We start from the raw sequence: 124,054 nt of genomic DNA on the forward strand, positions 1-124,054 counted from the left end.
TATGAATTGAAGGCAAACTGACATGGCGTTATCGTAATCTTTCTCGTTTGATAAGAATTTATTTTTCAGAATTCTGACGCAAGATTACTCTACGTATTTCTCATTTCTTCTCTCTCCTCTCTTCTTCCTCTTTCTCTTATGTCCTTCTCCTCTCATTTCTTTTTCCTTCTTTCTTATTTTTCCTCCCCCTTTTTCATGTTCTTCCTCCACATTCGCTTTCCTCTTTGCTGTGGCTGCAACGGGACGCTAAAAACGGAAGGGAAAACTCATGTGGCTCCCCATTTCCTGTATGGGTTACGTATCCCTTTCCGGTATGTTCCGCGTATCCGCTTCCGGTATGAGCGATGCAAGACAACGATGATTGGTGACTGCTGCCTCAGTTTTGTTTATGTTTTGATTTTGTAATTGTATTGCATCATTGCAGCACGCTTGCTCTCATTATCGTTTATCCTTTTAGTTGTGTTTCTCATTTCTGCAGTTGTGTTTTTGTGCAAAGCAAGCTCAATTTTCTACGTCTTGTGTCTAATTGTTTTGCCCTTTCCGCTCAATCGTAAGCATAATCATTTTCTTTTCATTTTTTCGTATAGTTACACTTGTCGTTCAAGTATCGAATGCAAGCTTAATTAGATTGACTCTTTTAGCCTTACTATACTACAACTTTGTACTGGCATTCTTTGACTTTTCAGTCTAGATATATCATGGATACTTTAATTTATCCCAATCAAATAGATAACTCTTTTTGTCATTGTTAATTTTTGTGTTTGGAAGAGAGTGTGGAGTTGAGGTCGTCTCAACTCCATACTCCTGGTAACAAACTTACCTGGTAAGATGTGGGTTTCCTTTTGAAACCTCTCAGTGCATCATTTGGGTAACCTGCTAGACTAAAAGCAGGTACTTACTTACATTCTCTTATCATGGGGAGAAGTAACTAATTAGAAAATGGACTACCCCAAGATGTATACTGGGATCACTGTAGAAGAAACCATTGGAGCCAGATAGACCATATTTTTTCATTCAGTAATGACCGATGTAAAAGCTCTATAAATATCTGAAATTTTTGTCAACTTTTATGAAACATTTCTGGCCACTCCTACATTTTTTGTCAATGTTTCAGATGCCCTCTCATATCAAGGAAATGCTGCTTAAATATCTGGTTGAGTGGATCGATCGTGTAAAGAAGACACTTAAGTTTCGGACAAACCATTATCCCCAAAGACTAGCGCTGGCAACAGAGACGGTACTTAATCTAATCAGATATTATCACTCATGGTTGCTAAAATGTGCTAGATTCTGTGAAAAAGGCCCTAATCTTCCAAATATTCAAAATTGAGTCACCTATCGATACCCCCTGCATAGAGGAAGAAAATCTGGATATTTTGACGCAAGTTATTGGCCCTGTAAGCAGAATAATTGTGAAAGATATGATGTCTTGAAGTTCAAGACCAAAATTCATAAATTTTAGGTTATATTTTTAGGTTAAGGTCTTAACCTCCAGTTTTTTCATGATATCAGATCCTTATCAACAAAAAGAGCTTCAGCAAATGTCAAGAACATATGAATATTAAGTGAAATGCTATTTTGCTAACTGATTGAAATCAAAATAAAGGAATGTTCTTTTCCCAGTTTATCAGAGGTTTAATAATCAAGAGACGCCTCCGTGTTTACAAGAGAGAGAAGTATCTGTCCTATCAGAAGTTTCACCGCAAAAAGGTTGAATTGAAACTTTTTGATCGAATCTCTCACTTTTGGGATAAGTAAGTGTCACATACATAATTTCTGCTTGTTTCAATCATAGCCTTCCTACACTCAGCCACGCATCAATTATTTTCTAAGACAATTTATCTGTACTTCTCTTGTGTGAAAGATTCATAAATCTCTGTTTACATAAAGGAACGAACAAGAACAAGACTTGGCTACGGCCTGTCTTTTAGTCATACAAACCGAAGGATATTTTTGCGAATGACTCCTTTTACCCTATTCGTGTGCTAATGCTATTTATGTTAATTTTTAACTCAATTATTCTTTTTAAAATTTTTCTAGCTACCTTTTCTGTGGTTTGTGCAAATTATGGCTCTCCAAATTTTTGAACCAATTTGCTGCTTGGAAGAAGTTTCAAAAGTTCCGAATACGAATTACAACTGATGGGACCCTTGAAAATCGTACTTGCACAAGCACTCTTGGGATCTTTGGTGGAATGATACTTGCTTATTGCGTTTTTACTTTTCTGGTATTTGAGATGAATTTTTCTTATTCGAAAACCCTGATTCTATGTTGCATCTTGGGCTCATTTTTATCAGTCGGGCTAGCCGTATCTGCTAATGTAAGGTAAGTTTTCAACTTTTTTTAGTAATTGTTCTTATACTTTACTTACATCAGAAAGTTCTTTGAAAGTTCTTTAAGTGAATTGCCATGTCATTTCCTGAAAATATTCAGCTTTCCGCATGTACCTCCAGGCGGGTTCATTTATGTCCCTGTTCTTGTTGCTATTTTTTTAAATACGATTTTTGGTATAATTTGACCGGAGGGCATGAATATCCCATCTATTATTTTTTCCAACAACTTATTTCCGTAGTTTACTTATGTAAGTACATACCTTTACTATTTTTACTATCTTGAGTATTTTTCAATCTTATACATCAAAACTCTTTCCACTTTATCTTGACATAATCTCGTTTAGGAGTTGATTTCCAATATTCCTGATTTGTGAATTGTTATCAATGTAAGATTTTGAAGAGAAAAATGGGAGCATATGACATATTTATCTAGTTCAGATCTTAATGATTTGCCCAATGTGAAGATGAAGACGCCAGATTGCAAGAAATATCTATTAAGCTTTTTTGAACTTTCTTGCACCCTATGTTACGAGATCATAACAAATGTTTGTTTTAATTTTTAGATGCGTAGTATTGATGGCTCTACCTGAGTTGTTTACTCAAAGAGGACGGCAAGCTCTGCTGGCATATGCTCTACTTTTGACGATGACAGGGCCATCTAAAAATGTATTACACAATACAAAAGTTTTAACCGAGTCCTTAGCCTGCACTGTGGTAAGTGGAGCAAATAGTTTGTTTCTAATATTAATCACAAACAATCGTAATTCATAAAAGTTTATTATTGAAATCAAGGCTGATTCAATATTCATCATTAATTTGGTGTTAATCATCCTACTAGAAATACATTAGAAAGCTAGAAGAATTCGTAAAGAAAGAAAGAAAGAAAAAAAGAAAAAAAAACCCATATGAAATGTGTATTTATATGTTTCATTTTCTCTTACTGTTTAATCATTTTTTTTTCAAAGTTGTACCCTGAAATGATGTCACCTGAAAAATAGAATATTTACTATTAATTATTACAATTCTAAAGTACCTATTTGTTGTACTATTCTTTTACAATGGCGGAATTTGGCTTTTTGTGGCCCCAAGGGACGTAGAATTATCCAGCCTCCTCAATGATTATAGTGAGAGAAAGTATGTGCAAAGGAAAGTTTGGGGTGCCTTCTTGTGGCAAAATTTTAACAAATAATATCTCTTTGTTAAAATATTTGATCTATTTTTTGTTAAATCTGACCAGTGGAGCTAACCATTTTTTACCTCTCCAAAATGTGTCATCTCTAAAATATGCTGTCCGAAAGTAACTGCTTTGGTTGTCTGTCCTGTAAATCCAGGCATAATGATTGTTAGAGCTATTATTTTCCTATTAAATCTTATATTTACAAAGTGTTTTATTTCCAAAACTTAGGAGCAACTGAAAGTTGCAACTCAAGGATTGCGAGAGCTCATAAAAGCACCATTTTATGCAATAAAGGCAGCTCTTGTGGCAATAGTAAAAGCATTCAAGGTAATAGTTAAGAAGGTCAAGGAAATGTTACTGGCAATTAAAAGAATTATGGTCAGTCTAGGTAAGTATTCCCTATAATTTACGCTTGTAATCGTTGTAAAACAGTCCCTTTATTTGGACCCTCAAATTATTAGATTTATTGTAACCGATGAAAAAATTATTTTATAAAACTACTGTAGATATCAGTGTTTCATTAAGTTATCACTTCTTGGAAATGCATAATAATGTGAACCCTGCCTTTTTATGCAAGGTTTTGTCGAATTTATCTGCGAGTGTCCTTTAATGAAATTACTCATTTTTTTCTCGATTTTTTTTTCAAACTACACAACAAGGGCTGTGCAGATTATCTACTTATTGAGACCTAATTTATCCAAAAAAAATGGATCAAAGAGTTTTTCAAAATATTTCTCTCTAATACTGGAATCCCTTACATATATTATTCTATGCTTGGATCTTAACAATATCTATTTCATAAATAATCATTTTCTAATACCTAATAGATACTCAACTAATCAATCAATAAACAATAAATTAAAGATAAATTAATCTAATTGCTGTTTTGATTTTTAATTTTCCAATTAGCCGTTTCTCTGCAAGTGAATTTTATTTTTTATGTTTTGCAGTTAGGGTGATCGAATCTGCTGTAGAATGGTTACTAGGAGGTGTAAGTACCTGCAATGACAAATTTGGCTCTCCTTTTCAACGTTGCATCAATTCGATAGAAGAAGCAGTGGCAGGGTGTAAGGTATATACTTACTATTTATTATTGCATGTTGTCAGTCATAGTATTTAAAATCACTGTCAATTTACAATGAAATGTGTCTGATCCTATTTTTGGAACTTCCTCCCTCCTCTCTCATAAAAATAAAACACATATAATACAAAATCTGATGGTAAGTTTTTTTTTTTTTTTTTTTTTTTTTTTTTTTTTTTTTAACATACCTATTTGTTGAATCCCTATTTCAGGTACCTAGGTATATATTCTTTTTTGTACTACCAAAGATTCTATTTTGTTTTCAGCATCACTCATTTTGAGCTACTGCCTGTTTCATTTCATAAAATTTAAGTTATCTGTGTTGCTTTTATTTGAATATTATTACATACTTGTAACTCAACAGCAATTTGTTTCTATCAATGTGAATTTTTTTTTTCAGTCATCGGTACCCAAATGGGCAGATTTGTGCTCTACAGCCTATGCAGCTGATTTAGTGTGCTACCCAGTAAAATTTGTGGATTACTTCTGTGAATTTGTATCATTCATATCTGATGACGTTCTCGCTGGAATCCGGAGAAGTAAGTTTTCAAATTGATTTATTTTCTTTCCTGTGTGAATCGCTTTTCTGATTAAAGCTGAAAAATCTAATCTTGCAATACATATGATTTCCTCAGTAAAACAAATGCTGCAAGCTTTAGACTTAGACTAGCCGTTCTGTACGTGCTTTGCCCATTCTACCTGATTAATCAGGGAGCTCTGTCATGTGAACAATCATCATTTGCCTCACATTCCTTTTGCCCAAGCATTATTTTGAAAAAATTTGGGAAAGTTTTTTCGTGCAACGTTCATTTTTTATTTTAAGAATGGAAGTAGGGGCTAACGGTTCCATACAAAAATGGAAAGGCAACAAAAACAGATTTTAAAAATTGGAAAGCCTCCTTGCCTTAGCCTTAAAATAACCTGAAGTAAAAATTGCGCATTTTCTAAAATTGGGGCAATTCGTCCATAAGTAGCAAAAAAAGTCGTCACTGTAATTTTGGTGAAAATAGGGCTTTTAAAATGTGAAGACTAATTTAAAAACGGGGAAGGATAAGAATGTGTTGCATCTCTGAATAGAAATACGCACCCAAAATTAGTAAAGTTGCTCTTAATAATGAATTGTGTCGTACTGTTCTTTCTTAATCATTTAAGGAATCATTTACTTTCCCCACCATAGAGATTAAAGAGTTCGAACGGAAGCTAAAAACTATGTTCTATGTCAAAATAACATTCAGCCACTCCTTTTCCTTTCAAACCAATCAAACTAAAACAGTACGTGATGTTGCAAGTGACATTATTGCAGAAGTCAAGAAGAGAACGCATTGGTTTACTCATCTATTTACTTGGATGAGTTTCACTTTCATGATCCTCCTGTTGTATGTGATATACCAGTAAGTCTCTTTCCTTCAATTCCAATCCTTACTCTTTGTCTCCAACCTCTCATTATTTTCAATCATTTTTCTCTTACCTTGCAATTTTTAAAACCCATCCACCTAATCAAATCAAGTAAAACTTACACGGCATGTTTGATTTAACAGAGTCTCTTTTTCCAAAGCCTTGATTTTTATAGAAACTCAGCATTTTAAAACGAATCCCTATCAGTGAGCTATCAATAAGCTTTTTCATGACTTTCAATTACTGTCGCTGGCGACTCCACCAAACTTGCCAGAGCTCTTGCATTGTCTGTGTTCTCTACACTTTTGTCCTTGTATTGACCTGTCTTGCAGGTTGCAAGTAGCTCCCTAGAGAGTGATTTCAGCAATTTTTTTAGGGTCTCTGCAGGATCACGCTTGAGCCATGTTGATGGTCTCACAGGCGCTTTCTCCTTTGATTCAGAGAGAAATACTGAAAGCATAAAACTTACCAATATGCACTAAATAATTTTCCCTACGCTCTCGAGGAATTGAGAACTTATGCCTCTCTAGATACAATTGAGAGGACAAGGCGCATAAGTGCAGTTTTTGAAATAAATTGAGATACTAATGATTTCAAGTAAAACTAGTCTCAATGCATATTCCGTGATAAATCCGCTCCCAAATTCCAGTTTTTAAGCATCCAAAAATCAGTTCAAACATTTTTTCTGCCATTAGGATTGGTGTAATTTCGAAACTTCAAACATGTATTTCTCAAAATAGCAAAAACTGCACTTCTGCGCCTTTTACTCCGAGTCTCTCAATTTTGAAGCTGCAGCGGCACAGCAAAGTTGTATGATTTCTGACACCAAGTTTAGTTAGTGTGAGTACATGCCTGCAGCAGCTTAATTGTTGAAACTTTAGCTGGCTATGTCGAGAAAATAAGACAAGACATACCCCCATCTGCGCCGTGTAATATATCAATTTTCGATTCTTGTCAGGGTGACATAAATTTCAACAATCAACAGCCAGGAGAGGCTATATTTTGTTGTATATACGAGCTATTATTTGAGAGAAACTCAAATATCTACTCTCGACTCGAATTTCCCCGGAAAAAAATGGCCAGTTTTCCTAAGAAATATTTTACCACTCTTTTAAAAGTTAACTTAGAGGAGAATTTAACAATCTTTTATTTGAATATTTATAATTAAGTATCATTTTAAAATCTCTATATTTGTTATGTTTCAGAGTGATATACTATCGCATCAGGTATCTCTCCAGCCTCTCATTTGATAATAAGTATCTCACAGATAATTTCTATGAAATCGATTTTAAAAGGACACGACAAGATCTTGACACGGTTATACCTTTAACTCGTTATGAGCGTTCTCAGTACATCGAGGTTAGTAGCTACCCTTAACCTGCCTCATTGTTGCATTTTTTCTATTAATATATTTTCCCTCCTGATAGTAGTAGCTTCCTTTGGTGGTTTAATGTGGTTTTAGTTAAGGAAGTTATACTGAGACAGAATAGTCACAACTCTGAAATTATCCTTTTTCATCCACAGTCCCTCCTCTTCTTTTAATTGTGCCAAATGACGTTTGAATTTTAGTGACTTTCTTTATCAAAAGGTAGCTTGCACTTAGTTATTTGGTTCCAATTTCAGTGGAAGAATTCCTTTAATAAAATGGAAAATTTAGAAAATAAAGGAATTATAGAATCAGCCATCGACTTTTTTGAAATTTTTCAGCTCATTGACAATTATTATTATTTTTCTTTTTGGTCTCATTTAAAAAATATTTTCAACTAGCCCCAAATTTGCCATTATTCTTGCCTATATTGTGCATACAACTTGTATTGAGAACAATTTGTATTTTCTCAGAAGAATTTCAATCAGTACATGCAAAATTTTTCAAATAACTTCTCATAATTATGAATTTATTTGTTTCCAGTTGACGAGTATAAGACTCTTGAAGAAAGAAAGAGAATCCCTTCTCAATTCCTTTTGGTTTTTATTCTTGACTGGGTACAGGCTTGGAGTTCATATGCTACTGGATTTTGCATTATATTGGATTCTCTCGTTAATCCATAGATATGGCCGCTTGCAAGTCAATGTGGATAGTAATACATTTTTTATCTACATAGTTTTGTTAGTTACTTAAACCATGCACGAATAAAAGGTGTAGGTACAAGCTTGCATACCTAAGGATGATTTGAATGGCATAATGCAAACAGGAACCATCAGCTTGTACATAATAAGAGAGGAAATCAGCTTGCTAATATTATGAAGTAATGCCTTTTCTTGGCTTCAAAGTGACCTATTTTAGGAAACGACTCATAAGTACCTGTAAAAACTTTATTGGTATGTGGTGATCATTTTGTTCATTTTCCACTCGTCAAGTCAGATTTTTTATTTTGCAAGGAACCACAAGCTGGTTCCTGATGGATTACTGCATATATACTGAGGAATTTTCACAGGCATTTTTGGATTGTTCCCTTAATATGGACCACTTTAAAGTGAAGAAAACTCTCCTTTTCCAGCACACTTACTTATGTTCCTTTTTGCACGATGAAATCCATTTTTCATTAATTAATATATTGTAAACACTGCTCAGAGCTGATCTTTTGTGATTTTTTGCGCCATAGGCAGTAATAAATCCCCAGTGATTTTGTTAAAGAACCATTCAATTGGAATTGTATCTCACTTTTTTCCCTTTTTTTTTATTTCTATAAAGCAGTTTGTATAACTTCTCAAAAAAGGAGTTCAATTTGTTGTTCAAATGTTGTGTAATCAGTCCTACAGGTTGAGCTTTTCCAGTGTTTAAAATTAAGTATTTCATAACCAGAAAAATCATCAGTGAACAAATGTACAGGTTTTCCCAGTGTCTATAAAAATGAGTGTATTTCAGACCTACACACAATATGACTCAAGATCTTACCTTTTACTCATGTCCTCAGCAGGCTTTGAATTATTGTCATTTCATTTCTTCTCTAATTTTGTTTTTAGTTCCAAAATCCATCAATATGCTTGCAAAGGGAAACGGAATGTTAGCTGATATGTATCGAAGTGTGGCAAAAGCACTCAAACCTTTGGGTTTGGAAATGCATATGGATACTTTACCTTGTCTTCCAATTCCCTCACCTCCAGATTGGTACCGATATAAACAAATATGTAAGTTTCTATCAAAGGATAGTACACTCTAAAGTTGTAGTGCTTACTTTAAATATGTTCCTAAATGATAAGTGATTGCAGAGTGCCTCTTCGCTCCTCCAGTTTAGGGAGACAAGAAATCTGAAGGAAAAAGCTCAGGTTGATTCTAGTGCTGAGAAGGAGGTAGGATCTGCATAGTTGCCAGGAACCTTATTATATCTATCGCTGTAAACTTTTTCTGTAGCATTCGCACACTGCAGTTTTAGTGTGGGTCGTTCTTTGTCCATACAGTGATTGATTGCCGTTTAGAATGTATTTTTCTTTCTTGCTACATCCAAGTGACCTTTGGCTCCCCCGATCATCTCTACATTTGTTGACCTCTTTGTGTTGTTACCTCAATCTACAAATAATGCCAGAAACCACTCAAGGAAATGGTTTTTTGACAGTCTTCTTGCAAAATTGAACTTTCTGCAGTTTTAGGCAATTTAAAAATAATAAAAAAAAAGTCTTAAAAACACCCATGATGTTCAAAATTGAACTAGAAAAGAAGAAGAAGAAGAAGAAAAAAAAACAGCTATCGGCAGGGATTAAGTGAAAACGAGGGAAATTATTTAGAACCAAATGGTCATGTAGATGTGATAGATAATTCTAATTGCCATCAATAGAGATATCAGCAGCCTGCTCTACTGATCACCTGCAGCCAGTTTGTCGAAATTTATGTCGCCACAACAAGAAACGAAAATCAATCAATTACACAGCTCCGAGAGGGTTATGTCTTGTCTTATCTCGCTGACAAAGTCAGTTGAAGTCTCAACAATGTGGCTGCTGTTGAGCCTCATTATTTCACTCTGAAAGAGTTCCTTTAAGAGCTCGGTTTTCACTTCCATGATTTTATCATGTCGACATGATTTCACAGGCAGGGCGAATTAAAGCCATTCAGAAGTAAAATTCAAAGAACATGAGCATAGAATTGTTGCTGTATTAAATCCCTTTTAATGGAAAAACTTTATATTTTTAAAATACATTTATGAATCTAATTTTGGTCATCGATTCCCTTCCCAGGGGCCCTCATGGGTCTGATATCACTTCTTACACTACTTCAACCATATGCAAAACGTATACGGAATATGGTCATGTCACATTATCATCCTGATGTTGCCAAGGAAAGATCAGTCTGGCTCTACAACCATATTCTAAGATCTCGCGGTAATTTTCTCTCTTTCGCTCGAAGGCGGTTGCGGCGTATGTTCGGTCTTCGAGAAAAGATGCCTCAAGATGAAATCTCTCTAGCGCAGAGGTGTTTTGCCATGTAAGATCCATCAGGATAAATTCGTTTTATTATTCAACCACAAGACTATGAATTTTATTCGATGTAATTTATCAAGTTAAATTGTCATAAACCAGAAATTCTCTGGGGGAGGAAAAAGAGTGGCAACCCTGCAAATGTTCTGATGTACATTTTAATACTTGAACAACAGAATACCTCTTTTTTAGAATCAATGCTTCGTTAAAGTCTGGGGTTTTCTCTTATCTTTGTAGTTTTGTCAATATTTCTTTTTATCATTCTTTTTTATGTAAATCATTTTTCCGCTCAGGTTTCCCTTTCTTGACTGGTTCTTGGAACAAGATCGAGGGAAAGTCTGCTTGCTTGACGGTGAGTCCGGGACAGCTGATGATGAATTGGTTCATTGCTCTAAGGCGGACTGTATTGGTCTATATCACGGCAAATGCTATCAGGAGTTAAATAATGACTGCACCATTTGTCGTAAGCCAATTGAATATGGGGATTTATCTGACATAAGTGAAGAAAAGTAAGTTTTCTTTTAATTTTTTTGTATACATTAATGTTTTTCACATTCTTTTTTCACATTTTATTGATAAATATATGTTTATGTATATGTTTCACACAACATATATTCACACAAAGCAACTTGTATTCAACATATTGTAAAAGTGTTCTGTTGCCGAAAAAAGGACATTAGTTTTGATGCTAAGAACGCTAAACTTCATCAATCATGGGAATCGCAAAAACATTGCAAGACAATTTCCGAAATCCTACAGGCAAAAGACCACTTTTGGGAGGGGGGAATGTAGAAATAAACCTCCACTGCTACAATTCGATTAACAACGGGTTATGAATTTTGCTGTCGTTTCAAGGCTAAGTACCACAGTTCACATTGTGTCAGAAAATTATTTTCAAAATAGGTATCATGGGAGGCTGAAAGTTGTGGTCCAAAAATTGTGAATCACATTTCAATCAAAACGGGCTTTTCTCTTTCATAATTAGCTAAAGGAAGTCTCATTTGTTTTCCTGTTGATAAAATAAATGAATTTCCATCAAATGACAGCTTATAAAAAATTTCTATCTTTTGTCTCATTGATTTTAAATACACACGTTCATCATCCCCCAGTGGGCCTTTTGCACTAATAAATGGATTTTGATGGAGTGAACGGCTGTAAAAACTATTCTTCAAATATATTCTGATGTATATCAGTATCATGCATTTGCAAATTTGACGATCACCACCAACCATGCCCAAAAGTTTGGAGAAAGTGTGTTCTGCTGAAAATAGTGATTCAATCTGAGAAATAGGGCACCTCACAAAATTTTCAGCCTTACCGCTACCAATCCTACTTTACATATCACATTTTCCGTTACTGAGTCTTAATCCACTCTAAACCTGTTTCAGAGACTCTTCTGATGATGGCGAAGAGAATGATAATCGTAATGCAGCTCGTTACAGTCATGTCAATGTTCATTCTGTTGAAAATCATCGTGATCCCGATGAAGGTTTGTATTTAAAATACTTTTCTACAAAATACAATGATTGAAAATCTTCGCAAAAACACAACAGCAGGTAAAGCATTTCTGAGGTGAATTGCTTATAATCCATCAATTCATTTTGTCGAATAATTATAGTTTAGAGGCCCAAAGTGTCAAAAAAACCGAGTTAGAAGCATGAAGCAAAAATTTATATATGGAATTATATGTAGAATTTATTTGTTTTATTTGTCGGCCTTCTATGGTGTAGTGGTTGTAGCGCTAGCTCTATGATTGGGAGGTCCCGGGTTCGATTCTCGGCCAGGCAACCCGAGTTCGACAGTCTCAAACAATGGTTGCCTGGGACTGGTTGCAGGGACAGAGGGGGGACAGGACTAAAGCACAAGGGTTAGCCCTTGTGGGCTACTTGAAGTAGAAAAAAGAAAAAAAAAGAAATTCAAGCTCTAAATATTGTCGTTACCTGTTTGAATTTGTGTGCTTTCTGTAATGTCTGCAGTGTAACATGAAAGATAATTCCAATTGCATTTTTCGTTTTATTTCAGAGGGTACTTCGCCAAATGAGGCAAGCTCCACAGGCAGCTCCCAATATTCCTACTCTTATCAAGACAAAGAATTCATTGAACACAGAAACGCGCCGCTCATTGTGCGTCGTGCTTTTGAGGACCTTGAAGCCCAGAAATTAGTTAAATATGTCTCAAAGAGTGATGACTTAGCCGTTGATCAGGTACAAATTTATTTATCATTGCAATGAGGCTCATTTTTTTAAAATTCATTTTTGGAATGCATGTAAAGATGAGGACACTTACAATTTTCCGTTTTCTATCAAATCAAATTTCAGCTGAAGAAACGATTAATCTCAGTTACTAAAAATCCAACTCCATTCAAATGTGAAAATATTGCGCTAATAGGTTTCATGATGTTATGTTAAGAATCGATCACCATGTATCCTTCCACCTGCATTTTTTTATTGACTCTTATGTTGCAATTGTAGCAACAGGTTATGTGTCCTGACTATGCCCCTGGCTTTACTGCTGTCGCAAGTAAATAATTTCAGAACAGTTGCTAAGATCAGTTGTAACACAGAGAGTCTGAACGTAATTCTTACCTGTTTTTTGCTCAAATTCAATTTTTTCTCTTCTATCTATGCAAAGCCTGCAGGCTAAAAGGTGCCTTTTTCAGGAAACATGCAGAAGGCTGTGGAAATGATCTGATGATAACATACGCAAAATTTTTATCTCTGATAAACTATTAACATCGACTTTGTATACGGAAGAGAACTTTATTACCTACAGCAACAAAGCTTACCACGATGTAGCAGTTGGCCTGCATATTTATGAAAAGTAATGGGTTTTTTTCACCTCCATTAATTTGCTTCACTTTTTTTTATTCTTTACTCTCTAAAAATTTTGAGTACACATTACATGCAGGGGCCCTCTACGTAGGAAATAATGGTAAGTTCATGTAATGATGTTAATTCCCCTCCTTTTTTTGGCGACATCCATTTGTTCAAACAGAAGAAGCTTAAAATTGCAACAATTTAGGTCTCAATTTTCTCTCTATCTCTTTCTAGGATTGGACTCGTGCTTCTTCAGATGCGTCCTCAGGAGAAAAGTCAAATACCAGCTCAGATATGGCTGACGAAGACTCTGCAATCACCATCGAGCCAGAAACATCCTCTAAAAGACATTCCAGTCTTCTAAAAGTCAACTTACAAAATTCAAAATTGAGTAAAACCGATAAATCTGCTATGATTAAAAATTACTTCAATAAATTAGAAGACTATAATTCCGCAAAGATGTCTGTAGTGGAATCAAGCGTACAACGTGAAAACAATCAATCAAATGGAATCATTAGGAGTCAAATTGCAGAAAAAATTCAAGATCATGACTCAATTAGCTATAGTAGTGTAGCAGAACTTAGTTCTAAATCAGATTCTCAACAAGAAATAGTGAATGATGATTATCTTTCCTCATCAAATTCCAGGGAAGAATTGAAAGTTATACAAGGGGAAAGAGGCTTTGATGTCAACAGCAGCGGTAGCTCATCAGAATCTATTGTATCTTCCTCAGAATTCAATAGGAAATTACTGCAGAAAAGAAATAAGAAGAAAAAATCATTTTTATCAAGATGGCTAAGATAGAGAATAATATTAAGTATCGTGTACTCTTGTTGTATCTTTTAATTTTTGTTAAGTACAAATAGTTGTAATCAACATTTAAAATATACTATGAAAAGGTAAAAAGGCTAAAGGCTAAAGGCTAAGGTAAAAGGCTATTTGTTAAGGTAATGTTTTCCTCTTATTGATTTCTCATCAATAAATGTTACTTTGCCCATCTCCAAAAACATAGTTGTTTAGTTTTTCTAAAAATGTATGCTAAAAATTTCCAAAAGTTTTATGCAAAAGTTTTGTAGGATCCAAAGTTATATAATTTTTTTTTTTTTTTTTTTTTTTTTTTTTTTTTTTTTTTAGGTATTAAATGTCACCAACTTTCAAAACTTCCTTCACAACATTTTTTAAAACAATAGAACACCATCGATTTAGGAGATTAGATCTGCCCCTCAACCAATTGTTTCTTAACTCATTGGTGGTCAGTTTTGTCAAAAATCAACTCTCTAGTTCTAGAGAGCTTTGAAAATTTAAGCTGGTATGGCTTTTTATTTCCTTTTAATGATAGTGAAATTGCAAGAAAGGGTATCTTGTTTGCAGTGTCTCAAAATCCCCCATTTTATTTTGCCCCAGGGAAGACGAATCCACGCTATTCCTTGAAATTCTCACAGAATATTCAAATCCATTGAATGTTTAATGGCTTAATAACAATTAACAAACCACAATACCAATCACGAAATGCAATGAATATGAAACCGAATTTGTTTAACTCTGAAAGAGAATTTTTTTTCCTGTCACTAGGTATCTCCTAGTTTCAAATTTCCTTGGAGGGAAACAAGCCACATGTCACAGTAAATAATAAATAGTGAACAGGAGCCACCCAGCGGCTCCCCTAGGGTGGACCATTTTTGAAATTTTTTCGAAATTCCTAGATGGCTAGTGCAAAAAAGTTGCGTTTTGGCATCAAAATAACGCCCAAATTTTTCAGAATTTTTGGATGATGTCCTGAGCCCGCCCCGTTGCCATCTTTGTTGCCAAATTTTTGATTTTTTCGAGAAATTGTCAGGACTCTGGTTAAGGCCCGGCAAACGCGTAGAATTAATCAAAATGCAATTTAAAATACTTATAATATCATTTTAAGCAATACAGGTCAGGATATGACACCCCCAACGTGCAGGGAATGCCTTAGGGGACGCAATCTTGGACCGCTGAAATTCCTTAAAAATTCGCCTGAATACCTACTTATTTAATCACCTTAAATTTCGTTTTTTTTAACTTTGCCTGAGATTTGGGGGACTTGAAAACGCAATTTTGAATTGATTTTGAACTTATTAAGATGTGTCGAGGCAAAGTTAGGGGAAATTGGTTCATTTCGCGGGAAAATCGTATGACCATTGAACTGACGTATTTTGGGGTCCAAATACCCCCCCCCCCCCCCCGAAATTAGTTTGAGGTGATTTCTGTGATTTTTACTTAAAAGTGCTTACAATTTGCTAAATTTTCCGGTTTGCTAAATTATAAAAAATAAATCCTCCCCTCACACTTTATCCAGACTTGGGACTGGCACAAATACTAAAATCACTTCAGTTGTCTGTGAAGCATTTTAGGGTGTTCCTGATGCTTTTTCCATTAATTGATCGATTTCCAAATCCGTCCCAATTTAATCTCCTCTGGGATCTCCGTAAAAATCTCCATAAGTAAGCAAAAAACATGTTTTCATTAGGCCTCATCCACAATTCCACACAAGCGACGATTCGCGGAACTTCAGCGCATCGTTTTTTGCCTCTTTTTTTGTGTGCAGACGTAATAAGTTATAATTCAGCTATAACTTATTTCGCCAAAGTTTCGGGTGCTTTGCGCGTGTGAACAAGGCCTAGCAAAAGTGCAGTTATATGCGAAAATTTAACTTAAGAAACATGGAGAAATCACATTGAACGGGCGTTCACTTCGGTGGGAAATCAGAAGTCTGCACCTGCGGGCTGATTGTTGAAATTGATAGACAAAACTACGGACAAAGAAGACAAAGGGGCGATATGGAGGGACCCTGGTGGAAGCGGGTGGCTCAAATGGACAAAGGAGAAAGGTAATTAAAAGACTAAAGGAAAGTAAAAGACTAACTAACGGTAACACACGAGAGACCCCATGCCCTATAGTTAGTTCACCATTTATCCCCTTCGTCTATGAGGACCATACATTTCAACCAATCGGGTCGCTCCATACGCCCTATGTCTTCGTTGTCTATCGCTTTGTCTGGCAATTTCAACAATCATTCCGCTGATCCGTGAGAGGTGAGCCCAAAACAGTCTGGTTACTGTAGCTATCGTGCGGCAACCAAACAGACAATTGCCAAATTCTCTCAAATTTTCCCTTTTCTTTTCAAAATATCGTTAGAAAAATGACAGCGACAAAATACTTATGGTTTAAAAAATGACTGTCAAATTCCGGCAAGGACAAATATTTGACATCGACTTTTGTCAGTTTCTGATTTTAGTTTTTGTGGTGGTTTAGAGGCTTTGCGTCTCTGTTTTCTGATTGAAATTTAAAATAAAAGGCAGAAAAATCTTTTTACACAAATAATAGCGGAAAAAAAAGAAGGGAGGAAAAAAATTAAAAATACTATGCGCAAGTTGCATACGCGGGAGCCCACACAACTCCGCGACCTCAGGTGATTTGCGAGATCTGCAAGTCTGCAACGACAAATCGACGATTGTAGGTGTGTTTGCCTACCCAGCTATTTGTAGGCGCTAGTGAGGCATTCAGATATCCAACGGCGCGGTGCGGCGTCCGCTTGGCTTGCAATTGGCGGTTTTTTGAATTTTGGAATCATTTTGTTGACGATTCAAGTTATTTTAGTATTTATTGACCGTTATAATGCCAGATAACGGAGATTGTTTGCAAGGTCATCCCTCACTATCCGAATTCATCTGTAGGAATATGTAATATGTTTTGATGACAAAGCTTTGATGACAAAGTGTCGGATCAGTTAGCTTTTTAAGTCATCATCCACCCTTACATGTACAAACTTTTGATGACAAAGCTATGATTGCCTTGGAGTAAAGTCCTCTCCTAAATTTTGAAAAATACTATGAGAAAAAGTCGCGCGCCAGGTCCAAAAGGCAGCAACAACATTTGCAGAAGTCAATGACGCATCGCACAATACACCAGATTTGCTGAACACGCTCATCCAAACCTTCCTGTTGATTATACCACTCTCTCATTCCATCCCACTGTGCTCCAATTTTTTTCGAGAAAGTTTTCAGAAATTGAACAAAGCGGCTAAGTCTTGAATCTCGGGGTGGTTTTGCAAGTGGTTTGTTCAGAAAAGCGGGGAAAGTGTCGGGCTGGTCATCGTTTGTCGGTTCGGTCGGAATCTCTTCAAGCTCGAAGTCGAGTTGGTCACCGGACTCCAAGTCAACCTCGTTAGAATTCATTTTTTTAAGGCACAGCGGGAGCGTTCACTTCACAGGTCCTTTCTCTTCCAGACGACAAACACAACTGACCGGTTTGATGACACGTGGTTCAATTTATACCTTTTTTCAAGACCCGATCTGCGAGCGACCGCCGCACCGCGCCGATCAGCGGAGTCTTGTTCTGAGCTGACGTCACCGCTAGCCAATCAGAATGCATAATTTTTCGCATACAAAACAGGTTCTCTTCCTCTCTTTTTTGCCTGTCTGCTCTGTACTCTCTGTGCGCTCGTCGCATTCAAACCGCAATTACGCTTGTCTCGTTGTCTGAGCATCCCACTGACCTTGAACCGTTTCAAATAATTTGATTTATGGAATTTGAACGTCGTTGCACCGATACCGTTCAAATACCAACTTCCACCGACTGTGACAGGACACCTCCGGGATGGGTCTGGTATCGGAGACTGGAGAGTACGATCTGATGCAGGAAATACCCTAGCTGGAAAATATTTTCGGAAAATTCCCCTCCTCCGATCCGCCCCGGACCGATGCGAATCTTTTATACTATCGAAGATCGGAAAACTGTACTGACCGAATTTTGATACGACTTTTCGTTTTCGAGAAAATTCGGCTTTTACCTAAGTCGCATGCGTATCTTATGGGTATATACGAGTTTTTATGCTTGCTTAAATAAATGGGGTTGGTAGTTTACTCTTGACTTTTATTATTGACAGGTTGTATGTTTGATGTTAAAAACACGTATATGACGCAATTAAATTTTCCTTACAACGTTGTCAGATTGTGCAAAATAAATTTCGATTTTCGGACTTGTAAAAATTTAGCATCAATAGACCATCACCTCCGCCCGCAATGGTCAAAATCTTCGGAACATCCCCCTCCTCCGATCCGCCCCGGACCGATGCGATTCTTTTACACTATCGAAGATCGGAAAACTGTACAGACCGAATTTTGATACGACTTTTCGTTTTCGAGAAAATTCGACTTCTACCTAAGTCGCATGCGTATCTTATGTGTATATACGAGTTTTTATGCTTGCTTAGATAAATGGGGTTGGTAGTTTACTCTTGACTTTTACTATTGACAGGTTGTATGTTTGATGTTAAAAACACGTATATGACGCAAATAATTTTTCCTTACGATGTTGTCAGATTGTGCAAAATAAATTTCGATTTTCGGACTGTTAAAATTGTCGGCATCAATAGACCATCACCTCCGGTATGGGTCAGGTATGACTGGAGTGTAAGGTCTGATTCGGGAAATTAAAAGATATAACCAAGTTGCCGGACGGTGCACATAATTAAATGATTTATTTATCGATGAAATTTTGCAACATCGAATTTTACAGTGTTGCCAGATGGTGCAAGAAATTAAATATTTTCCTTACATTGTTGTCAAATTAGGCAAAAAATTCGGATTTTTGGACTTGTAAAATTTTCGGCATCGATAGACCATATTATCCTCTGGGATGGGTCTGGTATCGGAGACTGGAGAAGAGGGTCTAATTCAGGAAATACCCTCGCTGGAAAATATTTTCGGAAAATTCCCCTCCTCCAATCCGCCCCGGACCGACGTGATTCTTTTACACTATCGAAGATCGGAAAACTGTACTGACCGAATTTTGATACGACTTTTCGTTTTCGAGAAAATTTGACTTTTACCTAAGTCGCATGCGTATCTTATGTGTATACATGAGGTTTTTATGCTTGCTTAAATAAATAGGGTAGGTAGTTTACTCTTGACTTTTACTATTGACAGGTTGTATGTTTGATGTTAAAAACACGTACTTATGTGACGGAAATAATTTTTCCTTACAATGTTGTCAGATTGTGCAAAATAAATTTCGATTTTCGGACTTTTAAAATTGTCGGCATCAATAGACCCTCACCTCCTCTTCCTTCACGAGATAAAGTCGAGTATTTAACCGGCATTAAAATAATAAGTGCACTCAATTGACAATTAGACACATTATTTTAACTAAACAATCATGACCAATGGAGTATTCAACAAAATATCGCACAATCCGTTTACCTACACTTCTTCTTCCTCATACTCAGTGGGTCCTAGGAGTAAAAGGACCATACTTGGTATTGGGAAAAATGCTTCGTAAGTGGGATTTTTCCTTGGGACAAATCTCGTGAAAAGGCCCGTGGAGACAAGACCGAACGCAGAAGAAAAAGGGGGTAAAAAAATACTAATGCGTGATCAATTTTCAAGGACAATTCTGTAATTTCTCTAACAATTTTAAATTGATTAAAACGCGTAATATCCAAAATCTAAGCTCACATTTGGATTCCCCGTGAAAAACTGATGCGATTTCATGTATTATGTTAGAATAGCGTGAAGGAAAGAGGTTTAATGACGTAAAAAAACACTAATGTGTGATCAATTTTCAAGGACAATTCTGTAATTTCTCCTACGATTTTAAATAGATTAAAACGCGTAATATCCAAAATCTAAGCTCAGATTCGGATTCCTCGTGAAAAATTGATGAGATTTCATGTATCATATGTTAAAATGGCGTGAAGGAAAAAGGTTTAACGACGCGTGTAGATTCTGTCATACTTTCCCTTTGAACTACGCCGCCGCGGCGCTTAGCGTTCGGTTTCGTCCCGAGGAATTCCTCACGATAAATTCTTATTCTTCCTCCTCCGCTGACCCACTGAGCACTACCCATGTTGCCACGTTGCATTCATATGCTCGAATCAGTATGCCTACGTTACGTGTCTATCCTTCACGCTATGCTCGGGTATGATCCATGAAATCGCATCGATTTTCAACGAGGAATCCGAATTTGAGCTTCGATTTTGGGTATCACGCGTTTTAAGTCACATGCTCCAAATTCGAAAATCCGAAATGACGGGCGTGGCTTAAAATGCTATCTCGGGTCCTGTTCGATGGATTTTTCTGAAATTCGGTGCCAGGGTATGATACATGAAATCGCATCGATTTTTTACAAGGAATCCGAATCTGAGCTTCGATTTTGGGTATCACGCGTTTTAAATCAAAATCTGTCAAAATTCAAAAAATTCATAATTCGAAAATCCGAAATGACTGAAGTGGCTTAAAATGCTATCTCGGCTCCTGTTCGATGGAATTTTCTGAAATTAGGTGTCCGGGGGTATTTTTCGACGGGAAACTCGAATTTTTAGTCAATTTTTTAAAATTCTCAACTCCAAGATGTTGGATGTGGCCTAAAATAAGCCGCCCTGGTTCTGGCCTCGGTTTCTGTTTTTTAGAGCTTTGTGAACCGCGGGATCAGGGGTACTAACAATGAGATGAGATTTGCGCTCAATATTTCAACGCCCGTCAGATTGAATTTGCGCGCGCTTCTTTCAACCGTCCCGCGAAGTTTCGACTATCGATCAAGTGGCTCGATCTAGGCTCGATCTATCGCTGGAAAATGGAGCAAAATTTTCTAACCTCAACCTCAACTGCGCGATCTTCAAATTTCCCTTTCTGCGATTCAGCGATCTAATAATTTGGTGATTTCTTTTGTGACTCTTTAAGATTCAAAGCATCTTGCACTATGTGATCAATTCCTTACTTTCTTCCCTAACATTTCAAGTGAATTTCCCTAGAATTGTAAGTGCGTTTTAGCATTCAGTGACAGATTCGACCTCTTTGGAAAAGTGCGATTTTGGTGGAAGTCCAACCATTTTCACAATGGTTTTGATCAAAGAATACAGAACATGCATGCCCCTAACTGTGGAAGAGGTAAAATTTGTCTTTTAACTTACACCCTCATTCTCTCTTGATACCACCTTGATGATCAATTGTTTTTGTTACCGTTAGCAGTGACATCTCCTGCAAGTTTGCAGGGTTCATGTTCTCGGCAGTCCGTCTGCATTATTTAACATTCCTAGCGTCACCTCAGGATCTCCACTTCATTACTTGAATTGATTTTATTACACTCTGCCGTTTTGTCTCCTATCATTACCAAATTGTGTGAAGTACCCAAGGCATCAGAGCTTGACACTGGATGCAACCCTGTCGTTCTATTGGTGAAGTCATCAATTGTCATTTAATTGATTACCTCAGAGCTTGCTGCATTATTGTTTAAGTATTGGTTTATTTAAGGACATATTCTAATCATATAACTAATTGACTTATTGAATGGATTAATTAATACCCGAGTGTTAGGTGCATAAGGGAGCGCCCATGAAAGAAAGAAATTCGGAAGAGGCACGGCCATAAGTTTCTTTCTTACATGGAGCGCCCCTGAAGTAAGTAATGTCACTGTCAAATATCACTTACTGACTGTGTGAGTCCATGAAAACTCCACATATAAGAGTCTTACAGTTGCAAGCTAAGATTTCTTCTCAGATTATGTCAAGTATTAGCTGTACTTACTTAAAGTTTAAGGCATTAGCAATTAGCTGAACATGTAAAACCAACAAGTAGCCCCTGTTTTGACACTTAAAACTCCTGGCTAACATCAGTCGAGCAATTCAAAATCACTCTCATGTCCTTAGAGTGAAGGAAAAATTGCATCTACAGCCTGTCTTGCATCAATTCAAATGCCTCAATATGTTAACCATGGTACTTCATAGTTCAAAATATCGAAGTTCTTGTCAGGTCAGCTGATACTGAAGTATTTACTTTTGAGTATCTCGTGTAGTGGACCGTCTGAGGTATATATGCATAGCTTGGTCACTTGGTCAATCCTCAATGGCTATACGATGGTGGTAGTAGTATTGCTGGTAGAAGTTAAGTCAACAAGTGACAACTTAAGTCTCACTTGATATCCAACAGACTGTGATTACTTTTGGTACCGGGTCTCCCTGAATTAATCGCTCAAGTTCTCTTAGAAATCTTTATTTTAAAAATTTGGTGTTTTTTTTTTTTTTTTTTTTTTTTTAGTATCAAATAGGTCAGCTGTATATGATTGCTAGGCATAGCAATGAACAAACTGAATCCGGTGAAGGTGTAGAAACTGTTGTCAATGTTGCCTGTGAAGATTCAACTCATGGCAAAGGTCAATATACCGAAAAACGTATCCACTTATCTAGGTAAGTCTTAAAGATTAAGGATCTTCATATGAATGGCACAGGTTGAATAATACATCTATAACTTCAAAAACACTGCTCTAGCTGGATCCCTTAGTGTCATTTTGGTTGACAACTTTTGTCTCTCATCGGCACTGCTTTTTTCTTGGATTCAGTTTGTAACAAAGTAGGGAGAAAAAATCTCTATTTGACTCTCAATTTTTTGCGTTAACTTTCTTAAGTGAAACTCTTATTGTTTGAGTGTTTGTTCGTTGCAAATAGTTTTGTGGTTCAATGTGTTTTGAACGTTGCTCCAAAACCTAGATGTTCACTCATTAGGTAACAATAAGCATAATTTAACAGCTAGCCTTTCATGAGAGGATGTATACCTTTTGCTAATCTATAATCTACCATTTTCCTAAATTTAGACTTTCCTTAGTTTACTAAGACACCAGGAAAGTATATTGTCATCAATCAGTCGCTTGACTATTCTCACTCATATCACGCATCTTGGCCTAAACAATATTTCTGATTGAATCTTGTTTTCAAGTTAGGCAAATTCAGTGGCCGCCTGTGGTGTAGTGTTCGCAGCGCTCATTCAGGAGGTCCCGGGTTTGATTCCTGGCTAGGCGACCCGAGTCTGATGGTCTCAAACAACGTTTGCCTTGGGCTGGTACTTGGTAGGGACGGAGGTGGCGGGGCTCTAAGTGTAAGCGCAGGATTATCACCTGTGTGGTGTTTGAAGTAGTAAAAAAAAAGAAAAAGTAACAACATCATTCGAAGGTTCCAAAAATAAGAACCATTTTGTATAGATTGCTCTGCTGTGCCTTTAAGGAGGGCACTATTTAACCAGATTAAGCCACTAATCTCTATCAATGATCCACTCCATTGAGGAAAAGCCTAGGATTAAAAATATCATGGGACATTTATATTTAATTAAGATCATGACTTATACATCTCCTCCTTTTGTTTTTCCAGTCAGTTACCGTACTGGGTCCAGTCACTAATACCGAAAGTATTTTACGTCACAGAAAAGGCCTGGAACTATTACCCTTTTACTATAACAGGTAAACATGAAATTTCTATATTTATCTTTCCATGTTCTGTTGCTTAATCATTCTGAATCATGTGTTAAATATCTGAGAAAAGGAATTTCTGGTTGCTGCGTTTTTATTGTGTTGCATACTGAAACTCAATCATCCAGTCTGACGAAGAAAAAAAAAAATAATTAACCCGAAAAATTTTAGGCATATGATGATAAAAAAGACAATCAGCTTATGGTAAAAGAAAAAGTTTCTCAAAGTAAAGGTAAAAACCGATTAAGTGACTTCTGCATGATTTCCTCCTGCCTGATAGGATAAAGTGGTGATACTAAGTCAAGTATCCCATTTTGTATACTTCGTATCTAAAAGTTAGAATTTGAAAATGAAAATTTTCTCATCTGAGAGTTGTCAAACAACAGAGTTTTTTACATTCTTGTCCTTTCTTTCTGTTCGCCCTAAAAGCTGAAATTTAATGGTTCAATAGAGAGTTCAGATCTATGAGAGTGCACAATGTTGCCTTTTAATGCACAAGACAAACATTCCTTTTCCCCAACATCATTTAGTTTATTTTCATTGAAATTTAGCAGCAATGTTGCTCTTGTGAACCAAAGATCCTCTTCAGAAATTCCATGCGTTTATTACTGCATCATCTAAGCCTCACCATTTGTTTTCCTTTTTTTTTTTTTTTTTTTTTTTTTTTTTTTTTATTTAAGTATACCGTAATTTCTAATTAAAATGTTATTTTTCTTTTGTTTCATGGTTTTCCGGAATTTTCTCGCTCGCAGAATACACAGTAAGAATCTTTATCTATTTACTACAACATACTTACATACTACAACTTTATCTATTTCATAGTAAGAATTATAACTAATGTACAGATCCTTTCACACACAGGTCAAGTGTGCCGCATGACTCAGTGTGAAGCACTTGGTCAATGAAGTATATTTTTGGATCTGTGTCGTGCAACACAAATCAGCAATCTCTGAATAGTAGATGGAGTGCAAGATGACAGCAAAATAGAGAACATTTTCACCTACAAGTTGCCGTTCACAAAATCCATATGAAAGTGCTTGGTTGCAAGTTGTCATCTATAATTTATAATATTTTTAATGTTGGGTCCTAAACTGCTACCAAACAGGGAACTGCCTCGTAAATTAGTAAAATCTTTTTAAGCCAGGATACCCTTACCAGCAACTTCAGCTTTAAACCCACTGTGATATATCATTCCCTCAAATCTTCAATATTTGACGTACAATGCCAGGGTTAGTATTTATTTCTTCAGGAAAGAGCAGTTCTTCCAAGGGTTGTGGTTTTTCTGTAATCTTTCAAGACACATAATTAGTGCTGACTATTGATATAGGTCAACTAGTTGGTTCGCTATCAAATTCAGCAAACTTAATCCTTATGTTTAACTGATTCTATAGAACAGTGTTTCAATGTTTATTATTTTAATTTTTGTTCTGTATTTTTGACAGTGTTCCTTCTTGCCGAAATTTACCATATCTATAAGGACAAAATTCGAAGATAATAACGGCTCTAACGATAATGTAAGTGCAATGTTTCAGTAGCTCTCTCCTTTTTTTTTTGGATTTAAACCTAGATAAAATTTCAAAGGCAAAAGATCTAGAGCCTAGGAAGATCTAGGGATAAAGGCAGGAAATGAGGAGATGCGATCTGCCGGAGGAGCTCTGGCAGGATCGCTATCAGTGGCGGTTGGGTGTCACAGAGCGCACAGAAGCGCTATAAGAGCGACTTGTTAGTTAGTTAATAAAAGATCTAGAGTCCTCAAATACAATTTTCAGGTTCTTCACCAGCAAGAAAAATGTTTGCCTTTAAGTAAAAAATCACTGAAATCAACTCTTAACTAAAATGTTAACGTTTTTGTCCCTACTAGTCATGAGAAATTTGAAATCCCTGATTCCCTGCTCACAAGAAAAACAATAGCCTATTAGAATTAAACTGCTCATTACAACAGTTCTGACAAGCTTCTTAATAAAGCAATTTTCCTTCCCCACCATGTGTCGTTCAAAATATTAACAACAGGCAAGAACTCAAGCAAAGCACCAAGATCAAGGTTGCCATATTTTAATACCGCAAATATTGTTACCATAACATTCAGTACAGTTCTCACATAGACTTTATTTTTTTCATGAGCAGTAGGATTGAATTTCTGCATCGTAAAATGTTAACTGTCTCAGTTAGGAGTTGATTTAAATGATTTTCGTCACGCCAATCATGTTCTACCTGAAATATTGATTAGAAACCAAGTATCAAAATGCTTTTCAGCTTTTTCCTTTGTAAAAAGCAATAATAAGGGTTTATTTAACCTTTTTTTCCTTATTTATTTTCAGTGTTTGAATCTGTCAGAAACAGAATTGGCGCTTAGAGAAGTTGATGTCATAGATATTGCCTATGATGAAATCAATCCTAAACATTATAAAGAAGAGGAGGTGAGTGGAACATTTAACTAAGCCAGTTCTCCTTTCAATGTTTTCAGAAAAAAACAATCCAAGGCAATGAATTTTTTCCCCAATTGATCGGGAAATATTTGCATTGCAGAAATACCTACATCGAGAAATTTATCAAAGATAAAATCCATAAGTATTGATTTTGCTTTATCTGTTTGTACCAGCCACTTTATGGCGTGTCAATTTGTTTTCTTCATCTTAAAAAGCTTTCTCAGTAATTTTCAACCACCCTAAATCATTAAAAGAGCAGTTTTCTTTCATCCTTTTGACAAGATTCATACAATTATCAAATCTGTAAACTATTTAGCTTATAAAAAGAAAAAAAAAAAAATTCAATGAATCTGAAATGCTTCTCTCCTACTCCCCAACTTGTAACCCCGCTGTAGCAGCGGCCTTGATTCTCAGATTATAGCCTATTAACCAACAGTAATCGTCAGCAATATTGTTGATCTCATTCATGCCATCTTTATAATGTCATCAATTCATAATGCATAGAATAATATTGTGTCTCATTGGTACCATTCATTTGATATCATTTGATTAGTTAAAACATACCTAATCATAATTAAAACGTACCGTAAATGGGTAAAGATTTTCATCACAGTTGACAACAACTGAATATTGTTTTAAAGATTTCAGTAATCTGTTAGAAGTTTCATTTATGACAATAAATGAGTTCAAATGGCTTCCCTTTATTTAAATTTCAGGATCTGCGTTTTTTTCAATCCAAGAAAACTGGTCGAGGACCTCTTGCGGAAGGCTGGAGAGACACAATCACACCTATAATGTGTTCGTATAAAGTTGTAGAAGCATCTTTTGAAGTTTGGGGACTCCAGACAAAAGTAGAAGACATAATTCAAAAGGTTTGTTTTCATTTCTTCCTCTGACATAATATTGCGGCACCATATTTCAATTTCACGGATGTATGTGCTTCATGTACTCCTGATCAGGGATTTAGAGCTGAGGTTTGAGGGAGCATCATAAACGGAGTCGCATCGGCGCGCAAGGCGGAGGCCCGGCGCGGACTTTCATGCTGCGTCGAACAATGCGCCGGGGGAGCGCATTTGCCGTTGAGGCGGCTTAATCTGGTGAAGCCGACACCGGGCTGATTTTCTGATGCTGCATCAGTTTTGATGCTGAGTCCAGCATCAAAATTGAGGCGGCTTCAATTAGCAAACACGTCGGACGCCAGCGCCCCGGGCCCGGCTGCTGGTCGGCTAATTGCACCGGGCTGTGTTTTCAACCCTTCCTCGGCGTCCACTTCTTAGAACTTCTTGGCGAGGCGTGGGCCGCCGCCAAGACAAAGGGGTGTTCCGCGATTTCATCGCCAAGTCCGAGGGTCGCGGTCTTCTGGGACAGCCCCGTCGATAATTAAGCTGGGTGGCGGGTCCGAAAATTGAGGCCGTATTGGGCCGCAAGCCGAGGGTCCGGCCTCAGAAGTTGAAGCCCATGTTGGTCCCTGAGCCAGCATCAAACCTCAGCATCAGCGCTTAATGCTGGCTCGGTCGGCACTCCAGTATCGGGCTTCAATGCCCGAAGCCGGCGCCGGCAGGTTACGCGCATAAGGCGCGGCGCAGCATGCCCGCACGGCCGCTACCTGGGCATACGGCATTAATGCTGAAGTTATGAGTCGATGCTGTACAGCATAACCTCATGAGGCGCCTCAAATGCCTGCTCCTGATAAGAAACTATTTTTCGACTTGAGCTACTATCTCTCTTCTCTAGACTTCTTTTTTTGTATGTACCACAATCAAGCATGTACAAAGTTTCACCGTGTAAATCCTTTTTCAAAGAGGAAAGATCAGTCATTGTGCAGATGAATGAAGCAGACCATCAAGACCAATCCCTGCATGACGTCACATGCCTGGCGTATGGCTCTTGTAGCGGCAAATGGCTCCATATCTTAACAGCACCATTCTGTGCTTGTGTAACTGTGACCTTTAATCTAGTCCAGTTTATTTTTGTGGATGGACGTCCATTCAAGATTTTCCAAGGCCTGCACTATGGTCTGGGGGCGCCGAATTGTGGCCAAAAATCCGATTTTTGAAAGTACGAAAATCTGGCAATCGAGCATATAATCCTTATCTACATCCTTTAGTAGGTGTGAAATGACCCATCAAACCTTCTGTAATTGTTTTTACGATCAGATACATGGTGGCGAACTTCACATCCTCGAGGTAAGTAAACAAACGTGAGAATTTAATGTGCACGTTATCGTGTCTTGCCTTGTGTCGTTTGGTGATAAGTTGGCGTAAATCCCCGATCAAATATGGAAAAGAAAGGTGAAAGTAAGTACTTTTGGATGGTTTAATCGTTTTTATTATTAAGATTAATTTTATGATCACCATGAGACTTCAAAGTTTTGTCCTAATTTAGGCAAAAAATTTCCTTCACCTTAAGTTTTAGTTACCAGTAACACGAGGTAACACGTTCTCATTTGTGCAAAAATGTTGCTCATATGTTCCTCTAACAGGATATCACAGGTTTTTTTGCGTATTTTTGCGTCTGGGGCCTTTTTTGGTCATTTTAGTGAAGGACTTATACGATTTTCTGCGCAATCTGATTTCATTGCAGAAGGAGATAAGAGAGATGAGACAAGGTCAACGTTTGATATAGGGTGATTCATATGTATTTTTGGCTGCTGAATCCGAAAATGATATCAGTTTTTTTCCAGCACTTGCCAGATTTCCGGAAAATAAATTTTTTTTGCAAAAAACCTCATTTTTAAGCAAAATAATATTTTCTCCGGAAAAACGACAAATGGTGGATAAAACTTAGGTTTTTTTTTTTATTCTTTAGCCTGTATACATAATACAAATTTATTAACTCGGCCCGCTGTGGTGCGTAGTGGTTGGAGTGCTGGCTTTAAGATCAACAGGTTCCGAGTTCAATTTCTGGCTAGGCAACCCGAGAATGGTAATCCGCAAGGTTTTAGGGTCTGATCTGGGTCTGGGTCTGAAGGCCCCAGAGGCAAAAAGATGCAAAAAAACCTATGATATGCTGTTAGAGGAACATTATGAGCTACATTCTTGCACTGATAAGAACGTGTTAGCTCGTGTTAGTGATAACTAAAACTTAAGGTGAAGGCAATTTTTTGCCTAAATTAGGACAAAACTTTGGAGTCTCATGGTGGTCATAAAATTAATCTTACTAATAAAAACGATTAAACCATCAAAAAGTACTTACTTTCACCTTTCTTGTCCATATTTGATCGGGGATTTACGCCAACTTATCACAAAACGACACAAGGCAATACACGATAACGTGCACTTTAAATTCTCACGTTTGTTTACTTACCTCGGAGGATGTGAAGTTCGCCACCATATATCTGATCGTAAAAACAATTACATAAGATTTGATAGGTCATTTCACACCTACTAAAGGATGTAGATAAGGATTATATGCTCGATTGCCAGATTTTAGTACTTTCAAAAATCGGATTTTTGGCCACGATTCATTAGGCCTAGAATCTTTATAATAATTCTAACCATGAAAATCAGCGCAGAATGGTTGACAGCCTCCAATGAGTATAAGAATGTCAAAGCTATTTAGGTCTAAGTAGTATTGAGTATATCTAGAAAACTTTGCTAGCAGGGTTTGATGATCAAAGAGTAAATTATTTTTAAAAAATCGCTAGAAATGAAAATTTTTAGGGACAATTTTTGGTTCGGGGAGGGGGCGCTCTAAAGGGCTAATGCCATATGTCTTGCTAACACGAATATCACCATATTGAATGTGCAATTTTTTTAACTTACGCTCCAGTCAGGATCAATAGACCGAAAAACATAATACTGACTTGATTCAATTTCAATCATTTCTTCTCCTCTTATTTTTCTGGATTAAATACGTATTTTTGGGGCTTCTGCCCTGATAACCTCTTGATCATTGAAAAATAGATTTCATATTATAGTGAGACAACCTTCAAAACATTAAACTGACATTCAATTTGGTATTCTAATCATATTTTGGCTTTTCTTCTAATTTTTTGGTTTCAAGGGCCTGCCGCCATCTTGGATTTAAGAATTTTGTAAAACTAAGGTCAAATTTGAATTCAGCGACCCAAAAAACATAAGTACACCAAATTTCATGATATTCTGATCATTTCCTGATTTATGGCCACAATTCGGCGCCCCCAGACCATAGTGGCCTGTTTGGAATCCTTATGGTAGGTGTAAGGATTAAACTAGAATTCAAAAGTGCATAAGATAAGTCAAAAAATCTTTTCCATCATGGAAGATCAATGACATGAAAAAAAAAATCATCTTTATTCCTCTCTACTTTTTTCACCCTCTTGGAAGTTACAGTTATATATATAAAGTCGCTATACAACGCACTCTGGCGTTCTCCAACACCCAAACGCCACATATGCCTGTCTTCCCAGAGGTTATCGGGCAACTGACACTGCAACATCTCTTCGTCAATGCCCTGCCGCTAATCCTTTACGGGACATTACAGTTTATTTTCTAATAACTCAGTTCTGAAAAAGTACATAATGCTCCTTTGGGTACAGATACGTCCATTTGCCTAATGTAGGGAGCAAGTTCTGAAATGATCATTTTCTCTCTTTCTTTTTTGCAGTCAATAAGAAACATTCTACTGTTAGGCCACAGGCAAGCGTTTGCCTGGATTGATGAGTGGTACGGTATGTCTCTAACAGACGTAAGGTTATATGAAAGCGAAATGCAGAGGCAAACCAACTCAAAAATCGTGATTGATGATGAACTCCTGACTCCGTCCTCACCACCGAAATTCCCGATGTCACCCTCGAGAGGTTGGTTCTCATGGTCCTAATACTCATTTGGTATGTATTCAGATACATAGCTCTACCAGAACTTCTCCCTTCTTGGAAATCACTTGCCGCAGCATTTTGTTCCTATCCGTTATTATTTCCATAGAATATTGCAAGTTGGCAATTTTGCAATATGGCAAGTTGCAAATTGCTTTATCTTGATCGAATTTAAAATCATTTTGACTTGTCGTAAGTATTGTTAAGCACATTTAGTGAATGAATTTATGTATTCCCATTGATTTGATTTTTAGCTGTACTGTTTTCAGCTTTCGTCTATTTAATTGGCGTACAAAATTTAATCAATGTATGAAAATTTGCATGAGAAAAAACTGAAATAAAAGTTCATAATCTTTGACTTGATATAGATAATTTTCCTGAGAAGATATTTTAGGTTGGGAAATGACAACAAGAATAACAGTGTATTGATAAAAATTAAGAATGTTATTTTGATTAAGGTGATGGGCTATAGTGCTGTAAATCACGAAGATAATGGGTTAGCAAGTCATCATTTTTTAATTATTACTGCCTTACAACTCAAGATTGGCCTCACGGTCTCCATGCTCTTAGGATCGCAAGATGAGGAATTTTCTACACCCCTGAATAATATCATGCAAAAGAGGTCCGTCTGTGTTGAAAGATATGAGATATCTGCTGAAGGCTAAGCCCTGTATTTGGAACACTCAGTTGTTACTCCGAGTAATGCTTTAGTAAAGTGAATTCAATGAAATCTGGCGCCTGTGAACTACAAACTTTAGATAAAATCCAGCACTATCATAGATTCTTAGATTCTTTTTCTGAACTCCTGTTGCAGGCAGACTTTATTATGAAGTATAAAATATCAATGTGAAAAGCATATTTACATTACAAACCATTATTTTAAACATTCTTCAAAAATTCTTCTTGCAGCACAAAAATTATATGACTTTGAGTAGTAATTAGAACATGTTACTAAATGCTTACATTAAAGTAGGTATTATTGTAAATAAATATGAGAGCTGTTTTTTCTGTTACGGAGCTATATCTAAGGATGGAAATGATGTGTACGTTAAAATAATCGTTACCATCCACTAAATATGCTGTTATTCAGCTGTGCTATTGAGTAAATGAAGACTGCTCGTTGCAAGCACTGATACTAATAATTTTAGAAGAGGCATCTTTAGTTTAAATTAGACCCATTAAGCTATTGCTATATGTATAGCTAGTGCAAGCAAGTAATAATTTTTTTGTATCATTTCTAATTCTAGAAAACAAGAGTTTTTATCTTTTTCCTCCTCGGTACTTACTTACCAGCTAATCTCATATTCTTTCATTTGATAAAATATCCGAACTATGGTGCAGCAGAATTCTACGCTTTGTGTGCTACATCGTTCAAAAATGTTTATTTAACTTATAGTTTACATAGATTCTCCTGAGAAAGACGCTAAATAAAGAGGAATCAATGTGTTAGATGCTCCGTACGATGATGCAATTTTAGTCTCCAAAAAGTCTCAATTTTGCTGTTTTTTCACCATGTCAGCATTTTTAAGAACATTTGAATGTTGTCTTCAGCCTCACCACTTTTCAAGTACAGTTTCGAACTCAGAGCTAGCAATGAATTTCGTTTATCAAAGCTTTGATATCCATCAAAGTGTTTGCCCTAATTTCCTTTTTTATGCATGTAGATTTTGATTGATACTCTTTGGAGACCAACTTTTAACATACGCATGTCATCTTTTTTTGTCTTTCATCTGAAAAGTTCCATGAGGCATTTTTCTCTATTGAAAGTTAAAAGCCAAAAGACGCTGATTAGATCGTGAATTAATTTTTAGTTGATGTAAGTAAATTGAGACATGACCTAGATAATCTTTAAGTACCTTTTGTGCATCACTTCAAAAGGGCCTGAAAATGTCATTAAGAGTGAGGGTCTGAGTGAAGTCTAACAGTGCTCTCTGTATAAGAATGACTGAAAAGATGTGAATGGAGCACTCTTTTTCATTTATGATATTGTCTCTGATGTGCAATATCTGGCTCATTGTTAGTTAAGGTTTTTTGGATGATACATTGTATGAAAAATTCCAATTCCAAACTAAATTTTTGGGTGTCAATATGTCCAAGAAACATGAATTGTACCTAGCTGTTACAACTATTGAAACAGTTATCAGCAGCAATCCTTACTTTGATGTTCGTTTCAAATAACTTTTTAATGCGTCAGGATTTTCAGGTTGTCTCCTTCAGGCAAAGCTCCCCTAATGGACAGCTCGAATTCAAGCGATGTAGATGATCTGAGGGGCTCAGAGGACAAGGTGCACAAGTACAGTTTTTACTATCATGAGAAATATGTAATTAAAGTTTCAAAATTACATGGAAGTTCTAACAAACTTTTTGATGTTCACAAATTGAATTCTTCATTGAATATAGTTCAACCTTAGTTCCTTTTAAAATCATCAGTATCTCAATTTTTTTGAGAAACTGCGCCTTGTTCCCCAAGCCCCTTATTTGTGTTTTTTTTTGCGTGTCCTATCATCAGTTTTTTCCCTCTGAGAAAATGTATTAACCCTGATGACCCTAATTATTTCAGTCTGAGATAGCATTTTTTCGCCATCGTGCATTATATTCAGTATAAACCTGATCCTCTCATGATAGAGGGGAAAAAGGTCATTCAAGCACAGTAACATCCTCCGTCTAAATTACTCATACATTAAAATCTTCTGTTCTTAGTAGACTTTTTTTTTAAATGCTTAATTAGGAAACAAAATTTTTCTGTAATTGTATATTTAAATATCCTATCCGTTTTTCATACAGTTTATTTTGTCAAGGTAATGAAGAAAGAGATACTAAAATTTTTATTTCTTACCCTAACTTATTTGACCATAGAAAAAATGAAAATCTAGGGCATCATTTGTACTGCCAATTCATACCGAGTTAGATATTTTTAATTTCTTTTTATTGTTTCTGTACAAACTGTCTGATCTACCCAAATTATTTTAAAGTTTTTACTGGCTCAATCTTCTTTGAACGAATGAGTCTCATAAGCTATCACTGTTTTATTTAAGACAGTACAATTGTTCAATAATTACCAACCAGCTTTTTACGAAGTGTAGAAATACATTTTTCAAGCGTCTAAATGGCACAGTATTCTCCTGATTGATGAGAGATAAAAACCTCTGTACTTAAATATTGTAGTTGAACGGCTTACAAAAAGACGTTTAATCTTGTTTCCATTCAAAAATGAATAATTGCACTTACCCTCCTGAAGGATCTTCCTATTAATTTTTGAGAGAATATCCCTCTTTTTTCTGCCTACTTTGATTCTTCTAGAAAACCAAGTTAGTTTTGTTATGGTAGGTAGTTACCTCAGAAAAACTTTTTTTTTTCATTTTGAACTGAACCAAAACTTCATCATAAGTTTGATTTATGATCTAATTAGAATAGAAGGCTATTGTTATGATTATTTCAATTCCTCCAACAAAAGATAAAACTCCTTCGTACATCCTTTTTACGCACGCAATCAATTCATGCTCTGTCTCTTGGGCAGCTCCTGTTTACTGCTCACTTACAAATGTTTTGTCTTGTTGTCTTGTCATCTGTTTGTTTCACGAAAGATTTATTTTGTTTTTGCGACTTCTATTCAAAATAAATATTCCAAGAAAGAGAAAAGTTTCTACTTTTTTTTATTTATTTTCTTAGTCTCCTTTTCCATTCATTATGCACATCTGTCCTAAGTTCTATGTTGGCGCATGCAGTGAAACCATGCAGTGTAATAAAATTCTTCCTGCATCGCAACCCACAACTAAATTTGAATCTTCAAAGGCGATTTTTGAGGAAATTGATTTTTTTCCATTCTATATGCAATCTGATGCAATGCTGGTCATAACAGGTTTAACACAAACGAATACCACATGATAGCATACTAAGAATAACATGACTAAATATGAGTTCTGATGAGACTTTGATTTTAAAGTGGTAAATTCAAAGATTACCCCAAAGTTAAATAGCTTTAGGGAAAAAATGAGGAACATTAGTGGTACAAAGAACATTTTTTTTTGCCTTCAAATTATTTAAACTAGTCCACTTACTTAGGACTGAGGGGGATTTTTGGTTTGATGTTAGTCAATATGATTTTTAGTATAGATATTTGAGACAGAGATATGGCTTCAGTCAGGAAAACTTATCATATTCTAGGAATTTAATTTCGTTTTGATGGTTTACTGCTAGTATGAAAAATATGCTTTATAATTCAATGCCCCTAGATTCACATGCAGTGCGATGATAGCAAGGGCTGCAGAGGATTCTGAAATGAACAAAAATTATAATTTTCAGTATGATAATACTTTTTTCTTTCTCTACTAATGAGCATCTAGAAATATTCAAATGAATCAAATCAAAAGGAACAACGTATGCAGGATTTGCGTGCTGTTTATTCCATTCTCGCCCAATTTATGAAATGTCCTATTCAGTGGGTACCATTTTCGAAATGAGGCAACTTCGCGCCGTCGTAGACGTCGCCGTAGAAAGCTGAAGCTAACCTCACTTTTTACACGTGTGCCGCGCAAGCTGCATCTTGCGCCTTGAAGCAAGCGGCGGTGTTGTTGTTTGTTTGATAACAAGTTACAAGGCGTAACCATCTTGGCTCCAGTTCCTTGGTCGTTCCCGTCATAGTAATTTTCCAATTAATTAATCATTTTAAATCACTGTGCGTTAAATACGTGCGGTTATTTTCAATCTATCTGCCTTTAGCTCGTTTGGTATTCGTATCACACCGAGGCAGTTCCGCTCTTATCATCAGGCTCTTCTACAAGTAACTGTGACTGATAACTACACTTCACCACTTCACCCCCTCGAAAAGTTGGACAGAAGTTGGTACTGAAGAAATATTCAGGAGTAACTCAAAGTGCATTTCGACCTCTCACGCCTTAAATACGTTTTTCATTTGCTTCTCTTGGTGTAATCTGAGGCATTCTGGAAGCTAGGATGGCCGGAAAAGTAAGTACCTCTTAACTTTTACTCTCACTTTTGAGATCACATATCAACTTCTCTGGAATCTTGTTTTATGTATGCAAGGCGGAGTACTTACTTTAGTGATCTCGGCAAAGTTTGTGCAATGAAATTGATGCCTAGATGCACTGTGCGTACTGACCATTGTTATGTAATCTGTCTTACCGCAGTTTTAACTAGGCTTAAGTTTTTCATCACCTAAAGAATAGTGTTGGTAAGGTCAGAAAGGGGAAAATGCGCCGCTTCCTAGATGTTACTCCATGGGAGCTTTCCGGAGATTTGTCGCAGCTTCAAATAGTGTAAAAGAGACTTGGGTGATTTTTCACCCCAGGGGTGGACTCTTGCAACATGAACACAATTAAAAATTAATTAATCAGTTTTAAATTTAGGCAGGAGATCGGGTAAAATTAAGTAAATGATTAGTAAAGTTGATCAAACGCAAACAAAAACAATCAATCAACTGAACATCAAAACAACAGAATTTATTTTCGCTTCCTCTCTATCTCTTAGTTAAGTACCCTTTGAAACGGGTATGAATATTGAGTAAGTCAATATTCGCTGTGACTTTATTGGTGCGACTTTTCGCAACAGCTGATTGCCCGTAAACGTCCCCTGAAGACAAGGCCTTAGAAATGCTGTTCCAAACTCCTTCAGGAAATATTTGACATCTAATGATCATACTTATTTCTCCCTCACTTATACTGGCAAGTCAGAACTTAGGAGAGCAAAGACTGGTTTGATTCAGAAAGTTTTGTCCTTTTTACGGCTCTCATCTCTGATCTGTTTATATTTATTGCGTTCCGCTAAATTACTCATCATCCCTTTGCTTTCAGACGATAACTTGTCGGGCTGCTGTGGCATGGGCTGAAAAAGAACCTTTGAAGATTGAAATGGTGAATGTAGCTCCCCCAAAAGCTGGAGAGGTTCGTGTCAAGATCTGCTCAACAGCTTTGTGCCATACTGACACTTACACCCTAGATGGTCATGACCCTGAAGGGCTTTTCCCTTGCATCCTTGGGCATGAGGGAGCAGGAATTGTCGAAAGTGTTGGAGAAGGCGTTGATTCATTTGCAGAAGGTATATATTCAGTCTTTATTTCCTGACTGACGGAAAGCAGAGGGATCCCTTTGTTTTTATCAGAAAAAGTGAGAGGCTCTCATCATCAGTCAAAATGTGTGTCAGTTGTAAATTATAATGGGCCTGTTGCTAACTATTGCTAGAGCAAAAATAAGGGTTGTTTCTTATAGGTAGGTTAAGTATGTCTCAAAAATCACAATGAGCGCATTAGCAAACTCTGAAATGCTCTCCTAACTTCACAATTTGCTTAAGAAATATGCGTTTTTTTAAGCTTCCGGCTTCAAAAAGGATACTACAGCACAGGTGAACATTTCGTTAGAGGAGTCGTTCCATTCAATCCCTGCTCAACATGGCCGACGCTTTCACACGCAAGTTGAGGAGAGCACGAGGTCAATCAAGGCGGATGGATATCTATCAACGGGAGAAAATTGTGAATGTAAACTCGCCGATTGTCATCAGGTGGTTAGAATCATCGTCCCCTCACATGTGTTTTGACGGACTGGCGTCGGCTATGTTGAATATTGCGCAGTATCCTTGTGAGCAGGGAATGGATGGAATGGCCCCTCCAAAGAAATGTTCACCTCTGCCGTGGTATCATTTTTGAAGCGAGAAGCTTGAAAAAACGCATATTTCTTATGCAATTGTGAAGTGATGAGTGAATTTCAGACTTTGCCGATGCGCTCATCGTGATTTTTGAGACACTTTCCTTCAGTAACAACTTTTATTTTTGCTCCAGCAAAAGTTTGCAACGGGCCCATTGGCCATATATGTCAGGGTAATTTGCAACAAATATGTGCTTCTGCATAGCTAGAAATGAATCGCTACCCACAGCATGATTACATTGGCAATACTTACTGTGGCATCCTCAGTGCAACTGATTTTTCTTGGTGATGTGTTGCTTTGTGGCTGCTGTAGTAACTAACTATCTCTTCATCTTTGCTTTCCAGGACTGTAAACTGTTTAAGCTGGACATAGGTTTTCACGGCCAAAATTATTTTTCTGATAGATAAGTGGCAAGATTTTCCATATGAGAGGTATGCGAGCACACATAGGCCTGAAGATGACACAGAAAAGAATGGTGCCTGTGAAAGCTTTAACATGGAAATTTAGGTCGTAAAAAATATTGATAAATATTTATTCTTAAAGCCTAAGTGCAATAATATCTTAAGTAATCATTTCAATCCATAGAATTTATGAAGGTCTATGAATACGTTAAGTTTCCATCCATGTTTTTTAATGTAATATTTTATCTGTTCCTAGGGGATCATGTAGTGCCATTGTACATCCCTCAGTGCAGGGAATGTAAATTTTGTCGTTCGGAAAAAACTAACCTTTGCAGCAAAATTCGTGTAACTCAGGTAACTTAGTATTCCAATGTATCTCCTTATGACCTTGGTGAACTTTTTAATATTTATAATAAAAAAACAAGAAAAACTGAAACTCTTAAAATGAACTGATAATTCAAGAATGTAAGTTCACGCTTTACTTTTTTATTCATCGTGTATTTGAATATATGTGGCGACAATGGAAGGCAGAAAACTAAATGTCTCGTGTGACAGCAATCATTTTTAGCTTTGCATGCTGTTGTGAGACCAGCATAACTCTTCTTTTTCAAACCGAACTTTTGCCGAAGTGCATATATTGTTTGAAACGGGAGGCTCAGAAACGTGGGCATTGCGATTTTTAAGCCATTTTTCAGACAACTTTTTTTTGTCCCAGTGAAAGTTTTTACAAAACTCATCATCAGATTTTTAGAGCCATGCTCAGATACCTCATGGTATCGTTTGATCCGTATAGATACCTGTATGGCCACGACATATGCGAAAACATGATCAGAGAAAATTGGCTTCTCTTGTAACAAAACGAGCTTACTTGTGTATGTGTAGCATGGGTGCATGGGTCAACTTAATGTTTCCCTAAATTTATTTTGGCTCTTTTCCATCATAAACCAAAAGACATTTTTTGCTAGATTCTTAGTTTTCAAAAGTCAAAACAAGAGCCATCCTGTCTTGCTATTTTCAGACAGTGAAATAGTCCTCTTTGTATTTTTCCTTTCAGTAATTTAATTATTCTTTAATTTCCAGGGTAAAGGTGTAATGCCAGATGGCACAAGCAGATTTTCTTGCAATGGCAAAACCTTATATCATTTTATGGGTTGTTCTACCTTCAGTGAGTACACGGTTGTAGCGGAAATTTCCCTTGCTAAGGTAATTTTTACTTTATTTATTTAGACAACTTACATTCTTCAAGTTCTTTGAACTGCATTGCTAAGCAGTAGTTATATATTGATTAGAGGGGTAGAGAAGGGAGAGGGGGAGGTTTAAGTTTGTCCTAAGGGTCGATATTATGATGTAAGTGCGTTCAAAAACTCAGAAAAACAGTGCTACATGTTTTATTGTTAATTTTCAAAACTCCTCAGGATAAAGTAAACGCAACCTGAAACAAATATTTGAAGTTTTCAGAGATAGTCAAAAACAAAAGGTGAAAAATGTGCAACAAGAATAATGAGATGTACCCATGAATTTAGAAGTCATTACTTACATAGATAGCTACTTACAGCTATCGGTTAGGTTAACAGCTTGCAACCAGATCTAATCAATTTGATTGGGGGGGGGGGGGGGTTTCCCTCTCTTTGGTAGTTAGGTTTTATCTCAAGTTTCATTTTCTTTTTGTTGTTTATTCTTTCAGATTGAACCAAAAGCTCCTTTGAGTAAAGTATGCCTCCTAGGCTGTGGTATTCCCACAGGTTATGGTGCAGCTTTAAATACGGCTAAGGTGGAACCAGGAAGCAACTGTGCTATATGGGGATTAGGAGCTGTGGGTCTTGCTGTCGCAATGGGATGCCAGGCAGCTGGAGCTAAGAATATCATAGGAATCGATGTGAATCCAGACAAGTTTGAAGTTGGTAAGTATATTGGTGCTCCTTTAAATTGCTAAAACCTGTGGTAGAAATCATTTTAATTTTTCACTGTTAATCAGTTTCACAATTTAATCATCATATCTCATTAACTGCTGAGTCGCCACAACACACAGGAGGATACAATGTCTGAGGTGTTGGTTCTCCAGTTATCCTATCATGCTCAAAAAAAAAAAAAAATTATTTTGATCTGAGATAGCGGGTGTCCCTTTTGGATCTGTTAGCATGGAAAGACCCACTGAGGAAACGTTTAGTGTATCTTTCTCCGGGTAGCTGAGAGTATGATGAAATCTCATGTACTAGAATTCAGTTTTTTTAAGGTAATGTTATCAGAAGAAAATCAGAAATTATTTTTTGAATCACAATCATAATACATGTTTCCATTTTCTTGCATTGTGTTTGCAGCTAAACAGTTTGGTTGCACTGAATGCATCAACCCCAAAGATTTTTCCAAATCGATTCAGGAAGTTCTCATAGAGAAAACAGATGGAGGACTTGATTATACCTTTGAGTGCATTGGAAATGTTTCTACAATGGTAAGTGTCAACCTTTAAATGGTCATAAACATTTCGAATTGATTTTTCAGTCAACAAAAAAAGTTATTTTCAGAGGTGCATGTTTTAAAAGAAGAAATCAAATTTAAGAAGTAGGTGAGGACACATCTGAAAAAACACTGCTTCGACGAGTAAGAATAAACTGAAAGAAAGTCTAGGAATAATTTTAGCAAATTTTGTAAACCATCATAGTTTTGAACTTATGGTTTTCGAAAAACTAATAGTCAAGTCAAACCTCAGTAAGTCAGTAATCCCGCCCATAAAACCTAGGATAATGATGCGTCCCCACTCAGTGAGGTTTGACGGTAGCTGTAAGCAGTTAAGTAGCAGATAAAAAAGTTGTTTCTGGAGAAAGTCTGATGAAGGACAAATCACATTTCGAACAGCCTCTCATGTCATGACGTATCATCCTTGTTTACCCATCCTATTTGGCATTGATGTCTAAAAATACATTAAAGCAGTGAAATTATTTTACAGCGAGCTGCTCTGGAATCTTGTCACAAAGGATGGGGTGTCTCAGTTATCATTGGCGTTGCAGGTGCAGGTCAAGAAATTTCCACTCGTCCATTCCAGCTAGTTACAGGTCGCACATGGAAAGGAACGGCTTTTGGAGGTGCTTTTCTTCCTTTGCTTTTATGTTCTTATTTGCACAACTTTGCCTCACTTCCTGGAATTTAGTGTTTCTGGAAGTAAGAAGTCTTCAGAACTCTGCAACATGACATTAGCTTTAGCTATATTAGCATTTTTCAATTCTAAACTCGATTGGAGAAGTATAATTGAGGGACTTTGAGGAAAAGGCGCATAAGTGTCGTTTTTGCTGTTTCAAGAAAATTACATGGAGCCATATGACGAGAAGAAAGTTCAAACTGACTTTTTGATGCTTAACAATTGGAATTTGGGAATGAATTTTTCACAGAATATGTATGCATTAAGACTAGTTTTACTTGAAAACATTAATAAGTCAATTTTTTCAAAAACTGCTTTTACGCACGATGACGCACATTGTCCTCCAAGCTTTGGAGCTCAATTATGGAAAGAAAATCTTACCAAGTCAAAAGAGTTAGGAATCAAAAACAAAAACGCTGCAACATTTCAATTTAAGTTTTACATTATGTAGTCTTCATTAAAAAGAAAATAATTGAAATCACAGGCAGAGCCATCATGACCTCTCCTTGTCAGGCAAGTTGAAAGCTTAGAGTCACATCTAGTGAGTAGAGTTACATTGAGACCAAATTGGTACGCAGTCTGCTTTCATATTACGCCTATGTCATATGGAGTCCAGCAGAAAATGCCTCATTGTAGAGAAGTTAGCATAATTTGTTCAAAATTCATCTGTACATTTTCATATGGTTACATGACCCTTTCATTCAATTCTCAGGATGGAAGAGCAAGGACAGTGTACCTCGTCTTGTGGAGCAATACCTGGCCAAGAAATTGAAATTAGATGAATTTATCAGTCATGAGCTGCCATTTGAGAAAATTAACGAAGCTATTGATTTATTACATTCCGGAAAAAGGTTAGTAATTCAGGAATCTAATTTACATAATGACAAAAGAGATGAGTCGTAAAAGATTAATTTCAAATTACTTGCCTTTTTTTAGCTCACTATCTGATACCATGAAATCTGTTCGGTACATGACATCGGAGGTTGTCCTCTATAGAGTGTAAGAAAAGGAAGCATCTAAGCTGCCTAAAAGCCAATGCCCTCGTCTTATCTGTATTTTTCAGCCTAATGGACCACTAGACAAGGTACGAATTTCAGCATTCTGATACATGTGTCTTCACCAAAATTTCACGTAAAACACGGTGCGCACAGCGAAAATTACCGAAATCAACTCCTTCCTAAGATATTTAATGATTCTTGGTGCGTGAATTCAAACCACCCGCTCATGAAAACTCAATGCTCTACGTGATTCACATCGCGCGCTAAACATTATCATGAACGTCTCTACAATAAAAAAATCTGGCAGCCTCAATCTTGACACTTTGGCTCAGCTATAGAAAATTACTTATCGTTTGAAAAACACATGGTGGGAAATGAACATTGCTTAATTGAGAAGCTTGCTGAAACCGTTGTAGTGGGCGATTTGACTCACGTAGAGCTTTGAGTTTCTTGTGAGCGGGCAGCCCAAATTCCTTGTAACCAATGTGAAATAAAAATGTTAATATCTCCGTTAGAAATTGGTTTCAGTAATTTTCGTTGCGTGAATTGTGTTCTACGTGAAATTCTGGTTAAGAAACATGTATCAGAATGCTAAAATTCGTACCTTGTCTAGTGGTCCATTGTGCAGGAAACGCATGTTATTGCACTGAATGTCTGTTTATCGCATAACACTTCGCTGAAATTTGGAAATTTAGCCACCCCAGAATTTAGAAAATGAAATTTCCTTACACATTTTGACATACTCTTCGACAATCAAAGTTATATCAGATGGTTAAATTTGAAATAGTTTTCAGGCTTAATTCATTGTTGAAACGTCAAACCCATTCTAGAAATCAAGTATAGGTGTCTGAAAACTATTTCGGTGACACTCTCGTCTTTCCCCCCCAACTTCTTAAAATTCTCTGTCATTTCCCGATATTCCAATGTGGCAACCCTGGAAAGAGGTGTGTGAAAAAACGGCCAAAAATGCCTCAAGGCATTTTCGAATTTTGATCACTGGGGGTGATACAGTAGCTTCCGAGACGCCCAAAACCGGTCGCCGTTTTGCTTAGAAGCGCCGGGTTGCGACGTTGCCATTTTTTAAAGTGGAAACCTTTAAAAATTCATGTCTCCGCCGCATCTCAACCGATTTCAGTGAACTTTTTTTTAAAATGTTCCTCTTAAATAGAGCTTTCTAGTGATGTATAGTTTTCTGGGGTTTACTTGGCTTTAAGTGGCACTTACGCGGTTTTAGCAGTTTTTGATAGACACAAAAATTTAGTTTTTATTTTACCACGATCGTGGAATCGACGGAATCTAAACAAAAACCAGTCTAAATGAAAGTTCAGATTCTCACCTTTCTAACGAGCACAAGATCATCCCGGGGAAACGTTTAGTTTCCGAGATATGACCGCTCAAAGTTGGTCACATGCGCTTTTGCGCAATGTGAATGCGTCTTATCACTGAGTCATTCGCGAACTAGGGGTCCCTAATGTTCAATTTACGTTGAAATAATTACACAGAACAGTAAGGTGTGCAACACGAGCCGTATTTTCACCTTCGGCTGGCGATGTGCGACGTTGCCATTTTTTGAAGTGAAAACTCTTAAAAATGCATAACTCCGCTGCATTTCAACCGATTTCAATGAACTTTTTTTTAAAATTTTCCTCTTAAATAGAGCTATCTAATGGCATTTAGGTTTCTGGATTTTATTTACCTTGGGGAGGCACTTAGGTCGTTTATATGGTTGTTTGCAGAGATTTTTCATACAAAAAATAGTGTTGCTATTTTTTTTCTTTCTTTTTTTCTTCTTTTTCCCGCGGGTTGTGGGAGGGTTTGAAATGGCAAAATTTAAAAGAAAGAACTTTAAAAAAAGGGATTCTTTAATCACTGTTCTTACGTGTACAAATATTGAAAGCGACGCTCTCATTGTACAAGAGAAGGTGGTGTTGCTAATTTACAAAGATTTTTGCATTATACTTTAAGCGATGGTGATCTTCCGATCTAGTTTGAATATTAAAAAGAATCGGGGGAAATACAGACCCCCTTCCGAAAAAAAGGAAAAAAAGAAAGAAAAAAAATAGCAACACTATTTTTTGTATGAAAAATCTCTGCAAACAACCATATAAACGACCTAAGTGCCTCCCCAAGGTAAATAAAATCCAGAAACCTAAATGCCATTAGATAGCTCTATTTAAGAGGAAAATTTTAAAAAAAAGTTCATTGAAATCGGTTGAAATGCAGCGGAGTTATGCATTTTTAAGAGTTTTCACTTCAAAAAATGGCAACGTCGCACATCGCCAGCCGAAGGTGAAAATACGGCTCGTGTTGCACACCTTACTGTTCTGTGTAATTATTTCAACGTAAATTGAACATTAGGGACCCCTAGTTCGCGAATGACTCAGTGATAAGACGCATTCACATTGCGCAAAAGCGCATGTGACCAACTTTGAGCGGTCATATCTCGGAAACTAAACGTTTCCCCGGGATGATCTTGTGCTCGTTAGAAAGGTGAGAATCTGAACTTTCATTTAGACTGGTTTTTGTTTAGATTCCGTCGATTCCACGATCGTGGTAAAATAAAAACTAAATTTTTGTGTCTATCAAAAACTGCTAAAACCGCGTAAGTGCCACTTAAAGCCAAGTAAACCCCAGAAAACTATACATCACTAGAAAGCTCTATTTAAGAGGAACATTTTAAAAAAAAGTTCACTGAAATCGGTTGAGATGCGGCGGAGACATGAATTTTTAAAGGTTTCCACTTTAAAAAATGGCAACGTCGCAACCCGGCGCTTCTAAGCAAAACGGCGACCGGTTTTGGGCGTCTCGGAAGCTACTGTATCACCCCCAGTGATCAAAATTCGAAAATGCCTTGAGGCATTTTTGGCCGTTTTTTCACACACCTCTTTCATAGTCTTGTGCTTAATGGCATTAATTTACATTAACGACTGCTGAACTTTTAAGATCACCTACTGGTTACTTCTGTATAACGTATTCACAACTTGCTGTTCTTACTCTGTTTGGTTTTTTTTTGTTACAGCATTCGTGCGGTGGTCAATTATTGAGCTCCTTTGGCTCATCCTGAATTCCAGTACAAAATATCTGTCTTATGCATGAGGCTTGTATTTTAATTTTTAAGTTTTAGTCAAATCATTGTACCTTATTTTGATTTTGTACTTTTATTGATTCAATATATTTTTCTTTTACCTCTCAATCACTTTTGCTTTTTCCTCATGAAATAAGACTGTATGATTCGACAGTTGTGCTTACTGAAAATAGGATGGTACATCACTTAAATGAGACCGATTACGCTCATCTATAGAAAAATGACTCGCATTAGTTTCATGTGAAAGAAACAAATTTTTCAGTGCATTTACATAAGAGTCGCTTTTACTCATATGTAAATGCATGTAATATGTTTTCAGTGCATTTGATGTGAGAATTTAAGCTCCCTTGGATCACTATGAATCCTTTTGGCACTGAGAAAGTGAGTAAATCAGTTAAGGACAAGTAAGAACTTGCAAGTTAAATAAGGTAATATGGTAAAGCTTTTGAGGGAGAAAAAATTTAGCATTTGGTGTTTAAAAAAAAAGAAAATTTATTATAAAATATTAAAACAAGGAAATTTTACTTATGAACAGCATGACTAACAACTTGCCAAACCCTAATTACATTGTCTGAATAACCAGCGTATAAAGTTTGACCATCAGTAGACCATGCTAACGATAAGCACTGTGGAGGTTCAGCCTTGGTTGGTGTTGATGAAACAGGCTCGGGTTTCATTTCGTCAATTGATACCTTAGATTCAAGATCCTGCAACATAAAAAAGAAATGATTGTAAAAATGAAGTTAAATGCTGATAGACACAATCTACAAAATGAAATTGAGGTGCCACAGTGTAACAATTTCATTTCTTTCAAAAGAAAAAAAAAGTTCAAGAGTTTCAAGTGCCTATGAACTGAAAATTAAAAACGATTTTATCACCAGAAAAGATTTTTGCTGTTTTCATGAGGAGCTCCTAAACTAAACAGGGCACTTTCCTATCAAGAAAATGGTACCTGCTTTTTGTTTGGTGCAGATAAAACATTGCTACAGAAAAAAAGTACTCGCATTCAGATCTTTCTCAAAATTGAGTTCGTATTAGTTAAATTCCGAGAGGCGGCAAAAATATCCAAATTTTTCTGATAGTGGACAATTCAATATGAAACGACTCTGTGTAGAAAACCAAAGGGTCTTCCGCTGGCTAGATTTTATTATAAATTGTTTTGATGTTCTTGACCACTTCTCTAGAAGGGTTAGGTTTATAAACAGGGTTGCCAGCCAAATTATTTTTTTCCATTCCCTGACTTTCCAATATTTTTCCCTAACTTTTAAGTATGGATCTGACGCAGTCTGTTAAAGTGAAATTGATCCAGTTGATCCCGCAACGCGAGCCCGAGACCGCCCGCGCTTAATTCCACGAAAAATCAGAAAAATCCCTGACCAACACCGAAATTCCCTGACTTTTCCCGGTTGATTTTTTTCCCTGACTTTTCCCGGTCGCTGGCAACCCTGTATAAATCACCCTTCTCAGTACAAATTCCAGGAAAAGTGAAGCTGTTGAGAGAATTTTTTCACACTGTACAGAAAGATAAGACAAATACCTAGCAGCCTAGCATTTCCTGCATCAGCTGCTTTAGGACAAAAGGCTTCCCCTATTTGACACGATGGCACAGCCACATCTCTAAACGAAATCACGAATAGAAATGTGAAAAAATTCTGTTATCAGCCCTGCTTCCATCAAAACTAGCGATTCAAAAATATGAATTTAAACACGCATTGTGCACAGGAGATTGTAAAGAACATTCACTATACATATTGAATAATGACAAAATTTAGTAGCTGTCAAATCCTTTCCTTTTTACTACAAGTCCCGTCCTCTCAGGGTTATCCTTCAATTTTTTTTCTATTAACCAAGCTTTCCGTGATGAGCAGTTATTTCTATCCAGTTACTTAATTCTTAAAATATACATTGGAGCAGGGAGCATTTCACGGAAGTCAAACAAACAATAAAATTAACTAAGTATTAACTAGCTGCAAGTCAACCAATTTCTCCGGATCAGCATGCTACTGTCCTTCTAAATATGAAGTGCTCAATATCAAATGTTAACTTGTTCATGGAACACACTCCACACACTTTAATGACACTTTCATATTTGGAAAAACCATAGTTAAAGACTGTTCTGAGTATTTCGGTATTTTTAATCCTATTCAATCCATTTCTGTAATCGCAAACAATCTTCAGTGATGTAAAGGGTAGATTGGGGGACAGCTTCTGGCAATTCAGCTAAACTTAAAATTAAAACAGAGAATTCTTTAGTTGTCCTGCACACGACATAATTTTTCAAGTTAAAATAGATCAATCATAGAGCATTACTTACCCAAACTTTGATGGATGGACCGAAAGCAGCACAGAGCCAGTAACGGTTCGGTGAGAAGCAGAGGGCAGAAATGATTTCACTGTGGTCAGATGTGTGCAAGTGTTTGCCGTCATTCAGATCCCACAACATAGCTTTTGTGTCCTACAACAAAATTAAACATCGTGTTAGTTAATGACAATGGATGCGGAACTGATTTCATTACTGGAGAACATTCAATAAGGTGGAACATTACTGCAAAAAAAAAAGCAAACCTTTCTTACTTAGTAAGGTAAAATCCTCGCTGCAGAGAGAAAAACATAAAAGAGGGAACACTAAAAAGTTGGGAGATGATGCAAAAAATTTAAAAAAGTGCGCATAGCAAATTAGTTTAACGCAATTTGTAACCAAGCTTTGTTAGACAAATGAGCTCCTGTTTTCACCTGAGGGCTCAAAAAATGTTTGCCAAGTATCATTCAGACCTGTGGCGATAGGGTATTTCATCGAGAAGAAGGAAAAAGTGTTCCACTAATTTAACACACATTTCTATTTTCTACATTTTTGTTACCCTGTTACATAATCATACTAAAATCCAAGGTACACTCTACTACAGGTATGGACAAATGGAATTTTAGAAAGTCGTCAAAACGCGTAGATTTGACAGCATCGAGAGTACGACTGCGAAGACCTGCGTGGCAAATGGACGGTACGACTTCATACGTCACTCGATCGCCGATTTTTTCAGCGCTACCACTTCGGCACCCCGTTTGTCCATACCTGTAGTAGAGTGTACCTTGACTAAAATCAAATGAAAGAGTTGGTCATGATCGGCAAGTTTCAGTCGATTCATCCTAATTCTAGAAAATTTTTCATTGAAGACACGGAGACTGGTCAAAATAAGTGAAAAACGGCATACGCCGTAACCTGAAAATTCGTTCAGTACCTGTTTTTATGGGTGTAGGGTTTGCGGAATCTAAGTGAATAATTGTAGCCCTAAAATTCAAATTTCCCTCTAAGCGACCTCTAAGCTTCACTATTTGCAGTCTTAAAGTGCTCATAACTGAATGACTACTTGATGAATCTTAAGGAAACTTACTTTTTTATCCCTAATTTAGCTGCGTCCAGGGACACTTAGATTGATGATATTGGTGACGCTGTTTGAGCTGCATACATGTCTAATCCAATTTAATTCTAGGATTGAAATGAGTGACTGTCACCTTCTTTTAAACCATTTTTTTTTTTTTAGTAGGAGGTTATTTGACTCGACCAGAGTTAGCTACTGCCTCTAATGATGTCATTTACATACTAAAAATCACAACTTACTTTTCCTCCAGATGCACACAATGAACCGTCAGGAGAAACGGTGACTGTGTTCAAGTATCCATGATGTCCGTGGTGGTTAATCTTCAGCTTGCAGTTTGTCAAGTTCCAAACCTTAACCATTTTGTCCCAACCAGCAGACACAATGATGGGATTTGCTTGATTTGGAGAGAAACGGACACAAGAGACCCAGTCACTGTGACCTTCATCCTGCGACAGATAACCAGAGAATGGTATGAAATAAATGGGGGCGTAATGATACACTATGAGCCCGAGTGTGAATATATATTAGATCAAGTACAGGGTAAAGAAAGTTTGACATGAGTTCTGAAAAAAAAAAGAGTTGAGAGCTGCTTTTGTAAGCAAATGAATTTCCAGAAATATTTCACAGGCAATTAGATATTCTCTTTCTCCAACAGAGCATTTCATCTAGGCTTCTATAACTTCTTCATTTACCAATCCCTTGATTCCAAAATTTCTACAGTTCTTGGCTTTCCCTGATCAATAATTATAGTACATCCACTTGGATATTTTTCTTTTAATTAGTTAAAACTGTGGACGACATATCTCCTTGTAGGGCCCAAATACAGTAAATAAGCACTCCAAAATTGGTCCTCCTCTTTAAAATGGAACTGGCTGAAGTTGCTGAGCCAACTTTCTGCCCAATATATTTTCTGACTTTTCAGACCGCAAAAGCACTTGATTTCTTGGATTCGGATTTCTTTCATCCTAAGTTGAAACAAAAGTAAACCTCTAATTAAACCTGAATCAGCACCACTCAGCAAGTTAGTTTGTACATTCAAATGGAACAAAAAATAAGTTCAGTTATTAACAAGATTTAACCCTTAACTCAACTCTAACCTCCACTTGGATTCAAGAATTAAATCATGGCGAGGAAAACAATTTTGTAGGAAATACTTTAATACTCATCTAGGTTCTATGGCCAACATAGACCAGGGGACGGAGGCATTCTGTAGAAGGGAAGAAGGAAAGATGAAGCAAAAAAAAAAAAAAAAAAAAAGAAAATGATTTTTCAAACCTGGATAGTATATTTGCACTCAGCAAGTGTGTTCCACAGCTTGATGGTTTTGTCTCGGCTTCCAGATACAATCTGTCGGTTATCAGCAGAGAAAGCTACACTCAACACATCCTGAAAGAAGACACAAACTTGGTAAAGCAAAAGATCATCAAGATGCAAAAAAAAAAAAAAAAAAAATTTCATGAGTGAATAATCCCGAGTGAAATAAAGATGGATGAAGTAATATTCTTTAAGTGCAAGTTGGAAGGAGGGGCTTTTTCTATTGCCTCAGTTCTTACATTTACTTAGATCCCAAAAGTGTGAATTCAAAAATAAAAATTTTCTAATTAGTTTTTGAAGTCCATATTTCTGTTTGATTTAGGATGAATGGTTCAAGTCCGGGCAAGAATTAAGAAGGAACAGCAACACTGAGAAATACTAAACTAGTTCAGAATGCACTGAGCCAATACTAGTATTAAGGAACTAATCAATAAATTAGTGAACTATAAATTTTTTGAGTAGGGGGTGGGAGGCAGGGGTCAGTAGGGTTTCTAATCAAGTTAGGGGGCTTGAACAGACACCCCAACAAGATTAACTCTCAATGCTGTCAGAAATTTCATTAACTCATTTGGCAAAAACTTTGACAATATGGCCAATGACCAGAAGAGGTGCTCTGATGTGGTGGCTCTAAGAAGAGCCGTTGGAAAGGGCAAGCCGGCCGGCTGCGAGATGTCCGCTTGGATGAGTGATGTGGTCCGTGTGGTTGACGGGAGCGGAGTGACCAGAGACGGTGAGGTCACGGCATATGTAGCCGTGGTTGAGATTGCGTCGGCCAATCAGGAGCGAGCATGGGCTGCGTCGCCAGAGGTGTGCGGTGATTGGCCGCCACAGTACTTCCCTGCGGTTGAGACGGAGTCTCTGTGGGTGGTTGGAAAAATGAGTGATGAAATTGGGTGTTGGAGTGGTGACAAGATTGGAAAATGTGTGTAAAGTGGATGGAGAGTTGAGGATTGAGTGAGTAATGATGGAAAGTTTGAGGGTTTGATTGAGTGATGATGGAGAGTTGAGACTTGATTGAGGGAGTTGAGGGTTGATTGAGTGGTGGGAAGTAGGAGGCGTGTGTCAGCGTGCCGGGGAGCGCCATTCGACCCGGGTGACACACGGTTGAAGAAACATGACCATCGTCTTTCCGGGCAAGGAGGTTGATGCTCGGGACAACAAATTGGGAACGTGCTGTGTTCTGCGGCAACTTGCTGGAGCGTGTTGATTTGCGCGGCGGAGAGAGATGGATACGATGCGGTGATGATGCTGGAAGCTTTCAATGCTCATGCTACGATGATCTAATGTGACTGTTCCAGTGAGAGATTTGAGTTTGAGTGCTTGAGTACAGTTGACTTGAGAGAACGTTGAGCGTGTTCTTGAGGTGAGGATGCATGAATGAAGTGAACCAGAAGGCTGAACGTGTTCACACACGTCGGGAGTCACCAATATGGCCAATGACCAGAAGAGGTGCTCTGATGTGGTGGCTCTAAGAAGAGCCGTTGGAAAGGGCAAGCCGGCCGGCTGCGAGATGTCCGCTTGGATGAGTGATGTGGTCCGTGTGGTTGACGGGAGCGGAGTGACCAGAGACGGTGAGGTCACGGCATATGTAGCCGTGGTTGAGATTGCGTCGGCCAATCAGGAGCGAGCATGGGCTGCGTCGCCAGAGGTGTGCGGTGATTGGCCGCCACAACAATTTCTATAGTGGTCCAGCCCTCCCTTCCTTTCCACTTTTGCCCACGGTGCTGTTACTAATACAATCAGATGCAAGCAAGACCAAACCACACAGGTCTGCCATTGATATTTTAAGACCCTACTGCACACTGACATCAGAAAGTTGGAGTGTGATACATTTCTTAAATGATCATTTAGGACAGGGGCAATTCTGCTTCTGACAGGATACAGTCTGACAGGGGAGTGGTCTCAAAAGGAGGCTCAGTGATTGATCTACATAAATGGATCTTGAGTGCAAGGAGAAATTGATAGATGAGCAGCATTGGTCATTGAGAATACAGAAAGTGGGAATAAACACACATATTAAATTTGTTTGAGAATGAAAAATGAAAAAAAAAGAGAAAAAAGGAGAATACATGGAAAAACACTTTGACTTCTCGAATGCCCTGTGAAAAAATTCCTAGATCCCAGCAGAAGAGAACGTTGCATCTCCACCTCACAGAGGGCTCCAAAATCGTGTGATCACAAAATAAAACTAGGTCGAATGTAGCTCCTACAGCAAACACAAATAATGTACCTTAGTGTGTCCTTCGAACCTCCTCGTTGACTGTCCAACATTCAAATCCCACAGACGCAGGGTCTTATCCCATGAGCCAGAGAGTGCATAGTTTCCGTCAGAAGATAGTACAACATCACTGATGAAGTGGGAGTGTCCATGTAAACGTTTCTTGGGGATACCAAAGTTACTTTCATCCCTCGTCAATTCCCAGACAATCAAAGTCTTATCTGGAAAAAAATTTCATAAATGGATGAAAAAAACAATAGCAAAACAGAAAATTCTTAAATTTTTTAGGCTAAAAGAGCAAAGGTTACAACAAGCTTTCAGGTTTCACTCTTCTTAGGAGACTGACTGAATTTGAGGAGGGCTTGCAGCTTTCTGCATTGTCATCTCTGATATGAATTATATTTCATAACAACATTCAATCAGAGCTCACTCAGGAAAAAACTGTGGTACAGATTAATACAAAGCAACAATTCTAAGATTGAAGATCAATGGGCCATACAAGAATATCTGGCAAAATTTAGCGCTCGCTCAATGTATGCTGAGGCACATGTCTCCCTCTTCCTAGCCCTGAAGCAGTATCTCCCAATTCCCAAAAAGTTAATACATTTGCTGAATTTAGATGGCACCACTGATAATCGTTGATGTAAACAAGATTTGATTTACATATCGACTCGTGATAAACAAGCTTTGGTTTTGAGGGCTGAAATTGCTGTAAATGTGCTGACACATAGGTGTCAAATACTGTTGACAGATTGAGAATTTGGAATCAGTTGTAGCTATGTTTCAGTTGAAAGACCTCAGAAAGAGGGTAGTTACTGCTTGAAGGATTGTGATTAGTGTTACTGGTTGGGAAAAAACTAATTGCACCTGTTGATGCTGATTGGGGACTGGTCAAAGTATGATAACTCCCTGGGTGCCTTGGTTTTGCTTGGACTGGCTGACTCTTCCATGATGATAGAATGAGTTTGGAAGGTAATTTCGTAGATTAAGATATAAGACAAATGAAGTAGGTGATGTATGCTAGTCTTTACGCCTTAAGTGGCAGTTGCGCTTCTGAAGGTTTGGGTCTATGCAAATAGGAGGGAAGACGAGACATAGACTTCTGCAATTCTTCAGAGGGCCTGAGTCTATCTGTACTATTTCCAAACCTAAAAGGAGGACAGATACTTAGGAAGAGCTTAAAAACCAGGATATTGGACAGACTGAACAGGCTGATCACAATAAGGTTAGGTTGTCAACCACACCTGAGACGCAGTCTGCTCGGAGAGAAATGAAAGAACGAGACGTGTGTTAAAGTAATTTCAGGTGAGGAATAGAAACGAATAGGGCGATTTACTTGAGAGAAGTTCTGAATCTATTGGGGATGGACTTTGGAAAGTTCAAAGGCATGGTTCAATCGCTTACCTCTGGAGCATGAAAGAATCTTGTCTGGATGTTTGGGATCAGTGACAATTTGGGTGACCCAGCCATTGTGTCCTCTGAGAGTACCTCGAAGCTGTAAAGAATCCTTCGTGTTCATGCTGAAAACACAACTACCTGCTCTATTTTAGCTGAAATCCGGCTCACGGAGGCACGTTTTCCACTCTTTGCCACCACGTTGATCAAGAAAGGTGGATAGGCGCATAACAATGGGCGCCGCTGTGGCGGGGAAAGGGGGGCTCGCACCGGTGGCAACAAACAGGTTATTGGTGCAGAGGTAGGACGCTTTTCCCGTGCTACTTTCAAAATTACGGCGGGAAAAAGAAGACCGTCCATATTAAAGTTGCACTCAAAATTTGACGAGTCGCGACTTAGTTAATTGTTTTTCTATATTAATGTCCTATCGACACTATAAATGTGCTGTCCTATTAATGTGCTCTACTTGGACTGAACGTGAACCCCTGTATTATCATGACAATCTTTTTATTTTTATTCATTGATAAAACTTTATTTGAAAGTTTTACTTCTTTGAGCCACTTTTAAAAGAAGAGGATTCGCCTTAACTAACCGAATACTCCCTAAGAAATTTCTCAAGACCAGGTACCTACGATTGGCTCTTGAAACTCAAACCCCAACTTCTAGGTTGCAGATTTAACCGAGTCTCGTTGCTAAGAATCATGAGATAGATGACTGAGATAGTTCCTAGTTAATTTTATCATAAATTTTCCATGTCTCAAATCTCTTTTAACATTCAGGAGCCCTTGATCTCCTTTAAAGTTCTGAGGTAAAATTTATATCGAGTCCACCTCATTGAATTGTTGCCAAATTGGCATTTAATGTAAGCATATTAGTTCCGTCAAGGGTCTGATCGAATCTTGAGACCTCATGTTTGCCTAGAGTTTTGACCTATCTCATGAGTTACGATGAACATAATTTAGACTGCAATCAGACCCCCACATTTATATCTGAGAAAATATGAGATACTTCAGACATGAAATGACATTTTTTATCTTATGAATCAATTATTTCAGAGATTGTGACTTTGCAAAAATACTAATTTTGAATAGGTTTAATTTTAGAATTATGACTGTATCACAAATTTTGAAAGGGAATAAATACTTCCCTTTACAATTGAATCCCACCTTGTACAATCTACTGGTGTCAATTTCTCAAACTTTTTACTAGTTTGTTTATTACAGTTAATTGGTCAAGCATTGAGTTTTCTTTAGTTAAGTTAATAATACCTTGCGAAGAGTTGATGCAATCATGAGGGTGGTGGACTTGTTTTAGAGTAATCCTAAAATAAGTCCTCACATCACTTTCATATTCGTAGCTAACTTGGAAAAGTATTATCGACTGAAAAAATTCACGACTGAAAAATGAACAGTGGCCGTTTTGGCATGCACAATAAAATTAAAGTAATTGCTGTGCATGATTAATGCTGCAAGGATAGGAGTATACCAAAATAATCATAATGAGACTAATTAAAACAATTTTTTAAAAACGTGATGATACTCATTCATTGTCAAGGTAGCAACATAAAAATATTGATGTTGAATTTATATAATTGATCATTGAAACATTCATGATTACCTACTCCTTGCAACATAGCCATTGTCAAGCTTAAACCGTAAGAATAAGGAATACATCAAATTTTAAAATAATAAAAAGTATATTTATTGTGTTTTTAAATATGTACATTTCACTATTCTACTGAACATGTTAATGATACGGAAATGATATACGTGGATATTGTTTTATGGGGTATTACTTTTGGAGGAAAAAAATCTAAACGTTACAACTTATCACTTGCACTTTTTTGACGAATTAAAAAATGGACCGTAAAAATTTAGTTATATTACAGTGCCTAGGCTCATCAAAGGAACAGTTTAGTTCTCAACACATCAAAAACATTTTCTCCTTTTGCAAGTTTGCAAATACGGTCCATCAATTCAAAAAAATTGTTCACACCTAGCACTTACACCTGAGCAGTCAAGTACCAGGTCTTGGACATGAAAGCTATCTGAGCGGACATCTAAGTCAACCATGCCGAATGTTGGCACATTCTCAATTCTTGTGAAAGTTTGCAGCTTTGTGACTGAGCACAAAAAGTACAAATGGAGAGCCTCTATTTGCTTTGAAGACAAAAATATACGTCACATGAAGGGACAGAAAAATGTTGACAAAAAGTGGACCTCCAGGTTACCTGGTCTCTCACCCTTCCCAAAACATATCATAAAGTTATCCAGGGTGCTAAATTACAAACATATCCAATTTTCACAGTTTAGAATCATATACAACACACATGAGCCTAGAAAGCTGAGGGAGCAATTGAATGGAAACTTAAAAAAATTGCTATTCTTATTTTTTTATGTTTACAAATCATTAGTGCGTATGAAATAAGATTGAGAACAAAAGCTGACTTATTAAGATTTTCAAAGTACATGCAAAGTCTCAGGAGGAAAAAAAAAAGGTTTGTTTCAGTTGACTTGAGTTCAATAAATAATTAGTGAACTTAGTAAGCACCATAAAATTTAGATTTATATTGCGCAATGGGTCTTAAATTTAACTGCTTCAGTATGAAGAGAGAGAAAGGCAGAGTGAGGCATAAGCAGAGAAATACCTAATTAACATACTCGTTCAATATACCAATTCCAACTCATAGTAGAAGAATTTTAATTATTTATTGAACAAACAAGCATTCTTCCTCTATGTTCCATTGCTTTTCAAGATTAAGTAGGTAGATTGAGCATTAGAGGAAATTTCAAGCAAGCACTGGCAAAATAGCCAGCGATAAATTAAATCATCCACTCAACATTTTGAAAACTCTCTATAAAAATAGTTCATTTTTCTGAATTTAAAAATAATGTCACAGACTTTTGCCTTTCTTCGTGCGTTTGGTATTTATCACCTGTGCGTTGTTACAAATTCAAAAACATGGTTCAACACACGGAAATCAACAAAACGAGAAATGAAATCAATATGTATACAGAAGATGATGGAAGTGTAATGATCGTACAGTAACAGGTTTTAGCATAAACCTGAACCTGAACCAAAAATGGATATCAACGAACATCACATTGTGAAACTCACTACCAACCTAACATTGGAAACATTATAACAGCAATCCATCAGAAATTAGTAGTGTGCCTACAAATAATATTTTTAGCTTGATACTGAGCTCATTGACGTTAGACTTGGAAGTTGTGAAATACTGATGGTGAAACGAGAGGGACATATATCCTTACTTACAATGTTGTACATTTCCTATCGAATAAGTTTCATTTTCACAAGAGATCATTGGTTCATTAAAGCATTTTTGACGATGTTCTTGTCATTCAAAGAATAGGTATCTTTAGAGAATTTCACACAAACAGTATGGTTGGTTTTCCATAGTTAATACATAGCAGGGATAAAAATGTTGAAACGCCACAAACAAAGCATGCCTCTTCCCGGTTTTCCACAGATAAAAAGATAGATTGTAAGTAGGTATTGGTAAGTATCAAACCCGAGCACATTTTCCTTGAGGTACATGATTTTTACCTCATTTCTAAGAGCTTATAGTCAGTTGAAAAAGCGGACCAAAAGTAAAAGCTGGCACAAACTAATTGATCTTCTCATTTTGAAAAACATCAAAATGTTTGACACTTATCTTTTGTTTTAGAACCAATAGAATACTTCATCATCAAATGTTTAATAGGGCTTTATTTAAAACTCTTGAATGTATCAATTTATTTTTTCAGAAAAGGGAAGATTTGGGTTTGGTTTTAAACTGAAAATAAATATTGAAACTTTAATGGAAACAAGGGGAACTCAAAATTTTCCAACTTTTTTCAGGTGAAGGTTATGATGAGAACAAAGTATAGGAAAGTCCTGGTTTGGTCAGTCTCTATCCATGAGAATTCAAGACAAATGTTTAGTTCTTCATTATCTGATACTGACCAATGATCCTTCTCAATTTTTCATCAACGCTATATATTCCTCGAACTACATTTGAGTGATAGAAAGATAATAATGTTAAATTTTATTGAACTCAATTCAAAATCTTCTGTACTTTTTGAATCCAGTCAAACAAGTTACACCTTTTAGAATGCATGAAAATCAAGACATTTGTTTCCTCTGTTCAAAAAAAGAAAAGAAAAGAAAAGAAAATTATTCTCCTCACATCTAATAAGAAGAAAGTTAGCAATCACACTTTTCAAAACAATTTTAAAGCACTTGAAATTTATACAAAATTAAAGGCAGATTTTTTCTTCATTTTTCATTTTCTTTCAATAATACGAAGCATAAGTCATGAATATAATCAAGAAGCAGCTCAAAATCTCTAAAAATTAAGGCATGAAATATGTGAAAAAAGGCTACCTTTATTTCACACTTCATTTTAGAGAACTTTTTAACAATGCATAGTGATAAGATCACAAGAACTTAACTCTAATGGGGGACAGTCTTAATATCTTATCAATTTTTTTTTTAAAAAAAAAAGAAATAAATAATAAAAAAAAATTGAGAAAGAAAAGAAAGAAAAAGAAATTCAGCACCCATCATTGATCTTGATTTTTGACAATTGCAGGGACTACCAACTACATGCGAAGACTATAAGAGCAGGCCTATCCACATCTGTATGACTCAAAAGAGTGCAATGCGAAGAAAGAAGTATTAAGATAAGAAGGCTGAAGTGGTACTAATTATTTTACAGCTCACTTCAAAATATGATGAAATTAAGATAGCTAAAAAAATTAAAATTAAACTTCATGAGAGGAATAATTTAAAATACAAGAGCAATCAAAATTCGAGCTAATGATTGGCAGTTTGGAATTAGGCATGAAGAAAAAAATAAAATCATGAAGACACAGGAGACTTCGCAGTTTGGAACTGAAATGATAGATAAGGAATATACTAATATACAGTGATAATTGGGGGAAATTCTCAAGGGAACTAGGGAAATTTCATTCTCAGTTCAAGTAGAGGGATTGGTGAATACAAAAGAGAAAGGACAAAGTAATTGCGAGAATACTTAAAGTTACTAGATTGCAGCCAATAAGAATATGCAATGTGCTGTTCCATCTTTTTTGGCACACAGATAATTGAGTTATCGACTCAATGGTAGAAAAAATGCAGTTTCATCCACAGCAATTTCAATTTCATCATTTCTTAGAACTTAATAGAGAAATATCGAATTAAACTGCCAAAAATTTAAAAAATTTCCATTGCATTGAAAAACATTTTTTCATTTTTAAAAGTACCAATGTTTCCCATTATAAACCACTGCAGCATTTAACAGTACATAAATCTCTTTTAGAAACTTCTTTTGGAATCCTCTGAAAACTGTTAATCCTTGATGTTATAGCAATCCAATTTTATTTTTCAACTGAATGCTGTTTTTTTTCCTTCTTGTCCGAGGACTTGCCATAGTTTGCAATTCCACTAACCTTCTGTCGAGTCTGAAAATATGTTGCATAAAATTTATCCTCGGTAGATACTACAGAAACATTGCCTGAGGAAACGCTTTGTCATGGGTGAATATTGACAACCTTGGCAACACAGAAAAAGCAATACTGGAGAATCAAAATGATCCATGTTTTAATTTGGAATTGAAGGTTGATACAATGGGAGCAGATATTTTTTTACCACCTCTAACTCTTATTTCTGCGTTACGTTTAGATTTCTGCAACTCTCTCTATTTCACTTTGTTCCACCTTAATGATATTCCATTACAGGAGCTATTTGTAACTTAGGAATAGAGGAAAGGAAGGCCTAGCTAACATCTGAGGCATCAATCATGATATCAAAATGTATCTTTGTTGTACCTCTACATACTTTCTTTATTCCCTCTACAATTTTATAGACGCTATTAGTGGTGACGTTGCCATAGAAATTCTCTATTATATCGAATTGGATCCAAACAATAACAATGACAGAACCTCTTTCAATGCTGAATATAAAAAATAAAAAAAAGTATATAGAATAAATCGATACATATCATTTATCTGTGACGTGGCACTAATAGCATCTATAATGCTTACACTTCTTCATGGGGAACATTTAAATAAATACTCATATTAAACTTTAAAGACCATAGCCTTGCACGAAAAAATTGCACTTGACTTTGCAGGTCAAAATTTGGCATGCGACTAAGCTATACAGATTCCTTGAAAATGACGTCAAGTTAAGCAGTGGGAAAAAAAGTGTATGGACATGATTGCCAAAATGTTCAAAAATGAGGCTTCGACCCAATGGTGCGGAAGATGGCAAGTTCCTAGACGATCCCTTAAATGCTCACATGAAAAGTTGTCAAAGAGAAATGAGAAAGTCCTGAAGGTAATGATGAGTTAGATGTACATAATCAGATATAAAACGTCAGGTTCCACCCTCACCCTCATGTTGACATTACTGGCTCTGCCTAGACTGTCATTTGAGGCTGCAATTAGATATACCGTGCACACCAACATTGTTCACAGGATTCATTTCCGAATAAATGGGGTGCAAATTATTTACAAGAACTTTATTTATACCTACTTGAGGACTCTCAAATCTTCTCTTCAAGCATAACTTGTGCGTTAGTGCCTCAAGTAAGCAAAACTTATCCTTGATCTTACTTTAAATTTATTCGGGTGGTTGATAAAAGGGTTCCACATATGTGACAACTCAACATTATTTCACCATCAGTTTCAAGGAAGTTCATTAAGTAGGGAAATTTACAAGCAAAACGGTTTGAAAACATTCACTGCTGATTGTAGAAGGCTTCCGATCACTGTATCAAACTAGTTGATAATATGAGCGCTTGTTTAGTCCATTTTTGGATTAAAATATTAACCATCTGATCATTTAAAATTTTTGTCTGTGGTTTTTGAACATAGTAATTTAATGTTAGGTATTCTAAAACTAAATTACTGCAATCACTGGTATCCGTTTAAAATGTACAAAAATACTGAAAATATGGTATCATTCACAATACATCACAAATACAGAGGGGCAGAAAGATAGATTATAGGCATTTCCGGATCTTTCGTTCTTCTCTGAGCGCTAGTGCTATATTTCACAGCCCGTTTGGTACCAAAAATAAATAACTAACAACTTAAAAAACGAAAAGATAAGAAATTGCAAACAAGCATTGCTGTTCCATAAGCTAAAGTTGAATTCTGCAAAACAATCCTTTGATTCAAAGTCAGTCTATGATTCTATGTCATTTTACTCTGTGTTGAAAAATGTGATTCAAATGCGCAGAAATCTTGAAAGAGCGAAGTTTGGGAAAGAACATTTTGGAGCGAGTACATTACATGCTAGGGATAAAAAAAACGATAGGTGGACCTTAAAATTACACATTCTATTTGATTTGAGATATCCCAGCTTTCAAAACAAGTAACACTTTCTTCTCCCTTTTCCAAAACTTTTCCCCTTACCTCGGCCTCGTTGCTCTTTCTGCAAACAAATAAAAACAAATGTTTGAGGACACAATTTTGAAATGGAAAAATGTACCTAAAAGAGAAAAAGCATTCCAGCTAGAGATTTTCAATTCCAAAAGTTAAATTAGTTAGAAAAAAACAATTTTCATAAAATAAAGGGTGTTTTTGTTTTCACATGAAACAATTTCTTCGATTCTTTGTGAAAAATTGAGGGCATTTTGATTCCATGTAATGAGTCAGCTGGGTCATCTTATATTTTGCCATTCAGATGTTTTATGTGATTTAAGCTAAGTGTGATTTTTCTAACTTTTTTTGATGACAGCTATGAGGAAAAAAGTTCCTGTGAAAGTGTAAAAAATTAGGGTGGCCGAAAGCAGGGTTTAAAATGTGCACTCATTGCTGTGGAATTTACAAGCACACACATCACAATCAATATGGAGGCAGAATCCATGGTGGCATTGATATGTGTTGTTGATCAGGAGGAGTTCAAAGGTAAGGCCGTGCGATTTTGACAATTTCAGCAGCCAGTATATGTACTTATCAGAGTTTTTCAATGGCGCATACACCAAATTCCTTTTTCAGAATGATTTAACTTTATGACAACTCCACAGAGCTAATCTAATCTCCAACAAGATGTCAACAACGATTCAAACGACAGGGGTTCAACCAGCAATCAAACCATGCTGAATATTTGGCACTAGAGTTCAAATTTGTAACAGATATTGACAACCGTTAATTTGAAAACATTACTTTAAAAAACTCAGGCTTCCACTGAATTTTATTTTAAAAGGATACGTTTTGGTCTCCAGGTCTGTAAGTAAACATAGCTGCTGTTATTTCTCAATTTATGACTCTTAAATTCTGATTTTGATGGCAGTAACAAATGGAACGGTTTACACCTCTCTAGTCAACTGAATAGAGATAAAAACTTTTCACATTCTGAAGATCTCATAACACTCCTTTTGTGTATTTATCTGTGTGTGTTGCGGGCAAGTGTTAAATTAGGCATTTTGTCAAATGTCTAAGCAAATAGTCAATTAATTTTCCCTCACCATAAAATTCTGATTTTTTTGCTAATTTTAGATAAAAAAGTTATTTCCTCTTCTAGAGAAGAAATTTCTGTAAACATGGTAAATAAATTAGATCTAGTCTTTAAACGAGTTATTATCTTGAGATTTTCAACATATCATAGAATACAGATATTTTAAAGCGTAAACGGTCAAATTATAAGAGAGGCATTTGGAGAGCAAAATACAACTGAAGTTTGTAGATTTAAGAATTCTTACATTCAAAAACATTGAAAACTCAGAGCTCTTTGTCAAAAACATACAAGACTTTGGAAACCATCAAAATTTCACTATCAGCCCAAATATTTGATAAAATGTCTGACTTGATTATTGGTAGGGCTGTGCGAGCCTGGTTTTTCGGATTCGAGCCGAGTTCGAGTATTTTTTCACTAAGTCGAGCCGAGTGTCGAGCTTTGAAAATGACCCTCAAGCCGAGTCGAGCTCGAGTCGAGTTCGAGTAATTTCGAGTTTTAAAACGTGATTTAATCTATTTTCTACAACAAATAATTCCAAACAAGACTCATAATATGATATTAATAATTATTGACGATGGCACACTTAGGAAAGGATTTACACTAAAATTACAAAATGTTTGGCAGTTACGCGTTAAAATAACTTCCCGCGGTTTAATTTGAAAAGGGGACCAAACTTGGCAAGAAGCGGCGTGGCGCGGCGTAGGTACATCAAAGGAACTTCGGGCGGCACAAGTGAAGGCTTTCAGAGCCCATTTATGCACGCAATTCGTGTCGCCGTGTCGCCGGCGGCAGTTTGTCGCCGCGACGTTTTTGGAATCGCGCGATCCATATTTTTTGTAGCCGCAGCACACCATTTTCTGCCGCCGCGACAGACACCGTTTTTTCTGGAGCGCAAAAGGTCCAAAAACACGTGCTCACTTTCAGTTTTCCAAGCGGCGGTCGCCGCCGCAGGTTGAAATTTGTCGCGCGCATAAATGCGCTCATATGACTACCGTGCAGTTACAAACCGCGGGCGGCAGGAAATCGCCGGGCGGTAGCGTGTGTCGCTGCGGATGGTAAAATTTGCCGACGAGACTCTGATGTTATTCAATCGTAAAATGATGCACCAACTAACAATAGTTTAAGTATGATTGAAATATTTGGAATTGGACGCTTTCGCGTTTCCGGCTAAAAAAAACTCGAAATACTCGAAAAAACTCGTGTTGTTGACACTCGAGCCGAGTTCGAGTTACTCCGCTCGAACCTAACCTAACTTTCGAGCCGAGTCGAGTACTCGATACTCGGCTCGACTCGACTCGAAATTCGAGTACTCGCACAGCCCTAATTATTGGCCTGCAAATTATCAAAAGATAAAATGCAGAACTTAATTTACTTGTTGCACCTTTAAATTGTCTTTAGTATTGCTGAAACATGAAATTGCACCTAACTTTTGAGAGAAGATAAAGCATTGACCATTTACTTACATCTTTCCTAATTTCTCTGACCAGTGTGTAAAACGCTTCATCCACACCTTGCCTTGTCTTTGCAGACGTCTCGATGAAGGGGACACCATACTGTTCCGCTACTTTTAAAGCGACTGGAGAATCTACTGCTCGTGTTGGTAAGTCACATTTATTTCCTACCACTGAAATTCAAACGGAGAACTATTAGTCATGCACACAAAAAAATTGGGTTGATGATTAAATTCACTTGATTTTTTCATACTGCATGATTGGAGAGTACCTACTATAAGAGTTAAGGCAAAGTCATGGGCCTGCAGCAAACTTTTGCTAGAGCAAAAACAAGACTTGATTCTTACAGAAATGTCTCACAAATCACAATGAGCGCATCGGCAAAGTCTGAAATGCACTCCTAACTTTACAATCTGCATAAGAAATTGGCATTTTTTTAATCTGGAGCGTCGGCCATGATGACTATTGAGTAGTGTCCTACCGAGCAGGAGTTAGATGGAACGGCTCCTTTAACAAAATGTTCACCTGCGCCATAGTAACGTTTTTGAAGTGGCAAGCTCAAAAAAACGCAAATTTCTTGCGCAGATACTACAGTTAGGAGTGCATTTCAGACTTTGCCGATGCGCTCATTGTGATTTTTGAGACATTTTCTATGAGAAACAACTCTTATTTTTGCTCTAGCAAAAGCTTGCAACAGGCCCATTTTCAAAATTCATTTTGACTTGATGTTATCTCAGCAAAAATTACATATCTGACATGTTTAAAAGCCATGGCTGACGCTGACTCATGATCGAATCAAGCTGAATTTTTAGCACAAGGTTGCAACTTTTTAACAGATGATAACATCTGTTAATTTGAAAATATTACTTTTAAAAACTTTGGCTTCCACTTAATTTTATTTTAAATGGACACATTTTGGTCCCTTGAAGACAACCCTAGCCACTGAAAGGAGTACTTTTAAAATTAAAGTACGTTGAAGTCTGAATTTTTTAAAGTAAAAATTTGTGCACGCCAAACTGGTTGCGAATTCCTTGTTGAGATAATAAACCCACGACAGCTGATCTTTACTCATGACAGAGGAGCTATCATCCTGCAAAGAGGAGAGTAAAAAATAAGTAGTTATTCAGATCTTTCTTCGATCCTCATTTTTAATTATTCTATCTAAGTGCCTTAATGACAAAATTTACAGTGAGCTTTACCTTTCAAACTTACATTTGTTCATGACATTTGCCAAAAAAATCTTTGAAAACAAGACCTGTTCCATGGCGGTTCAGCTGTCAATGATAATTCTGATTTTCACTTTTCTTTTGCAAGTTCAATCGGGATTTTATAAGTTGCTCAATTTATTCCTAAAAATTCTTTTGATCTGAACTGAAAATTGAAAATTAAACCCAATACTTCTCTGGTATTCCTTTCAAAATTTCAGGAATTTTTTTTCATTCTTGAAAGCGTTCATTTTTAATTATTTTCAAGAACTCTTAGAGGATATGAGGCTAAATGCATATTTTGTAGGTGATGTTTTGGAGAGGAAAACTACAGCATGAGTATATAGTAGCAGTTTATATTCGTCAAAGGGACAACAGCACCAGTCATCATAGGACTATTTCCTGCGGAACTGCTGTATCAGAATGCTATTAATGAGCTTCTTTGGTTTAAGTACAGACAGCAAACTGTGGAAGGGGAGGAGGAATGCTTGCGAAAGATAGAGCATCATTGTGAGAGATAGCATTCTCATATTGACAAGCACATTGCTGCAACTAGCTATCATGATGGAAAGATGGTCAAATTACGATTCTTAATACCATTTTTAGGATAATAGTTTACAATCTTGAATTCATGTTGATCATCTTTGAACTTTTTGGAGAGATAGATATGACACATTTACTGTGTGAGGCTTTGAAAAGAATGTTGAAGAGTTGCATCCCATGATGTTTAGGATAGGTACATGTTTCCTCTAGCGCCATAGCATTTCTTTCCCATCAAAAAACATAAGTTAAGTGATGCTTTTTACCGATGGGACCATGATAGTTGTAAGCCAAAGCATTTACATGTCTGCAGCAATTGCTGGCCTCTTCGGAGCCTAGCATTGCGAGCGATTATATCCATGGCCAATTTTTGATGGCTCTTACACATAGCAGTGCAACATTCATCAGTGAGTCCAAACCGCACTGCCGACGAATCAGTAGCACTAAGCAGGACTTGAGTGCTGTCGAGACTTGTCCTAAGTATATTTAAGTACAGTGGAAGGACTGACAAAATTCAGCCCCAGGTCAAAACAACTGGCATGGCGCTTGGTATAACCAGTGTGGCAGAAATGTGTTAACTGTAAATAATACATTGAGTCGCAAAGTTTTGCCCTCATAATGAGATTTGTTTCCTCTGAGACAAATGAGAAAACTTTGTATACATTTGCTAATATTTGTTATTTTTAGGTAATGGATCGAAGGGTTACATCTAGTCTTAGGGTTCAGATTGCTCCACTATCACGAAAATTGACCATAAATGTATTTTGGAGATACTCACAAACCATGGGGACTTCTTCCGCATCTTTGACTCTTTTGATTTGTTCCCGGTAATTACTAATATCCTCAAATGACTTGGCATTGTTCACTGCAAAGACGAGTAGAAATCCTTCACCAGTCCTCATGTATTGGTCTCTCATAGCACTAAAATACAGGTCAAAATGTAAAACAAATTAAAGTTGAAGAAAGCAAAAGCAATACCTTTCGCGTAAAGAATTACAACCTTCAGAACTTCAGGGACACATTCCTGAGAAATAATTAAAACTCCTTGTGTTAAACAATTACTTTGTGAGATCACTACTGAAGGGTTAAAGGGAATTGTGTCTCATTAAAATCCATTCTTGTTACATCCCTTCATAACATATTTGCTGAATATCCATGTTCTTTAGATTTTTGCAATACCTAAATCATCTCTTGAGGAGAAATAAGAGAGGAATGGACTGGCCTTCAAAAGAGAGACATGAATAAAGGTTAATTAGCGTTAAAAAATTTGGTATCCTGACCTATTAAAGGACAATAGATAACACTTGAAATTATAATCTAGGCACAAAGAAATAAGTGTTTTCCATTTTTATTATGATCATACATTTAACATTAACTTTACCTGTATTCCTCTTGTCCAGCTGTGTCTAAAATGTCAAGCAGACATGTTTCGCCGTCTATGACAACTTGTTTCCTATAAGAGTCCTCTGCAAAAAAAAATGAATGAAAAAAATGAACAAACAAATTTCAAATGTAACAGTATTTTTCGTCAAAAAAACTTTTTTTTTTATTGGATGCCTACGTTCGGATGTCACTATAATACTTAATTGAGTCAACAAAGGGTTATTATTCTAACATTAGCTCTAGAATAAAAAAAACCGGCTGGGTATCTTGACCATGTACTGAACCCTTCAGGCCACTATACTGCCACTTTTTGGCTAAAACACCGCAAGCGAAAATTGAGCATCAATCTCTGTCAGACCAATGTAAAATGGAAAAAGTTTATCACTGCTATTGTGAAAAGAACAGAGACTAGAAATTTTGAACACATGTTTAGAATCACTAATCATCTGATTTAGATCAAATTTATGCATTTCCATGCATTTATAGATAAGTTGAAAATGTCAAACAGATGTATTAGACTCAGTATATAGGTTACAAGAAAGCCTTCTGGGAACATCTAGAAAACATGCTTCAGCCACTTTTAAAGCCACTGTAATGAGATACCTAAGACCAAGTGAAAAAGTGATGCTTACCAATTGTGGGATCATATTCATCCACAAAACTGAAACAAAGAGATAAAGATTATAGATCTTCATTAGAAGTAAAAAGAATTACAAATTTTGGCCTAAAACAGTTCATGGTTCATCATAATTTCTTAAACCCAAAATTGAGGACTTTCAACAATTTACAAACGATGTTTACATGCCTTAAAATATGTCTGAAAATCGAGATGTTCCATTATCATGACTGGTTTATTTGCTAACTGCATGAGGAGATAAGGACACGGAGACTTACAGATGACATACAAAGATATTCTAGAAGTCTCCTTGCTACTGGCGAATTAAAAAATCTTCTAAATGCAGAAGTAATAAAACTCCAGATAAATGGAAAATGAGTTGGAGGGTCTTCCCAGCATATTGAGATGAAATTTTTACCAAACATCAAGTATTGTGAAAGGGATAAGCAAGGGCACATCATGAGACCTCGAAGTCAAAATTTACTAGGTAAAACTCTTCATGAAAAGGTAGATCCTTAGGGTAGGTGCTGTCAGCATAATTAAAGTTTACCAACCGAGCGGAGGACACAATTACAGGAAAGTATGAGATACTAGGTCAATGTTTATATCCTATGCCTGTACGTGCAAAAATTACTGAAAGAACTCCGCCTGAAATTTGTAAGAACCACCCATCAAAGAATTTTAGAATATTATACCTCTCAACAACTTTGGTTCATGAGACAGAGAGAGAAAGGGGAACTGAGCGTTTTTCTTTGTCTTTGGGTTGATTATCATCATTCTCATAATACCCTCCGATCGAAAATTGAAAATAATAACTTACTGATTTTGGATTAATTGAATGGTTAAGGCACTTTTACCGACACCACCCCACCGGAATAATAAACAAAAGTGGAAGGAATCAGTTATGTACTTAGCCAACATTTTCTCACTTCAAGTGAATGCTGACACAGAAAATCACAGTACGTTTACACAAAGGATTTAAACACTAGAATGTTAGCCTGGGAATCATTTATAAATTACATTATCCTGAAATTTGGAATTCTAACCCCCATCCCCCGGAAAACTGTTGCAGAAAACGAGACTTTAGACAGCAAGGATCAGAATTTATGTTAGTACCTACTTTAACTAACATATTGTCAAAAAATGGATTTTGTGGGGTGGACTACAGCAACATGCAAGTTGTAAAGCGCCCAGCCTTAAATCCTGACTGATCTCTAAATATAACTCCCTGTAAGTAAGAAAAGGGATTTTTGAGAATGACCGTGCAAGCCCCGAAACGCGTCATGTTCAGCAGTGGATTAATCTGTTCACACGGTAGTGTCCAGGTACTTCTCAGCATCCTACGTATTTAAATATGGGCATTTGAATATGATCATATGTTTAACGTGTTATCTGGCTTACCTCCTCATCGCTGCGGAGCTAACCACATCATCACATGGTGTCTGAGTTCTATGCAGGAATGGTATTTCTTGGTCTTTGGAAATACAGAGCACTTGTGGGTACCAAGTCAATTAAAAATTGCTCACTAATGCTAAATCTAACTAGAAGAGCAATCATTTTATTCTCTTCTCCGTGTTCCTGGAGACTCCCCAAATTTTTTTCAGGTTTAACAAAAATAAGGTTTTTAAAAATTCTCAGAGATAATGGAAAACTGATCCATGACGATTTTAAAAGAGCATTGGTTCAGCAGGCACTTCTTGACATGTTGGATGCTATGATTCTCGCAGGTTAGAAAAGGTCCCAAGGTGAGGCAACAGCACATCTCACCAAACTCTCCGTGGAACTGAAGCATTGGATGTTGGGACTGAAGTTAATCTCTCACTCCACGAGAACCTGAATCAGTGCCTACCCTCATACGGTCATTGCGTGAGTAAAGATGTCATTGTGAATGTTGAGAGACAAGAATCGTGACTTCATGTTGCAACAACTCCACTTCCAAGACTCTTAGAAATACTACGAAGAAATTGAAGAGAATAATAAGATAAGAAAGGACTAAAGCCGACTAGATCAAGAATCTCTGCATACATTGACAATTCTAAAATTCCTTAGTGGTACTCTTCCTCCTAACCTTTTCATGAACACGCTCTGATATATCAAGGAAACACTTAGTAGGCTTTTATCCTTCAGTATCCACCAACTTGGGACAGTAGACTCCCCTAATCAAGATGCAATTTCACAGTTGATAATACAGAAAATTTGGTGGTAATTCTGTGGAGCCAACTGGGGTTAGAGTATACAGACTCGCAGTACATAATAGGGCACAATAGTGTATAGAGGAAAATTCCCAGTTTTCCTGGTGAGTAATCATTTCCTCTTTATGAGTTAATAGGTAAAGCAGGCGAAAACTGCCTCATAAACTCTTGATCCTAAATTCTGCCAGAAAATCTTGATTCAGTGTTCTCCGCAACACCCTGAGCCGCCAAAGTTCATTCAGATTAATGTGTATTGTGTGTAAATCATAGTCCACATATTTTCTTAAAATCTTCACTTGGACAGTAGAAACTTAAGTGAAACTTCTCTAACCATAAAACGAGAATCTGAATACCTAAGAAAGTAACTTAGATGTTTTCAAATTCACAATGATCTGCATCCCGGCACCTGCAGGTAAGGTTGGCTCATAGGCTCAATAACAGGGGAACTACTCTTCAGTAATGACTCGAAATTCTGTAGAAAAGATGTGTTAACACATAATACTAAGCTAATAGAAGGGGAGGAGATAAAACATTGGCTAATGAAAGATGCAATGATAATTACTCAATTGAAGTCAGCCTGCTTAGGAGGCTACACAATGGGGTGTTCAGTCTTTGGATTGATAGAATATCAGCTAATTGAGAGAAGGAACTTACCACCGACGACGACAAGTTTGTATTCCGTCATACTGCATAAATATCAGAAATAGCATACATCAAGAGACAGAGGCTTTTTATAAGTAAAATTCGAACACAGTCACGCCCAAGTGTTTACAAGAATCTTGTGTGCGTCAGATACGAATGCCTCGCATACCATACAAGAAAGTTTCAACCGATTCCAAGCACCGATAAAATTATTCCCGATCACTAAGTAACAATATAGTAGTTTGGGAAATAGTTGTAAAACAGTGCTTCAATTGAAGATGCGGGTTTTTAATGAAGAGACTATTCGGGAAAAACACTTCTCCGAACTGCATGCAACTCAACCGTGACATTTACCAACAAGGGATGTGAACGAAAAAAGTGAAGTACGGAGAAAACAGAGGGAACATCAAGAATGCGTCAGACAGTATTACACGCATCACGCACCTCATTGGTAGAGTCCCTTTATGACTCTCATGTTGACGATTTTTGCCGAGCACCTCAAAACTCAAAGCATAACTGTATAGCGTGTTGTATCATTCTTGATTTTTTTAAATATAAACCAGGTGCATTTCATTCTTCAGCATCAGTAGGTTTTGTATTATTAAATGGACGTATTTCTATCAAACGGAACTATGTGCATTATGACGTGAGCCCAGTTATGCACCTATTCTTATGGGTCTCAGGGCTCATACCTTAATGCACATCGTTCCGTTTGATAGAAATACCTCCAAATATGGGTTTTCTCGTTTGATTGACTTAGGATTGGATGAATATTTTTATTTTATTAACAAAGCTGTAGACTAGAGATTCAGCAACTTTGGATTGCAAGCTCTTCGCCGTCTAAGGCTTTAAAAAGTTTCTGAAATCAATTGACCTTTAGATATTTAAACATTTTTAATATCAAAAGTACACGTTATGCCCTTTTTGAGGCAAAAACTGATAAGCTTTCGCGCCACACATTTATATTGCTGAGTACCACCGCTTTCTGTTCTCTCAGCCAATCATTGTGACACAGTTTTATTTTGTAGCCTCTGATTTGTCCGTCAACTTGCCACTAATAAAGAAGGTGGTGAGAGCACCCAGTAGTGTTTATCCAGAGTTTCGGATACTCTGTTGTAAACATTCTCGTGCTTTGCTTATCGTTCGTTCCGTTATCATATCAAGTGTATTATGGGCAGATAATTTTGCAGTTTAAAATTACAAGTTACATTGGCGAGGATGGTTGAAGTGACCGGTGTTTCAATTTGATCTGCATTACTTATTGTAAGTCGGGATTATTCGCTTTATTGTTTATTTTGAACGTTATTATCCATTCTTTCACCAGGTGTTCTTGCATAACCTATGTTATTGTCTTCTCTTCTTATTGATATTTAACAATTTTTAGGACTGAATTTTTAGAATCAAGCAAAATTATGATTAAATCTACGATGGCTATGTTTTCGCTACGAAGAGATTCTTCCGTTACTTGAAATTGCCATCTAAGTCTGTCCTCAATTTGCACAATGTTACCCACTCCCACACGATCCAATAAATGACTTGAAGCTGTTGTTATTGTCTCCTCCACTTGCTTGACTTTTTATTCACACTGAAACATTAAGTTTAGTGCATATTCATGCAAGCAAATATCTATATCTGAGTTGACCAATACATTTTAATGAACTCTCAAACATTCACCCTTGGCTTGCTTCACAATTTTTGTCGTTTTTGGTAGATAGATTCCTAACTGGATTTATGCTTTTCTGTGAATGAAATCTAGTTCTGTACGGCTCAAGGATTGATAATCCAAACCTGAATGAAAGTAGCCTCAGCATGAAAGGACATCTGCACAAATATATAAGGGTAGATTGTCTTGTTTCAAGCTACCTAGGTGGCGCTTGAACTAATTGACGTATATGTTTGCTTACCTATTGACTTTTTTTCCTCTAGAATTTTTGCAAACTCTGGAACTTGATCATGGGCGATCCTCATCCTATGCTCCAAATCAAAGAAAGAGTTGTAACAAATCATCTCAGAGTTCCTGTTGATTCGCCTGGAGGTAAGTTTTCTGTAGTTCTCTTTTGTGGAACCATCCGTACTTAGTGATAAAAATTAATTTATTTTCACGTGATTCATCCAAGCTGCCGTACATTCTCTTATCGTTTAGTCTCTTTATGGAGTATCCTAAATACCAAATGTTTTAATGTTAGAATGACAGTGATGTTTTCATAAACATGGGAAAAACCTTAAATGCAGGGGTGTAGAAAAATCCAAGCCTTCCCCCAAACTTAATTCTTCCTCTCATTTTATCAAAATTCATTATCGGATCTCCCTAGTTACAAAAGTAGCGTTTCTTTCTGTCCCAAAATTTGACTTTTTTTTGCAAATCTAGTGCCAAAAACAATTATATTATTGTAAAGGTCATACTGATATTAGTGCACTGGTGCTTTTAATTATGGTAAACTTTGGTCCCTTGGCAAGCGAGAAGTCAGAGAAGTTTAAGTTTACCAATATCAAAATTACTAATTTCTCATTTAAATGACTGAATCCTTCAGAAGCATTTATTGCGTCGCTTAACTATCCACCCCATCTAATATTTCTTTTTAAAAATGCCTCACTCGAGTGTCATAATTGAATTTAAGCCTTACAACTGGAGGAATGCTTTACTGAAGTGCATCATTTTGCATTTACTCAGTTTCATGGCATCGGAGGCAACGAGACGGAACAATGCAACTATCAAATTTTACAGTTCTAATCAATTTGTTCAATTAAACTCAATTTTCAGAACTGCAAAGAGGAAACAAGAGCATTCAGTTATTCTTGAATTATCTTTTATGAAACCTCCTAAGGAACCGGTGAAAGTAAAAGGATGAAAACATTGTAAAAAGGTATACATTGGTATAAAAAGCCCCACAAAGTTGCCTTCTCATATTTTCTGACTTCTGTAGACTCTGTGCTATTGGGAGAGCAATTTTACTTAATTGTCTCTGTCTCCTTATTTGTTTATTTACCTACCTACCTGTTAAAATTTCTCCATATTTTATTCCAGAAAAAAATGGATTTTGGAAACCGCTGCCCTCTGGGAAATCTTTGGATCTTAAGATGGATGAACAGCTGAGAATGTCTAAAAGAACTAAACCTGGATCCAGGGTTCGATCTGCATCAACAGGAAGAGATAAGAAATCGGGTAATTTTTACTCTTTTTTTTAAATTCTTTTGTCAGACCAGTTTTTAATATAATAAAAATATTCAAGTTTGAAATTTGAAATTAAACTGCGTTGAAATAAAATTAACATATCACTATTAAGGCCAACCCTAGCAAATTGACATTAACTGTTTTCAAGCTATTAAGGCCAACCCTAGCAAATTGACGTTAACTGTTTTCAAGCTGATGTTACCAAATTGTATGCAGCTGCTGGCAATTTTTAGGTAAGTAGGTTAAAAACGTTTTAACCTCAAATTGGTTTAATGTTTCAACAATGCCTCTCCTTTTTCTTTTTTATTTATTTTTTTTTTTTTTATCGCTGTAGGTACGTAAAAGTATGAACAGTTTAGAACTTGATAATATTTTGAAAATCAAGGAAAGAACTTCACATTATCGTGAAGTAGTCTGAAGGTGGACCTAGAAAAACCATTATCTTTATTGCTGTTTCTCAAAATTTCCACTCAATCTTATTTTGTCAATAGGACATCAAGTACCTGATATTTTTGCATTGTATTTTTGTTAGAAAATACATTTGAAATGAGCTAGAGAAATCATAAAACATTTCGTGCAATGATGAAGATCTTGTTCTTCAAAGAAGTATATCCATGTTTGGTAATATACAACATCACTGGCAGATAAATTTGTATTTCTAGTTTTACCACAAATTCCTTGTCAGTTCGCTGCATCATTGCTAGAAATAGTCAAAAATTGGTAGCATTCTATCTTTTGACAAAAAATGAAGATTTTTTACTTAAATTGCTTTTCTTCTTTTCTTCTTTTCAGAGCTGCAAGCTCGATATTGGGCTTTCTTATTTGGAAATTTGCAGCGAGCTGTAGATGAAATCTATCAAACCTGTGAAAGTGACGAAAGCATCTCAGAATGCAAGGTAAGAATTGGTGACTTTCTCATGGATGATTTCTCAATATTCTCAAGTATCTTCGTGCAATGTTGAAAGCTTTGTAAAGTGAGATCAAACTCACTAAATATGGACTGAAAGTGCCAAGCCAGGGGTGCAGAAAATGTCCAATCCTCAAATCAAGGCAAACTTGAGGCTAATTTTCGGCCTTGATGCAATATTCAAAAGTTAAATCGCTGATTTTCTGCTCTATACTAATTTTTTCAATTTTTTGTATCAGAAAAATTCGGAAGTTTCTCCAAAAAATTCCAAATAGTTTGGAAGGAAAATATTCTGTGCATCTCTGAGTATTATAACTTGGTCAACAAGTTTAAAAATAGACCTTCTATGCCCACTATCACATTTTTGTCATTGGCTTTTTCCTCTAAAATCACAGAGGAGATCTGAGTATTTTTCACTGAAAATCTTACGATTGCAATCCCTACAATTTCAGGAAGTTATTCTAGTTTTAGAAAATTTCACCCGTGAGTTCCATAGCTTAGTGGAATGGTTCAAGCTGAAATGGGAATATGAAAACACTGCGCCACCCCAAAGACCTACTTCGCTGGCATGGGAAGTTCGGAAATCATCACCCAGGAAGGTAAAATATGTACATCTCAATCCATTAAGCATTCTGTTTCAGCAAACTGCATTATAGACTTGTTTGCTAAATGTATTATCTTGAAGAATCGATAATATTTGACAAAATTATATCATAAAACCTGGAGAAACACCTCTTATTTTTGGAATTAAGATTTCTTGGCGTCAGAAATATGTATTATTTTTTTTTATTTTTAATTTTTTTTCATTGACAGTACTTATCAGAATAAGTCACTAAAATTAAGTAGTCAAAGGTGCGGCAGAGATGGACCTCTGGCGTAGATCTGCTGGTATTTCCAAAGAGGATCGTGTCAGGAATGAAATGGTACGGGAGATCATGGATGCCAAACATACCATTGTGCATGCCATAATGACGAAACAACTTATTTGGTATGATCATGCTCAGAGAATGGTGGGAAACAGGTTGCCGAAGGAGATCCTTGATTTGGCTCCTCCTGGGAGAAGGCGCAGAGGGCGCCCAATGAGACGATGGAGGGATGGGATTGAAGCAGAAATGTTAAGGTGCTCAACGCTCAAAGGTTTATGGTTCGACAGAGGGCAGTGGAGGTTAGGTGTTGTAGAGCGCCAGGGAGTGCTATATAGCGACTTTTATGTATGTAGATGCCTTAGATTACTTACCTTAGGTCCTCTAGGTTAATTGTGGTGCCGGTCTCGAATTTTTACAGCATCTTGTGTGAGTTTTTCTGCTGCAGAGAAATATTGGCAGGTTTTTCTGCGGTCATATGTAGTAATAGAGGTCAGTCTAACAGATCTTGGTGGTTCATAAACCTTATGTGGTAAAATTTAATAATGGGCCGTTCATAAGATACGTAACAAGAAATTTCGGATTTTCCGGCCCCCCTCCCCTAGTAATGCTTTGGTGATGTAAGTCCTAATCCATCAACCTGTAAAAACACAATGAAATAATGCTCACCTGCGTTCTCCTCTTCCTCAGAACGTTAAGTGTTTTAAGAAAGTCTCTCAATAAGAGAAAGGTCAGCTGCATTGTTTTTAAACAGAATAGTCATTCTATGGAAGTTCTCAGCTGTTAGCTGTATCATACATGTTTGAGTATTTTGGAGCACCTATCAATTTCAAAATAGTTTGTCTGATGAATGCCTATGTTTAGTTTCAGGTTCCAAAAATGCTACCAGGAATGAGTAACAGCTTTATAAAGAAAAAACTCAGTTTCAATTCAAGTGGACTGCTGAAGACCATCCATCCTAATGACACAATTTTAGAATCTCATGGTCTCAAATTTGGAGATGTCGACCCAGAAAATTGTCTCAGCAAAGTCAGTGATGTAGTCAGTGAGAACTCATTAAAAAGATCTGAAGATCAAAAGTCACCAACTCCCTTGACTGGAAGCAATGATAGCGTTAATGATAAGGGCTTCAAAAGCTCCCTAGAATGCGATCAGGCTGAAAACAAAATTTCAAGCAAAGTTATGAAAAAAACAGATGACAGTTCACCATTAGAACTATCCTGTATTCAAGAGGTATTAGAAACCAACAATTCTACTGATTCTGTTAAAGATGCTAAGCCGTTAAAGTCGCCCACAGTCAAGAAGGTAATCCCTAGCTTTTCTGTCAAAAATGCATCCACTGCTAGTAAAATAACTGCCACCGCCAAGAAACCCTTGGCAGCTGTTAAAAGTAATCCAACCGTAATTCCAGGCCGCAATGTTGCTGCTGCTGCCTTTGTACCTAAGAAAACTATTGCTCTCTCTAATCAGACTGTAAATAATTGCACGAAACCCACCACTAATGCAACAAAAATTTCTCCCAGCTACTCTAACCCGAAAGCACTTCCAGTTGCACAAAGAACTTTCACTTCTAGCAAAAGTTTAACAGTTCCTAATTTAAGCACTAAGGCTTCTTCCTCGACTACAAGTTCAAAAACTGAGAGTGTTACGACTGGTGGGCAAAAGAGTCTCAAGACAACAACATCCTCAAGTTCCCAAAAAACAGAAGTTGAGTCTGGTACTAAAGTAAATGAGCTAGAGAAAGAATCTGCAAGCCCTGTCAAAGCATCATTAAATGTTGAGACCAAATCACAGGTAGTTTTAAAAGATGCTAAAAAACCAGCACCAGATGTGAAAATCTTAGTGAAGGATAATGCTGCAGGAACACAGCCTATTGCACAACAGAAAGACACCAAAAAGATGACTGATGTTCAGATTCAAACAGACGAGAAGTCTGTTCTAGCTACAAAACCAAAATTGGTAGAAAAAACTGAAGATCCTATCAAAGTCTCAAGGGCAGCTATAAAATTAGGTGAAGAAGCAATTTCCAAACCTGTCAGTCGTCCTGAGGAAATACCTCAGGAGAACTCTAAAAGCTGCCCTAGTCCTAAAGTTGAAGTGAATCCTTCAGTGGATAGCAGCAAAAAGCACCCTGCTAATAGCAGTCCTGATCCCACCTACACGAGTAAAGTTAATACTCCAAAAATTCTAAGTCAAGGAAAGGAATCTCTCAAAACAGTCTCAAATCCTCCTGCCAAGAGTGTAAGCACAAAACCAGCCTACTCAAGCCTGGTGCGGAGCCGAACATCTGTGGAAATCCGTCCATCCAAACATGTATTAAGTCACAGGAACTCAATTCCTAGTAACACCTCTAATAAACAGGTATGCATGTGTCAGTTTCTTTACTAATGTCTTTTTGCTCCAAATCTATTTTTACTTATACCAAAATTTAGCGCATGGGGCTGGGTTGTAAACCACTAGAAATTAGAAAAAAAAAATTATTTTATTCATTATTCATCAAAAGTATTAATTTTTTAGACTTTTGAATGTTTGCTGCATCTATTATTAATCACTTTGAAATTTTAAGTTTTCGTGATTTCTTGTTCTGTCCAAATTGGCCATTGAGTCTCATAAATCTCATACCTACATCTACTTCCATAAAATAAAATCTCAAAAGCCCCTTTCACACAATTATTCAGATTTTCAATTGTAAACTTGCCATAGGTTTTTGGTGGTATCAAACTATCAGTCTAATTTTTCTTCTCATTTGCCACTTCTCTGAAAGAAAGGCTCAAAGTTAAGGGGTGGGGAAAACTCGCCACCAGTACTTTACACATTGAATTACAGTTTTTGATCTGAGCACTGCTATTTCATATGTAGATAATACCTAATGTATAGGCATTGATCTCAGGCATGAAGAAAACAAAGACCACAATTTAAAGGAAGGCTCTTAAAACAAACAAACAAAAAATACTCTACTCAAGATTTGCTTTCTAGTTGTTCCAAAAATTTTCCTTTTCAGATTATCTCACCCCTAGACAAAGCATTAGGTCGCAACTTCTTGAAACAATCGAAGAATATTGATATAAAAAGCTGCTACAAATCAGAAGCAGTTCCGAAAAAAACACCCTCCAGCGCTCAGAAGTCTCCAAAACTTAGAAAAACTCCTGAAAAGGATCCAGGTAAATTTAAGTTGGGTCACATTTGTTTCTTTTAAAGAATTTCAATCTATGTAAAACAGTAGATTACTGACCAATAAATTATAAGACAGATCTTAACACCTTGACTGCGTACGATTATTAGCCAACTCCTGCCTGAAGCAGCAGTTTTAAATGATTGTTTTTAGGTCATGTTCAATTTTTTTTAATTGTACCACTGCTCTCAAGAACAGAGAAACGAGTTTTCTTACTACTCAATTGGCATCTAGCATTGGCCCAGCACAGTGCCAGGCCATGTTTGGCAATGCCACGACCAAACTGCTAAGAAAAGCAATTTTTCATAAGGGTTAAAGATTTTTCTCTGATAAACGTTTCCAGGAATGTACTATTTATCCTATTGTTACCGTAGTACATGCATAAGAAATTCTTTTTATGGTCTTTTAATTTTGCGTACATACACATTGCTAATTGATCAGTGTCTTTTACAGATGGCTGGGAAACAGTTGTTGGACGATCAAGGCGGAGCAATCCATTGACACAAAGTTCTAGCAGTCTCAAATTAAGGAACAGTGTCACAAATTGTGAACCCAGTAACCGATACTATTTGCCAAGCCCTGCAACATCCTTACCTGCACTGGCGCTAAGTATGGAGAAAGAGTCCAAAGACGTTGAAAAGAATAACAAACAACAGAAAAACAAAGAAAATTGGGAAATAGCCAAGATGAATCAAAGGAATAAGTTGAAAAGTGTGAAAAACGCAGAGATGGAAAAGGATAGACCAATTATGAGTCATCTTGGAGCAGCACGCCAAAGTGCTGTGAAAACTAAGCAAAAGGATTTGAAAGTTCAAGATGGAAAGAAGAAAGATGGTGAAAGTGAAAAGAGGAAAGTCTTGAGCAAGGAAAATGAAAAGAGTAAGGGGGGAAAGAGAATAATAGACCATTCAAAGACGGAATTGTTGGAAGATGAATTATTGGACAAGGAAGAAATTCGGAAAAGTAAAGAGCTTGATGAAGAAGAGAAAAATCTACAGAAGGAGATCCAGGTAACTTATTTAATAATGTTTGTATGTTCCTTTCTTTCTTTTTCCTTTTGAATTGATGAGGTTCCAAGCTGAGGTATATTTTTTTTTATTGGACTTACACCATTAAAAAAGATACAAACCACTCAATTCTTTAACTGCTAAGTTGAAAATACACATCAATTTAGAATGCCAGAGAAAAATTATCTGCTTCAATTGTGGTAAGTTTTTGATTTTAATCTCTTCTTTTCACAGTAGGTATACGGATATTAGACAACCTATTTACTCATTGTAAAACTTTAAAAATACTTTTGAATTGAAGAATCATCATCAGTTTTTTAAGTGACAAATGCAAAAATTGATGGATTCATGGAAGGAGTATCTTGCAATCTGTGAAATACAAAAATTGTGAAACACAGGGAGCAATTTGAGGAAATTTAAATGAAGTGATGTCTTTTTAAAAAACTTGGGAAATGCCAGTTTTAGGAATTTCAAAAGATGCAGAGAATTTGACAATGATAAGGCTTTCGGCAAATTCTGATGTGAGGAAAAAGTGCTGGCTCGTGAGTTTTTTTGAATTTCCTGGAATACTCTTGTTCCGTATCCCACACATCAATTCTTATCAGCAATGTTACTTCAGATTAACCTTGTTTAATTTAGATTTAGATTAGATCAGATGGCTTATTTGATGCATCTTTCTTCTTAAGGTTCTGGAATCAACAGAAATAGAGATTGACACCGAAACAGATGAAGTTGAAACTGATTGGGAAAGTAGCAGTGAACTTGCCAAAGATGATGCAGATCTTCTAACTGACAAGGATCTATTGGATGAAAGGTATTTTACACTTTTATACAAATTAAACAATGAGGAAGAGAGATTCCACTACAATCATTTTCTTTGTTTTAGTATTTTGATGACCAAAGTGCGAAACGACGTTTCTCTTTTGCAATGCTTCAAAATTTACACTCTTGATTAATTTTTATGAAGAAAATCAAGCTTTATAGCTCGAAATGTATGCAGAATATTCTTTCAACAGAGAAGAAAAATCAAGGAAGTTTTCAAGAAATTACTTTGACTAGTTTCCAAAGAAAAAGTAAAGTATTGTAGGAAGTCTGCAATGTCTTAAACGGAGATATGTGGTTTTGCACTTTTACCGTTGATTTTTTTCCCTCAACTCAGTAGAATAGTTACATTAATTTCTAAATTCCTAAATAGAATCGGCCTCCTGCATGCTGAAGGGCAGAAAACCTGTATCAAGTCATGCAATTTTAAGCTGAACCGCTGAATTTTTTTTTTTTTTGGAGATTTTTCGTGTTATTTCTTCATTTTTTCTGTTGATGTTCAAGGCCTCTCAATTTTAGTTTAATTCTGCTATTTTGCAGTAGCTAATAGACTCTATTGGCTACATGATACAATGACCACTGGAGGATGTTTAATCATAAACAGCATATTACATGAATCCACTTTAAAATATCCTATAGGTAATGTTTTGCGCAATGAGATCTTCCGTAATCATTGCCTAAGCGAGGCACTAATGAAGTTCCTCATCATCGACGGAGGGCACGTTCTTAAATTACGTAACGCTCTTCAGGGAGAAGGGGGTATGAGCCTGCGTTACGCTGAGTTTCGAGGCAGAGGGAGTAGTAGTATCCTTCTCTATTCTTAAAAAAAGCACCAAATCTCATGAAAGTTTGCACAATCTTTCTTTGACTTGATTTTTTACTGTTTCAATCAAAATAATTCAAATTTTATCTGTATCTGATGTATATTTAACAGTTTCCCAAAATGTTTAAGATCTTAGGGGGAGGAGGGGTCTGATAAGCATCACGTAATTATCAAAGGTGGGTCCAGGGTTGCGTTACAAAGCATTAAAATGGGGGTGGAGGGTCAAAAAATCCCAAAATAGTGCGTTATAAGCAATTTGCCTCTGTAAAATTATATGTATTCATCAGATTCTGTCAGTGTTCCTATAAGTTGCACAGTATAAGACTCAATTAGTATGTTTTTTCTTCTTCAGGTATAGATCTATGTTAATGGGCATGCCGTGGGCAGATCAGATGGAAGCTTTAGATAAGCTCGAAACGCTAATGGCTATGGACACGAGCAGCACAGGATTAAGTTGGGGTGAAAGAATGAAAACTTTGGAGCAGCTCGAAGAAATTGTAGCCCGCTCACCAGGCCGAGCACTTGAGCTTCATCAAAAGCTATCATCACCATCAAGACGGCGGACAATTCCTGATGCAATCAACCGTCATCAAGCACGGCAAGCCAGAGCCCAGAAGAAACGACAAGAGCTTCTTCAAAAGAAATCTTCCAAACTCCGTTGGTTATTGAATAAAGTTGAGGAGGTAAAATCTGCTCAGAATCAGCTTGCGGAGGAGCGGCGTTGTCGAATTGAGTTGAAGTTGAAGAAGGCAGAAGAAAATCGGAACCAACATCTGAGCTGCATTCGGCGAAAAGCGCACGATGAGGAAGAGAAACTGAAAGAAATTGCATTTATTAATGAGTTGGAGGCACAAAACAAGAGACATGATTTTCTGGCTCTTTGTCAAGAACAAGAAGAAAGGTATGTTTAAGTCAAGAACGCAAAGACTGCGCACCTAGTGCTGGAAGTGAAGTTTTCTCAAATTAAATAGTGCCTAATGTTGAGACTGAGGTCAATAATTTAATAAGCTAGCTCCTTTTGGTTCAACTTGGAGCTTTGGTGTTTTTTTATTCTATTAAGCCAATCTATGAGTAAAAATCAACCACTTTTTTGTGACACTGACAAGTGACCCTGACCACTATCTAAGTTGACTTTATTGAGCCTATTTTGGGAGTATAAGTGTTCATTGCTGAATTCATTTAAAAGCTTCTCTACTTTTAGCCTTTATATTCATTTTATCATGACTTTCCAAGAAATTACCTTTTTAATTTTACATGTTCTGAGCCAGAAAAATACTTAACATTTTCCCTAGTGGAGCCCTTGAAGATTTCTTTCCTTCGTCTTCTCTTTTTTAGTAGACCGTTGTTTTGGATTGTTCTGCATCAATTATTTTTTTCGAATTTTTTTAATTTTAAGATTTTATGCAAATGAGAACTTATTCTGCTTTCTATTTTTAGGTTACAAGGTATCATTGAAGAACGACAGAGAAAATTAGAAGAGAAAGCAGCAAAAGAAGCAGCGGTTGAAGAAAGGAAAAAAGCACTAGAAGCTGAAAGACAAGAAAAGTTGGAAAAGATGCAGGAGAGGCGACGCATTAGAGAAGAAAGGATACACCAAGAACAGCAAGAGAAGGAAAAAGAGCGACAAGAGCTAGCGAGGGAAAAGGCAAAAGACCGTGAAGACAGACTTCTAGCTCTTCAAGCGGCTCAGTTGGCAAACGTGGAGGAATTGCAAAAGAAAATTCAGCAAAAACAAGAAGAATCTGCTCGTAGGCATGAAGAAAATATTGAGCTCATCCGACAAAGAGCTCTTGAGTTTGGAATGCAGCGCAGTGTAGGTGATGACATAGCACCTCAATTGGTCCCATATGAAAAGAAAAAGTATTGCACTGTTTGTAAGGTTCTAATCGATTCCGAAGTATTTTTACTGTCTCACCTAAGAGGAAAACCACATTTAGACGCCGTTAAGAAAGTGCAAAAAGGTGGAGAGTGTGATGAGAACTCTTTTATCATTGTTGCCCCTGATGAAATAACAGAAGCTAACAATAGACAGACCCAGGAAAAATTGAAAGCTGTCCGCAAGAGGTGTAAGAAAATCAAAGCGAAGTTGAACTCTAGGTATGTACTTTTCAAAGCCCTTAATGTGTCACAACAATATAATGGCTACAGACATGTTTGCTGGTGGGAGAAAAGATTATATGTTTAAAATCTTCAAAATTATGATATATACATCTTTCCACAAAGGAAGGAAAAAAAAAATTACCACAATTGTCAAACCACAATTCGTTTCTAGTACTTAGTATTAGCAAGTTCAGTAAAATTAAAAAAGCCTTGTAAGCAGGCCCGCCACATCCTATCTCGGGCCCTGGTACCAGTTTTCTGGCCCGGGCCCCTAGCACGGGGGGGGGGGGGGGGCCTCCCCGGGAAATTTTTGAAATTTTAAATCTATTTGGACCCATTTTGAAGCTCTTATGATGGAGATTTTCCATCAATTTCTGCAGAATAATTACGCCTTCTTTTTTACTTTCAGCACCGAATAACTTCGAATTGTTGCATTCAAAACATCTATAATTTTTTTTTTTTTTTTGAGGGGGGCAGATGATACTTTTCAATTCCAGAGGGAGCCGGGCCCCCCTGGACTCCCCTTTCGTACGTCTATGGCAAGGGAGTTGAGCCATTGAAGTCAAGGATGCCCGGACAGGAGCCCCTTAGCATCCGACAACGGAAGAAAATGAAACGCAGTTACTAAAAATATCATTCTACAGATACTCAAAATCTTGAAAATAGATAGAAATCTCTAAAAAAGTAAGACAAATTTTATAGTGCCCTAGCGTGTATTTGAAACTTTATTCACCTTTTGCAGAATTTTTAGGGTAATTTTTTCACTTTTCCTTACGAGACAAGGGTTACACATGAATTCGTAGTGGTTTGTCCCCTGCGTCACGGGCCCCTCCAGGGCCCGGGCCCCGCTACCGAGGACCCAGTATCCCCCCCCTTGTGGCGGGCCTGCTTGTAAGGTAAGTATTGGTGTTCAATGTAGAAAGTTGATGGTATGATTATATTTTACTCTTTTAAAAGTCGTGAAAATGTTTCTAGAATTGTCAGCGACTGTCTCCAATAAGGTGACTTGTTTACCTAACAATGGGACTCTAGGATGAGGTAAACAGGATGTAACGTAATTCTCCAATCCAGGTACATTGATTGTCCAGCCCTGACTCAGATTACTGGAGATGTATGTAAGAAATTTGGAATCTACCTTGTGTTGAAATATGGTTAGGATATAGTTTTGTTGTACTCCAATATCTAATAGTATCCAATTGTTGTTGATAATTATTCCAGAGGCGAGGAGTACTTGGCAAAATTGAAAAGCGAATCTGTGAGTAAGAAAACTGACTCTCCCAACAAAAGCCGGTTATCAAAGTGCGTGAAGGACATCGGGAAGTTAGTCTCAACACAAGGAGTTGGTTTATGGCCAGACAACGCAATTACTCTGCTAGAAAGGAATTTGAATGAATTGTGTCGAATATTTGATAAGAAGGTTTGTCAGTTTATCTTTCATACCTCTATATTTTCTGAATAAATTATGCCAAGATTACAAATCACTCTGTCTGAAATGAAATTGATGTGCACTTATTTATCGTAGTTGTCAGCATTTTGAATTTATATCAGACCTCAAAAGAGTTAAAAATCAGTCACACTCAAGCAAGCAAAAAATGAGGTTGACACAGAACTTGCTAGACAAACTTCCATGAAAAGTTACCAGTATATGTATGTTTGGTGCGATTTAGTACATTTGACTCATCCATAGCAAAAAGATAGGTATTATCAAATTGAAAGTTCACCATATGATTTACGGTATTGCAATCAGATATTAATCTTTATCAAAACCCATAATAATAAAGGTGCAATCACGTATAGAATATGATCAAATTTGTTTATATTTTACACTCACGACTCAAAGCTCCTGTTACACTCTAACTATCTCAATTTTCTTTTGATCTAACTCTGAATTCTTTTCTTCTCAGGAATCTGCGGATCAAAGTATTTTCCGAGAACTCCAAGGTTTCACATGTCTATCAAATCTGTTGGATCTAGCCATTTGTGTTCCTAAGTCAATGTTTTCATTTTTACCTCTCAAGTGAGTATTTACCATGCATCATGTATTTGCGAAAAGTGTTGGAAATTTTGCAGGAAAACCCCCAAAAGAAGAGGATTCTCAGTGTCACCTCAGGGGATTTAAATAATAAATACTCAGGGAAATCATAAATTTGTATTTAATTCATCATTCTATTAAAAACTCAGAGAAATGTCTCGCATAATATCAGCTATGTACTCTGTTTCTTTGAAAGAATGAACAGATTATATTACAATTTCTCCAGGAAAGTCACATGGTCAGGATGCTTGTAATCATTATGGCAGCTATAGTAATTATTGATTTCTGGTAACCCTACAAAAACTTAGTGATAAGTAGTGATAAGAATTTAAATGATATGTTTGTAATGATGATGAACAGGTTCATTCCAGTTACTTTTTCTTTTACAGATGCTTCGTCACAATTGCCACCACTTACCTTTATGCATGTCAGAATAGCATTGAAAATTCCAAATTTGTTCTGTTGTCGAACAAAATTGCTCTTCTCTTAGATGTTCTGTACAATCGGTTAAATGTAAGTCTGTGTTTTATTTTTTGATTTTAATCCCTCATGGTTGCATGCTGAATCTAAACAGGCATTTACACAAGGTTAAAAATTAAGTATTGCAACACTCATGTCCTCTTCAAAACTTCATATGAATTCTCACGTGAAAAATAATAGATGCATAAAGTCAACTCATAAGTGAGAAACTAGTGATTATAAAAGTTGTAAATTTGAACCTCATATTTACAAAAAAACCTAAGTTTACATGAATTTTTTAGCGACTATGTATATTAATTTCATTATTCTGCTCAATGAAACTTTTTTCTCATCGTACTTGCCTTTCTCTGAGCAAGTTCACAAGTATTGTGCATGAGAAGGAAAATAATATTTTTATGAAACTTGAATCTAGTTACCTACCATATGTTTGTACAATACAAGTTGTTAATCAAAATAAAATTCCCCGTCAAAAATAAAATTATTAATTATTTGTTTATGTGTGTTCTAGATCTTAATTCCAGATAGTTTCTCTGATAAACCCTCACCTGTCCTTGAAGTTCCACCCGTTGACAACATTGCTGGTAAGTCAAAATTGACGGACTTCACCTCTTTACCGTAATTTTTCTTGAATGCCAAGTATTAAGGAAAAGTACTGAAGACTAGTATAGTCCTCTGACTGCGCGGCGGTCCAACCCCTGGAGGTGTTTTGCATCTTAGGCGTTATACGTTATGTGTTACTCTCACAATTTCATATGAAGAGTAGGATACAAGGGTAGGGACATGAAACTGAACAATATATTTTAGGTAACAAACAAGCTACCTTCTTCCTCTAGCCCCCAAAGAAGAAAAAAAAAAACACAAATAAGGTCCTTAAACTGCCATACTAAATTTTTGGGTATGCCACCCTTACTTTTCTTATCTCTTTCCTTCCTTTCTTTTCTTTCTATCCTCTTTTTTTGGCCTGAGGGTGGGTCATTTCACCATGGCCCCCCTCTGGATCCATCATTGCTCTTAAATAGTGGAATCAATTTGAGGATTTTCTTTCAATTGTTTTTAATATTGCAGGATCGTTGATGAAGCTTGTGTCAACCATCATTTCGCAACCAGTCAACGATGAAACAATAGATAGTGATGTTACCTCCAGAATTCCAGATGTAGTTAGGTAAGATTTTTATCTCTCTCTTTTCTCCTCTCTTTTCAAGGTTTTTTTTTTTTATACGTATGTAATTTTTTTTTTTTTTTTTTTTTTTTTTTTTTTTTTAAATCTAATTTTAATTTTATTTTTATACATGCTCAAACCAAAAGTTATCAATTTTTTTTAGTTATAAACTCCAAATTTAATATATTTATTTTTAGTACTCAATTCCTAAACAATTAAATAATTACCATCGTAGCCAGATTTAGTAATCTGACTGTTCCTAATCCTGTTCCTTGTCCTGTTTAGTAATCTGACTGGGTGATGAATTTTATCCAAGTTGATGTTGGCGTGTCACAGATTTGTCTTTAGATTGTTGGTTCCTACTTGTGCATACGTCAGAGGAAAAAATTCATCCGAACGCCAAGTTCATTTTGAAGTGCAGCAGATACCCTGTCTGTCACTGAAGAGGAAAATCCCCTGTCTGTTACTGAAGAGGAAAATCCCCTGTCTGTTACTGAAGAGAAAAGTATCGAATGAATTTTAGGAATTAAGTTTTCTTCAAAATTTCACGAATATAATAATACTGAACTTAGCAATCCCGCTAGAACAACAATGTTCTCCGCCTCTGCAAGATACGAAGTTGTGGGGGAGTTAGTTCGCAAAAATCGTCACTCATCTGGCGGAAGGTCGTATCTTGATTTCCGCTTGAGTCTTGGGAAGCCATAATGTATATGCTGACATGGATATTGAGATACTCCCTTGTGTAAGAGGAGTGACGAAATGGACGGAAAAACAGCAGCAAGTCCACTACGCCTCGTGAGATTATAGCCGTACTTACTAATGTTGTGAGCAAAACAGTAAGCTTTTCTGCTGTTTACCATTCTAACACATACATACAACATAGTAGAGTTTTAGATGATTATCTAAAACGTATTGGGGAACGAGGTTTTTTTTATACTACGTCTATTTTCTCCAAACCTTCTTTTTGGACTTACTGCTCTCTTCGGTTACACAGCAGACGTGTTAGTGCATGGTGGCAATCATGGAGGGAACTAAACATTGCGCCTGGGGGGGGGGGGGGCACATTCAAGGGGCCCTGGAGGAACTCTTGTCTCGGGTGGGGATATCCGGGGACTATCCTGAAGTTCCGAAAATTCAAATGGCATTGAAGCAATGTCCAGCCGTTTTACAGGAATTGTATCGCAATGGAATTTCAAAGATTAGAGAAATGTCCAGTGAGCCAACTAGCATGAGCACCATACCACTTATTTAAAATCGAGTCGTCCTAATTTGACGTCATCGAGCAGAACGAATGTATCCTCTGCGGAAGTTGAAAAAACAAAAAAACTCGGGACAAAGTGGAAAAGTGGGAGGTCGGCAATCCTTGTGTCAGTACCCCTATTCGTCGTTTCCCGCACGTAAGAACGTAACTACATCGCAATGTTGCAAAATCGACTCAAACAATTCTATTTTTTACGAGAATATATTTTTCGACATATTTTTCGTCGAAAATTTGTCTGATTTTCGCATGAAATAAAAAAAAACAATACTTCCTCTCTATCCTAAGGGAGCGAGAAAGTAAAAATTAGTGAAATTTACAGTCAGAAATTCTCAAAATTTTCGCGGTAAAAATACAATTTGCACGGAAGAATCTGGCAACATTGAAATGTAGTCACGCTCTTTCGTAATGGAAACGACGTATTGTGTGGCAGTTTACATGTTCCCTGACTTTATGAGTAGTTTTATCTCGGAACCAGGGCCGGATTGAGGGGATGGCCACATGGATGGGTCGCGACCCATGGCGGCAAAATGTAGGGGGCGGCAAATTTTGCAATCTTCTTGAATGTAGGTATAAAAAAAAGTAGGAAAAATCAGATTCAGAAAATAAATTACAAACGAGAAAAGGCGACAAAATCTCTCATTTCCTGGGAGTAAAAGAATAGTAATTTCTAATTTCGTCGTCTTTCGGTGATACAAGAGACAACACATTTAATTAGTCGAGTTAAGAGAGAAACCAAACACGCACTTTGACCTTGAGCGGAGCGGCGCAGAGAGCAATGATGACGAGGACTGAGATGAAAAAAAGAAGCCCTCGGTGCGGCGGTCGGCATGAAACGCGTAGCGCCTACAAGACTGCATGAATACTTCACGCATTGCGTCAAACACACTGCAGTCAGCAGCAGTCGGCTTGAAACGCATAGCGCCTACTGCATGAATACTTCACGCATTGCGTCAAACACACTGCAGCCAGCAGCAGTCGGTTTGAAACGCATAGCGCCTACAAGACTGCATGAATACTTCACGCATTGCGCCAAACAGCGGTCGTTCATTTGGGTTGGAGATGATCTTTGCGTAGTTGTAACATTTTAGGTCGCAAAACCAATGGTAGCCTTTCTAGCAAGATCCAGATCTATGTCTGAAATCCCCGCCCGCAAGATCCGTTTTAGCGCGCCTAGATCCGTGCCTAAACTTTGTCTCCTGTTTCGTTGATCCATGTCAAAGGGGCACTTTTCCTTGAAATTTGCTCTCCTTTTTTGGTAACCATTGTGACTTAATTGTTAGAATAAAGTCAGTTATTTGCCCATTGTTAGCCTTCGGCTTTTACACGATGTTTATCATGAAATGAAATTACAGTGGCGTAGGAAGGGGGGGCCAGGGGGGGCCTGGCCCCCCCCCAAAATTGGAAATAGTATCATCTGGCCCCCCCAGAAATTCTGGATGGTGCAAAAACACCATCTTTAACGGTAAGTCTCTGTCGCCGTGGCCCGTGAGAGGATGCCTATCTTCCGAATTGAAGGAGAAAGCTATGTAAAATGTTTCCCAAAGTTTCCCCGCAGAGCGCAACACAATTACCTCTAATTAACGAGGAAAAATCAGAGTGTAAAATAAAATTATGAATCAATGAAATTTATCACTCTTAATGCACATAGTTTTTACTTAAAATCTCGCGCTCGAACGGTTAGTTTTTTCTTCTCTGTTCATTATTCAGTTGAATTGCTCTAAAAAATCTGGATGCAATCGATTTTTTTCTAATTCATAATTCATATCTTTATTTTTTGGTACATGACAAATGCTCATTCGTTCATAGTTACGTCTTGCTCATTATATTATATTTTACTTTGCATGGGCTTTTCCTAATACAGAACAATGATTCTGGCATTCACTAAACATTTATTTCGCAATTTTCACACAAATGAGTGGTTAAAAGTGAGAAAATAAATGGAATAGCCTGTTGAATGCAACAATTTCAAAGTATTTTAACCTTAAAATGCATAAAACTGGGTGAATTTTATGCAGAAATTGAAGGAAGATTAACGCCACAAGTGCCTCGAGATGCGCTCAAATAGAGTTAAAATTTCAAAAATTTTCCGGGGGAGGCCCCCCGACCCCCCGCTGACCTGGGGGGTATTCCATACCCCCCAGACCCCCCGGTGGTGGGGGGCCAGGCCCCCCCCCAGCAAAATGGCCTAGCTACGCCTATGATGAAATAATTATATTATAAATGCCTGTTTCCCCCCCGGATTGTTTCAGTTATATCGTCAGCGTAGGTATCACCGACAAGTTGACCGGGTACTGCGGCACTGTCCGGAACCCAATAGACGATCTTCCAGACGTAGCTCAGTTCCTGTTATCTTTGATTCAGTTTTTGAGCACCCTAGCTGAAACCAGGTGAGGTTCAGATTCTTCAGATGTATTTTGCACCACGCGTGTGGTCAATGAGCCGTTCAAAAATTTCAAGGCTCTTTATTTCGAAGGAAATTTTTTTAAAAACATTTCTTTAATCGCGCCCCCTTGCAACTCACTTCTGTAGAATGATTAAGTCGTAAACCTAAGCACCACGTGTGTAGAAATACGTCCTTCCTCGTGATCTGTATTTTTTTGATTGTGCTCTTCACATAGCTTATTTGGACGACACTATTCAAAAAAGGAAGCTTGTTAACTATTTGATTAAGGCTTACAAGACTTTTAGTCTCGGCTTCAAAGCGATTGCGTGTTTAGAAAACGGTGCGTAAGTGCCTACATGAACTCATTGGCAGATTGGTGTACGCGGCGATCGTGTGGTCCCTTCTCGTTCAATGCACTATCGAAATATAACGTTTTGCAATAAGCTCACGTAACAAGCTGATTACCGCTGGATCAAGCGTATCTGTCAACAAGTTCCTAAACGGACTTACGCGCAGTACTTCGAAATGCCGTCGCTTCGAAGCGAACACACCTCATGTTTTCCAAATATCTCAGGTTCGCGTTCTTGCTCCAACTAATAAAAAAACAAGCGGGAAAGTTCTAATACTGTCGTATTAGAAAAGCGCTCAGGTGTTAGTCAATGCATTTAGTGAAGAAAGGAAGTATAAACTCCGTCGACTTGGCTGGGAAATGGAAATAAAACATCAGCTGATAGCAAACAATGGTTACCAAGGAAACCGTAAACGCGTTTTTTTCGTTTCCCGAAAATGATAGTCACCGTTGAGCTCATCAGGCGCGTTTTTTTAGGCTTCATTTATTTTCAACGATCAATTTCGATAAGAATTACTCTACCGCTAAGGAATTTTCTTATAGGCAAACGATCGAAACTACCTGCGCATTACGTTAAAAGCATAAAATACGGTTTTCACAGCTTTATTTATTTTAAAAATGGACCCCCCCAAAAAGCCTACACATCGATGAGCTGGTGCGCCATTTAAACGCATTAGCACTAGTATACTAGTACTCTAGAGGCAAGTCGAAATGAAAAAGCGCTGCCTATCGGCTGAGCGCTTAATATTGTCATCCAACTAACACTGTCTCTAACGCGTTCCAGGTGTCCGGAAAACGGAACCCGTCTTTTAGAGAAACTGAAAGACACCGAACTTATGGGGGCCGTCTCTCTTTTGTACGGCATGTTGCTCCACCAGGGAGCCCCGCAGACGTTACCATCGCACACTTTGACCGTTGCCACGGCCACCATGAAATTCCTAGCGACTTGCGCGCAGTTACAATTGAAGCTGTTCCAGGTAACGAACAAACCCGTTTTTCCGACTTATTTCTCTCTTCAAGCAGTTTTTTTCTTCTTTTTTTTTTTTCTTCTTGTACAGTTGAGTATTTAGGGGAAGCGGTAGTTCATGACCAGCTGAAAAATCCCTTTATGGTGGTTGAGAGTGAGGGGGGGGGGGGGGGGGTTGACATGAAGGAGGAAGGGGTCAAAAATATGAACAAAGTGGCTGTCGTAATTTATAGGCAGTCTTTACGCACGCCAGCCGTGTTCAGTTCTTATTGAAACTATGAAAAGGTTCGCAAGAAGATGAAGCACGCTGGTCAGCCTGTAAGAATATGACTATTCGTCCGAACGAGTTGAGTCCGATTTTGCCTTTCCTTCAATCGAAGGCGGACAATGCCGTCTTTCTTATGCTCGCTTGGCATTGTGTGACACGGAGCCTCGCGCCCTGTCTTTTGCCTTAATTTTAACGGTTAGGCAAAAACAGGTACTGTGACGCCAAACTCGTCGCGTATCCACCAAGATTGACCCAAATCAATCACGATTTTTTCTACCTACGTTAGTTTCTTTCGCGGTATTTTGAAAGATCGTAATTCAAACCCTATCGGCTTCCGTATTTTATAATTTTTAGGTTAAATAGTTCGAGATCCATTTCTCATCAATGTAAGTTCAAAACAGTATAATGTCCATGATTAGACGTGAAAAGTCGGGAAGACTAGTTAACCCTCTGAGCCTAGCGTGCCTTGATGGCAACATTCATTACCCTCTCGTGTCTCAGACGTATCGAACAAAAATCAAGGCGTTAAACGAGAAAAAAGGGGAACACTTAACAGCAGTGAGAGAATTTTCAACTGTCTTGAACCTTAAGCAGAAACCAAAATGACTAAATTCCATTGCCAATATTTGTACATAATGAGAGAAGAAATGGGTGATAGGATTATGGGAAAAAGTTGACCAAAGGTCATTGAAAATCGTAAAAACTATGACTTGTGCAACGCGATTTTCAGACTCCAAAATCCGATAAGTCCGTTTTACTCGCTGTATTATCATCGTTTCCGCCGCGAGAGTTCGTAACTGCATCTCAGCGTCGCAAAATTTCTCGCTGTATTGTATTCTTATCAAGTATTGGTTTTTCGGGCAGTTTTAACTGAAAAGTTCACTGATTTTTCTCCTGATTACACGCCAAAATCCAGGGCCCGATTTAGGGGGTGGCCACATGGGCCGCGGCCCATGGCGGCAAATTTAGGGGGCGGCAAATTTTGCACTTTTTTAAATGTAGGTACAAAAAAATCGGATTCAGAAAAAAAATTGCAAACGAGAAAAGGCGACAAAAACTCTCATTTCCTGAGAGTATAGTAATTTCTAATTTTTTCGTCTTTCGGTGATACAAGAGACATCACCTGTAATTAGTTGAGTCAAGACTAAGAGAGAAACCGAACACAGAATTTGGCCTGAAATGGCGCGGTGCAGAAAACAATGATGACGAGAACTTGAGATGAAAAGGAGAAGCGCCCTCGGCGCGGCGGTTGGCATGGTAGTCCAGGCGCCTGGTAGCTAAAAATGAGGCTACCTGGAATTTCGGGTACACAGCGATTTTTTTGCTTATTTTATGTGTTTTGGGTCGCTGAATCCGAATCTGAAGTTTTCTACCGCGTATCTGGTGAGCATTTTCCGCCATTTTGAAAAAATTGCCTAAAAAGGCCCTTTTTTGCGGTTTTTTGGATATAGCGGCTACGCATGAGAAAATGTCCCGGATTTAGTTAATGTTTTGAATAGCTGACATAATTTAAAAGAATGGTGTATACATATGCTAGGTTTGCTTAAAAATTGAGGAAGATACAGCATCGTGAACATAGCGCCCATTCACGTTTTCGCGGCGCACCCGTCAACGCGCGATCCGGCTTGCCGCGGTCAGCCAAGTTCCGAAGCGTTCCAAAGTTCCGAGATCCGAGGTTCCTCAATTTTTGAGCAAACCTAGCATATTCATATGAGGACTTATCTGTAACAATAGCGGATGTCGAGTTTTCACATTGTGAGAAAGTCGCGTTTAAAGTTTTTGAAGCTTTGCACTTTTCTGCCCGTAGAACCGAGAGGATTCTTATAAAGTTTTTCAAGAAGAGCAACTCTTCCGGTAAAAAGCACACGTTTTACGATGTATGTAAGTGAAAAATTGAATGAGTAACAGCGATTTAAAAAAAATGTAACATCCGCTATTTTTACTGCAAATACTTTTTTATGCATGAAACAAAGTTTTCAGGAAGGGTAAGGCTGGTGAAATGATTGAAATGAACCAAAAGTAAGTCAATGCTGAGTCATTTAACAAAATTGAACAAGAATCTAAACCGTTTTTATCTTTTACAACAAAAACAAGGAAAAGATTATAAAATCAGTCAAAAATTCAACAATTCTGGCGAGACGGTCCCGATACGTATACGAGGGGGGACCCAAAAAAAACCGGAATTTCGCTGTAACTTGGCAACAATGGAAAATATTCGGGTTCCACCGCTAGGAGGTGTAACTAGGAGCTATGAAGAGTCACTATGCTAAATTTCAACATCGTAGCACATTTTCTTTCCATTTAGGCGAGACTTGGCTTCAGGGGTGTTTGGCGACTTCGTAGTTTTTTAAGATGAGTCAATTTCAGTAACAACACTTAGAGCTCAAATTTTTCTCTCTTGCTCGATGAAAATACGGTTTTCTCTGTTAACCTTTTAAAGTGCTGCTTCCAAAGGACAAGCTTTATCAAAAAGTTCAGTGTAATTACGGTTTTTTCAGTTTCAAAATGGTCTGTATCGCCCGAAACCCTGTATGGCTCTAAACCGCTATCGCCATCGGCTAGAGCCGCTGAAAACATGAAATAAATCGCGTTTTTGTAAATGAACATGGTTAAAAATTGTTTCGTCTACTAGCAGATATCACTTGGATGTAATACAGAAATATTCAGAACATTGCTGTGAAAAATTTCGGCATAAAACGCGTTGTTGCCGAATTGATCCCCTATTTTGCGCTCTAGCCGGTGACGACCGCTTGGCGTTCAGCCTACGTTCGAACAATAAATCACACTTTAAAACGAAGAAAAACATTTGTTCACTTATGTTATAGGTAAATTATGTTCTCTGCAACATTCACTTAAAAAATTGACAAAGTTTAGCCGCACAGAGCCTATGAAAATCACCTATCTTAAAAAACTACGAAGTCGCCAAACACCCCTGAAGCCAAGTCTCGCCAAAATGGAAAGAAAATGTGCTACGATGTTGAAATTTGGCCTAGTGACTCTTCATAGCTCCTAGTTACACCTCCTAGCGGTGGAACCCGAATATTTTCCATTGTTGCCAAGTTACAGCGAAATTCCGGTTTTTTTTGGGTCCCCCTCGTAATTTGAGTTTCAACTACAGCCCATGGCCGGTGGGCTGACAGTAATCGCAAGCGGGTTCGAATTTCCACAGTGTCCTGCCACGCCGGCCGGGGAAAACAGTGGATTCTCACATCCGCTGTTTTTACAAATAACATGTTTTTCAGTTCATATCTCGCCGAAAAATTGCGCTGGAAGTCTGAAACTTTGCAGAGGCATTTTTGAGGGCTCTAGAATTCGAAAAAAGCGTTTGCCCTAAAAATGGCGGATGTCAGCAACCGCTGTTGTTACATATATGTCTTCATAGACCATTTTCTTCCAAATTATGTCAGCTATTCAAAACATTAACTAAATCCGGGACTTTTTCACATGCGTAGCCGCTATATATAAAAAAAACGCAAAAAAAGGCCTTTTTAGGCAATTTTTTCAATATGGCGGAAAATGCTCACCAGATACGCGCTTTGTAAAAACAGAAGATTCAAAAACGCCTTCAATTGAGGTGTGATACCTCACGCGTTCTGGAGAGTTCAAATAGTTGTATCCTTGCGCCCTACTAAGAAGATGGAAGATTAATATTGAAGTAGGTTTCCCGCGTGGTTTCTCGGTTTTCCTGCGCCGCTGCTGCAGTTTCGACCGTTAAGACGGTAGTTTACGAGCGCTAAAGACGGGATTGTATATCGCAAATAGATAATTATTGCAGAATAATTAAAAATTAAGAAGCAGGAGTAATTTAACTGAATAATAAAGGGTACTCAAATCAAAAATATAATGCAAAACAATTTGGAAAATCTCGTCATGTAAATACAGAAGATTCGGAAACGCCTTCAATTGAGGCGTGATACCTCACGCCTTCCGGAGAGTTCAAATAGTTGTATTCCTGCGCCTTACTAAGAAGACGGAAAATTAATATTGAAGCAGCTTTCCCGCTAGCCATTTCGGGTTTTTCCTCTGCCGGTACTGCAGTTTTGACCGTATAGTATAAGGGCGCTCAAGCTAAGCTAGTATTTAGCAAATGGATAATTTGTTTGGAAGAATTAAAAACAAGAAAGCGGTAGGAATTTCAGAAGTTACTCAAATCAACAGTAAAATTCAAAGAACTGCGATAAAAAATGTGTATGTAAAGCTTAAATTAGAGCCAAAGCACGTCCGAGCAAATTTTGATCTCATAATTAACTGGAACAAAAGTAAGGCACAAGAAACCAAATCAAGGGGATGCGCGCGTAACCGTGGCAGTAGCTCGGAAGATCAGTCATTCCCTTTCTTCCACGCTCCGAATATTATGGGACCAGAAAATCTCGTTTTGTAAAAACAGAAGATTCGAAAACGCCTCCAATTGAGGTTTGATACCTCACGCGTTCCGAAGAGTTCAAATAGTTGTATCCCTGCGCCTTAGCAAGGCGATGGAAGCTCAATATTGAAGTAGGTTTCCCGCGTGGTTTCTCGGTTTCCCTGCGCCGCTACTACAGTTCCGACCGTTAAGACCGTAGTTTACGAGCGCTAAATACGGGATTGTATATCGCAAATAGATAATTACTAGGGGGCTACGCCCCCTGGCCGCTACGCGGCCCAACCCCCTGAAGGCGCTCCGCGCCATTAATGGGCCGCTTCGCGGCCCTATATTTATCCTCCTATCAGTGTTAGTTTTATTTTTCCCCTAAACAATTACGATATGAGGTATACTTTAATTTTAAACTTTACTTAAAATTACTTCAAAATCAAAAGGACGCGTTTTGGAATGACTGCTTGATGAAATATTGCAGTAAAACAATGAATAATGATAGCCAGGCGATAATGAAGATTTTATAAGTCGGGGATCGAACCCGCACCGAGTTATAGAAGAACGCATTCGACGTCTTAAACGACTCGGCCACCGTACGAGACGAAGTTTCCGGTGCGAATCTTGTGTAGATAAGTGTAGAGCTGATGCGCAGGCTACACAGCTACTGCGCAACCTCCTCGACCACTGCGCATCCTCCCGCGCATAGCGGTAGCAGTGCCGGAGCATTCTGTAAACTCACTCACTTTTATAACGTGATTTTAAAAAAACCTGGGTCCTTTTTACAAAATCTGATTGCAGCGGGCTCATCTAGGGCCTATTACCTGTCGATTTACGCAAAAATCATGGAAATCGGCCTGGTAGAACGCTCAAACGAACTATGACAAAAAGTATAAATTTACCTTGTTTAAATGGGAGAATTCGCAACTTTACCACGTAATATAAAAAAACCTGGGCCATATTTTGAAAATCTGAAAAGAGTTGGCTTATCTAGAGACCATTGCCCGTCGATAGCCGCAAAAATCATGAAAATCGGCCCGGTAGAACGCTGGAACTAAGCGTTACCAGTTTCGCAAAATTAGGAGGTCTCGGAGCTTATAGTATAGATTGCAGAATAATTAAAAATTAAGAAGCTGGAGTAATTTAACTGAATAATAAAGGGTACTCAAATCAAAAATGTAACGCAAAACAATTTGGAAAATCTCGTCTTGTAAATACAGAAGATTCGAAAACGCCTTCAATTGAGGAGTGATACTTCACGCGTTCTGGAGAGGTCAAATAGTTGTATCCCAGCGCCTTAGCAAGGCGATGGAAGCTTAATATTGAAGTAGTACAAGACTGCACGAATACACCCTGCATTACGTCAAACACAGTGCGGCCAGCAGCGGTCGGCGATAAACGCATAGCGCCTGCAAGACTGTAGGAATACTTCATGCATCGCTCAAAAACACAGTTCGGTCAGCGCGGTGCGGCGGAAGTTGAAATTATTAAACCATATCTATGTTTGTTCTTTCATAATTTTTTCGTTCGTTTCTAATAAACCTAACTTTCGCGCAAAGTTGCATGAACTTTTGCGAGTAGTGTTGAAAGGGCTTTCGCAAAAAGTGTGTCCAACACGAGTAAACGCGTCTTATGCACCCCTCCTCCTCCGTCACGTTTACTTGATGGTTTTTATTGATGTTTCAAAACGAATGAGAAGGGGGAGGCAAAATACAGGCGGCCCCTGGGCGGCAAGTAGGTAAATCCGGCCCTGCTAAAATCAGCAACATTTTCAACGTAAATCGCTCAGTTATAACCTTTAAAAAATTGAATTATTCAAGTCAATTTTGCAACTCTGGAAGAGGGTCGACGCTGCGTCCGATATACCGAACCCCTTTAATCAGTTTGCTACTAGCAGACGCGGCAAGCGTGCGAATTTTGAAAGTCAGCAGATTTTCGGGTTAAACTCGAGTAATTGAGGATCAAAACCTGCAATCCCATCGCGCTGTCTAAAAATTTGGCATCCGTTTTAATTCATTTTAAACAGAGCAGGTGAGTTTCTGTTTACGTACTTTTTCTAGAATTCTCTACTTGTTACACTGGAAAAAAAAACACATTGGATCTAGAGTCCAGACTCTTAGAAACATCGACATGAAAAAATACTCTTGATTCAATCGGATTTTTGCTTAAATCAAGAACCAAGCCTCTTAATTTGAGCGGATTTCCTTTTGATTTAAGCAAAAATCTGATTGAATCAAGAGTATTTTTTGTTGTCAATGTTTTCAAGAGTTTGGACTCTAGATCCAATGTGTTTTTTTCCAGTGTAGTAAAAAAAAAGTGTGGTAAGAAATTTACGCATATTGTCTTATTGATCACTCTTTTTTAAAAATTGAACACCAGCCAAATTTTTAGACATTGGAATGGATACCGGAGCTTTTGATTCTCAGCCCTTGAATCTCCTTGGATCCAAATGGGAAAACCCCGCAATTCCTCGGCGAACCGGCAACACGGCCGTGGAAACGGGAAGGAATCGCGGCGGGAAAGCGGGAGCTCGTCAAGTGGGTGAACTGCAAACAAGGAAAGTTGAATCGCTTTCGAAAGCTAATAAAAGCGGAGGAGTTTCCAGGCCGCCGAGGGGAGCCCGGTTGCGGATGCTAATGTTGATATGATTCAATTAAAACCCAAGTACAAACAAATGCAGCGCAAACAAATCTCGCATCCTCTCCGCGCGCCGATTTCCCGAGCCGTTCGGCCCCGCTCCGGCCGACCTGTCCCCGTTCCCGGCCCCTGGGATGAGACCGAGACCGAGACACGGTGGACCCCGTTTAAATCCATTATAAATATCGATTTCAGGCGAGGCAAGCTGCCTCACCGAGAATCGATTGTTTTGCATACATTTAAATGGAGGAAAAGCAGTAGTGCCAATTTTCAAGAATCGCTATTATCTCAAAAATCATTATCCATATCTCACTATCTCATAATACCGGGAAAATCCCTGCTGTGTTTGGGCTCAGTTCCTTTTTTTGCAATTTTTTGGCTTGCTTCGCTTAAAATCGATTGTTTTGCATAGAATTAAACGGAGGGAATCGACCTGTCCCCGTTCCCAGCCCCTGGGATGAGACTGCGACACGATCGGTGGACCCCTTTTAAATCCATTATAAATATCGATTCCAGGAGAGGCAAGCTGCCTCACCGAGAATCGATTGTTTTGCATACATTTAATTGGAGGAAAAGCAGTGTTGTCGACTTTCAAGAATCGTCACTGTCTCAGAGTCTCATGATACGGGGAAAATCCCTGCTGTGTTTTGGCTTAGTTCCTTTTTTTACAATTTTTTGGCTTGCTTTGCCTAAAATCGATTGTTTTACATGTACATTTAAACGGAGGAAAAGCGCCTTTGTTACCTCGCAGCGGATCCCGTTTAAATCCCTCATAAATATCGATTTCAGGAGAGACAAGCTGCCTCACCAAGAATCGATTGTTTTACATACATCTAAAGGAAGGAATAGCCGTTGCCGGCTTTCAAAGATTGCCATCGTCTTAGAGTCTCATAATACGGGGAAAATCCCTGCTGTGTTTGGGCTCAGTTACTTTTTTGGCAATTTTTTGGCTTGTTTCGCCTAAAATCGATTGCTTTGCATACATTTAAACGGAGGAAAAGTAGTGTTCCCCCGCAGTTGACCCCGTTTAAATCCACTATACATATCGATTTCAGACTAGGCAAGCAGCCTCACCAAGAATTGATTGTTTTACATACATTTGAAGGAAGGAATAGCCGTTGCCGGCTTTCAAAGATTGCCACTGTCTCAGAGTCTCATAATGCGGGGAAAATCCTTGCCGTGTTTGGGCTTAGGTTTTTTTTTTTGCGATTTTTTGTCACCTTCTCTTTCCCCTCCTGCTATGTCAGGCACGTATTATTTGGCACCCTTTAATTCCTCTCTTTCTCCTTTCGAGACCTTGATATCATGTAGATGGTCTCTTACCGAAGAGAGCAGCAAGTCCAAAAATGAAGTTTTAAGAAAATGAACCTTACAATACGTGTATTCTAGCGAAGCTCTTACCTAATATAAAAAAAACACCCAAAAATGTAGCGGGAACTGTACGTAACAAGATAATAAGATAGTGCTGGGTCTACACTATTTTGCGGGGAAAACAAGGTCAATAAGTTCAAAAATTTCAATTTTAGTCGAAAATTTGAGCTCTAGTGAGTATTCAATGTAAGACTATGAGAGGCAAAGATGACTGTCCAGTTGTTGGGATGTTTCGCATGCACATTTTAAAAATGAGCCCTTAATTTTCAGAACCACCCCTTGATGATACTTCTTAGCGGGCCATCCTCTTCAATAGAGGAAGAAAGCGTAGGTTACCTGCCATCCGTTTACGACAACAGAACGTCAGAATGCGACGCCGCGTAAATATGATGAACCTGGCTTTGAGACTGCGCTCAACTGTCTGTGGGTTGGCCTACTTAGTTCAATGAAGGCGTTTTGAACTCCCGCTACATTCTCTCGCGCTCTCTTTTCTTTCTTCAGTTGAGTTGAATTTGTTTTATCCAGGGGAATGTTTGATGTCTCATTTTCACATCCAAACTCCCTACACTTTTTATTCTTTTAAGGAAATTGCGGCAGTTTAATGGATCTGAATTTTTATAGTTTCTGCACTGTAATTTGCAGCAAGACTGATTTTTTCCCCCTTTTTATACTTTTCTTTTAAGTTTATTTACATGTAAAGATATGTTTTGTTTGATTCACAGAGCGTTCTTGGAGCTGAAGGAATTTCCTTGCAATTCCGTCACATCGCAAGTTACTTACTGTGGTATTGTTCCCAGAACAAAAACGAAACCGAACTCCTTCATCAAGTGGTCGAACTTGTCGGATATTTCGCCGTCGGAAATAACGATAATCAAGTAAGTAAAGCGCTTGTATTTCATTACTAGTGTATACGTTATTGCTTGTGTATCGAAAGAGGTATAAATAGATCGGGAATACAATGACCATAGTCCGGGGAACCGACAAGTTTGGTCTTCAAATGAGATTTTTCGCTCTATCCAACTAGAATTATAGTTGCCGCAATTAGAATTCTTTGGGTAAGCCGTAATCTAGTCAGAGCATAGAACAAGTGTTCTTCGTTTTGTAGAAAAATCTCTCTTAACGGTTTAGTTTAAAGTGTGACAAAACTAATAGAACTTTAAAATATTTTACCCATTAGATAAAACCATCTGTTTTTGCGTTGTGCGTGATGTTTGCCTTGATAACGCTCGTTCTAGAGGCTTCTAACACAGTTAAAAGCCAAATTGGTGTGATTTAATGCACCTATTGAGGAATAGTATCGTTATTTCTACTCTTTTACTACGGAAAAAATGTGCCATTCTCCGATTGGTTGGCGAGTTTTAGGCTTTCATGGTAGCCTTTTCGCCCCCAGTTTTGGATTTAGCTATAGAATCAAGATGGCAACAAAGAGTTCTGGATCTGATACGAAGGTTTCCGAATTTCCAACTTCTAACCTCTAGCTCCTCCATTTCGACGAAGTTATGCACTGCTTGCACTGTCGTATCACTATACATAGCAATGATTGTAAAAATGATGTTGTGAGATAATAAACCTAGCAGTGGCTAAACGGAAAATTTTCTCGACCGAATCTTCCATTCTACATAAAATGTTCAATATGAAACAGTAGCTCAAAATTGACGGAATTTGATGTTCGACTGTACACACAGACGGCCTCACGCATTAGGCAAGATGACAGCACGTGATATACTCTGCATCTTTGCGTGATTACGTCTTGGACGTGCAAAAAAAGTTTTAACATATAAGGTTTGAACATTTGAAAAAAGGGTATAATTTTACTCAATACGACAGTATGTACATATACATGTACAATATCACTTATCCGCGGAATAGTGTGACCGCTGTTTTGTCCGGAATAACGTCAATTTCTGAACAGCTTCTGCTTTCCTCGCAGCTCTTGTTTTATACAATTAGGACGATCTGTTTTTATGTCAGCTTTCGGAGTCGGCACATTTAAATTCGATTAGTTGAACAATTTTAAAGGAAAACGAAAATTTGGGTTTTACTGCTCTCTCGCTTGTAACGTAGCAGACCTGCGCCCCTACTCGTTGGAGAGATAGCACCGTGTCCGACCCAGAAGTGACTCGACCTGACCCCCTGAAATTATCTGAATCGAAGGTACGGAGATAAGCGAATCATCCGAAGATGGACACCGCGTCGTGGCGGGACGAGATCAAAGGAGAGCTTAAAAGGCGCCATCCATTTTTATCCCTCTCATTTGCCTCGGCGAGTCCGGCCACTCTGGATTCGGTCCTTTCGATTTTATTTCGATTCCCACCGCGATCGGCGCGTAAGTGGTGTTTGTCATTAGACGGCGGCCATCAAGTTCCATCCTCGGATTCTCGCTCCGGCGCACAGTGGATCGAGTCAACGAGAGAGGTCGGACATGAATTTTTTTACTAAAACTACAAATTTTCATGTTTGTTTCGTCACATTTTGAACTTTACGAGGTGCTTTGTGAAGAAAATGTTACGAGAAAACCAATGGAATCACTTGTAGAACCTCAAAGTTTTGTATAGACGGAGTTATAAGCACTATATTGTTGCATATTGCACTTGTAAAATTTTATCGGCACTACACACAATTATATAGACTTAAAACTTTTTTTGGCAAAACCGATTACTTACTTATTTACTATTCACGATGGCCATTTCGGGTGGTCAGGCCGCCCATCATCAGGTGACTAAACTGGGTGACTAGTCACCTGATGATGGGCGGCCTGACCACCCGAAATGGCCATCGTGAATAGTAAATAAGTAAGTAATCGGTTTTGCCAAAAAAAAGTTTTAAGTCTATATAATTGGAGTTATAAGCGTTAAAGTTTCCAAATTTTGTCCGACCTCTCCTGTTGACTCGATCCACTGTGCGGCGCCGCCGCTAACCAGTCTCCTCCCGCCAAACCACCTAGAATTTTATCATCCCCAGGAAAAACCCCGTATCAGCATTCCAACGTTGCCAAATTTTTTTTTGTCAAGTACGCATTTTCCGGAAAATGGGCCTCTAGACGAGGTTCCTAACTTTCTAGAGGCCCATTCATTTTCACTAATTCATATTACAGCAGAACACTGAAAAAAAAAAATCACGGGTTTTATATTCTATGGACATACCGTCCGTTCGGGCTCTGCGGCCGAAAGTTCCGGGTGCTGGAGCCGTAGCTTCGATTGCTCCGGGTGCTACGCTCGGAACTTTCGGCCTCTGAGCCCGGAACGCGTACGGTATGGTTATATAGCCATATATTTTTTTTTCAGTGAACGCCACGCATTTTCTCTTCAAAATTCCACGAGAAAAACAAATCTTTCGACAAAAAGTCTGAAAATCAACTCCTGAACAAGATAGAGGTGTTTTCTATTAACATTGATCAAATGGCAAAAGTACAAAAGACGTCATTTGTATAATCGAACTTCTATTTGATCTGTTTTTAAAATAATTGTCAATATCTCGCTCAAGAGTTTTTTTTTAGTATTTAGTACTTCCCGTCGTGTGAATTGTCATCGAAGCAAGTTTTTGAAGAGGTGACATGTGACATTTTCTTTTACTTCAGACCTTGTCTAGTAGCCCGTCTGTGAATTTTTTTTCTTGAATTTTCTTCGCAATTCAATGTATGGTTCATGGTGGTCTGGAAAACCGAGAAACTCAGAATGTGTGGGAAATATAATGTACTTTCGAGAGTAGTTCGTCGGCGCCTACGTACCATTGGCAACTTTTTGACAAAACTTTTGAATGCTTTTCATAATTCGAATCCTCAGAAGTGAAAATTTGTCCTCAGTTGAGCAAAAATCAACCAATTTGAAAGAAAAAGAGTCAAGCGGAAGTTTTGAGTGCTGGTCAGAGAAAGACAAGAAAAAGTTAGAGAAAAAAGTCAGGGAAAGGGCATAGCTAAAAAAGGTTGGGAAAGTCAGGAGTTTTGGCAATGAAGCATTTCTGTAAGTATCAGATAGTTTCAAGAAAATGTATTCATAACTTTCCTCAAAAATAAATTTTTTATGCAAGGAATTTTTCAGTGGCGTGGCGTGCTTTGCGATATATCGATTGATCTGCCATTTCAACCTGTGGAAAAAGATCGATGAACAGGGTGTTCGCAACGAACACCTTCAAAATCGATTCTTTACCACAGCTTCAAATGGGGAAATATCGATAATCGATCATTCACGCGTCGCCACTGGAATTTTTACAACATCCGAACGTCCATACGATGTTCTTCCTGAGCACGGCAGATTCCGGAATTTTTCCAAGCGATTTGGCAACAACTCTACCGACGGCGTTAAAATGCAAGCAAGTTGGCTTTTGTTTCTCGGCCGAAGAAGATGAGACCATTTCAGATAACCGAGGCGGCGCTTAACCTCCCCCCCTCCTCCCCAAGCGTTCCCCGGAATATCTCCACCGGAGTCGTTCTTTGTATCTTGTCACCTCTCTGTACATTTACTCTTTGCAGTGGATTTGGAGATGGTTTCAATTCGAAAGACACATCTGGAGAGGGCATTCAGTCAGACATTTTTCTGGTTTCGTAGGAGGAGGGAAAATAACAGTGGCGTGGCGTGCTTTGCTATATGTATCGATTGTTATGCCATTTAAACCTATGGTATAGAATCGATTATTAAGGTGTTCGCTGCGATCACCCTGTTTATTGATCTTTTTCCGTAGGTTTAAATGGTACAACAATCGATTTATCGCAAAGCACGCCACGCCCACTGGAAAATAAACTTCGGTTATCTGTACCAAACATTCTTACGACACCCTGAAGTTCTCGATTTGGTCACCCCGAAAATCTGGACAAAAGTCGGAGATAATTGGGTGTATGGAAGCGAAAAAACTCGGGGAAATAGGAAAGGTCAAGCAAAAAGTCAGGAAAAATTGCATTTTCGAAAAATGATATTTGATACTTGATGCGTCACATTGCCTGCCTTGTTTTCCAGCCAGAGGAGCCCAGGCCGTCCATAAATTGGACGTATTTCTATATCAAACGGAACTATGTGCATTATGACGTGAGCCCTATTATGCATGTATTCTCATGGAGCTCAGGGCTCTTCTCTTAATGCACATAGTTCTGTTTGATAGAAATACGTCCAATTACATAACGCACTTTTCCGGCATTTTGGACCTCTAACCTGACAAGAGAGCACTTTACTGAAGGGCATCAGACTTATCGCAAGTGACTATTTATATTGTGACTACAATAAAATGTTGTTACTATGTTTTTACAGTACAATATTGTCCTCCTCCTCCCCCCCCCCCCCAATCAAAATGTAACCTCAATCTTTCCCTACCCAAACAGTGGCGAGGCGTGAATAATCGATTATCGATTTTTCCGCATTTGAAGCTATGGCAAAGAATCGATTACTAAGGGGTTCGTACCACCCTGTTTATCGATCCTTTTTAATAGATTTAAATGGCAGATCAATCGATATGTCGCAAAGCACGTCACGCCACTGAATCCACATAATTTCTCGTTCCTCGTGTTTCATGTCTAATGTTGCCCTTTTTTCCTTGTTTTTGGAAAAAATTACAAGGCACGAGCACTTTAATATTAAGTTGCTAGAGCCGACAAAATTGAGGGAAAAAACTGAAACAAAAAACCCGGAAACTGAAAAGCTTCATCGTTAAAAAAAGTGAAAATCTGAAATGGATTTAGTAGGTTCGACGTTCGATTCGATACGTTTTAAAGTTGACATTTTACGTCACACTTTTCGAAGTTTTCAATCACGAACATTTCCGTGTAGTTTTAAAAATGCAACCGTCCGATTTTTCGAAAAATGCTCGTGCATCATGAATTTTTCCACCTTTTTTCCGTCTTTTTTTAGTGGCTCACCCAAAACTGTGTAAGTGGTCACGTGGAATGTGTATGACTCCGATTTTACTCCGTAGATTGAGGGTTCCAAATGTTTCCCCCATATAACTTATCTCCACGGATTTCTACGAATTCAAATTTCAGGTTTTAAGAGCTCTAAAAGCCCAGGCTGACTCCTATTTCAATAAAAATTCATGTATACCAAGTGAAAGCATGTTTTCAACTATTTTCAAGCTTCCTCTGCTAATTTCTGAAAAATAGGGGGCCAAAAATTCGACTGAAATGTCCCACGTAATATTTGAATAGCCCATAGAAAAATTCAGGGATTTGTCCGAAACTTTGCCCCCCAAAATATTGTAAGCACCCCGTTGCCTTACCGTCTATTTCCAGGGTTTCCAGTGTTGTAGACACAAGTCCGGAATTTCCGGAAAGTCTGGAAATAGTGCTAATTTTTTAAGGGCGGTCCGGAAGTACTGAAAAAGTGCGGAAATTCCGCGAAGTGGTCAGGAAATGTTTTCATTTTTTGTCATTTTTGTCGCAATTTGAGCGAGAAATTAAAATTTTTCGAATTTCGCTGATTGGAGGTACTGAAAAAGTACCGAATTTCTTGGGAACGTGCTGAAAAAGTACTGAAGAAGTACTAATTTCTGGTTAGTCTGTTTCCGTAGACACCCTTATTTCTTATTACCGTCAATACCATCTCGCAGAACCGCTATTTCCCCCCCTCCTTACATCAGCCTAGCATTACCAGCGTAGATACGTAAAAAAACTAGACTCTAATTACGCACCTTGCATCTTACGCGTGACATTTCCGTCATCGGTAATGAAACAAGGAAGTTTCCGACACGGAGCGGAAACCTTCGGCTTTCGTTTGTCGCGTGGATTCGTCAAGTGATCGTGGGAATATTCAAGTTTGGGGTGCATCAGCTCGGTTACAATTCGGAAACTGAACTTGTGGGAGGGAGGAGTACGCGGTACACAGGTGTAATGTCCTCTTCTCGCGGCTTGGTGGCGCGGTGCGGAGTGTAAGTCACCTGTAGTCGCCCGCAGGAAACCGAACTCGTGAGAATTGGCCAGTCATTGTACGAGTTGAAAAGTCGATTCATTCAAGTGAAGAGTGGCAATGACGCTTTTTGGGAAAAATCGATTTCCTAGAATTAATTGAATTTTTCCCCAAAAAAATCGGGACTGTCTAATAAAATGAAAAATGCACTGGATTAAATAGTCTCTTGGATCCTAAGTCCAGACTCTTAAACTTTACAAGAAAAAATACTCTTGATTCAATCGGATTTTGCTTGAATCAAAAGGAAATCCGCTTATATTATTATGGCTCTCGATTCAAGCAAAAATCCGATTTAATCAAGAGCAGTTTTTCTTGTCGAATTTTTCAGGAGTCTCGACTCTGGATCCAAGAGACTTTTTTTCCAATGTATGAACGGTTTCCCGTATTACATCAGCGTCGTCGACATATTAGGATTTTAGACCTAAATTGAACGAAAATCGTTTGATTTCATACGGTTGCTGGTCGGAAAAATTAACTGCTAATTTCCATAAAATCGACGTGATTTTTTTGCGACAAAAGATGGAAGTGATTGTTTTGAAATTGAGGATTGGAGAGAACTTGATACAAGAGGGTTTGAAAGCTTTAAATACGAAATTTTCATGGATGTGCCATCGAGTCCTGTCGACTCTTCAAATGACTCTTTTGTGTGTCACACAATCGTATTTGAATCGCGATGCCGCGAATTTGAAAAAGACAGAACAATGCCGGAATTCACCAAAAACTACGAAAATATCCCATAAATAAGAGGAATTCATCGGAAATTCTATGTCAAAACTCGAAGATTCCTCTCCTTCTGCTTCGAGACCATTTTCACTTCAAAATTAGGCGGTCCGCGTTGCGTCAACGTTAAAAATAATAGCCATAAGATGATAAAATCGAACGCACGTTTACTCGTAACACACACAAAATATAGCTTCCGACCGAACTGGAAATGTATCACTTTAACGCCTTGTCAGTTTGCCTTCAATATTTTGGTATAGGCAACACGGGCTCCCACGTGGTCGAATAGTGGTATCATCGTGATATGACGATTCATTCGTAACACACACTCAGGATATCCTCTAACTGGATGGGGAGAGGTTACTCCAACGGCATGTCAGTTTTCCTTCAATTTTTAGCATAGGCAACACGGGCTCCCTCGTGGTCGAATGGTGGTATCATTGATATCGTCGTCACGCATACTTAGGTTACAACAAATATTCGATCACCTATTTTCGTTTTGATTCCATCTGCATTTTAATTCACGTGATTTTGTTTCTCTTTGTTTTCTTTTTTAGTTAATGTTACAAACGGGACACATGCCGACCGTCCTGCAGCAGTTGTGCAACCTTCCGTTTCCTTACTTCAGCAACCCAAATCTGACAAGACTCCTGTTCCCGGTGCTACTGGCTTGCATCCACGACTGCCCTGAAAATAGAGCCGTTTTTGATCAGGAACTCAGCTACCAGGTCAGTGCCGTGTCTTTCGTCAAGAAGTAAATTATAACAGTAGATCATATCGCAACATTATTAACGTCTACACAACACAAAAAAATAGAAGAAAGTCACAATTTTTACATTTTGTGACACATGAAAAAAACCGAATTATTTCAATATACCTCTTTCATACATCTCCGAAATTTTATGAAATATTTCACGTGAAATTTCAAGATTTTATTTTCCATGAAATTTTGCCGCCCTGTGCTCTGTGCAGAGACTGTTTCTAAGACTTTAAACATCTCGAAAAGTTGGGAATCGAAAATTGAAAGAACCTCAAGACGCTTTCCAAAAGAGCAGGGCGCAAATTTGGTGAGGACCTTTGCGAGGACCCCACCTCAGCGAGGGGCCGGGTGAATTTACAGCGTATCGGCTGCACTCTCGACTCCTTCTCCGCAGCATTCGGGGCTTTTATTCTTTCCGCCGGTATTTTACGGCCTGGATCCGTCGTTGGGTGCGGGCGCTGGCTCCCTCCCTCGCGGAGTCGGAGTCCCGGTAGCGCCTACCCCTCCGGGGCGCGCCGGGTAATTTTTATTGCGCCCGCTCGCACTTGTTCGGCTGCAAGCGGATTCGTCGCCGGGGATAAATCTCAATTAAGCGCCTCGAATCGCCTTCCTCCGGCGTCCGGCCCCGCTCCGAGCCCCCGCCCGGAGCGAATGGAATTTATCGGCCAAGACGCAACGGCCAACTACTCGCTGAACTGGACACTGGACACGGCACCGTTGTCGAGTTCGGTCTAGAGTACCTATATGGAGAGAGTACATGTCGGTGATTTTGAGGTTAGGTCGTGGAGCTTCTAGGGCCCAAAGGGTAGCCTACATGTAAAATCGAATGGGTCAGTTGTGCTGGTCACAAAATCTTGTTTTGGTGCTTTATTCTTGCAGATAAACTAAAAATAATATGATCTACCCAGAGTCCCTTTATACTGAGAGTCAAGATAACACCCCCTCATGGAGTCACAAACGGGAATATAGATTACAGAAATTGAACGTTTTTCGTAATCTTTGATCGGCCCATTCTCAAATTCCTTTCCCCGTTCCTTCGCTCATTCCGTTTGTTCCTTGCCAAACCCGTAATTCCCCGGTCTATTCCAGATTAGAATCTTTGCAATCGGTGAAAATGTACTCTTTCTTCCGTTCGTGACACTGTGAAGGCCTAAAATATGGGAACCAATCAGAAATGGATTCACATTGTCTTGACTCTCAGTACCAAGGGATTCTAGATCTATCTAAACAGCAACTTTCTATGTTGAACATGAACCGAGTTATCGCGCCTTGAAAAACTCGGTTTATGACGTCATCCACCGCGGTAGTGACACCCTTGCTTTCATCGATCGGTGTGACGCACATTGCACTGGTTGTTCAACGTGAAACTCGTAAGAAATCAAGGTGGAAGAATGTACGGGTGTCATTACCGCGGTGGATGACATGAAAAACCCGACTTGTCAAAGGGTGATTAATTAATTAATTATAGCTAATCTACAAGAATCAGGCATCATATCACGATTTTGTAACCAGCACAACTGACCGAAAACTGACGTCAGTTTAGCATTGAAAGTAAAAGCAAGAATCAAGATATCGAATTAGTCAGGTCAAAATAGCAAAAAAAGGGTGTCAACTCGGAATAAATTGCAGCGAAAGCGTTTTTTGAGGGAATCTCTGTAGTTCTACTACCGAAACGATTGTTAGGGGGAAATGGTCTAACAACGTTGAAATACACTAAAAAATTTGCATTTTTTCAGTCATTTTTGCAGTGAGTTGGCATTTTTTTAGGCTAAAATCTCTTTGGGGGAAAATTGTGCTCATGTGAGCTTTTTCCCTCTGTATTGATATTTGCAGCTTTTTGCTTATTTTTAACGCACGTTAGCTAAAAAATTCCAACTCACTGTCTTACGACTCGTGCGTCTACCGCAATCAGCTTGTGATATTTTTGCATTTTTCAAGAAAAGTATGAAGTTTCTGCCAAAAGAAAAAAAAACATTTTTAAAGAACATTAAATTCACTTTAAAATAAGTGGTCATTCAATACTCTGCAATAGTTCGTTCTTTAATTGCAGGGAAAAGAAAAAAGCTTTAAATTCAGACATAACTTTACAAAAAATCGTGTTTTTCGGCAGTTATCCTAATTTTTCACCGTAAATATTGATTTTTCCCCCGTCGCATTTTATAAGTGCGTAAACTTATTTGGGGGTGAACTCCATACCTTAGTGGATTTCTCCGACGGTTTGACACCCTCGGAGATGATCCAAAACTGGCGGGCGAAAAGTAACTCATAAAAACGCCACCACGTTGTCGTCGCGACTGTCGACCACCTGAGCCCATGACTAACGGCCACTTATGCAATTAGCAACACAGGGATCTCTCACCGGGGGAGGCGTCGAGCGCTAACTGCACACGTCTTAATTACCACCCACACGCCTCCCCACACCGTTCAACTTGAGTTACTGTATTAGTCTAACCAAAATTATCCCCCCCCCCCCCCCAGAATCTACAGGCGGATCCAAACTCTCCGTCGCGATTCCTTCACAGCTTTGGGGTTGTTCGAGAATTACGTAAGTCATTTAGGAATAAGAGGGTATAAGCTATTCTTTATGATCTTACGAGGGGAAGTAGTGGGCATAGATCAGTATAAGCCTCCCAATTTTAGTGTTAACAAAAAAAGAAAAAAGGAAGTATTAAAAAAAAAATTAATGACGCAGAATTGGCCACCAGACACGAGGTTTCGTATGCCGCACGTATCTCGGTTTGTGACGTCGCAAATCTCCTGTCAAATTTCACCCATTAAAGGAAGTTTCATCACCATTTTGGTACACAATTCCGTTAGATTTTCCCTCGCTCTTTCGAGAAGGAACTGGAAAAAAGGTCTCCTGGATCCAGAGTCTAGACTTTTAAAAAATTAGACCAAAAAATAGAATACTCCGATTCAATCAGATTTTTGCCTGAATCAAAAGGAAATCCGTTTAAATGAAGAGACTTGACTGCCAATTCGAGCGAAAATCCGATTGCATCAATAGTATTTCTTCTCGTTAAATTTTTTAAGAGTCAGAACTTCGGATCCAAGAGATGTTTTTCTAGTGACCCGTTGAAAATTTCCCACATGAAGTCCGAGTAGTAGTGTTTCGAAAAAAGTCCTTGCGGACACAGGAAATTTGAAAATGTGTGATACAATCTGTTACTTATTATTCTTCAAGGAGTACCTACATTTCAGAAATGTTTAATATTCTCATTATGATTCATGTACGATTTTTCCTTTTTAAAGTCTTTTCATGTATCTGTATATTGTGTGCAATAGGCTCTTCGTATTTCCTTGCGCACCTACGTAAGGGAGAACTCGGTCCCCTAATATACCAATTATGAAGACGCTCACGCCCCCAATACCAGGCGCAACTTTTAGCGACAGGGAAGTCTATGGTTAACGATATTCGGAGGGGGCGGCGATCCTGCGTTAAGCCACGGTTCCACAGGGCGCTGCGCTGGCGATGTGGAGTTCGCGCGGGAGAGTGCGATGATTTTAAACCTGACTGTTTCTACAGTTTGTGGGCAATGTTGGATCAATCTTGCTTTATCTTCTGAATTTGATCGCCTTGAACCAAAAAATAATAATAATAAAAAAAAAAACTTTTGTCCCAAGTTTTAGCCTACGATTTGCGCATCGAGTATTTCTGAAATTATCTTCACACTAAGATATCAAGGGTTTTATGTGCCATTGATTACGAAAAATTTGTATTCCTCGCTCAATTGTAAAACGCGAGTCTACTTGAGTCAAATCGCGCACTACAATTGTTTTGGCAGACTTCTCAGTCGAGCAGTGTTCCTTCCCTACCTTGTTTTCTAGCAGTATAGACAACTTACAGTACCTGAGCCGTAGCGCCGATGTCAAAGTTTTCCAATTTTCATACTGCTTGCAAAGATTTTCATACGTTAAGGTTTAATTGGCAATCTATTCCAATATTTTCTTTTCTTTTCCCTTCCTTAATCGGTTTTAATAGTTCGAATTTATGATTAGGGTGTCTACAAGTCCGGAAATAGTACTGATTTTTTAAGGGCGGTCCGGAAGTACTGTAAAAGTGCGGAAATTCCGCAAAAAGATCCGGAATTTTTTTAATTTTTTTTTCATTTTTATCGCATTTTCAAATTTTTGAAATTTTTCTAATTTCGTCAAATGGAGGTACTGAAAAAGTACGGAATTTTTTGTCGGAGGAGGTACTGAATTTCTCGAGAATGTACCGAAAAAGTACTGTAAAAGTACTTATTTTTGACCAGCCTGTTTTAGTAGACACCCTGATGCAGCGGAGTACCTACGTCAATATCTTTTTTAGAAATTATTTTCATTCAATAATTTTCTTCGGACAGATCATGTTCTACGTGAAATTTTGATGGGAGCACAAGTATCATAAGGTTGAATTCACGTCTTGTCTAGTGAGTGGCTCATAGCTTAAGGGCGACCCAGGTCTAAAATCATTGCACCCTGTCGCGCACTATCTGTGGAAGCGTGGCTTTAAAAGCTCGGCTCGGCTGTCCGTAACGGCTTCATGCTTTTAACGTAAACTCCACCACGTCGCGTCGGTGTGTTGTCGCGTTCATTTTTAATTAGCCTCCACCAGAATTTCTGCCTCCCCTACTCTTCCCTCCTTCTCGCCTACCACTTCCGAGTCGCGTTTTTGCCTCTTCGGTAAATTTGATTTAGTTTTCAGCAAGGCTAGGTTGGGGGGGGGGGGGGGGATAGCTCACTGGAGGCTTCAATTTTGACTTTTTTATCATGCCTCAGCGCGATGAGGTTGTTGAATCTGGGGTCGTTGATGACTTCTGAATTTTATCGTGCAGACGTTGTGGCAGACTGTAAATTTTCTGATTTAAAAAAAAATGGCTCCACTGGAAAAAAAAACACATTGGATCTAGAGTCCAGACTCCTAAAAACATCGACAAGAGAAAATACTCTTGATTCAATAAGGTTCAAGCTTAAATCAAGAACCAAGCCTCTTAATTTGAGCGGATTTCCTTTTGATTTAAGCTTAAATCTGATTGAGTCAAGAGTCCTTTTTCTTGTCAATGTTTTCAAGAGTCTGGACTCTAGATCCAATGTGTTTTTTTCCAGTATTGACGGATCTGGAAGCGGTATGGAAACCGGGAAAAAATCAGGAAAATTTATGCAGCTGTGAAAAGTCTTGAAATTTTACCATCAAACTTCAATTTTTTTCTGTCGAAAATTTTGTTTCGCTTCTATCACAGTTATGTTCTCAACCGTCAAATCTTGAATTTTTCACTTGTATCGTTTTATGAAACGAATTTATTCGCTCGAAATTCCTGTCACTTCATGGAATTTCCAGGAAATTATTCGCACAAGAACCTTGATACAAATTCCGAGTCATTAAATTCTGATATAAAGTTCATCAGTCATTCTTTTGATTTGATTTTAAAAAATAACTTAATTTAAATTTTCATATCAATATTTTTCTTATTTTTTCAGCTGTTGGAAGAATTTCAGAAGTCCGAGGAAGCTAAGTCTTTGCCTTTGATCCAAATATTGGAGAAAGTTAAATAGACACCAGACTCGCATTTTTCTAACTCGTGACGCATTCTAAAGTTTCCCTCCTCTTAAATAATCAGTTACTTTCCTTCTGCGACTTAACTCTTATCTTAAATTGTGTGATTATTAAGTATTAACCTAATCCTAAGTTCTTAATTTCGTGCCTAATCTGAGCATTTTTTCTATTTTTGTAAGCTCTCTGTATAGTGGCTTAGCTACCGGAGCATTTTCGCGTGGTGACGCTCTTGTCTCGTAACATCTCACCTCGGCCCATTCGAGTTAGAAGTATGTACTATTATCTATAGACATAATCGAACCAACCGTTTTTTAACTTTAATACCAAGAACTCCTAAACCTTGATTCTCTCGATACTTGACGACTTTAACAACTTATGAGTTCAAGTCGCTTAAGTCCCCTGAGGAAAACTGTTTCAATGCATTTTGATGCACTTTGAGTGTCTCTTAAGACTTGCTGCCAGAAGATCCTTTTTCTTTTCCTTTTTTTTCCATTCCAGTTTAACATTTTATTTCACTCTCGATAAGTGAAAGCTTGAGAAACCTCCTTTATCACACAGAAAAATAGTCGCTATCAGTCTCAAATTATGTGGTCGTATTATTTTTCGACTTTTTGATGTATGTTTTTATTATCATTCAGCCGCCCAGCATTTTTGTCTCTCTCATATCAATCTTACTTGAAGTCGATTGATTTTGCACCCATCGTGTAATTTTTTTAGCTCAATGAAATCAGTTTCGCTTGTTTTTGTTGTACTTATTTTGAGAAGGAAAATCAAGGAGGCGAAAAATGTTGGAAAAGCTTTAAGACAACATTAAGTTCGCATGAGACATATTCTTCACATCGAGATCCAGTCCAAAGCCCATATTCAATTCGAATATTTGGACTGCGTTTCGCACAAAAAGAATATCTATTGTGGATTACCCGTACATTGAAAAAAAAAGTATGGTAAAATCTACTATAAGTCTCCTTGCTTTTTTATACAGTGATACTATCTAGTGAAAATAATCAGAATTATAGCAGTATTCACCAGAACTCTGGTGATACTTACCATAATATGATAAGTGCCACCTGAGGAGTGGGTGTCCTGCTCCGTTTGCGGTTACAAAAAATTAGGTAACAAAAAATACAGTTCAGCTTATTCTGGTAAAATCCGTCCAATGGATGACTTTTTGAAATCAAGAATCGCTGTTTCTGGATCACCCTAAAATCCTTAAAAGTCTATCCGCATAGGAAAATTAATCGACTTAATTACGTTGTTCCGTAAGTGAGCCATCATAGTGATTCCTCGTTGAAAAATATAGTCCTTTTAACTGACAATGAGTGTAATGCCGCTGACAATTTGAAGTAGTGAATGGCCCCGTGAAGTTCCTTTGCGGTAAAGAGATGCAATAATTGTTTTTGCATGAAGAGTTTTGTTAGTTCTTTCTCTGAACGAAATGACTCCAGTCCGTGATTTGAGTCGGGTGTCAAGTATCAATCAGTTTGTTACCCTTGCAATATCTTGTTGTGATATGGTTAGATTTATATTTTTTACGTTTATTTTGTTCCATTTTTAAGATATTTATTTTGTTCTGCTTTTTTATATCCATTCAGTTTTCTCTCATTTTAATAATCTTTGTACGACTTTTGTAACTGAATTCTATTAACTGTAAACACTGAATAGTCCAAAAATTCTAGTTTTTCTCGTGGTTGTTACTTTAATAACGATCTTTACACTCTGTCACGTACTCTTTCAGTTTTTACACTCTTGTTGTTTTTCACGCAGCAATAATATTTTCTCCTTTCTTGTACTTTTCTTATGTTCCTTTTCCTCTTTCTCTGTTTCTGTACTTTTTTAATTTTTCATTAAATGAGTATCCGTCAACATTCTTGACAACTGTGATACGTGTTTAAACACTGAATTTTTTTGTTCTCATTTTCCCGTCCGAAACTCCCTATTATTTCTAGAAATGAAACCAAACATCATTTTTCGAAGCTGAAGTGTTGAATTTTACGGAAAGCTCGTAAAAGCTTTTAAAAAAAGGATACGGTGAACGTCTCTTGAACCCCCTATAATCACAATGAAAACCGTATGGGGGTTTCTCGAGGAAAAGATCTGCTGAAGGAGGAACTATGAACATGGTCCCAAGTGACAATGACTTAAAGCGTAGAAAAATATGCACAAAACTTCATTCTTTCACAAGTCTGCAAGTAGAGAACTATTTAAAGATAATTTTGCAAATTCATTATTCTCTACAGACTTTAAATTTTTGATAGGTTAAAATATGCTTCTAGAGAAGCTCTAAATTATTCTTAACTCAATTTTTTTTTCTTTTAATGTCACTACCTAGATTCCGTTTTATTGAGCGATGCCCGTTTATGTTCGCCGTTTTTACCAAATCACTGATCAAAGAATATAATTTTGAGTAAAATAACTACCTACGGACATTCACGAATTGATTTCTGAAAGTTTACTGTTAAGAAAGGCTCAGTAAAGTCTCTTTGAAAAAGAGAAATCTCTTCCCTGATCATTTGAGCATCGCCAAACACAAAGCTAGACTAAACTCAAGTTGGTACGTTCTTATTTTTAGAATCATCTAGAATTATGAATACTATTTTCCTTAATGTCCCCTCACTAAGTAAGTTACGCCATTTTCCAACGGTTAATCGCGTCTACTGAAACATTTAAAGATCATCACCTCAATGCAAGTTTGTTGAAGAGGTTCATCAAATGCAACTATGTATACGTAGCTAAATGGGTACCTACTCTATTACAACCATTTAAACCTACCACTTTAAATTTTTGATAAGAGCGGGCGTGTTGGAAAGTGTTATTGGCTAAAAATTAGGAAGGTCGTTTACGTGCATACTGTATGGTTCGTTCTCATCAGTTATTAACCATTAGCCACGAGGTAATAACTGCGCTCTTTATTAGCTATCTCTGGAGTTGCTACGTAAAAAAGCAGGCGTGATAAATCTCGCGCGATATTGCATTCGGGTTAATGTTGACTTCTGAAGTCGTTTGCTGAATTTTAAAGTGACTCGTCGCACATTCGACCAAGTCAGTAGAAAGAGTCGGACAAAATCTGGAAAATATAAAAGCTCGAGTTTTTGAAAATGCGAAACAAAAATCATTAAAAGTTGTTCCATGATGGGTTTTTTCGTGAAATTGTCTCTCGAAAACACCCATCGGAATTAAATTTGTGACAATATGAACATCAAAATTTGAAGTATCAAACAATGATTCCATGTCCGACCTCTTCTTTAAGCTCGTTCTACTGTGCGTCGCTTGAATAGGGGAAGAGGAGAGCTAAATCGTAGTCTTACACCTGAGCGTGAATTTTTGTCCTAATTGGACGTATTTCTGCCTAACGGAACTATGTGCTTTAAGACATTAGCCCTGAGACCCATAAGAATATATGCACAACAGGGCTCACGTCATGATGCACTTAGTTCCGTTTGGTAGAAATACGTCCAATTCGCTGAATATTAATGCATTTAAGTGTTGTGGAGGGCTAGAACGATCCTCTTTTTGATTGATCACAATTGTTACGTTGTTAAATTGAGAGTTTACATTTTCAAAGGGAAGAAACTTCAGTTTTAATGATGATACTGCTACCTATAACAATTCTCTTTCTTGAGAGCTATATCAAGAGGTACCCCTTTTAAAATAGACCATGCCGTTTGGCGTTAAAAATTAATAATGACTAATACCTTTGGAAGAACTTGAAGTTACGCATTAGAGTTAAATTTCCCACTTTTTTCTCATTTTACAAGTTTTGTAGAGCAATGCAATGAGGTTTTTTTGCCATGGAACGTCCCGAACTCTTTTCATTTCGTTCCCATCTAACTATATACGGTCATTCCCGTTTTTTTGTACTTTGCAATGGCTACGAAATGTGTCATGAAATTAATTGTGCAAACGGGTGGGTCTTGAGGAGAAACGTTGCTGCTTCTAACTTTAAAAATCTGACGTTATTCTGCAATTAAATGAGTTACACTCTAGCAATTCTGCCTCTCTGCAGAATACATTTTTTGGAATGTGGAATGTATAATTTTATTCGCGGTATTTTTGAATCTTTAAGAATTGCTGCGACAGAATGTGATTTTGTCCCTTTTCATTTATTTATTTATTTATTTATTTATTTATCTATTTATTTATTTTTTTTGATACCGACATGATGTTGTTTTGGCCTAACGACGTGAGCATTCTCGACAAAAATTGTTACCGGGACGCGTCACAACGAAGCCACCAAGAATAGGTAAAAAAATGAAAACAGGGTCTCCTTTTATCGTTTTAAGGATAAAATAAAAGTTATGAGTATAGAGTGCGAAGAAAATCGTCCTTCTAATCTAGTCAATTTAAAATTTCTCACTTATAAAAATCTTTATTCAATTTGTTCTTTTCAGGTGAATATTCATCTTATTATGTAATATCTTATCTTTATTTTATTACCAGAAAATTACTTCGCCTTTATTAAAAAGCTTTTATCTAACTACCAGGACATTATCACCTTTCACTTACTCAATCTAAAAAAAAAATCATTCGTTCCTTTCTTATTTTTGCACGGTGCCTCCGTATTCCAAAAAAAAAGAAAAACTGGGAATAGTAGCTTTAAAGTTTGACGTGTCGGTTCACTCGCCAATTACCTAATACTGGAGGTGAGTTGGGGAGCATTTATCCCCACAAATGCTACCCTGCACATGATTTCTGGATACTTGATTTTTAATGAAATAAAATGAGGCAGGGCAAAGGGGCTTCCGCAAAAACTTATACGTCATTGGTAGTTTTCCAGAGCCCTATTTCTCCCCCTTCCAAGGCTAATGGACTCAAATTGGACATATTTATGCTAAAAGGAATTATGTCTCACGTAAACCCTATGAACATAGTTCCTTTTGGCTTAAATACGTCCAATTAATGTGTTCCCGCAAGAGCTTAACATACTTACAGATTCGTGCAGCGTGCTTTCTAAAATAATTGGTTTTCAATATTTCCTCAGTTTTGACGTCATGCCGGAAAAAAATTGTGGCATCAAACTGACTACCGTAGTTTCGCCGCGACATTTCACCAGTAATGAGCAGGAGTTTAAAAAAAGGCAGAGGATTTTAGGGCTGCATTTTTCCTTGAAGTAGATTTTTTCACGAGAAGTGTGCCCTTTAAAGCCAACAGAAAAAAAAGAAAAAAAAATGTTAGTGAAGTGCAACACAGAAGTTTTGCACGTGCCTAAAAAATGGCCATAAAAACCGTTTGGAAGTTCAGTAATTCTGTCAATTCAAGTTCTGAGCCCAACACATCATCTAGAACTTGAAACAGCATCCTCTCAAAAGTAAGATTTCCCAACTGCAAACTGAAACTCGTCTCATCTCCGACTTTATAAGTAATTTACATACACGTTCTGTGTAAGCATGGCCCAATAACATTAATCTAAATAGTAGGTAAACACATGGCATACTGAGAAAAATTTTCATTCGAATCAAAAGGAACTTTCATCGACCTTCCATTCCCTGCAAAATATTCCAGTTTTTTTTAAAAAAACGACGAAGGTACCAGTCATTTTAAGGAAAATTACGGGTGATTCAAAAGAACTAAGCCTCTCCGGAAAATTTTCATTGTAAGTTTCATTTGATCTAAACAAGTTTCAGGGTAGTAAGCTGTAGTATAGTATTTATAGCAAGTTATAGTAGTATTATACTACAGCTTACTACACTGAAAAATAGTATCAACAACTCTCCGTCCAACACCCAATCTCTTCCTCTTCCCACAGATCAGCTCCGCATCGTTAGGGAAAAAGAAAATTGTGAAAATAAAACAATTCGTGACTCAATGGAATATTTTTGAAAAACTCCCCAATGAGGATCTATATAACAACACAGTCTTACAGTTTTTCACTCCTTATTGTCATTGGTCTGTTGATGTATCCTTGCACATACACAACGGATGATTCTTCTTCAAAATTTGATGGAAAACACCTAGCACGCCTTACAATTTCCAAATTTAATGCTCGAATTGAAAGGTAAATTTTCTTTACCTATGTAAGTATAGTTACTCAGTCTGAATACGGAGAAGCTTTGTCTGTGTGATTCGCGATGATTTTTTTTCTTTAATTCCGCGGGGTTTTCATGGAAAGTTGCCAAACACTGTATTTAGGTTTTTTCTAAAAAAATATTTCTTAGAAGGGATCTACATATATTTGTACCTACAAGAGGAAGTTTCGCAAAAATGCACATCATGCAATGTGCAATGTTTGACTATAGCTGTCAGATCAATCATACGTTGTTATGATAACTTCTGAACAAAATGGATTATCCACAAAGAAGATCTTTAAAAATGCGTAGGCAGGCATCCACAATAGCTTAATGTTTGACCATACGTGATGTTTTTTAATCTTCCACTCAGAAAATATTTAACTTCGAAGGAAGTTTTGAAAGAATCATATTTCAGCTTTATGATTGACCGTTCGCTGTTTTTTTTCTTTTTTAAAAAAAAAACTTCTGCTCAAAAGGGATCTTTTGCATCGTTCAGAGTTTTGCAAAATTGTGCCTCCATTACAGTTTAATTGTTGACGATGCGCTCTTTTTCAAAATTTGACTCAAAAAGGATGTATCTACAGAGAGAGTTTTGAAAAATCCCGTATCTATCACAAGCTTACGGTCGACTGTACTTTTTTTTATTTTAATAACTACTGCTTCAAAGCAGTCTATCTACAAAAGAGGTTTTGAAAAAATATGCGTCTGCTCCAGCTTTGCCACTGACTTTACGTTGTTTTTAAAAAATCCTGCTCAGTGACGCCCATTTCAGGGACAAGCGGAGGTCTGTCGAGGGTGGCAGTTTCAATCTGCAGTGGCACGAATAATAACCATCCTCACGCATCACTATTCAGAGTCGCTGATTGAAAAATGTAAACAAAAACAGTGATTTCCGAGGGGACCCCTGTCCCTGCCGCCCTGCCGCAGCCTCCACGATCCCGTGTTTTGTCGTCAATTTTTCCGCCCTCCTCTCTATTGCCCAGTCACTTTCCCGTGCTAAGGAAGAATGTCGCACGAACATTTAAGGGTTGCCAAATTTATTGTCATGCCGCAATCACACGCTGAATGTGAGAGCTGAATGTGGCTTGAATGTGGAAGTCATCGGCCCGATGCCTGAATTTTGCGCGTGACGCGCAAAATCCAGCAACGATTCTCAGCAACCATCGGACTAATGTTGGATTTGTCTGAACTATTCGAGTAGATTTGATACACATCTGGATGAAAATAACTCGAATTTGCGAAATTTCAGCCGTTGGGCGATGACTGTTGACTTCCACATTCAGCTGCTAAATTCAGCGTGTGATTGCGGCATAAAATGTTTTTTTTTTTTTTTTTTTTTTTTTTTGTAAAAATAGCACGAATTTTCAATTCATCCGCCGAGTGAACTGAGCATGAGAATATGCTCGGTCTCTAAACTGAAGACTCATCAGAGGAGATATGACCAAAAGACCTAATCTGCTGAAATACATGTGTTTAAATGTACGTATTTCTATCAACATCCGTACGTTAATATAACGTGCGGACGTACGTTATTAACGTACGGATGTGAAGTTTGGCAGCTGAAAAAACGGACACAGGATATGCTAAGAGCAACGGAATGGATTTCTGGAGGAGATCAGCAGGAATTTCTAGGAGAGGTCGGGTCCGTAACCGTAATGATAGAGTGCGTCAGATAATGGAAGTCGAAAATGACATCGTGTTCGACGTCATGACCAAACAGCTTGTCTGGTACGGTCATGTCAATAGGATGACGGAAGAGAGGCTGCCAAAAAAGATGCTTGATTGGGTTCCTCCTGGGAGGGGACGAAGGGGACGCCCGGTGAAAGGTTGGCGACAGAAGGTTATGGATGACATGAGGGAATGCCAACTCCCTCATGACCTGTGGGAGGACCGAGTTTTGTGGCGGTTAGGCGTCGCAGAGCGCCGTAGAGCGCTGTGAGAGTGACTTTTATGTATGTATTTCTATCAAACGGAACTAAGCGCCATCGGGGGAGGGAGGGAGAGGGGGGCTTGGATTGGCGGGTGTTGCTTGTTCCGTCCTATACTGGCAATGCTTTTCCATTGCACTTAGTTCCGTTCGACAGAACGCGCTTTCCGGGATTCTAAAATCCTCAAAAGGAACTCAATTTGGTGCTTAGTCCCGGATAACAGAAATACTTCCAAATGGGAAATGCCGCCTGATGACGTCACAAGGCGGTAGAGTTTAATACTATTAATAAGTTTTCCTACAACAGAAAAAAGTTATGAAAAAAACTGCGAACGCAGATCTAATTGCTCTCATATGCAGCAATAACATTTCTTCGCACAAATTCTCCATTGGACAGTTCACATCTCTTCATTACACTGCAAAAACGACCACTCGAATGGAGATGTTGCACGTGTGAGGGATTTGCGATTTGATCATTGACTCTGGTGTAAAAGTTCGCGAGAAACACGATGGTGCCACTGGTTTTCTCTGAAATCAACTCCCAAGCTCAAAAAAAGCTCTCAAAGTGAGGCCAAAATGGAGGGGATATCCCACCCTACCCTGAGAGTCCACCTCTACATCAAGACAAACTCTCCATGCAAAGATAGGGAGCAAATACATTGGCAGGGTTGCCACTTTATTTGGGGACTCCAAAACTGAAAACACGGCATCACTGCTAATGTATTTGCTCCCTATCTTTGCATGGAGAGTTTGTTTTGATGCAGAGGTGGACTCTCAAGGTAGGGTGGGATATCCCCTCCATTTTGGCCTAACTTTGAGAGCTTTTTTTAAGCTTGGGGGATGATTACAGAGAAAACCAGTGGCACCATCGTGTTTCTCGCGAACTTTTACACAAGAATCAACGGTCAAATCGCAAATCCCTCACACATGCAACATCTCCATCTCCTTTGCACATCGCGACAGTGTGTGGAGATCCCCTCCCGATCAACTTGTCGGTGGAAGGGGGCTTTAATTGCAGTCGCGCGCGTATGCAAAGACGCAATAGACTCATACTTTTCGCGGGAGCTCGCTTTATGTGACGGAGACTAATGAAAGGCGACACTGCAGGGTTCTCAGCTTGACCTTTGTCTCCGCTTTTGAGCAGGCGTGGCTCTGTCTGTCCCTGTCTCCGTCCCTTCCCCAAGCAAATCGGCCGATTTTTATCAAAAACTTCCTTCCTTCAAAGCGGAAGTTTTCCCTCTCGAGAGCGCGGCTTCCTGCTGCCCCCCCCCCCCCGCCCGCCCCTCCCCCTCCTACTGACTGGAAAATTAGAAGTTTATTTCCATAGCCAACTTTCTTTTGTGTCCTCGCGCTGCTCCGACCCTCTTTCCTTTGGGCTAGTGACACGAGCTTCATCGAGATTTTTTCCTCGAACTCCCGATCGAGAGTGGATTGTATTCGATAGTGGTTCGATGTATCGTTTGGTTCAAAATAATAGAGCATAACCTCAAACAAAAATTTCTGGATTCAAGTCGGAAAAGCTGGAGATGACAAAATTCCTAACAATTTCACTTTTCATCGCCATTAGGTAATTGAAAGAATAAAAAATCAATCAAGAAACCTCCGTTTACGTGTTGAACCTATCGATTTCGATACAATCTCTCCTGCTTGATGTATCGAATACGATCTATATCGAAATGCGACTCTCGATATATTTCAGCGGAGGCACAAAGCTCCTTCCTCCCAGATTGAGGTGCCTTTGAACCCTCCAGATTTATGAGTGTTAATTGTTGTTTTATTGATTAAAGACCTTGTAAAACTCCTCCTTCTTTCAGAGCGATACTTTGAAAGGTTGCAATTTCAACTCACATACCAGTATAGAGGGAACACTTAGGGGTCTTTGTAACAGTAGTCACATAGTTAGTATTGCCCGTTTCAAATAATTTCCCTGGCCTCCCGGAATGGGAAATTCCCTAATCCGCTCATTATAGAAAAAAAAGTGACAAGTTATCTGAAACGGGCTCCAGCAGTCTTCTAGCCTACATCGGTTGCTGCGTAAAGTGCCTGAAACGCTTTTGCTTTAGCGATTTCGCCGTCAAAAACTAGACAATGTGAGTATCATGGAAGCAAACACTTGTTTAGACCAGCTCATTCTGTCTTTGCAGCAGTGCAGTGTTTCATGCCTACTTCGACCAGTTTTGCTTTCAGTAACCTGGACGGTTTGAAAGTGGGAATCCTTGCTTGTAGCACTTCAGTACCAGCACTTCAATAACAGTTGCACATAAATTGGACTGCATTATGCATTTAGGAACAACAATTTATGCCTCATCTGTAAAAACACTCATCTGCATAG

General features: G+C 37.8%; 6 protein-coding genes across 7 annotated transcripts in view; 4 read left to right on the top strand and 2 right to left on the bottom strand.

Annotated features, from left to right (window-relative positions):
• The window catches only part of LOC109037315 (DC-STAMP domain-containing protein 2), a 14,311-nt gene extending 44 nt beyond the window's left edge, over positions 1–14,267 (top strand). Inside the window, exons 1-16 of one of the 2 annotated variants that reach the window (XM_072300617.1) lie at positions 1–550; positions 1,115–1,237; positions 2,041–2,325; positions 2,897–3,047; positions 3,739–3,898; positions 4,461–4,582; positions 4,992–5,130; positions 5,769–5,982; positions 7,192–7,345; positions 7,896–8,064; positions 8,951–9,115; positions 10,157–10,403; positions 10,690–10,905; positions 11,785–11,885; positions 12,419–12,600; positions 13,447–14,264. The exon at positions 1–550 is cut by the window's left edge and continues 44 nt beyond it. In XM_072300617.1, coding sequence (XP_072156718.1) covers positions 2,195–2,325; positions 2,897–3,047; positions 3,739–3,898; positions 4,461–4,582; positions 4,992–5,130; positions 5,769–5,982; positions 7,192–7,345; positions 7,896–8,064; positions 8,951–9,115; positions 10,157–10,403; positions 10,690–10,905; positions 11,785–11,885; positions 12,419–12,600; positions 13,447–14,016 — 2,721 coding nt within the window. In that variant the 5' untranslated portion in view covers positions 1–550; positions 1,115–1,237; positions 2,041–2,194 and the 3' untranslated portion in view covers positions 14,017–14,264. Of the gene's footprint in view, positions 551–1,114; positions 1,238–1,297; positions 1,755–2,040; positions 2,326–2,896; positions 3,048–3,738; positions 3,899–4,460; positions 4,583–4,991; positions 5,131–5,768; positions 5,983–7,191; positions 7,346–7,895; positions 8,065–8,950; positions 9,116–10,156; positions 10,404–10,689; positions 10,906–11,784; positions 11,886–12,418; positions 12,601–13,446 lie in introns of those variants that run through there. The other variant, XM_072300616.1, reaches the window with a different exon arrangement.
• Positions 14,268–20,809: 6,542 nt separating this feature from the next.
• rdgBbeta (cytoplasmic phosphatidylinositol transfer protein 1) lies at positions 20,810–34,332 on the top strand. Its single transcript, XM_019052170.2, has 8 exons — positions 20,810–21,125; positions 22,272–22,420; positions 23,375–23,463; positions 24,225–24,232; positions 24,915–24,986; positions 25,791–25,889; positions 26,615–26,770; positions 30,486–34,332. Exons 1-8 carry the CDS (start codon positions 21,075–21,077, stop codon positions 30,696–30,698), a joined length of 837 nt encoding a protein of 278 aa, XP_018907715.2. The 5' UTR covers positions 20,810–21,074; the 3' UTR covers positions 30,699–34,332.
• Positions 34,333–35,267: 935 nt separating this feature from the next.
• Fdh (alcohol dehydrogenase class-3 Fdh) lies at positions 35,268–45,075 on the top strand. The gene is made up of 9 exons (XM_019052225.2): positions 35,268–35,658; positions 36,504–36,747; positions 38,008–38,105; positions 38,832–38,954; positions 39,436–39,652; positions 40,070–40,200; positions 40,696–40,831; positions 41,597–41,735; positions 44,902–45,075. Exons 1-9 carry the CDS (start codon positions 35,647–35,649, stop codon positions 44,924–44,926), a joined length of 1,125 nt encoding a protein of 374 aa, XP_018907770.1. The 5' UTR covers positions 35,268–35,646; the 3' UTR covers positions 44,927–45,075.
• A 359-nt stretch (positions 45,076–45,434) lies between these two features.
• Positions 45,435–53,533, bottom strand: Rack1 (Receptor of activated protein kinase C 1). The gene is made up of 6 exons (XM_019052215.2): positions 53,278–53,533; positions 51,886–52,094; positions 49,617–49,727; positions 48,581–48,787; positions 47,282–47,422; positions 45,435–45,674 (listed from the first exon to the last, which is right to left on the bottom strand). Exons 1-6 carry the CDS (start codon positions 53,390–53,392, stop codon positions 45,489–45,491), a joined length of 969 nt encoding a protein of 322 aa, XP_018907760.1. The 5' UTR covers positions 53,393–53,533; the 3' UTR covers positions 45,435–45,488.
• A 1,412-nt stretch (positions 53,534–54,945) lies between these two features.
• Positions 54,946–67,853, bottom strand: LOC109037435 (ras-like protein). Its single transcript, XM_019052103.2, has 6 exons — positions 67,753–67,853; positions 66,949–66,977; positions 66,315–66,399; positions 65,712–65,854; positions 63,201–63,361; positions 54,946–60,711 (listed from the first exon to the last, which is right to left on the bottom strand). Exons 1-6 carry the CDS (start codon positions 67,851–67,853, stop codon positions 60,643–60,645), a joined length of 588 nt encoding a protein of 195 aa, XP_018907648.2. The 3' UTR covers positions 54,946–60,642.
• A 3,018-nt stretch (positions 67,854–70,871) lies between these two features.
• ssp3 (short spindle 3) lies at positions 70,872–115,690 on the top strand. The gene is made up of 21 exons (XM_019052106.2): positions 70,872–71,029; positions 71,693–71,801; positions 72,792–72,929; positions 73,731–73,834; positions 74,298–74,444; positions 75,573–77,069; positions 77,710–77,869; positions 78,334–78,890; positions 79,574–79,701; positions 80,885–81,433; positions 81,970–82,629; positions 83,851–84,049; positions 84,537–84,649; positions 85,054–85,177; positions 85,653–85,725; positions 86,210–86,306; positions 89,814–89,951; positions 91,081–91,273; positions 100,613–100,765; positions 108,052–108,222; positions 113,715–115,690. Exons 2-21 carry the CDS (start codon positions 71,720–71,722, stop codon positions 113,787–113,789), a joined length of 5,358 nt encoding a protein of 1,785 aa, XP_018907651.2. The 5' UTR covers positions 70,872–71,029; positions 71,693–71,719; the 3' UTR covers positions 113,790–115,690.
• The last annotated feature ends 8,364 nt before the right edge of the window (positions 115,691–124,054 follow it).

Source organism: Bemisia tabaci, chromosome 5, assembly GCF_918797505.1.
Source record: "Bemisia tabaci chromosome 5, PGI_BMITA_v3".
NCBI classification, from domain to species: Eukaryota; Metazoa; Arthropoda; class Insecta; order Hemiptera; family Aleyrodidae; genus Bemisia; species Bemisia tabaci.

Bases quoted from the DNA above. Each gene is read 5' to 3' on its own strand.
- rdgBbeta (XM_019052170.2), top strand. From the start codon at position 21,075: ATGGTTTTGATCAAAGAATACAGAACATGCATGCCCCTAACTGTGGAA. The intron at 22,421-23,374 runs GTAAGTCTTAAA...TTGTTTTTCCAG, and splicing joins AAACGTATCCACTTATCTAG to TCAGTTACCGTACTGGGTCC. The intron at 26,771-30,485 runs GTTTGTTTTCAT...TCTTTTTTGCAG, and splicing joins TAGAAGACATAATTCAAAAG to TCAATAAGAAACATTCTACT.
- Fdh (XM_019052225.2), top strand. The intron at 36,748-38,007 runs GTATATATTCAG...ATCTGTTCCTAG, and splicing joins CGTTGATTCATTTGCAGAAG to GGGATCATGTAGTGCCATTG. The intron at 40,832-41,596 runs GTGCTTTTCTTC...TTCAATTCTCAG, and splicing joins GAAAGGAACGGCTTTTGGAG to GATGGAAGAGCAAGGACAGT.
- Rack1 (XM_019052215.2), bottom strand. From the start codon at position 53,392: ATGAACACGAAGGATTCTTTACAGCTTCGAGGTACTCTCAGAGGACAC. The intron at 49,728-51,885 runs GTACATTATTTG...GTCTTCTTTCAG, and splicing joins GGTTCGAAGGACACACTAAG to GATGTGTTGAGTGTAGCTTT. The intron at 48,788-49,616 runs GTTTGAAAAATC...TATCTGTCGCAG, and splicing joins AGTGCAAATATACTATCCAG to GATGAAGGTCACAGTGACTG.
- LOC109037435 (XM_019052103.2), bottom strand. From the start codon at position 67,853: ATGTTGGCTAAGTACATAACTGATTCCTTCCACTTTTGTTTATTATTC. The intron at 66,978-67,752 runs GTAAGTTATTAT...TCTTTGTTTCAG, and splicing joins ATTCAATTAATCCAAAATCA to TTTTGTGGATGAATATGATC. The intron at 65,855-66,314 runs GTAAAGTTAATG...CCTGTATTTTAG, and splicing joins GCTGGACAAGAGGAATACAG to TGCTATGAGAGACCAATACA.
- ssp3 (XM_019052106.2), top strand. From the start codon at position 71,720: ATGGGCGATCCTCATCCTATGCTCCAAATCAAAGAAAGAGTTGTAACA. The intron at 85,726-86,209 runs GTAAGTCAAAAT...TTAATATTGCAG, and splicing joins ACCCGTTGACAACATTGCTG to GATCGTTGATGAAGCTTGTG. The intron at 89,952-91,080 runs GTGAGGTTCAGA...AACGCGTTCCAG, and splicing joins AGCACCCTAGCTGAAACCAG to GTGTCCGGAAAACGGAACCC.